This window comes from Netta rufina (assembly GCF_964035555.1).
Source record: "Netta rufina genome assembly, chromosome: 12".
In the NCBI taxonomy this organism is placed as follows: domain Eukaryota; kingdom Metazoa; phylum Chordata; class Aves; order Anseriformes; family Anatidae; genus Netta; species Netta rufina.
The window spans coordinates 1,748,471-1,873,157 of NC_140135.1; the positions used below are offsets into that span (position 1 = coordinate 1,748,471).

Genomic DNA, 124,687 nt, shown 5'->3' on the forward strand with positions numbered 1-124,687 from the left:
ATTTTCCATAAATTGCTTGCATGAGTCATTTATCCTGCACTGTAAGCATCAGGATCAGAGGAGCTGAGGCTTGGTTCCCTGTGACTGCAGAAAGGACAAGGGAAAACCAGCAGCTGCAGGTGGGGAGCAGGGCCCCTGCCCTGAGCATCTGTATGGGTTTCCAGGCTCGCCTGTTTCCTCTCCATTGTTAATGACTGTCATATAAAATACAAAGGGAAAAATAAATGCCTTTCTTTTTCTTCTTCAAAGTAATTCTAACCTTACAGCACTGAGCTCAGATGGACAGGCACTTGTGCGCTAACGAGCGCTGTAATCATGCTTGGGACATGTCTGGTTTGTACCAGCGACGAGGCTGTTCGGTGAGGGCCTTGTGGGCTTCCAACTGTGCAGCACCTGCCCACAGTCGCCTGAGGAGCTGGGAGCAGGAGCTGCAGAAGAGGCCGTCCCAGGAGGAAAATAGATCATAGAAGACGGGGGGAAAAGTGGATATGTCTAGCAAGAGAAAGAGAAGGTGAGGGGATAGCCTGCACTCAAGGTAAGTTGAGTCTCTTGCTTTTATCACCCAGGCTAGGAAGGATCCAGGTAAACCCAGGAAGGGCCCACAATGCTGTTGGAGGCACTGTGGGCCAGAGCGTGACGTTAAGCATCCGCCATCCTGCTGCTGAGCCCTCCTGGGCTGCTGCTCAACCCGCCCTCGCCGCAGCCCTATCTCAAGTCTCAGGCACTGCTACAAATGAACTACAATGACTTGTTACAGCTTGCATTTCCTAATCCAATATGCATGTATTATTGCATTAGCACTTGGCACTTCTATTAAATTATGATCCTGTTAGTACAGACTTTAATTTGCTTGAACTACATTTATGAAATGTATAAATATACTTTCCTAGAGACAGTGGCTGCCGTACACAGACTGCAAACTATCCGCAAAGCATGGAGGAACCTGCGGTCGCAGGTGGTGACACGTCTGGCTCTGCACAGGTCTGTTCAGCATATGTGTAGGTGGTGTGATGGCACCATGCGTCTGTGCTCGTCTTCCATGTCGCAGCAAATACAGCACCAGCTAAAACCTGTTTTTAAAATGCACACCTAGTTCCTGCAAGGAAATCCCTACAGGATTCCACAAGGATGCAGTGGGTGCTCTGACCATCCTCTAAAAAAGCAAGAAACAAACTGTCCCAGGCTCATGGGTGCCTGTTCAGTAGGAGGAGTCCTCGCAGGCTGCTGCACCATGTAAATACGATAGAACATGGCACTGCCTGTGTTCACCTCCTGGCTCTGCTGCTGGCAGTAGGACATCATAAAAAATGTTAAAAACTCATTTACATCCTAATGCAAGAGTCTTGTCATCCCATGACACCATTCAATACACAAAACAGGCAAAACATGCGGCAATCTCCCTGGACCTCCCAAGTCAGCAACAGCCATGGCTGAGCCTGCAGCCAGCGCTTGCAGCAAGGGGAACAGCATCTGGTTGTGCCGTTGAGAGAAAAAGTGAGAAAAAAAACCTTCTGTTGGAGGATTTAATGCCGTGATTGATGCCTCTGAGTGCAACACCAGCCATCAGCATGTGGTGTATTTCTTTAGTGGCTTGGGGATGTATGGGGCTCAAGGTGCCTAGTTTTAGTCTCCTGATTTTGAAGGCTCTCCGTCTTTTCAAACAAGATGGCTTTCAATTCTACCCCTTCCTCTGCCCACCCGCAGAGCATTCCAATCCCTAGGATGTTACATGTTTGCACACCTGCGACTGCTGGTTAACACAGGGCAGAAAGAAGTGACAAAGGTCGGAAATGGTGGCAGAGCGCAACCAAGTGTTCATTTCTTTAAAAAAAAAAAAAAAAGCCTGTTGCTGTTTCTGTGAATATGAAATGCTCAGTATGAAATACAGAAGACCACTCTTTGTGAGCAAAAGGTAATAAAGAGGAATAGCGAGTGACTGTATTTCAGGGCTCCGTTTACGCCTGCTTCAAGTACCATGCAACTATAGTCTTTAAACACATACAGCGAGTTTTAATGATGAGTCCATCTCCATCCTAAATCTTCCCTGTCCCTGACAAACGGGTGCAAAGCAAGACACAAAGCTGTGGCAAAGAGAATTCACTAAATTGGTGAATTATGACAGGCCATATCTTGAGAGAGATCTGATCTAGGAAAGAGCAGAACTCTTGGGCAATACATTCACCCTCCAGCTTTCTATCTAGTCAGAAATTATTTCAGAAATAAGATCTGACAAAAAGTCCATTCAATAGTTACAGATCAGGTTGGGATGTATAGAGCTTGGGGGGATAAAGTCCCATATTTGATTTAGACAGGTCTTTAACCTCAAGCAATGCCCTCTGGAGAATAGTGCTGGATTTGGTATCTCTTCCTGGATTGTTTCTATCTTTATATTTTAATGATGCCAAGGTGGTTGTTAGTTAGATCGGTTTGGTGCTCTGTCAAGTCAAGCAGAGAGCTGGGGCTTGATATCTGCTCTCACCAGTGCCCTTCTCTGTGATGTGCAGAAGCTGCCAGGCGTGGTGTATGGGGCAGGGGCACTGGCTGCTCCCCTTGGGACGGTCCTGGGGTCATTAGGTTCCCAAACAAGATCTCGGGGCAGCTGTCTGGGTCTTGCCCTGTCCCCGTCAGATATTTGTTGCTTGGGTCATGTGAGAGGCAGAACTTATCACGTCTGCAACCGGCTTCACCCCGTGTCCCCTGATGTGAGTGAAGATTTGCCAGTGACACCAACAAGAACAATTAATTCAGTGTTTTCAGTGGTTCTGCCCCAAAGGGTTTTAAGAAGCTTTCTGACTTAAGCACTTTGCTTGTTTGCTTGCACCTTATTCTGCTTCCCTTTCCTCTGTCATTATGAGATGGATTTTAGAAACCCAAATGTGCAATGTCTAAACTCTTTGATGTTACAGCTCAGTTGGCTGGGTTGTGTTGACATCAGCAACTCTGGTGATGCCTCAGCCAGCAAGGACAGCTGTGGTCATAAGAAACAAGAGAAAAAAATCATGCTGCAGGAAGTAGTGCTCTAACTATATCAAATTCCTAAATTAAAGAGATTAGGTAAGAATAACAGGGATTAAAAATAAAACCAGTGGGGAAAAAAAAAAAAAAAAAAAAAAAAAAACAACTTTATAATGTACTCATGGAGACCTGATGCAATGTTGGGCTTTTGCCTACTTCATGTCGCTGAGATTTGCACAGGAGGTGAAGGCCCTTTACAAGGCTGCGGCTCACTGTCTGCCTTCATGCTGCTCAGCAAGGCTTGCACATTAGTGCCAAGCGAGGATGTCGTTCTTCGTTAATCTCTCAGTCTTCAGAGGGACAGATTTGCCAGAAGCCTCCTGTGGCTTCTTGTTGCTCTGAGCCCACAGATCAGCCATAAATCTGGCCTAGCCAGATATTAAACCAGATTTATAACCAGCGTGGTGTGACACAGCCGGAGCCCAGAGGTGCCCTTGGCTCTGTGATGTTGCCTACCCTAACGCACCCCAAACAGCCAATGCCAGGGTACACAAACAGTTTTTCTACAAATGCCACATCCCTGATGTGCATGTGTGCTTCCAGAGGACTTCTCCACCCAGAGGTATTTGGCATCTAATATACTGCTGGAAGGAAAAAATAAAAAATAAAAAGGCTTTCTATCGACTCTTCAGGACTTCACGTTGTAGGAGATGTGGTTCTGAGAACATCAGGAAGTTGTGTCTTTGGCCCTTCAGCTAGGGGACAGGCTTCTTCTGGTGGCCACGTGTACTGTACATTTGGAGCCAGCGTCCATCTGCCTTGTGAGGAGGATCCCATCGCCGCTGCTCCCAAATTTCTCATCCTCAGCACTGAGCTAACGCTCTGTCCTCATGTCAGACAGCAGATGTCCTGCCCAGGTGGGCACAGGGGATGCAGCCCTGAACACAAATTTCTGAGAAACATCAGAAACTGGCTGCTGATGGGACTGAGGAATCCCTTATTGAGTGCCATTAGTTGTTGTGCCTCTTCTTTACAGCTTCCTTTTTCTGAATGATTGGGTCTGAAAATCCTAAATTAATTCTGAGCAACATTTCATCAGGTTTGGGGGGAGCAGAGTGCTGTCTGCAGTGTTCATTTGCTATCCTTGGCAATGATCATTTTGAGGTATAACATTTATATTACATCCATTAGAGCATAGAATGGGATATGAATTATCCAAAGCTGTTCCAATCACCACTTAAATCTTTATTGATTGCAAGTAATAAACATAACTACAGTGTTACAGAGAGTTTATGCTACTCAGACACCGGTTACATGCAGCTGACAAAAGCCTAGGGGTTAGTGGGTGAGATTTTCCTGTCCCAAAGTGACTTTTGCTCCTGAAGCTGCTGAATGCTCAGCAGCTCTTCCTTCACACTTCAGTGTCTGAGGGCCAAGCCAAGCACGAGGGCACAGTGCTGCAGACATCAGTATATCCCAGTTTCTTCCTGGAAAATGTACTTTCCTAGCAAGGCTGGCACCAGAGATGCTCTTCTCGCCAATTAACAGCACTTCTGCCAAGAACCTGCTTGGCCTCTCCTGCACAGGTTATTCAGTGACACGGGCTGCTCGCAGCACTGGCACATCAAAATATTAGTAAGTAGTGGGAACTGGTCACCAACAGCACAAATGTGACAGCTTTTGCAGGTGTACAAGGGCCTTCAGCCTGCTGTGGCCTCCTGAAGCCTGTAGAAGCTGGAGCAATGGTTTTGCATATGAACTCTGGTTTTGTGTATCTGCTTTATAGAGGTGCAGGTGGAATCATGAAAATGAGCCCAAAAGGTCATTAATCAGATTTAAAACCTGTTATGATTTATAATTCGTGAGGCACATGAGTTATACCTGCTAACATCTGGGACTGATAAAGAACTGTTTCTTTGGTGATTAATTTACTCTTCTTCTACTTCAAACTCATTCAGGCCAGAAAGAAAAATCATCATGCCACAGCCTTTCTTAGCAGAATAAAAATTACAGCAACTAACATGAAATGTTGTTGAGCTGCTGCAGCAAAAGGAGGCCAGGCGAGAAATCCCTCAGACAGGGTGACAGTGTCATGAAGAGAAGGAATGAGAGAGCCAGATGGGTTCTGCATCAAAGTGTTCCCTCTTTTCTGTATTGATGGCAAGGATGGAAAATAATCAGATAATGAAAGAGAAAAGCAATAGAAGCTCTGCATATTGCACATAGCAGCTCTTTCTTCTTAGGGATTATCTCACATGTAAGCAGGGGGAACATCCTCAGCCTGGAAGCAATGCTGTATCTTGTGGAAGATCACCTTCGTGACAAGGAAGTGCCATAGCAATTCCTACATTGAGAGGAAGAAGAGGTCAGGATTTTTAAACTGAACCAAAAGCCTGGGGGACCTGGTTCTGGTGTGGGATTTCAATGAGTGAAAGCTCAGCGCCTCTCAAAAATCGCACCGTCAGCATTGTCCCATCCACTGAGCAAGCAGCAGCAACTGGCACCTCTTGTTCGCTGTCCGTAAGGGATGGATGCCCACACTGCCAGCACCCAAGTGGAGTCTTCTAACCAAGAAGAGATAAACCAAGCTGCTGAAACACCAGTGAACAACCTCTCTGTTCCAGGTGTCAAACAATGTTTGTAGCACACTAATAAAGTGAAGGCTGTGAGAACTGCAAGGCACCAATCTTCTTAATGGCATGCCTCCCTTAAATAAATCAGCCATAGCAAATGGCTTAATTTGCCATTGGGGGCAATATTACTCAGTATTAGGGTATTGGTACCATTTCCCTTGACTCAAGTCTTCCAGTCCTATGTAAACATCAGCCACCAAAATCTCAGTGGCGTTTTGTAAAGATGCCCAACACACCCAACCTCACGTGGTTACACCAGGATCAGACAAATCTAGATTAAAATAACAAACAACAGAACAAAAAGTCATTCGGTTATGGTGAGGAAGAAAACCACAGCAAGTCTGTGCCCCAGGGCACTGTCCTGTACCACAGGACCGCCGCTGGCCTTATCCCATTTACCGCATCTCACCTTGCTGGGAGTATGGAGCACAGCAAGAGCACAAGATCTCAACACCTTAACATTTCACTGTGATAAAAGCAACCAAACTAATCAGGAGCTGTTCTAGAAATCACGCAGGGGAAGATGAAAAAGAATCCCATCATAAATTAAAGGCAGAGGAAAAGCAGCCAAAGCCACCAGGGAAAAGGCTAAGGACCTCACTGAGCAACCCATATAGCCCCTGATCTAATTTTAAAAAGAAGCTGGAAAGTGCAAAATTATCTCAGGAAAAAGATGAAGAAATGTAAGTCTTTTGAGAGAGAGACCCAGGAACAGAACAAAGGATCCCCTGAGCTGCTGGTGAGGTGGCCAGGGGGTCAGCAACTGGGATGAAGCCATCCCACAGGTCACAGGCAACTCACTGGTCCATAAAAAAGCCCTCAAACAAACAGGGCCAGGGCAAGCTCTGAAAAGTCACCTTTCTGCAGCAAGCACGGAAAAAAACCTCCCTTGCCTTCAGTACCAGGACATTGGTCCAGCAAGAAGCACCTCATGCTCTGTGACACCCAAATTTGCTCTTTGTCCAGCACCCAGGGATGGGCTGTTGGCTCAGGGGGGTGCTCAGTGTCCCCAGCCCCAGGGTGCTGGAGCCCAGGTTGCCTGCCCACCTGCTATACCATAGGCAAATTCCCCTCTCTTTAGTTAAGATAATTTTAGTTTACCTTTTTTTTTCTTTTTTTTTCTTTTTTTTGGCAGTTGCGTGTGCACAATTAACTGCAATCTTGGCTTTTAAAAAAATAATAAAGAGCCCTAATTAGTATGTTAAGCCTCCTCATTTCCCAATACTGTATAATGTTGTGAAAGCTAATCTATAATGTATTGGATGTTATGCAAATTCTCCATGCTCCGTAAGGGGTTTATAAAGGCATGCAAATTAAAAATAGTGTTTGGAATAGGAATGGGGGAAGGGAGCATTTGCACGATAAAATATGCAGAGAGCATGAAAGGTGTTTATAACCTTCTCCCTATTGTTTCTGTATTCTCAGCTGCACAATGCTTTTTAAAAGCGGAGAGATGTATTGCATAAAATCTCTCCAAACTGGATAGTTTTTAAGTGAAATTTAAAATTAGAGAGCTGTTTTCTCAGCAATCATCCACGCTGCTCTTTCTGCTGGGGCTCATAGCAGGTGCCTAAAGAGGCTGGGCTCTCCCTGGCTGCACATGATGCCTGGACCTTGTGCTCATCCCAGCCAGGTCAGGGGGCTCCTGGGAGGGCTTGGCTGGGACCCAGCCAGTCCCTGTCAGCGCAAACCTGGTGCCAATCCCAAAAGGTGGCACGGCATCGGCGAGGCTACAGACCAATGGCCCACCCTGGACATGCAAACCCAGCACTTTGACATTCACAAAGGTGTTTCATACAGGTCTGCACATCCTGATTTTCTGCTGCAGCTCCCCAGGGTGCCAGCTGTGTTTGGGATTCTTGGGGCCTGGCGGCTCAAGCCCACACACTGCTGTCTGCTGGGGCTTCACTCTCTGTTAGTGCCACGGGGGTGTCGTGCTGGACCAGAGCCGCTACCGGACACAAAGCTACTGCCAATGCCTGGTGCTCTGCAAAAGTGGGGATTTGGCCTTGTTTTGTTTCTCCTACCTTCATTTAACAGTGAGTGCCGATTACTCAAAGCGATATGGGCAGGACCTGGTAATATAGTGTTGCTCTAGCATTAACTTAAGGGGATGATCCAGTTGCCTGCAGTGTAAATACTTTGTGGCCAGGAACCCTGCTTTATCGCTTTGTATAGTTTTAAAGTAGTTTAAAGCTTGAATAACATAAAATAACATAATATAATGTTATTTATGTTATTTCCCACGTGAAGAACTCCTGTAAACCTTGCAGTATTGAAACTCAGTGAACAAGGCATCTTAGACAAGCTGAAAAACAAATGGTGGTACGATAAGGGTGAATGTGGAGCCAAGGACTCCGGAAGTAAGGTCAGTCGCTGAAGGTCTTTTCGTACTGATTAGAAATCACATTTTGACACACTGTTTGTGTATACAAAGAATGACTTTCAAAAGTTGCTATTTACATTTTGAAGGCTGAAAGAAAAGAATAGAATATATATATATATATTGTTTCTGAATATGACAGCATTTTTCTTTCATGCAGTAACAAACTTAAGTTGTAAGTATGTTTTTCTATTTAGTATTTTGCTGGACACACATGGAAGGAGAATCCCCCAAAGCCCTCAAAGCTGCTATCTTCATTTGAATTTCCAAGTTCCACCACAGCCAGTGTGTATTATTCAGACCAGCATCTTTTTTTTTTTTTTTAATTATTATTTTTTGTTTGATTGAGTGCCCCCACATTTTGTTGCGAAATTGTAAATTAGATCCTATACAAGCCAGTTAGGAAAACAGTCACATGCTTGTTAGGGGTGGAAAGTAACAGGGCAAACCTGTTACTCCAGCATGGGCGGCAGTGGTTGCATCAACCACACTGGATTTGCAGCAAACATTTATTTATGCTGCTAAGTTAAAAGAAAACAGAGTTTTGTTTTGTTTTGTTTTGTTTTTTTCTATACTGAAAGAGGCATTGAGCATAAAAACACTGATGTGCTGTGCTTGTTGTTGGAGTAAAGGATGTTTTCAAAGGCACCTATAGGATTTCTCCTGCTGAAATCAGTTGCAACCGAGTGCCTAGCTCCCTGGTGCCTTTGAAAGCACTCGCTGTAACAATTCCCACAGAAAATGCTTCTGATTTGGAGCCTCCTCCTTGTATCAGGCACCATTTCAAGTTCCAGCCCAGCCAGCAATGAAACACATTGCTGTCAGCTGGGCTGGAAGCTGCCTGGGGCACAGCCTCGCACCTGTTGCATGAGATAAAGCTAGGATCCCAGGAAGTCTGAGCATAGCTGCTGCAGCAGCAAACCAGATAATTGTAAGGGGGTACACATGAGCAGTATTTTCAGAGCTCATAGCAGGCTGCTTGCTAAAACTGCATGCATCTAAACTGCCTGTGAAATGCACAGACACTTAACAAGGTAGACCCTCTTTTATTCTGAGTGCATGAAGTTTGAATGCTCCTGGAGATAGTCATACACTCAGATCATCTGTAGGCATCTGCAGTAAGCCCAGGCAGAGTGGGGTTGGCAGCAGCAAGGAGGCTCACCTTGCCTCAGCTCAGACAAGAACCACTAACACCCTATTCTGTGGCAGCAAAAGGATTGAACTTCTATTTAAGCTCATTACAAAATCCCGTTTTTAAAACCAAAATCTTTCTCCCCCATCTGTCACATCCTTCAAGGATGCAAACCCCGAGCAGCACGTTTTGTTCAGCTGGTCGCTGCAGGTGCTGGGTTAGCTTAGGGCTCTCCTGCTGGACCTTAACCTATCTGACCATCTTCCTAAGGCTGATTTTTATTTTTTTAAAACCTGTGGGAAAAAAGGTAGAAAAGTATAGCAGCATCTCATTAATTTTATCTACATTCACCAAAGCCAGGTGTCCAGTGGGTTGTTTTTTTGTTTTTTTTTTTTTTGTTTTTTTTTTTTTTCTGGTTTTAGTTTTATAAAGTGAGAACCTGCTACTTTATGTAGCCCAGTCTGCCTGTTAGAGTGTCCTGAAGGTGCCATGGCCACTAGTGGTGCCCAGCTGTAGGCAACTTTTCTGTGGGACAGAAAAGGCCTGGGGAAGCCAATGGCAAAAATCTTACCAACTTCCACACGGCCAAGATTTCACACAGCAAACAGTTGCTGGATGGAGCAGCCCCTGCTGCCGGCCCTGCTCCACGGGACCAGTAGCACCGACGAGCGGGTCACACAATGTGACCGCCGTGGGTAAGGCTGTCAGGTCATGTGGGGGTTTGGGGAATCTGAACTCCGGATCAGAAAGTGTGTATGTGTGGTCATTGTGGCTAGGACTGAGTGAAAAGTAACCTGTCTTCTGTCTGCCTTTTTCTCACAGCAAAACTAATGGTGTGGTTCGTTTCTCTTAGGACAAGACCAGTGCTCTGAGCCTGAGCAATGTGGCCGGGGTTTTCTATATTCTTGTTGGAGGCCTTGGGCTTGCCATGATGGTGGCTTTAATCGAGTTTTGTTACAAGTCTCGGGCAGAGTCCAAGCGAATGAAACTCACCAAGAACACCCAAAACTTTAAACCTGCTCCTGCCACCAATACCCAGAATTACGCTACGTACAGAGAAGGCTACAACGTGTATGGCACAGAAAGCGTGAAAATCTAGGGGTACGAGTACAGTTCAGTCAACTAAAAATCTTTTTTTTTTCTTTATGCTTTAACTTCTGTGTGTTCTTTTGTTGTATGCACTAGAGGGCTGCTGTAAATGGTCTTTAAAAACGCAGACCAGTGGCAGTCTCTTTTCCATGGTGTGGGCTATTGGCGATTTAAAGTTCTCCCCTGCACAGAAGCAGGCTCGTCACCAGCCTGCATTACCAACGGCGATGGTGGGGTCATGCTGCAGTGAGGACTCCTCTCCCCAGTAGTCTGCTATTCCAGCAGCTCACTGAATCCGAATATTTTGTTAATTTAAAAAAAAAAAAATCAACTTTGTTAATTTAAAAACAATCCAAAATTCACACCTCTTTTTCTTGAGACCTCTTCCCCTTTATTTTTAAAAGCCATACTCAGATCAGGTAAGCGCTTTTAGAAATCGTGATACGTAAAGCATGCAAAGCAGAACTGAATTGTTAGAGGTGGCTGTGACACCGTCACCAGCGCCACAAAGCACACAGGCTGCATCCTGCTCCTGCCTGGCTACCAGGGAGCTGGTTTGGAGGCTCATTTTCAATACATATTATATATACCAGCTGCCTACAGACTGCATGGGGCTTGGAGGCTGCTGCCAAGCAGGCCGTGGGCACCCAGGGGAGAAAGGTCCCTGGGAACACCCCAGCAGCACAACGTCTCATCTGGGCCACAAGCGAAGGAGCAGAACAAGTTGTTCCCAGCCTCACTGGACATTATTAACGCTCAGTGCCGCTCATGCTGCCTCCTTTCCTGTGCAGGTTGGTTCGTTACCTTCTAATGAAAGGCTCCCTTTCAGAGGAGAAAAATGAAATCTCATTGTTTTTATTACAGATCCTCGATCTGACAGCACACGGAAGGAGAAGCAGCAGAGAATGTGGCTACTTCATGGATTTGGACCACCTGAGCCAGTCAGTCGTACTCTAGCCAAGGTGTCAGGCATGACACACGTTGATGATGGTGCAATGAACTTTTAACAGGAAAAACTGATTTTTTTCCTTCAGTGCCTTATGGAAGACTCTGAGACTCACAACAATGCAAACCATCACTGAAATATTCTTGCTTTGCTTGAAAGAAAAAAAAAAAGAAAAAAAAAAAAAACAGAAAAAAAAAGGAGAGAAGAGAGAAGAGAAGAGAAGAGAAGAGAAGAGAAGAGAAGAGAAGAGAAGAGAAGAGAAGAGAAGAGAAGAGAAGAGAAGAGAAGAGAAGAGAAGAGAAGAGAAGAGAAGAGAAGAGAAGAGAAGAGAAGAGAAGAGAAGAGAAGAGAAGAGAAGAGAAGAGAAGGAGAGGAGAAAGGAAAGGGAAAAAAAAAGAAAAAAAAAAGAAAAAAAAAAAAAAAGAAAAGGAAAAGACTGGTAACAAGACATTAGTATGTGGAGAAAAAAAAATCTTGTAAAAAAATCAGTGCAACAAAAGCCATTCTTTGATACCACTGCACAGTAACTGAACTCATGTCCTGAAAGCAAACCACAGCCAGTGCCATCAGCCACATCAAATTCTGAAACTCTTCCTGACGCCCAGCCTCAGATCCTGCTGTGCATGCACGGCCTGGCCTGGCACTGCTTCCTGGGCTGATGGCAAGGTGGTTGAAGTATTTACTTACCGGCGGTGTGATTGATAGTTTATTTTTTCAAGCCACTTTAAACTCTCCAGCTAATTTGAGCAATTCTGTATATCAGTGAATAACACCTGAAGAACAGAATATGTGCATTAAAAACAATTAAGGTCACTGACTGTGTATCTGTAAATCCAAAAGAAAGTAATCTGTGGAACTGCATGTCTTGCTTCCAGATCAGTAAATTAATTTTCTTGACAAGGTAGCTAAGTGCAGGCAGAAAATATTGTATTCCTTATAATTTATTTTTTTTTCTATCATCAGGCATACCTACAGGTGCTTTATTAAAATGACATTGGTGGCTTTAAAAAAAAAAAAAAAAAAAAAAAAAAAAGCTACTTGCTGTTTAGTTTCAGATCATATTTCTCTTTTCTTGCTGTGCATTTGCATTTTAATTCTATGTTTAATATCAAGCAATGAAGCAAGAGAAGCACAGGTTAGTTTTTCCCAAGCCTGCTTCTGCTTCACACCAGTTTTCTCAAAACTAGCACTATGCTCAGCTAATGCTTCTCAACAGTTGTCGTTTTAAAAACGAAGTACGGGAAAAAGGTAGTAACTCCAATTAGAGCCGCAGTTCCCAAGTATTATTCAGCAACCTAACATGACTACTGCTAGCATTGGTAGATTATAGCAGCTCCTGCCAGCTCTGGCTCCGTGGCTGCTGGCGGGAGGATGCCTCCTGCAGCCCAGCGCATGCTGCGGGGCTGGCTGGTACCCACCTCCGTCCCACAGGCAGCTGCAGCAGCCTTTTAGCCTCGACCCTCTGCCTGGAAACTGCGTAATGTCATCTTTATAAATAATTTAAAATAAAAGACCAAAAAAAAAACCACCTTTAAACATATTGTCAATCATATGGGAAACATTCAGTATCTGCATACTAATTACCTCTAATACGACAATATGTATTTTCTGTAGTTTACTGTAGGGTTTTGTTTCATCAGTAACATACAATGAAAAAGAAGCTCATTTAAACCAGTCTGACCCTTAGGTGTTTAGTTTGCTGATGATAAAGTTGAACTTTTAATAGGGTTTAAAAGGAAAAAAAAATACTATATGGGCAAAGTCTTCTTAAAAATAAGTATTTCCAACAAAATGTAATATAAAATCATTTTAAAAGCTCATCAGAGAATAATTTATTGTTCAAGTTTTTAACAAGCTATTGAACAAAAAAGATGTTTGGTTTTGTTTTGTTTTATGAAACAGAAAACTTTTGTTTTTTTCAACTTCTGAATGCAATCATGTTCCCAGCAAGGGAGAACCGAAGCTGTGCAGTTATAAGTTGCATTTAAAACAAACATTTTTCTTAAAAGCTGTATAAAAATGTATGTTTATCAAATCAATTTTTAAAGAGTGGAGGATTCAGACCAGTGAAAGGAGTTTGGTAAATGGTTCAATATTTTTTAACCTTGCATGTAAAGCTAAAACAAAGTGTGTTAATTGCTTACAAATCCCAGCTACCAACTTTAAGCTATTGGAAGTTCAGCAGTAGTCTCACAATGACCTGGTTCGATATATTCTTTTCCTTTGTTTTGCTTTGGGGTTTCTCGTCTTTTCTTTTCTTTTCTTTTCTTTTCTTTTCTTTTCTTTTCTTTTCTTTTCTTTTCTTTTTCTTTTTCTTTTTCTTTTTCTTTTCTCCTTTTGTGTGTGTGTGTGTATGTATGTAATTTAAGTTCCTATTTTTGGTTGTTGAAACTGCACTTCAGTGAGCAGAAAAATTGCCAAGTAAACTAATGGCTGTAAAAGCATAAACTGCATGTGTGGGCATCAATTACTGAGCCTCATTTTAATGAGGTGTTGTACAAAGAGTTTTAATACATTTTGTAAATAAAACTGTAAAGAAAAGAAAGAGCTGGCTGATGTTTTCCCCCAAGGAGAGCTGCTGCCTGCCTATGGGCACCACTGGCCAGGCAAGTCTGTCTCTTTTTTATTCAGGACCAACAATTATTTTGTTTGGGGAAAAGCTTTGGGGCACGATGCTTCTGGGAAATAAGAATGTGGAGGTTGGCACCCTAAAAACAAGCTGTTTTTTCTTGGTGTCATTCTGGCAGGGTGCAACAGGCAGCAAGCATGGAGGGTGGGAGCACGGGAAGGGTCAGCAGTGATGAACCAAACCAACAGTGGCACCAACCAGCCTGAGTTCCCTGCAGCAGCCCCAGGGTGATGCTGCCGGGGGGGGGCTCCATCAGAGTCCCCAACAGCTCCCACATGGCTCAGCCTTGAGGTTGAGCAAAAAAACCCATGGGGATGGCTGGGAGTGGCAGGCGAAGGAAAGGGGGGGGAAAAAAAATCGAGGCACATCCCAACATCCCATGTGGGTAGTGCTGCTTCAGAGCTAGTAAGCTCGGGGCAAGGAAGACGGGACCAAAAAAAAATCCACACCTAATTCATGTCACTTGTATGCTGGGGATGTAGCACTTGCAGATGAGACACAGACTGAGCCCCTCCGCGCACTGCATGGTCAATGTGCAGCAGTGGGGATGGAGCCTGGGGTGGGGGCAGGCTGGTGCTCCAGCCTGTATAATGGCCACACCACATTCCTCCAGCACCCCTCTGCTAGGCCTGAGCACTACAAACCCCACAGTGCTATAGAGGTGCACAGCTGCCTTGCCGGGGGTGGGTGCAGAGCACTACAACTTGTTTTTTTTTTAAGTTATTGTTTGTGTTTATTAAAATAATAATAATGCATGGTTATTAAAATAAAATTACATAAATTATTTGGTATTCATATTCATCATCTCAGTCTGGAAAATTGAGCCTGTTTTGCAGGCAGCAATACATAAACAAGCTCTGGGTAATGATAGATCTTTTCAATTAAACTAAGGAATTTAAGTACAGAGATAATATTTTCATAGATACTATAAATTTCAAAGCGCTATTAATTGAGAACATGGCACAGCCACAACCACTACAGGGGAAAAATCACCCACAGCCGCTACCACACCCGGCCTGGGGGTGGCTGCAGCCGCATTTTGCCGTGCACTGGTGACACACACCACAGTGGGACCCCTCCAACATCCAAAATCCAACACCAACACTGCATTTTCATTAAACACCACTAGAGTGCAGAATTTCAGGATGACAGGATGAACTTGGAGCCCGTGGCCTAGCTGTGCAGCCATTTCTGAAGTTAGGCCTGGAGGGGTAAAGGGGCCAGGGCAGGAAACCTGAGGTGCAGGGAGCGTGGCTGCCAGCTGAGGTAAGGGGCTGCGGCAGTGGGGACACACACAGTTACCCAAGGCCAAGTTGTAGCAACTGCTGAGGCTGGAAATACAGCTGTGCCATGAGACAGCTGAGCTGTGGCACCAGGCCTGCCCCAGGGAACAACTGACATTTGCTTTGCTGCAGGGTCAGGTTTTACCTCATTCTGGTTTCCTCACAGGAGCGAGGAGCTGAAGTCAGCAGTGCTAACCAAAAAAAGGCCAAAGAGAAAAAGCTTTAAGAAAGGCCCAGAAAACAGAAGACACAGCAGGGGGCAGTGAGGGCTGCACAAGGCTAGATGTTCACTGAGGCTGGCACTTGCACCTGTGGCCTCAAAAGCAGGCCCAGGTAGGGCACATAAAACTTTTAAACATGTGATGCAAACCCCAGACACAGTGCTGGTAATGACTGGCACAGTAGGTAATGTTCAGCATATAAATAAAGTAACTGACCAATTAACAAGCACACAGAAATGCTTGGTATGCTGTAAACAGTAGAAAAATGTATGATACAAAGCAAGGATTTGATTACACAGCCATTGCCTGCTCTCTGCTCACCAGCAGTGACAGGTTTGGATTCAAGGCCCCAAGCACAAGTGAGGGACAGTGGCCAGGTCCCTGCCACCACATCACAAACACTGAGGAAGCTGAGAGGCTTTGCCTGCACGTGGTCACTGCAGTTGTTTGGAGCAACACTGACATTCAGTGGCCACCCAGGCTGGGAAGCACCACTCACAAGGCCAGGTAGCCCCCAAAGGAGCTGGGGTTCCTCACCCAGCTCCCTGGAGAGTGAGGTCTTAGGGCAGGAGGAGCTGTCCTGATCAAGCTCTCAGCACCCTTCCACCAAGTCACTGCACCCACCCTGCCTCAACAACACAGACCAGGGCTGAAGCTGGAAGGGCGAGGTGAGTGTTGTGTAAATGCTGGGATTGTATTTTAATGTCATGCAAAGCTCTTCAGCAAATATTGGTTTTGAATTCCAAATATGGGTTGAGCAGGCTAATTACCAAAAACCTACAAAATTAATGAGCTGAGACAAATAAATATAAATGGTATTTATTTAATATTCTCCTGCCCTTTAAACAAGGGAAGTTTGCCATCTTCAGCAAAATGGCTTATTATAAAGTAGCTGAAGCTGTGACCTCTCACAGACACCGTGGATTGCACAGTGCAATTAGAATATTACATCAGACCTGCCACGCTGAAACTGGGCTTTAACAACTTCTTCCTCAGGTTTTCTCTAGCTACAGTGTAGGGTGCGCCACTCAGGTGCGCAGTGGTTCCCATCCCTTTTAGGTGCTGCTGTCCTGTTGTACTCAGCACCCAAGGGCAGGTTCAGTGTTGTTGTCCCACAGCCTTCACTGCCACTGCTGTCAGAATGTACCAGAGGTGGCAAGATAAACATGGCTGCTTGAAGTATAAATAACTGTTCCAATTCATCTTTAAGTGCCTGAGCTGACAGGCAGCCTCCTGTTTTTTCTGAAGACCACAGTACACTCAGAGCCTGGCATCACCTCTCTTCATAGCCTTAATCCCATTTCTGTGCAACAAGCTCCCCACAGCAGCTGGTACATCCCCAGCTGGTGTCATTTACACAACCAGCAGGCCAAATCCTGACCCTGTTTGCATTTGTGCACATCCCAAGGAGTGGAGTGACAGCAATGGAAGTATTTCATTTCGTATCACCCTAATGAGTCAATTAAAAGTGCCTATTTAGCTCTGTTACTCTCTTTTTTAATCACTCCTCACCTCTAATTAGCCCAGTAATCCTTACCTGGTTCCCTTTCCCATGTGCTCGTGTCTTCTGTGCACAAGGGACAAGGATTCATAGCCTTTCCGATTCATTTGGAAATAACCTCTAGTTAGTAAGTACAATTCTAACCACTAAGTTTTAACTGATGATGTCTATAAGCACTGCAATTTCTTAATCTTAGCTTTCAAGTAGAGCCACAAAGATGCCACCTGCCTGTCCCACATCCCAGGTGACTGAAGACACAAACTGACCTTCACAGAACACCAGTGATGCACCACATTTGATTCAAGTTCTATGGATTATACTGAAAACAAACAAAAAACAACAAAGCAATATTTAAAAGAGAAGTGAGCTCCTGGGTTTAATAGTATTAATATTTGTTGCAAGAAGGTCTGGTTTTTACCATTGCAGTTAGCAAATATTCTATTAGCTATAGGTTTGTTTTTCTTAATGTTAAATCAATGCAAGAAGCATTTCTATACACTCTCAGGAATAAAACAATTTTCTTTGTGGACAGTGCCTGTAGGCCAAAATCTTCTTTTGCAATTAAAAAAAATATATGTCTAGGTTACAACTCCTTGCAAAGCAGTGGTTTGAAGCAGGTGCACACTCAGTCTCCTCTCACTCCTATCTGCTTTTGTATCAACAGCAGCAGGCACTCCAGCCTGGAAATCCCAGCTCCCCATCACCTCTGAAAACACCCAGGTTCAGCACTTGGGCACAGACACTTAAACTGAAAAGGAAAAAAAGTCTAGAAGGGGAAAATTACTATTTTGCAGCTATTTTAACAGTCTTTATGTTGCCAGTGTAATATTTTCCCCCAACATGTGTCACATTTTGTGAACTAAAGGAGAAAAAGCAAATGTTCTTCCTGTTTTAAAAGGTCAGGAGCAGTGACTGCCACTGTGCGATGAGCCTGGAGCACAACAGCAGCACAGGAGCTTGCAGCCCACCTGGCACTGTGGCTTGGGCCAGCTGCACAAAAGGGAAGGCTTGCCTGTCCCTTTGTCCTTCTGATGGAGCTTCAATATGTGAAACACAAAACAATAGCAATCACTCTTCAGACAAGTTAATGCATGCTTTGGTTCAGGAAAGGGAAAAATAGGTTACACTAATGATTTGCTGAAAGTATTTCATAGCATAATGGCCACCGACAATCAAGGCCTGCACATGCAGGATCCTGTCAGAATGAGGGGAATGATCAGCAATAGTTGCTCACCAGTTAAAGCAACTAACTCACAAGGTAGTTTTGCTGGCCTCAATGCTGTAAAACATAGTATTATTTTAGCACAGTACATGCCTTACATCTCTTACTACTTTCAAATTGTCAGTGTAAGCAAATTCTGAACCACCCTGACAGAACTTCACAGAAACTTGGCCTCTCAAGGTAACACAAACCTCCTGCATCCACTTGGTCTGCTATTGAAGGCACACAGACAATCCTGTCTGTAATCAAACACAATCCGATGTAGTTCCCAATGTAGTTCCTTGAACAAGTAGTGTCTCAGAAATTAGAGCTCTAAATACTCTTTCACCTAGCTTCATATGATTTTTTTGGACAAGGTGGAGAGCAGGGCAGGAAAAAAAACACTACAGGTGTGACATGCCACATACAGAACAATTGCAGTTGACCACAGTTTACAGGAAAAAAAACTTTAATCATTTAAAATTGCAAGTTAATATCATTCATAATTCCTTATGAGCTTTTAATATAACAGGTCACAGAGTATTGAGCATTTAATTCTATTAAGCATGGCTCTCAGACAGATCATTAAAAAGTAGTTTACTCTGATAGAGTTGACTTGTATACACTTCCTGTGAGCAAACTGTGTTCCTAGGGTGTTCAGCAAGGATTCATTTCCCTGCATTAACTTCAGTTGTTTTGTATCACTTTCAGTAATAAGCATCAAGGAACCTCTTTGTCAGAGGACAGGGCCAACAGAAGCAGTTATGAGAATCATTGCTGCCATAAACACACTGCTTAGCAAAGGTAAGCAGAATTAAGGCAGAAATCGATATGGAGCATGGCTGGCAGTAATACAAATCACAGCAGTCCCACAAATACATCTTCTGCTCGTCAGTCCAAATCTGTAACCTTAAAAAATGTGATCATCCTTACCCTTTTGTTAGATATCAAAAACAAGGAGACACTCCTTATGAAATCCATAAAGGACTGCCAATACAATTGATACAATTGTCAAGAGGATGTATCAGGCCCAGAGGAAGTTGTACTCATGAGGAATTTCGGTCTTGTCAAGATCACCTCTTTATAACACTTAAATCTTACAACCTACTTAGTTTCCAAGACCTCCTCTAAGGAAGTGGTCTTAAACTGGCATAGCTACATCTTCTAAAAATAACTACTAAAATTTAAATGAGCCTTTTAAAAATAGGTGAAAAATTCACTCCATTCTCTGCGCAGCAACTGTGATAGCTCATGATGCTTCCACTCATATTCTGAAGTTACATGAGAACAAAGACTGTCATGTTTCATGGTCCTGCTAATATTTCAGTCTTGTTGAGTATCTCCCACTAACAGCAGATCTCCTTCACGCCCAACACCTTTTTATTGCAAAAAAACTTTGAAAAGACAGCAGCAGATCCTTACGAAATGGATGAGAAGCAGAATTTTAAAAAGACACAGAAGATACAGTAAGCATAAAGGCTGAAGAGGAACTACTTCATGCAGTGTGGTATTCCAGTTCAACTGACTTGATATTTAAGTGTCACCAAAAGGTGAAACGGTGAGCAGAGTACAGCACATCTTGTTCTACCATAGCTACTGACTACAGAAGCAAAGAACTTTGCTAGGGTATACAGAAAGCTGCATCACAGTGCTTCTGCAAACAGAAGTGCATTCAGTTTCAGTCAGTCCCATGAGTGAATCTGCTGTAAAAATAAGTAAAATGGATGCACCACCTCCAAAATTTACCAAGAATCTAGCTATGACAGCAGTTCCTGCTTGTCAGTGAATACACATTCGTCGGGTATTTAAACTGCTGTGCCCAGGGCAAAAAAGTTCAGCTTCCAGTTACACCTTTTTAAACTTTAAATAGTGAGCAATGCGTTCAGGAAAGACATTGGAATTATCTCTTCTCCAAATAATACAAATTGATATTTATCTTGCAATCCACATTTTCCTAGTTTAAACAAGCTATTGATCATTTTTACTTAAGAAAAATCCACAGCCTCAGGGAACAAAAAATTAGTTACGAATGCAAAGTTGAAGACTTCCAGACATGAAGGTTCTTACCCAGGTGAAAATCTTGCAGTATCAAAGTGACCTACCATGCTATGTAGGAAGTCAGGCAACATTTCCCCCCCCCCTTTTTTTTGTTGGGTATTAAATTAAACTGCTGAAACTAAACTAAGACATATTAAAGCCAGTATACTTTGACTAGATCAGGAAACCTAGAAAAGAATACAATAGCACCAGAGATTTTAGTGAGCTTTGGATCACAGACAAACATCTCGAGAGAGTGATACAAACTTGACTGAAGGCACAAAAGCAAATCTTAGCCTTCTGCAACGCTTTCAGGAAGCTCAACACATTTGTCATTTTACAGTAGGCAGACATGCTTGGCTTGTTGACATACTATATAATTAACTCTTTCAACATGATCAGCCAGCAAGTACAGAAGACTTGCAAGCTAAGGCAGAAAATACCCTCCCACAATTCCAACTCCAGTATCAAATTTTTGTAAGAGTACATAAAGTAATAAAGCAACCACACACACACAATGATTTACGACCCATTGAGAAAACTATTGTTTATTTAGAAAAAAGGTTACACTGGTAGAATTCAGCAGATAAAAAAATTTTAATTTTTTCTTTTTTTTAAAAATGTCATTGTGAAACTTTTCAGACTAAAGTTCAGCGATAAAAAGCTCCTGTAGCTGTAATTGAAATTTAATTTATTTCAGTTTTGAATAGAGCATTTCCAATTAATCTAAAAAGAGCATGACAAACAAAAGGTGTGGCAAGGGACAACTGAGCACAGGTTTAGGTTGAGATGGAGGGGATAGGGTTCATTCTTTGTTTCTTTTTAAACAAGTCAACGTTGTACACATAATATACAAATAATTCCTAAGCATTGCATGAAAACAGTGCTCCCACTTGGTTCATTTGTTTTAGTCACTGATATTAAAAAACAGGCCAAGTAATAAATAAAAACTGAATTTAAATGAGGTAAATTCAAAAAGGTTCAATAACTGTTTATTTGTGGTTTTCAAACATCTAAAAGAATGCATTTCAGATCGAAAGAATTACTAAACTCAGGCAGTATTTTAGACAACCTAAAGTGGAACTCTGTACACATGAAACCTCATTTGCACTATGGCAACTGTTTGTTTGCAGCACATTGTGCTAAAATATGGAATAGGTAACACTTTCAGCCAGGTACTGAAAATAAATGTGTAAGAAACTAAGCAACAAGTTAAAATACAGTAATGTACAACTCAACAATTAAATCTTCAGCATGGGGTAATAAAGCAGAGAACTGAATAATTTAAGGAGATGCAGATGGGTCCTCTTCATTCACAAATTTCTGTGCAATCTATACTCTGGAAAATACATTTCTGGTCACAGCTGGATGTCTTGCCATTTTAAGCTCACCTGCAATGAAGTGAAAATAACAGAATTGGAGTTAGATGCTGTTTAAATGAATACCCATCTCACATTTTGTTCCATTCACAATTCAAAGAATGAGGGAGAAAATGGAACTTTCAGTTCCATTATTTTCAGTCACTTATTTCCTGATTCCAGTTTATTCCATAAGAAGGACTATGTTAATATAAGCATTGCATTGTAAATACTGAATACAGTGTAAATACTAATTTAAAGACGAATAAGAAACAAGTAGTCATCTGTCAAGGTGAAAACTGTTTTAGAAGTACAACCTCCTCAAAATGTTACTGTATCTAAATTAGACAAAATAAATGCAGTTTATCAGATGTTGTACATGAGGCAGAATATTAAGAGACTTAACAAACAGAAGCAGGAGATTAGATTCCATAACCATGTTGCTACAAAGAGTTTTTTTTTCTCCATACTTCACTATACAAATTACAGGGTATTGTCAGTATTTTCTACCAGATGCTCCAGGCTAGCCCACTGCATGCTTGACATGAATTTCCATGTGCAATTGCATTCACCTAAGCATTTGTTTAAGTCACGAATACTTAAAAAAAACACTTGAGCTTTTAAGCAACTACAATCCTCCCTTTACACTGAACTGCTGGACAAGGTAAAACTTCACGTTTCTATTGAAGAAGCTGCAAGTCCTCAGTAATGAGCTTCATCTGCCAAGAAGCACTCCCACCCGCTTTTTTTTTTTTAATAAATACAACAACAGAAAATAACATTTAAAGAAAATGACTACGTCTGAGATCCCCTCCAAAGAGTGTAAGGTATCGGTACAAACTTTGTTACACAGAACTCCTCCACACATTTGCCTTGGGCTTCAGTGGCAAAGGAATGTCAAATGATCAAGATCCTTTCTCCAAATAATCTATCCCTCCAATCCCTCTTTGAGGCAACAATCCAACTGTGGAGCCAAGTTCAGAAGACACTTCTAGACAATCAGAAGATTTCAGGAAGGTTCTTACCCTACTAAAGCTGCATAGTGGAGAAGAGAAAGCAGCTTTCCTGCAACATTATATTTCCATGTCTAAAGCAAAATTCATTTGCCATCCTTGCACAGCTTCTGCTCTGAACTGTTTTGATTTGGGGTTTTGTTTGTTGTAGCATTATTTTTTAAGACCCAAGCAAAGCACAGCTGTACTTCTCCTGCAGGGGACATCATTCAGGTTTTGAATACCCTCCAAGCTGACAACCCCATTCCTCTCTGAGCAACCTGTTCCTGTATTTCACCCCCCCTCAAGAGATCTCGCCAGCTTACTTTTTAAATATAAAAAGGTTGTTTAATAAGAAAAATCTCTGCCTTATATGTTGTTCTTTAATCAGAACAATATTACTCTGAGAAAGCAAATAGCAAAAGATACGGAAGTGAATTAAAAATTTGCGTAAAATTTTGTTTGTAGATTCTTGAGTATTCAAAGGAGACACAAGGACAAATGAAGTAGAAACAATTCATCACTTCTAAATAGAGAACAAATACGAATTATAAAGCACTTGGACAAATTGGAAACAGAAGCCATATCCATAGTTTTGAATAGTAATTATTTTCAGATTTACCCAACATAAACACACTGGTAACCCACTGGTCTATGCAGAAAGATTAGAAGTGAACAAATTTTAAATTCAGTGAGGCACTTCACTCCCCAAATAAGTAAAAATGTTATTCTTCCTCAGTTCTGATCAAATAACAAAGATTAAGTGGAGATGAAGAACTGACTTACTATACTATATAGCGATGTGGTTTAATAGTTATTGCTTTCCATATAGATAAAATGAAAGAATGAAAGAATAAAAAAATTAAGTTTCCAACACATTAGGCCAAGATCTTCTTAATCAAGAAGTAGACTAGCAAGACTACCGGGATCACAGTGATTCATGCTTGTTTTTGTATGGCAACTGGTCTTGGAAAAAGTGCCAAACATGCAACTGCACCCAACACTGTCAACCACCCCATCCCACCTAACCCCTTTTTTAGGGGGCCAAATGAGTTTGAGCATCTATTCAATCTCTACACTGATAGGGAAAGCTATTTAGGTATTTCTCTAGGACAGACTTTTTAAAAACTGTAGTTTCAGCCCTTTCACACACTGGCTGTTTTGTGTGTATATCCTTTACCAATCAATAGGAGCCTCAGGAGCTATCAAGTCAAACATGGTAAACCTTTATTTTTTTTTTTTTACCTTGACTAGAACATTCTTCATTATCTGTGCTTGTCTGACGATTTATGAGTAAATTCAGGATTAAGGAAAAATATACATATATATATTTATAATTACATATAATAAAAAGGAAGCTACTTTTCTGTATCCTTCCTGTAACTTTGATATGTAAAAGGATATTGTTTCTTTTCTTCCTTCCCTCCAGCACTCTCTCGTTTTTCTTTCTTTTCTGTTTTTTCTTTATCATGTCTTGATTCCTTAAAAAAAACAAATGGGAAGTAGTTTAGAATATACACTAGACAGTCTGACTAAAAGGATTAAGTTAGTCACATAGGTTAAAAAAATCACCAGTCAGAACGACAATAGTCAGCCTCTGATTTGAGATTTACTTAACTGTCTTACAGCTCAATGATAATCTCTATCACTGAAGAGTTACAACTAGGAACTATTATTTAATGTAAGTATGATGACTACATACTTACCTGATTTCATAAAGCCTTAATACATGTACTTGACAACACGAATACAAGCAAACTAGTTTATATTTAAATGAGACTTGCTTTTACATAGTTGCTCACCAAACCAGTCTGAAAATGCACTTTAGGTTTTGGATACTCTAGCAATTTCTGAATTTTCCTGGCTAATATCAAAAACTATTCCCCTAATTTATCCCATCAGGAGCGACCACTGAAATATTTAGAGCCAAAAGGCACCAGAAATTCCAGAAGCATTTTCCTACGTATTTACACTGTATTTTATTAGGCCATAAAACAGCATTATAATGGAGTAACAAGAATGAGCTTATGCCATCAAAACCAACAAAAAAAATGAAGAATAAAAAAATCCAAAATCAAACAAGCAACAACCACCACCACCACCAAATAATCTAAATGATAGTGGCTTGTTTTACCTTTTTGCTACCAGAGGAGCTCTTCTCCATCTTTTCTGCTTTGATTGAATCACCTTTTTCCTTTCCTGAAGATTTTGATTTGCTTTTCTCCTTCTCTTTTTCATTTGAGCGAGGAGAATCAGAAGGACTTTCACTTTTGCTATGTTTTGAAGAACCAGCTAAAAACACAACAAAAAGTTTTAATTCACAACAAATAAAAAAGCTTAATACACATACAAACGCAAAACAGAATACGTACTTGTCCCATTTTCCTCTTTGCGTCGTTTAGTTGAATCCTGTGGTACCTCTCGGTCACTGTTTGAATGATCCTGGCACCAAATACAGAGATATTAGTAGATTAATGCATACTCCTAAAGTAGGCACCAGCTAATAGTGTTATTTTGAAGTACTATTTTTTGAATAGTTAAAAAGTAATGGAGTTATTTCAGTTTGTTTAAGCTACCTTGAGATAAGTTTTGAAGGGAAAAAGTTTTGAATGCATTACTCTAAGTCGACCTTTGAAAATGTAATGAAAAAGAAAACAACCCTAATATGGACCACTTCTACTTGCGCAGGCTATACCACTGATTATTACCGCAAGAACTCCAAATAAGTAAGCTTTCCAAGTATATATCAACTTTTTCTATACTAGTTCATAGAAGTTTCACCAACCCTTTTTCGGTCTTTCCTGTCCTTTTCCTCTTTCTTCTCTCTCTCTCTGGATCTTTCCCTTGATTTGTCCAAATCTTTCTTGTCCACTTCTCTCTCTTTACTCTTGGACAGTGTTGGAGTAGTGTGGTTAATGTAGTGCTGTTAAATTAAGGCAATATCACCAAATATTAATATATATATATATATTCCTAGATGCATAGGAATACAAAGTCTTACTTTAACATAACTCATAGCTCAAAGAGCAAAACTTAATACTTTGATTAGAGAAGTGATTGAAGACACTTTCAAATCAGTCATATGTAATTTAATTTACAGCTTTGTTTTCTCAGCACTGAAAATTCAAGAAACCTTTCACTTAACTGGAACACATATTATATAGACACGAAGTTGTTTACCAGTATTGTTTGATACATCAAAACAAATCAGCAGTACTGCTGATACAGGATATGCAGATTCATGGACTGACTTAGCACTTGCAATTCTGCCTGGAATGAATGAATGGAGTCAGTTTCTTAGACAGGTTCTAATTCATTTTTCAAGAATAAACTTAAACCAGAAAGTATTTACAAGAACTTTGAATGATGTTTTTCAGCTAAAGTAATACAAAACTCCACCTTAAACTTCCAATGATAAAAGCAGCTGAACACAAAATTCTTTATGTTATCTCTGTAATGTGTTCTAGATTGTTACTGCGCTCTCTTCTAACCAATTTTAACAAACTGTAAAATATATAAATATTCAAAGTAGTAATGTTAATAGTAATATTAACTTAGTGAGGCAAGAGGGGGGACATAGAGAAGAGTAAAAATCACAGTAGCATCTTTAAAAGAAGCACAGTAGCATCAGTTGAACACTCTAGAATCCATTAGAACTAACCAAAACACACAATTTCAAATAATTTTGTTCTTTTAAGTTAATCCTGTCCTTCTACAGTTCTGATAAATGAGTAACCTCAGACCAGTAACCTTAAGTTTTGGTAAAAAGCACACCAACAATGTTGCATCCTTTTTCCTTTTATCACTTACTGGAATGTTATCACCTTTCTATGCCAGTGACTGAGCCTTCAGTATCCCTTTCTGTGTTCTTTCCTCTTACTTTTTTTTTTTTTTTTTTACCTGTCACCTCCCCACCACATTTATTCCACAAATTTATCCTTGCTCCCTGGTCTGCTTTCACCTTTTAACATAACTTGGCAAATACGTTTTCTCTAAGCAGCCCCACTTAGCTGTCTATCACAGATACTTTCCATGTAAGTAAACACTCATCTTTCCTCCCATTCTGCTTCTTACATTCATACGGCTGTTCAGGTCAGATTCCACTGCTCTTCTACTGTTCCAATGCAGAGTTTTGGAAAATTTTACTCCCTCCACCTCTCCTTACAACAAAAACATGTATTTGGCTTGTCAAGCTTTATCAGTTTCCTTCTAAAAATGCTGTTAGCTGAAACCACATCAAATCTGGGGCACTTCCATGCGTTGTATAACTTGGGCGAAGGCCAAAACAAGAATAACACAAACCTAACTCAAGTCTGGCAGCATTTATTTTATAATCTGCAATGTAAGACAACGCTTTAAGGTCTGCCTCCCAAAAAGTCAGGCAAAAATAGGAATAAAGAAAGCCTATAAGTACATAATGGCACTTGACTTCAGCTTCCACTGAGAGTTAGCAGAACTCTGAAATCTTACAAGCTTTTGAGTATCACATCCTTTCCCCCAGACATGTATGTGGCAGTAAAGAACACTTGTCCTACACCACATATGGGGAACATAGTCAAGAAGTGCGAGTTCAAAACAAATGTCATTTTTTTTCTAATTTTAAAGTTATAAATATACAATGATATATTTAATCTATAGACACTATAATTTCATCAACTTTAAAATCTAAGAATCCAAGGATGCCTCCTACGTGGACTCCTCATATAAACAGGTACAGATGGCACTGGAAAGATTCAATTTTAAAAAGCTAGCAAGTACTGGTTATAAAAATCAGAGCTATTTTGAATTAAAACACAAAGTGCTCTGAACACTTTGTTTCATAAAAGGGAGCTACAACTAAAACATTAGTTCAGTGTATAATACAGAACTGATAAATCCATCACATTTTTATATTTAAAATTATCTAGAATCACATATATTAAGTAAATACATGTAATTCTAGATAAACCTACATGTTATCCAGAAAGCTCAAGTGTTCAACGTTTTCCAAGTGATAAGCATTTGTGCTATTTACATACTGATACTGACTTCATAAGCTAAAGTCTTAACAGCAACTATGGAAGATTTGATCCATTTCCAACCATTAGCCAGATAGAATTAAACATGTATTAAATGTGTTCAAAAAGAAGCAGCAGAAAGCTCTCAATATATTGGCAAGTTCACAGCATTTGTTACTGTCACTACATAAGTGGTTGAGTTTTAAAATAAAAGCAACGTATTAGTTACAGAATCTACCTAAAAATTTAATACTCTGAAACATTATTCAAATCTTGAAAGCATTTTCAGTATGTGTTCCCATAAGTTTTCGAATCTAAAGTGTGTTTACAGGAAGCAAATGGATATGATAATAATTTAAGAGGTTGCCTATGATGCTTAGAAATACAGTATAACAGTAGCATAACATAACAGTTGCAAGGTAAAAAGAGTACTGTTATTCCACAGATAATTCTCAAATATTTTTTGTTTTCAAATATTTTTTGTTTAAAATAACTTTTTTTTTTAATACTGATAAAAAAGAAATACTATTCTAACTATTCTATTACCTCTTGAGAGGAATAAAAGGCTTAATCATAAGGAGGGTTCTATAAATGTGCAATTATCAGTGAGGACCAGAAAACACGTGTTCTGTTCAGAATATCCAAATAGCCAACATTTTTGTTTTGCAGTTTTAACTGACTATTCAGATGTGTAATCTTGCTTACTTGTTTGGAATTAAGTGAAGCCAAAAGACAGTGGTGCTTCTTTTTCATTCCTTTCTACAAACTAAAACTGAAGAACTTGTCAGCTATGAAATAAAATCTCTTCAAAATATTGAAAGAATGTTAAATTCAGGGACTTTTCTTAATGTTGCTTTCACACAATAACTCTTCCTTCTCTCCTGTACAGAAGTTCTACATAGCAAACTGGAAGAAATACCCTCCACTACTATACTAGTATTTACAGGAACGAAATTTGAGTTTTCAGATGTGGCTTGCCCCAAGATCAAGGTTGTGTTTTCTATGCAACAAAACATGAAAGTAAACTTTGGTGGTGTCTAAAAGGTTCAAACCTTTGCTGAAGAGTCCTTGAGTTCGTTGAGGTTGTCCTGTAGAAAATGAATGGAGATGACACGTAAGCTGGAATAGTTTTCAGAAACCAGAGGAACTTTGGGAAGCATGGTCGTACCCTCGAAACAAAAAACAGCTACTCCTTCTGGAATAAATCTCATGTTAATACTTGACACCAAATGAATCTATGAACTAAAATATTTTCTTAAAAAGGAAGAAGAAAAAAAAGACATATCTACTCTCTAGACCCAATTCTTATGTGAACTACAAAATGTATTTATACCTAATTCTCCATAAAACACTGAAAAAACTCTCCCACCATGACAAAATGTTAAGAAAAAAGTCTTAATTACTGCTTTAATACTGCTGAACCACAATTGAAATAGGCTTAGAAGGTTTTTAAACCTGCATATTCTCCACATTCAGTTAAATGTAACAGAAGTTACTCTAGAACAACTTTTCTTGCCCATTTATAAAAATAGGCAAGAAAAACTAATTACATTTTGAGTAGTTATCACTGTCACCTGCTTCCTCAAAATTAATAAAAGCAACTTGAGATCTCCAAAATTAGCCTAAATCTTTTAAGTAATTCTTACATTGAAAAAGATGTACTCTTCGGGGAAAAAAAAAAAAGCTTGTTCTAAAGTTGATAAGATGGTGAAATTTAAAAGCCCACATAATCCATCACAGTGCTCTTGATGAAGTATTAGTAACTTACAGTTGTAAATGTTCAACGTACTGCAAATTCAAAGATTCCATGAACATAGATGGTTTAGAAATAAAACAAATATGGAGCAAGGAATGGCTACCCTGAGTCTTCAAGTAGGCTACGCCCAAGGTATTGTGCTGCGCTTGAATGCTTGGGGTTTCTCTTTGCTGGGTAGTAGGCTTGGTTGCCACATCTGGTTTTATCGTACTGCAGGGCTCAACATGGTGGGAACCCATTGGAAATAAACAAACCTCGAAGGGAAGGTACAACAGAAGCTGCATGCTCACTGATTATACACAACTACAGGAGAACTGATCACCAAGGAGACTTTAAAATGGAACTCCTTTCAAGACTCCTCCTTAGAAGGCACATATCGGTAAGATGCTCATCAAGAAGCCTGATGAATTCAGAGGTATCGTACATCCCGTATCATCCAGGAATCTTCAGTGCTAGAGATTCTTCAATAGAAGTGCAGAAAAATATGCTCCATTCTGCTGCAAAGACTCTTTTGCTTGTAGCTACCATTGCACTCCAAAAAAACTGACTGCTTAAAACAGTGAGGCACTTCTGTGTAAAAATTCTCTTGCCATTTCCAAGCACTATTTACAAAATTTGTGCTAGGTCCTTGAAGCTTTACTTTGGTTAATTAAAAATATATTTTTTAATAGAAAAAAGACAGTCCGCCAATAAAGAAAAGGAATGCATTTTGTAATGCAATATAAAACCTCCAGTGGCTCCAGTGTATACTTGGCACAAAACTTGAAGGAAGTCGGACATTGGCATCCCAAACTTGTGAGCCTAACATAGGCGCTGCCTTCCTCAGGCTATACTAACCTTTACTGTTGAGGAATGTGATGGAGAAGAATGGGTATCAACTTTGCGGCGTTTTTGTTCTGAGAAAAGAAGAGAACAACATTATTTAAACACATGTAAAAGGAGACTAATAATATGGCTCTCTGAAGTACCAAAATCTAAGTTAGAATTCAAGCTTTTCAACCGCGTAGTTTTTTCTTAAGCTATCTAGAGATACCAGCATGCTTTGACCTCGTTATGCAAGCTTGCAGGAAAAGTTAAATGTGGAGAAACTGCCACAAAATTACATATCAAGCTTTTAATTTTACATAGGTTTTTATCTGAAGAGTTCAGCAAAATAGAAGGCATTCCAGTCCTCCTGTACTTGGTTTGCCTAAAGCAATACAATTATAAAACTCAACATCAGCCTCTGTTTATGAGAAACTTAAAATACCAACATTTATCTTATTAATCCTTAATATATGAAAGAACCAATGAGGCTTACTGAGTCCTTCTTAAGGAGGGAAACATTCTACATCCCTTTTTTTCAGTTCAGAAGTTAAGATCAAACCCTGAGTACACTCTTCAGGATATATGCAAAATTTCTAAGGTCATAGTTATAAGATATATTTTAATAAAAGGCCATTTAGAATTGTATCAAAAATATCATGAATGTCAGTACAAAACATTTATAAACTGATAGGCTTAATGAAAATCAACAATCACTGAAGGGAAACTTCACACATTCATGCAGTTCTCATTTTGGAGATATCCTTAACAGGTACTTCAGGCACTGAAGATGTCTGCAAGTCATTGCTAGCATGGCTACATAATAGCTAGCACTTTCTCTCACCATGGTGGGTGTGAGGTGTTGGCTTTCAGTGATTTTCCTATGACATGCCCTTACTGTTCTAGAAAATGAGAAGTTATCCCAACAGACTCACCCCTCTCAGATTCTGATGTTTCTGATCGGGGAACAGGAGACTTCAAGGACCCAGCTACTGGAATCTTTTCTCCTCCTTTAGTCATTTCCTTGGATTTCATATCCTTCACTACATCTTTTTCTCTGGATGGCTCCTTTTCTCTCTCCTTTTCTGCAGCTGACTTTGACTCAACAGTGGTAACAACTGTCTTGGATTTTTCTTCCTTCGAAGCTTTTTCTTCTTTCTTGGCTTTTTCCTTCTCCTTGTCAGATTTGGGTGTTTTCTCCTTAATCTCTCTTGCTTTATCATCTTTGTTCGCCCGTTCTTCCTTAGGTTTGTCTTTCCCATCCTTCCCAAGTGCCTTTGTCTCTGGAGTGGCTGCTGTAATCTTTTCTTTTTTTTCTTTATCTTTTTCCTTCCCACTTTTTTCTTTATCATCTTTCTCCTTAATAATTTTGCTGCATCAAAAATAAAAAGCCCAATTGGTACATATAAAGCTTTTGTTTTGTCATCAAGTTTTACTCCCGATGATTTGATAGAATTACCCAAAGCAGTCAGTCACATTATTTTATCACTCTATTAGAAAATCATCATGCAAGCATAACTACTTCGTTTATCCTTATTAAACTAAAATGGAATGCATTTAGCAATTGCATCAGCTCAGGACAGCTACATATTTTGGCAGAAATCATCATCATTTATTAAACTTTGAAGAAATGGAAACAAGTTAAATGGTACGTGAAAGAAAAGGTTTGTGAATTTTAAGACAGATAATATCAAGGAGTGGATTTCTCACCTATTAGAAGCACTGTTTCCATTGCTTGTTGTCACCTTTGGTGTAGTGTTGACAGCTTTATTAATAACTTTCACAGCACCCTGAGACTTCTCCTTTAGTTTTTCTGTTTGAAGAGAACAATTTTATTTCAACAATATACGTCTAACTGAATAAAACAAGTGTCTAAGCATATTCATGCAAAAGCCATGTAGCTAATAGCCAAAATAGGTAATTAAATGCAAAACTCCCCCGCAAAACCAACCTCCAACCAAACGAAGAACACACATTGACCCTATTTAGCATCACATAATTTTTTTCTTTCATTTTTAAAAAGCCAAGTTTTGAGAGAATAGGTTTGCAAACAAAAGAATTCTACTAAAAAATCAGGTTTGTTTACCAGTCTCTTCAGTAGTGCTTTCCTCCAGTTTAGCTGTGTTTACTGTGAGAGATGTAGGCATACCAGCACCACCTGGCCCATTTTGTACTGTTGCAGCTACAGCATTCCTGGCAGGTGGGTCTTTGTGGTGGAATTCGTTTTCAGGTATCATGAAAGGCTTCCTACTTTTCAACTGCCCAGAATAGCTGCAAGTCGCACAGATTGTTAAATATGCACAAACAAAGCAAAATATGGGTTGAATTTTAAATGAGGATTTAATCTAACAGTTCGTCTGTTATTTCTGTTTTTCTTAACTGATACGCAGTTTTTCCCCTTTATCAATCAGCTCAAAAAAATAAAAATACGAATGAAAAACCGTCACACAACAGAAGCCCTACCTCCAAGCCCTCTTTGCTGCTATCACCACCACACATGCACACACACAGCTGTCAAACACACAAAAAATGGCCTACTGACAACACCAGAAGGGCAACCTGAACTGTCCCTCAAGCATCCATGGATGATTCTGTATTCATCACAGAAAGATGAAAGCCATCATTAAGCATTTTAGTTTAACACTTCCAAATTGTGTAAACTTCCAAAATCTATGCAGTTTTGCAACAACAACCCTTGACTTTCTTCATTTTACTCTCCCTTATATCTACTTGCTGCTGTATTATTTCTCTACAATTAAACTATGCTCTCGTGAGTGGAAATCTTTACTATTACACGTGTTTTACTAGAGTCTTGTAAAGGAATTAGTGATCATCCAGCACGAAATGAGAGTTCTCATTCACACTGCCAGCCCTGAGATGCAGGATAGCAAAATCTTCTGTGATAAGGTAAAAATCAAATGTGTTAGGACTGTAACAGTTCCAAGTCTTTAGAAGCCTTTCATGATCCACTTTTAACCACTTTCTTAAAGTAAGGTGTTGTTACCCCATAGCCAATGCATATAGATCGGGTCTCTTCTCTTTCTCTTCCTGACATATCTTATGTACTCTTCTTTCCAAGGCTTGGCCCAGGTTCAACACTTTCGGATACCATGGGAGGATTTTGGTCAGCACAATCAGGATGTTTCTGATATGCGTATATTCACCTGTTTCAAGGCAGTGTACAGAAGCCTAGAAGACAAATTAAATGTAATCAATATTTTTCGTTAAAGCTTCCAAAAACCATGAGATTTTCAGCATCCTTATTTACCTTAGTTAATTTATAGTGCCATTTGTGTACCACGTGTCTAAAATTCTCATAATCCAATTGATCAGCTTTATTTCCACCATCAAATCCAGTTGCCCGTAATATAGTTAGGAAGCCTGGATAGTTACCGCATTCCTGCATGCGCACAAGAGACAAAATAAAAATTAAAAACATTTTTTCCAGTAAGCATAAAAAGAGGGATTCTGCAGAAGTTAATATAACTGGAGCTCTTGATTATTGATTCCGCTAAAGACGTGAAGAAACTTTTTACAAGGCTTGCATACTTTTTTTAAAAAAGCTTATTTATGTTGAAGCTTTACTTGTAGGCAAGGGAAAGAGTTACTTGGACTTTAACTAGCTTTTGTAAGAAATATTATGATGGTTTCCATATGCTACCTAAATTCAAGACAGGCTTTGGGAAAGTTGGAACTTCACTTTTGACACTACACAAAAATAACTTTGTGACATTAATTACAGAAACTGTTCTTACATGAGGCCATCAGAATACGTTTTTTTGTTCAATGTTTTTAAAGCAAGTTAATGATTTCACTAAATCCATTTTTATTGGGCCAAATTATAGAAGTGATTGTTATATAACTCTTTTCACAAGTGAAAACGTTTTAGTAACTTTACATACCTTTTCATATATGACTCTGTCACTGTGCCATCTAGTTACAGTCTCCAGCATACAGCATAAAAACCTGCCATATCTACTAGCTTCATTTTCAGTGCAACTTGCTACTGTATATATAATATCAGAGAAAACCTGCAAATAGTAGCAATAAAAAGTTACTGAATTACAAAGCAGTAAGAACCATCAAGAAATTCAAATTCCCCTCGTTTAATCCACTGTTGTTTCCTAAATATAAACGAGGTCAAATAACAGAAATATTACAGAAATATCTGGAAACCATGGCTATTTGATTGAACCAAATTACGTTCTACTCAGAAATTAAAGGTAGGTTTGCCTACAGATGCTTATCAAGTATTCTATTTTTTTTCCCCCAAGATTTTAATTAATTATTAGACCTTTTTACTTAGTCCAGAGTTTAAGCTCTGCATGCATCTGCTACTGATACAGTTTTCCACATGGAAAGTGTGTCTTCACTGACATGGAACTGTGTTGGTTTCAAACTGTTAATTGAGTTGAACAGGCAAAAAATAAACACACAGAACACAAGCAGAATAAGAATGCTCTTTTGGACCCATGACATCAGAGCTGATCCCAACTTCAAGTCTCAACTCAAATAGAAACAGAATTTTTAATTGAATGCTCATATAAAAAAGTTATCTTCACCAGTCTTTTACTATACAGCCCCATAGAAATCCTCTTAATCAAAGCTCATAGTCCAATCTATTGTAAATACACAGATGCACTAGCTTAATTATCTGGCTTCTTAACAGCACAAAATGCCAGAAAGGTTCTGATATCTGCAAACAGTAGAGTCAGCTGGTACCACTGGAGCTGAATGCATCCTGCAAGATTAACCCATTTAAATTCACCACCTTTTTTCTCTACAAGTGAAAAAAAATGGCTACATGAACCGTGAAAAATGTCTGAACAAGTACCTCCTCTGAGCATCCTGCTTGACTCAAGAGAGTCAGGCTACTGTGGCTATCAGAAGTGCTCCCTATGGCATTGTATTCCTATGTTTCAGCAGTGATACAAATTACTCCCATGTCTGTCACGAGGGTCTGTCAGAAGGCTCTTAAAAGATACTACTTCATGGGGCAAGCTTAATAAAGCTGCAACAGCATGGCCACAGAGCTCAAACAGGAAGGTTGGACAAGGCTGTAGAAATGCAGATCAATGCAAGACTGCAAAATGTATGCAACGTGTTTGACTAATGACTTTGCTCTGAAAGTCTAGATTCGTTAAGATAAACCAGGAACAAAATGTATTGAAAATCTTCTGAAGCACTAGTAAAGCTTTGTTTGTAGAATAGGAAACACAAAGACAAACTTCTGATTTTCACATAGATTTTGGAATTAAATGAAAGTAAAGATTTTGTTGAGATCTCTTTTGGAAGACAGGTGGGACTCTAGTCTTTCATACTTGTAACAAAAATATATACTTATAACAAATATATACATACACATACACGAAGTTCTAGCTACTTACTCTATCATAGCAGAGAAGTGTGGAGAAGTTGGGTGTTTTTTGCTGATGCACCAGTTCTACAAAGTGAGCACAATAAACTGCATCGATTGCCGAAAAAATGCAGCGAGGAAATATACATAACTGCAAAAATTTTGTGATAGTCTCATTTTTGGTAGACTCTTCAAAAATGAAATTGAGAGAAAAAGGAAGAAAAACAGTAGATTAATGGGTTAGCACAACTACTCTTCCCAGTTAATTCAGTATTGCACATCCATATTCTCTAAATATCTACATCTTCAACACTACTCAGAAAAAAGTTTTAACTGTTTGATGAACATGTGAAAGGGTAGAAAAGCTGTTACAGCAGATCTTCTGAAAATAAACATATGGAAGACTGAAGACTGCAAAAGAATGCCTTCAGAGGAAGAGTAGTCATGATCTTTGTAAGGGCAACTGATGTCACTACGCTGTGATCCTGCACAGGCTGCAGAGCACCAAAGTCACAGAATCACAGAATTGAAGGAGTTGTAAGGGACCTCGAAAGATCATCAGGTCCAAACCCCCTGCCAAAGCAGGTTCCTTAGAGCAGGCTGTCCAGGTAGGTGTCCAGATGGGCCTCGAGCATCTCCAGAGAAGGAGACTCCACAACCTGCCTGGGCAGCCTGTTCCAGTGCTCCGTCACCCTCACCGTGACAAAGTTTTCGCATGTTGGTAACAAATCATAACAACCAAAGTCATTAACAACCAGAAATTACGTGCTTCAATTCTGTGGTGCTCATGGAATAAAGCTTGTTCAGAAAGAACTGTCAGCTTTTATGGAACTAAACAAAAAGTTGATTTTATTAAATTTTAGTACCTTTGATGCTTTTTCAATAAAAATCACAAGTCACAATTTATTGTTCTATGAGCTATAAATTTTAATCTAACTGCAAGTTAAGCAAGCAGCCACAGCAGAATAGCTAGTTTAATTATTAGAACTACAAAAGTCTAGTTATTCTGCCAAAATTAATGTTAGTGATGTAACCACTGTATCAGACGTGTCTACAAGAGTCAGTCTTGAAACAAACACAATTTCAAATGTCAATAAGAAAAGTGATAGTACTACAGCGTATGTATTGTTCAATTTCCTCATACAGCACAATTACAAATACCTTTTTTCAATAGTTTCCACACTGAAATAAATTATCTATCCTCACAATCTCAGAAAACAACTTGCAGCTGAATCTTGAGCAATCAAGAGCCAACAGTAAGGTATACATCTACCCTCCCAGAAGTCATTAGCTTTAAGAGTACCTGTTTATATATACATACACAGTATCTACATGTGCCATTTTCTACATGCTTTTGGGTACTTCCTTAAATCGACAAGTGTAGCAGTCAACTCTAGACCAAGCCACAGTCAGGTAGTAATTTTTCAACTAGCAATTTTACATAGCTGATTAGTTCTCTGTACCACTACATTAAATATTTATACAAAAGAATCTCTCTTGGTTTAACCGTCAACAGTTCCTTATTATATCGCTTAGGTGTATCTGGCATGAGTTAGACAATAAAATACTTCTCCACTGGATCCTTGGGCTCCTTGGGACAGACAGACAACCATTTTTGCTTAAAAATAAAAAGTTCCTCCAGAGAAGAAAAATGACCAGAAAACATTTGGGGTTAATCATACTAGTAATTTCCTCATCCTTAAGAAACATTACCAAAGTGCTCTCAGAGAAATAAGTTTGTTCTGCCTCCTTATGAAACATTCAGGTGGTGTTTTATCTGATGTTGCCAGTAGACTAGCACAATATTTACCTTGTCATCGGAATAGGATATATTGTTGGCCAAATAGTGACACATTGTTCTTAAACACAGCACTCAAAGTTAGTTAACTCAAATCATTGGGAGTTCACATTCCTATTCCCTGCAATACAACTAAGTCTGTAGAATTCTACCTGCAGAAACTGACCTGCAAACCATCTTGTAGCTATACTATCACACCTAGTCAGTCCAGCTCATATTTTCTAAGCCACCACAAAATTAAAAGACATCTCGACATTGCAAGAAATAAATATCTTCCTTGAAACCATCTACTCAGCATTTGCAAGGACACAAAGATACTACATTCTAACTAAAAGTTTATCTTGCTGGCAGACCTCAACATAAAGAGATCAGCTTTTAAAAGTCAACATTTAGAGTACTAGCGCAAGCTAAGCTTTCAGTTCTAGGGGCAGTGCTGACTACAAAAATATCCAGAACGTGTCACATGTCCCCCACACACACTTACTTGCCAGAAGCCAGTTATCCTTCTCCAGTTTCAGTCTCTGTAGAACCCTTTGCACATGCTCCAACTGCTTCTTCTCCTCTTCAAGGAGCTTGTCTTGAAGAGCTGTGCAACGTTCTTTTTCTTTTTTCTTTTTATTTGGAGGCTATAAAACATCAATAAACTCATCTAATATTATACTAACACTTGCTGTAGACAGAACAATGACATTCCTGGTAGTGCTAAAAAATGTGAAAAAGCTGTTTCACTAAGTAATGTTCTGCTCTAACAATCACCTGATTTTATTTATGAACACTGGATAGCTAGTGACAAAAGTGATCACCTAAACTACATATACAGGTGTCAATGATTGTTTTCCAGAAGACTGATTTTTCCAGTAATTTTCACTCAGTCGAGCCACTCGTGTGTTTTTAAATGGAAATTATATGGAAGAGTCAAATAAGATGACTGAGAAATCAGAATGGTGAGTCAGGTGACAATAAAGCTCTCCAAATGGACCAAGTTACTCAGAATTAAGTTTACACTTTGGTAAGCTTAACATAAAAATCTATTTACGTAAAATAGATGAAACAACAGTTAAATGATTTAACTCAATATGGTGCTTCAATATCCTGTCATTTACTGCAAATCAGTAGTTGATTTTTCACAGATTTTTATCTTAAAAAAAAAAAGCCCACACACCTCCACGCAGTCTACCTTACTCCATGGAAGAAAGTAAAATTTAGATCACAAATTATAACGTGCATGCATAACTTGCAGTTCCAGGAAAAGTTTTGTCCCTGCTGGCAGACAATCAATAATGGTACCATCACAAGCAAATAACACCCTCCTCCTTAGCACTGACACATGCATGCAGAAACTTTTATATAACTTTTAATTTTGTATTTGCTACAAAAACTAATATCCAACACTACCCAAGGTGGAAACAGTATCAGTAAACAGACTGGTGTTCTTTGTTTATATACGGGATTAGTCATTAAAAAGTCTCAATATAGCATTTCATGAAAAAAGTCTTTCAAGGTTAAACAAGCATAAAAATGTACAAAACATACCATTTCCTGATTGTCATCTATGGCTTTCATCTGGACTTTAAGTTTATTGACTTCTCTGTCATAGCTACTATGTGGGACAGCAAGGTCATACATTGTCAAAGACCAGAACGTAGCATAGAACTGAGGACTGATATCATCCCAGACCTTGGGAAGGTGCAGAGAAATCACAGCATCATGAACAGGTGCCATTACCAGCTCACATGATGTAATGTATTTGTGAACCTTGTGCTGCTGTTTATTTCCTTTTTCAGCTTTTTTTAGTTCATCATACTTGGACTGTGGATAGAAACAAAAATGTAAATATTTGTAATCTCTGTACACAAAAATCATTCAACTTCACAAAAGCTCTTCTATGTAACAAAGATTTACATAAGAGATTTTATTTATGTGCATAAAGAAGTGAAGAATATCATACTGGACCTTTACTGGATTTATCATTCTTCAGTGAAGTTATCATCTTTCAACTTATCTGTTCTTACAGAAATAATTCCTCATAAGGCTTCTGCATATTTTATTTAGCAAACTTTCACAGGAACCTAACACATAGTAATAAAATGTAGAATAGCCTCTCTAACAGCAGACAAATTAAAAAGCACTTTACTTACTGAAATATGGTGTGCATACATAGGTCTCGAGAGAAAAAACGCAGCATCGTGAGGTGTGTGAAATTCATTACAGAGAACGTCAATTGAAGGCACTCGCTTAATGTAATCCTCTGTGCTTAGATTGGATGCTAGAAACCCACCAAATTGTACCAGGGTGTCATGGCACTATGTGAGAGACACAAAGAATAATTTGATTTTGTTTGGAAATGAATCTAGGGAGGTCTTGAAAGTCTGTTTGCTTTTTTGGTTGCTTTTTCTTTTTCAAGGATTAACACCACATATTACACCAAGGAGTTTCTCATGGGGGAAGAGCTTAACTTTCCATGCTACATACTTCTATCACTCAATGCTGACTCAACTCTTTCTGCACCTAAAGGAAAGCCTTACAAGAGTCAGCAGATCTGTAAGAGCATTCTGTTCTACTAGAATGAAACTCATTCCCACTGCCTAAGGCAGCAAAGGAATCAGGCTGATTCTTAAAAAAAAAAAAATCCCTCTAACAAAATAAGACAGAAAGTAAGGACTTATATTTTAAAGTAGGTTATAGTGTTTTTCTATGACAAAGGACACTTCAATCTTTCACTCAGAAAGATTAAAAAATTAAATTATGTTGGCATTGGAGTGTTATAACGATGAAATCACTGCAAATTTTGAAAATTCTTATATATTGTGCTGATACAAAATGCTGACACACTAGAGGTTACCAAAGAAAAGGCTTATAAATGTTTTTAACTTACCTGGTCATACAGTTTTCCCACCAGCTTCAGATGTTTTTCCCCTCCCTCTTGAAAGATCACACCATTTCTCTGCTGAGCCATAAGCAGGCAAAGTGGAAGGGCAAGGTCATGGTCCAATAATGCGTCTTTCAATCTCTGAGAGGATTTTTTTGTATTCCTGATTTGGCCAAAGTATCCACCCTGCACAGTACAGGAAAAAAAGTTGCCTAAATTTGGAAACAGCAAATTACAAATTTAAACCATACATGCTTCTGATCATGAAATTACTGGTGAATTAACATTGATACAATTTCTTGTGTGTCAATAAAAAATTCTCCCTGGATCCTGCATTGCAGGATGTAATATAGTATTGGAATAAGAAACAAACATAAACATGTCTTGCATGCTGTTAGTTTTCTACACAGTAAATGCCATTTTGTCATAGGCATCATGACACAGCATCTTTGAGCAGATCGTTGCAGACCTAGGTTTGTCTCCTATGATTCAATACAGCTATTATTCAATTCAGAAGCTTCAGAATTTATTTCTTATTCTAGATATTAATCTGCCTGGGGAGTTGAGTCTAGGTCAGACTCAATGGGGTCTTCGACACCGAGGTTGCAACAGCTTGAACCATTAAGATGGCTTAAGATACTACTCCACTCAACAGGGAGTTGCCACACTCAGAACTGGGCTAAAACAGCAGGACTGCACAACATACAAGCTCACTGGCTGCTGTAATTTGCAGTCTGTCTTGTAACAGCAGACAATGAAGGCTGCTTTCATTAATACAGGGATGCTGTGAAGGACAGCAACTAAGGCTTGTGTATACTTTATCTTGGCTGCCTGTCTGCAAGGTCTGTAAGCTCAATGGAGAAGGAAGGTCTGAGACAAAGGCAGTAACACCTTTCTCAGCTATACTGCCAGAGATCATCAATCAAGAGTCTTCAGGAACACTGTTAACAAGCAACAGCTATTATTAATTAAACCTAACATGAACACACCTCAGCTTTTAGTTGTTCTCCACCAGTCATGGCTTCCAATTGCTCCATCGTCATTTCTTCTGTAATTTCTATCCCTGCCATTTTTTGTACTACCTCTTTTAAAATAAGCAAATCAAAGCTGCACAGAAAAGTGGAATAAAAACAAGAAAAATTGCTTAAGAAATGGAACCTGTGACATTCAATACACAGTAGAAAGCAACTATATGATGCATGTTAATCTAAAATGACATCTTAATTGTTTTTTGTGGGGAAAAAGCATGATGAGCACACAAAGATTTATCTACTCAGGTTAGAAGTTATTTTAAAGCAGCACAAACATTCAAGAGCTGAATTTTACAGTCCCTTAAGAAAAAGGGATTTAATTGTTTTTGAAAATATTGAGTGTAGTCCTATTAGCTTTAAGTATCAACAGATTACTCAAAAATACATTGTTCTCTTTCTGTTGTTTTACATGCTTCATACTGTATCTATATCGTTTCACCTACTGTGAACATGGAATTCACAGATATTTTTCTTTTTCAAATTTCTACAACATGACAGAGGTTTTGAAATTTATTGGCACAATTAGTCAATGGAGCTGACGTGGAACACAGGAAACACATATTTAAGACAAGAAAGTACAAAACACTCCAATAATTATGCCCTCCAGCAACCAGGCTTCATTCCATGCTATGAATTCTAAGGATGATGACTAATCCTCAACAGAAGTACAGTTCAGGTATATCAGAATAACTCAAATAAGCAGTATTTTTTATCTTCTGAAATTTGTGACCTACTTAGAAAAAATGCATTGACCCATGCAGTCTTAAAGTTGTGTATTTAAATAATTTATACTGTTTATAGCTGGAGAAACAAGTAAAAATACATGTTCTGTTTAGGAACTGTGCAATACCTGCATATACTCTAATCCAAACACTTGGATACTGCAGTCCTATGGAACTGGTCACAGTGGTAAATCCATTTTATTTCTAATGTCAGAAGTACTAATATATAAATACGTATTTTTTTTTAATATTCTGGGTTTGTGTTTGTTTTTTAAATACTTAGTCTTAATATATAAGTCTTGGTAAAGACAAGAAATACTACTTACCCTCCTTCTGTAGCTCAATGTGATTGTATCACCATCAGAACACAAAACAAATTGGGGACAGGGAAACACGAGAAAAAGCATCTACTTTGCAGGGAAAGGAAAAAGCTAGAGTTCTCGATATAAATACCCTAAAATAACATGCTGCGTTATCTCCTGCTGTCTTTCAGTAAGCATATGGGGATTCATAATAGAATATAAGTCAATATTCACCTATGCAATGAGAAATAATCCATTAAAATTAGATAAGGAAGCAGTAATACTAAGTGATGATGGCAGAAGGACAGAAGAACATAAAGGAAGACTCAAATTGCAAACCTTAATAAAATTTGACTGATTAATATAGATATACCAAGAAGCAATTGAACAGTCATTATATAAATCAAAGTATTTAAAACACTATAAAAATCTTTAAAGATCCCTACAGACAAGACATTACAGGAAAGAAAAATCTGAAGTCTGAACAATCGCATCCTTCTATATCATAGCTGGTTTTGATTTTCCCTTTTTTTTAAATGTACAGTAATTTCTACAACAGTATTGCAGACCAGGAGGGCTTTTTTTTTTTGCCTGGTTAGGCAAGAAAACTATTAAAATAAGTTACAGATGAAAGACCAGTGCTTCAAATAGTAACACAGCACAGCTATACAATTACTGGAAAAATCCGGCAAACGTATTATTTTTTCTACTGAAATTTCTTAACATTTCTGGTAATATAAATGGAGCATTACTACTACTAGAGTAACTACTAATTGAGTGCTATATATCAGCAGAAGAAACATCCAAAAAAGACATTGTGAAAATGGACTACATGAAGATCAGTTGTGCAAGACTTGCCTCTTCCCAGCTTTCAGTTGGTTGGCTACATATTGAAGTAGGCCAGCAAGTTCAATTGGGTATTTCCTGAAAACGGCACCACAAAAGCTAGCCAGACCTAAAGCAAAGAGAAGCAGAAGCTGTGAATGGATCTTCTTATACATTGCTGATGTTCTATGTGTATTTGCTTAATGCATATATATAATTTTTTGTAATACAAATAAAAATATTTTTCCCTTGATTAAACTTGCCAGCTTTCCGTTCAAAAAAAATAGCTGGCAGATTCAAGTGAAAGACTAATCACAATGATCAACAGCATAGCAGATCATAGTGACAGTGAAGTATTAAATGTTAATGTAATAAAAATACTAACTCTGAAGCCAGCTTGAAATAGTAGTGTCGTCATGCTTCATTCTCTCCTTCTCGGGATTTGCCAGTGCTTCAATGATACAGTCTTTAGTGGAGTTAAAGAGAATATTTGTTTTCATTTTGTCAAAAGAAAAGCTATACAGACTTTTTTTCAGCTCCACAATTTGTAATGTATGAATATGATATACAAGTACAGCAAGCATGATACAAGGGATCCACTAAAATATAGTTCTGGTGGGAAAAAAAAATCATGAAAAAGGTGACTTAAGATCTTTAACCCATTATTTACAGGTTTGCTGTGCCTTCAAGAACAGTGCAAAAACAGTCAATCAACTTCAAAGTATAATTTTCAGAGTATGAAATTAGTGAAGAGCAATTAGAAAGTATTCTATAACCCTGTAAGTATAAAAGTGTATTCCAAAACTTCACTAAAATTTCCAGAAAAAAGCAGCAACCAAACAGTATTTACTGACAAAGACTTAATTCATCTACAACTGCAACTGAATCAGTACCAGATGTATTAATTTACATAAAAGGATACATGCCAAGACATCGTAATTCAGTGAAGTGAGGTATTTCAGTGAATCAACAACTGGGGTTATTAAGTTATCGTATTTTTGTATTTGTGATAAGATCTGAAAATTCGAAAAAGACACATTGAGCTGGAAAACAAACAGCATACCTTCTTTCACATAATAAACCAAAACCATTTAATGACACTCATCTTCAAAACCTACTCAAAATACTTAAAAATACGAGACAAAGCATCTCTAAATTCTAAAAAAGAATTCTATTAGCATTTTCTTTAAAATTGGACAATTTTAACTTTTAATCCATCAGAAAGTAAAAATCACAAAAACATTTCACTGATTTTGTTTTTTTCTAAGACCTCTCAAAATCCTAGAGCTTGAAAGCAGCAATAGAAACTTACTGCTATTTTAAGACTACCAAAAAAAAATAATTCATGAAACAACACAAACTGTATTAATCAAATTTTAGAATGCTCTTTGCTACATGATTTATACACAAACTTCAATACTTAAATACAAACAATTAATACTTAAGCTTATAAATAACTGGTAGATAAATAATCTGATGCATCATTCCTGAATAACCTCATCAGCACATCTGTGTACCTCAGACCTACCTCAGCTGTCTCAAGTATTTCACTCATATACAGAAGCAATGAAAATTTCGGTGCAGTTTTAGTTAAGAGCTATTGTCAACATTTAATATCTCAATTTGCTGTACTATAGAAACAAAGACTATCACACTTTAAAATTTGCATCAGAAAAGTAAAAAAATTGAAAATAGAACTGCCTTCTCATTAAGACCACAGGTGCTTTCCAATGCTCAAATATCCAGAGTTCAGATAAAAGAGTCTTTAAGACACATGTAACTACATACATAATCAAATAAAATCGTAGGATTGCTGTGACTGAGCTTTCCAATTTGTCTTCCAGAGGGTTTCACATTTTCCTTAGTTAGACGCCTGTAAAAGAGAACTTTTTTTATTGCAATGGATAAGTTAAAAGAATATTAGAACAGGCTAGATTCAATGAAGAGCTTTATTAGCTGCAGTGATTAAATCCTCACCAGAAGATGCACTTTTAAGAAATCTAAACATAGAAATATTATTCCTCTAGGAATCTGAAGCCTATAGTCCTAGAATGCGTAGAAAATAAAAACAAACCTATTGTCCCCGTGTTGCTATGGACTGAATTCTAGTTTCAAGTTTGAGCACCTTGCATTTTGAAGTTGTCAGCAGGACAGATACAGCTTACAAAAACAGCCCTTACTGTTAGCTTCTCATGCAAATTTAAATTAGCCACAGATTAGTCACTTAGCATTCATCGCCCTATTTATTGAAAACAAAAAAGCCCCCAACACCTTCCACATCATTCCTTAATAAAGATAAAAGCTTAACACTAAATCTGAGGTTGATACACGAGTGTAAATTGTACACATCAATATTGAAAGGCAACACCTCAGCAATTTCAGCTTCACTTGTCTCCAGTTCACACCCCACAGATGTTTAAGCACCATTTCTGCCTCAGTGATCACAACAGTACAACACTATCACAACTTCTAGTACTCTGTCAAAATTTTCAAAGTGGTCTTTATTCTGTACACATCTTCCACGAACAGCTCCAACATGAAGAAACCCATTGTAACTGAATCTGCAGAGATTTTGGTATGTAGCAAGGTTTTTGAGAACTACACTGTTCTAGTTGTTCTATGGAAATTGTACTTCAAACTTCCAAATTATCTCAGTTTCCTGTCTCAATTCTCTACCTGGAAAAGGAACAATACTTTAAATTGGATAACACCTTTAAAGAGTTTGGCCAAAACGATCATACACAAACAATTGTGCCTTAGTTTTATTGGCTTTTCATAGCAATCTTAACTGCCAGCAGTGTGGCTCACCTGCCCAATAGAAATCCACTGTACAAGAAGGAACAAAACTTCCAGTCTTCTCTAGCTATGCTCCAGGTCAGAAAAGAGAATCATAACCCTATCTAGATTTCACATCTGCAAGACTAAAGTCTCTTAGCCAGTAACAATTATTCTGTCTTGCCCAGGTAGCAATTACTGTCTTGTCATGAAAGAAAAAGTTTGCTTTTAGCCCAAGCTATACAAAGAGAATCCATATCCCTGAGATGTCACGTTTGAAGTAAATCTTCATGCAACTTCAAACAATTTAATATGAAAACAAACCTTTCCATTTAATTCAATTTACGGCTCTACTATGAAAACTACAGAGAAAGAAACTGAGACAAGACTTTTCAGTCTGTTGGGATTAAAGAGCCTCCATACGTAGAGAAAATTTGTTGCGCTCAGACATTCCCATAAGCAAAGCAGTTCATCGACAGCAGCATATGCATGGAAATTTTTTTAAAAACATTTTATGGGTCATTTTGCAGATGAAATACCCTTATGGGTGACAAATTAGTCCATTTCACTACTTATTTTACAGTTTTTAAGCACACTACATTAAATATTTTACAAACAAGGATCATCAATGAAATTGAGTCATTAGAAAAGGAATGTATATGTCAAGGTATTTTTTTCCTTCAGCTGGTGAGATGCAATACACTGCATCACAGTTGATAACTTATGGAATTACACAACTTACTTCATAATATATTTGGCTCGGTCTATGGTTTGAGCTTTAACTTTCACCAGAAGTGGATGACTATTGTAGGTTTCGTTCTTCCATTGCCCATAAAGACGGTACCTTGAAAAATAAAAGGAGAACTATTTTCAGTATTCATGGTTTATAAGAGGCCACTTCCAAAGAACAGAAACAAGTTATTCTACTCACCGGTACTGGTATGGAAAAGTTTTGAACATTCCCCATAATTCCTCAGACATGCATGCATTGCAGTCCATCAAAGAAAGAGATGGAAGCAGAACTTGATCGGTAATACTCAGCAAACAGCTAAACAGTATCTCCTGAGATAAAGACAAAAACCTCAGGGTAACTACCATGTGTATCAAAAACAACATGAATTGCACATTTGCCACAAAATTATGACTTGTTAAACAAGAACAAAATCTAAAATGACTTAACTAATAAAAGACTTATGATGTGAGATATTATTATAATCAAGGACCACATACACTGTCAGTATTTTATTTGCCCGTATAAAATCTTTTGCAAAGTAGCTGACATTTTTCCAAGTGTTATATTCATACTACAGAATCAAATACATAAAAATGGATAAATTAGGGACTTGTAGGAAACAGATTTTGGCAAGTAACTTCAATGGATGAAGGTACTCCTTGCTTTTACTTAAATTTTCAGAATTCTGGGTTAAAAATCTAAAGGCATTACGTGTTCCCAAGGCACACAGTAACAGTTTCCATATTTTTCAATATAAACTTTTTTTAAAACTTTTGTTTCCCATTGGGCTATTAGAATAACCACTATGTAAAAAAAAAAACAACTTCAAAAGAGTATCATCTTTAATATGGTATCACATGCTACAATATAATACATAAAGACTAAAAAAATAATCCTTGTGTTTTATCACGCACATAATTCACACTTCCATGTATGAGCAGCTATCCATGTCTCCAGCCAAGATTTTTTTGCAACATGTAACTCAGTCATGGATCCAACAGCCTTAGTAGTCAGAACTAATTCTCAACTGTGCACTCTATTCACTTCTACACTGCAGTTCCCTTCTAGTGAGGCATAACCAAACAGTTTATGCACTACTTGGCAGTTTCTTATGAGTCTCACTTTACCCACATGACCATCTCCTGCAGGAAATGGACAGACTCAGTCTGCAACTGACTCCCTCTAACACACTTTTTTAACCCACAGAAATTTTCTCAGAGGTAAGAAAGAATGGGATAAACAAAGCCTACAGAACAGCAATCATCTGCAGAAGACTGCATGACTCATCTGCAGACTATGGATCACAGCTGATGATCACAGTTAATAAGTTCTTCACAATTTTAAGTGATTCTGATCAAATTGAACTCTTAGTTCAATTAGTTCTAATTATTAGTACTTTTAGAAACAGTTCAGATTTTTCTTCCCTCTGCCATGATTCGAGAAGTCATGAAATCATGACAAGTGAGAAACTGAAGTAATAAGAACCTGCTGAAAACTACACAGACTTCATACTGAAAACTTGCCTGTTCATAAGAAGACTGATCTCAGTGGGATACCTGGATTTCACTGTGGCCCATCTCGAGTTAGCCAATAAACAAAAATTACCAATTGTAGTGGAAGTACCTACCCTACTTTTAATTTCTCATTTTTCTATGCTCTTATGCATAAATTATTTAAAATACAAGATGCCACCATGACAGTGGTATTTATAAGACAGAGATGCTCTGATTCTAAGCTGACAGGTAGTAGAATGCACTAGGCTATTAGAACAATATTAATTGTGAGGCATCTGTGGGGAGAGGAAAACCCAAAGCAATACAAAAGACTGTGACTGGCTCAAACCTGCCTATAAAGTCAAGACAAGTCTTCAGCGTACATTTGGTAAAGAATTAAATTCTACAGAGGAAAAAAGGCTGCACATTTATTTAAAACTGAGTCTCAGTTAAACTCTCAGAAGAACTCCTTCCTCCTCAGAAGATGAAGTAAAATTGACAACACAAGTTCACCTCCACAAATAAAAATAGACTGCCATTTTACTAAACTAAAATATGTAATAAAAGCAGTGTGCAGGAAGAATGAGATCATTAGAACATTTAAAGCTCTGCCAAGAAATACGTAAGAATTAGCTATACTAGAAATGTTACATTTATTTTCAGATCAAAGGTCTTTAAGAAACTCACCATTTTCTCTCTATCTTCTTGCTTACTTCCATCAGACTGAAACTATAACAAAGACGATGTTAATTTCAGAAAAATTAACATAACAGTTACTGTTTCAGAACAAGGTTACCTCAGCAAAAGCACACACCTAATGGGCCACATGCCTAGTAAATGTTTACTTTTCCAGATTGGTTAGCATTAAAATAGTTGCAGGCCTAGTGGGTGGAAGGACATCTAAAGACCTACACATATCCTCCCCAATCTTCATTAGCACCATCTGCTGCAGTGTATGCTCTTAATGTTACACACTGCAGTGCTTTCATCTGTTCAGATAAGGCCTCTTCCTCCTCCATCCAAATCTCTTCATACCTACTTTCATCATCTCTGAATTGTGTATAGGACACAGCGAAGCCCCATGCAGAAATCCTGCCATTGATCCATTATGCTGTTTGTGCATGCAGCATTTGCAACCACCAAAGATTTAAAACACACCTAAAAATCCATAGGATAAAGACTTAATAGTTCTTTAAAAAAAAAAAACACACGCAATACAGGGAAGAGCGGAAACCACTAATATTTGATCCATTTGGGGAAAAAACATCAGGGTTATAAAGTTACTTTTACTTCATTTAATACCTACCATGAACATAAGATTCATTACTATCTTGTCTATCACCATAATGTAAAATTTTGACTCTAACTTACACATTTACATATGACCAAGATTCCACCTTCTCTAAAGCATACTTTTATCTAAATTCATTACTAGGTACTAAAATTGTGTTTGACTGTCAGTATCAGTATTTGTTCTAGAAAACACTGCAAAATATACAACATGAAATGGATTGCTTATTTAGAAACATTCTAACAATTCAAAATCAGATGCCATCCTGCGAGAAAAAAAATATTTTTTCTAGTATTTTCAACAGCTTTTAAAAAGCAACTCAGAGTGAATTAGGTTCTCAGCACTACACATACATGGCTCATGAAATTACCTCGCTGATACAATGTGTTCTTGTCTCCCCCAAAACCCTGAAAAATGAAGACTGATCTACAATTCAAGATCAGCAACTACAACTTTACAGGATCTACGGAGGTAACCAAAAGAAGTTTTAGCTTCATATGGAAGCTTGCTGTATTTAGTTGTACTTGTTTGCAAGTGAATCATTTAGATATCTATCTTGAAGTCCACTATGGAACAGAAAATGCCTGAACCCCAGTCTAGAGAGCAGGTCAGCAGCAGTATGTTGTACTATGCTGCAGTATAAATTTATAGTTTCTGGCATACAAATCAAAGCACAATATTTTATCAATTGATAGGATTTACTGTTAATAAGAAATATAAGAAGTATACTCAAAGATTAGCTACATAAACTCCTTGGTGAAACTGGTAATTACTAATGGAGTTTACCAAGAGCTTCTAAAGAAAATTAATATATTTGAGAGCTACTTAGTTTTTGTGAGCAGAATCAGTAGAGAAATCGCAAAGCATTTTCTTTATTTTTGAACAAAAATTCAAATGCATAAATGAAATATATAGCTTACATATGTGGTGACACTGAATGCTTACGTTGAAAAAGATAACTCAAGCGTCAAGGAAATTTAGTAATACATATGAAATACTGTTTTCTTACTGGAAATAAAAAATAAATGCACCTCAACTTCTACCTAAAGAAGAACAGGACTTCCAACACAAATTACCAACAGCTATAGATTATTTTCCCTGTCGTTTTCTCACAATACCCTCTCAAGATTTTAATCGTAATTATACATTTCCTTTTTTGTTCCACTCACCATAAAACGCATAAGCTAACACACCAGTAAGTGCATGATTATTTTAAAGCTACACTTGAGCACATAAGCTGTAGTGCAGTGTTAGTAGTTTAAAATTTAAACTACTGAGTTAACTTAGTCAAATCACCTCCAGTTATAAATATATCTGTGTTACATACAGGTTTCTTAACCAGAACATGCTGATGGCAGTAGTGCATTAAAAATAACTTTCCCTATGTTACCTTAACCATTCTGTCACTGATGAATTTCTTCGTAGTTCCAACCTAAAGCAAATAGCTAAGATGTTGCTCATCTTTGTCATGAACACATTGAACTACCGTATTTATATTAACTGTAATCCAAGTATATATATATAAATATATAAACAAAACTATAATCAAGTAATCTCCATTCTATTGCCCACATCCGCAGAGAAACAAGGTCTTACAGATCTTCAGTACTTGAACTTAATTACAAAGTCAACCTAAAAATCTGCTGACAGCCGTATTATGAATTACTCCCTTGAAATTATGATTTCCATATTAACTGCACTACAATTGCAATACAGCATATCATTCAAACACCACTCTTCTCACAGGCCAGCAAGAAATAAACAGGAATATTAGCCACTAGGGAATCTCATAGTTCTGGAAGAGAAGATGCTGGAAATTATACCACATAGAAAGATAAAGAAGTAGGAAAAAGATTAAAGTGCTTTAAGTTACCATGATTTACAAGAAAGACTACTAGGAAGTCAAACTTTGTGTAGGTTCTGTCACCCCATCCTTGAATTTTGGGAACTGAACGTAAGAGAACTCACCAAAATCTGTTAAGTTAAATAAAAGCATCTTCAATCCTAACATCTGAATTCTTATTTGTATACCTCCAAATACAGCTGGACAGCAAGTACAGCTACCCCTCTGCTAGGTACGTTGACAATGCACACTCAGGACATTCTAATGTTTGTTAGCTGTAGCCAAAATCAACAATATTTTTACTTGAACTTATAGAACTGAAAGTTTCCCCCCTTGAATACCATTTAAATCAACCAATCATCAAGTGTTTCACTATTACAAGTTAAAATAAAAAGCTGGGAAATAGTGATTTTTAAGGTGTTTTGTTTTTAATAATAAAAAAGTCTTTGAAAGACTTTGAATTCTGAAGTTTCTCAGAACTGCTATTAATTAAAAAACAGAGAGAAACCTCTACTGTTGACTTGGAAAATAAAACAAAATGGTTAACCGAAGAGCAAGTTGCCAGAAAGGTAGCTAAATTCACTAGCCTCTGTCTGAGCTTCTAATTATATTCCAATGGAGTTCAGAACAACCTAGCAGCCTTTTAAAACAGGTCATATGACCAATTCCTGAACTTGCATGCAGGAATGTTTGTTTTTTGTCTTACTAACCTCTTTCATAAATGCTTTTCCAAGGCGCACCACTTTAGCGAATAAAATGGGATCGTGGGACAGGTGAGGACCAAGGTAGCACAGCATGTTGAACACTTCCTTTCTCAGGTCTTCAAAGCTGTCTGCTTGTTTTGGTGCTCTCTTGTTTGGCAAAGAAGAAATTGGTGACCCTTTTGCCCCTTTTGGTACACCAACCCTGAAAATAAGATGTAAGGCATTTTGCATGAAAAATATTTAGACATATAAATACAGTTAGGCTCACTAGTGAATTCATGGTTGTAAGCTTTATGTAGTTTTCACACTCTTTAGCAACAGAAATCTAGCTTTTACTTTACCTGCGGTACAAAGGTTCAATTGTCACATGCACGAGCTGGCAAAGGGCAATTGCAATAGGCTTATGTGAAGTAGCATAAAATGGAGGCATCTGATCCATAATACTTTGTGCATGCTGCCAATCACCAATTTTTAATAAAGCTTCCAATAAACCAAGCTTCTGATTATCTGGCGGCTGCAAGACAAACAATGAAAGTCTTTCCATAAAATCTTTTTCCTTAGGTAGCACACAGCTGTAGTCCACAAGAAATTCCACAAAAATATTATGCAGATAAAATACTAGTTCATATATATATTTATATGTAAAGTAAAAAGTAAAAACAGATTTTAGACATTTATACAACAAGAACAGTTCAAAAGCAATAATAAACCAGTCCACCTGGAATCTAACATCTTAAAGAAAAGATTGAAAATGAAGTTAAAGACACTGAGCTCCGAAATACCTGTGATTATGTACTTTTCAATATGTCACAATCTATTACAGCTTGCTTCTTCACATGACATTTTAACAACAAAGCAAGCATGTCAAAATCCTTGGCATAGTATGTTACCCTGGATTGAAAATATGAATTTCTTAACTTTTTCCAAATAATTTATTTAGCAAAACTAGATTTAAAAACAAACTTCCATGTCTCTTAGTTTGCTCATATCCAAAGTTTCACACTGGCACTTAAAACTATATTCTTCTAGAGTAAGTGCAAGACTACAGAAAAATTTAAATCACATATTGTTTGCATGAACTTCGTTTCCTTTTAAAGCTATTTATAAAACTTACTTGCAAGTGTTATAAACAACTGTTTTTCTGATAGTTACCAAAACATCAAACAGTATAGTATATACAGAGGAAGTTTTCAGAGCAAAAAACGTAGAGGTCTTCACAATACTCATATTGAAATCACACAGTAATGTAGCTTCACTTTTTCTTCAGGAAAAATATATATCCATACAGCAGAACAAGATCAGCCTCTTGAAGATGAAAAAGGTACATGCACAAATAGAAATGCATACACTAGTATTACTTCACCATGCAACTCCTTACCATGCAATACCAAAGTTCCTCTGACACCAGGGCTTGTATTTTTAAAGTCATTCTATACTGTATTAATAAAAGGGTACACTGATCCTTCACTGAAACATGTAAACACTTTGCCTTGTTCAGTATAAGCAGGAAGCTTGAAGTCCACATTCAAAATTACTTCTTAGAAGTCATGTTGTTTAAAATATAGTAGAGTCGTGATTATTTTATTTGTATTACCATAATAAAGTTTGATACTACGAAATTGCCTTGTTGGGCGATTACCACTGTACTAGAAACCATGTTTCAAGCCACACAGTCTTTCTATGGAAATGAATATTGCTTCATTTCCAAAGCAGGCACTGCTTACACATACACATTGCTTGACTGGGTCTGTCCTTAAATAAGCGTGCTCTTCCATAACATACTCTCCAACAGCAAAAGCACACAACAGAAAAGAGTCAGTCTAGACTTGCTGTCAAATCTCATCATACTGTTGAGTTGTGACCTTAAGATTTTTTTTTTCATCTCCCTCTCCATCTGTTTTCACTATTATTTGGTTACACCAAATGCATCCCAAAAGGCAAGAGTAGATAATGCATTTGACAACACTATTCATATTAAGAGTCATGAGACAATGAACTTTACTCAAAGGACAGAACTTCATGAATTTAAAAAATAGTTAAGCCATAAATTGTTAAACATTTTTCTCTCTTATCCAGGCATATATTTCACAGTACCATATCAAAAATAGTATGTTAAGACTGCATACTGGATAAAAATCACTCATAATGGGACTGCCAGTGTTGGAACCTGTTGTTCCTCATTGCTACAAATTGCATAGCTAACATACAAAACTATTACAGAACCAAGCCTTTTGAGAAACAGCATGCATTCAGAGAAATTCAGTCAGAGAAACTGCTTAAGTACAGCTCTTTGTTTTCCCACCACAGACTCAGACTTCATTACTCGTCACTCCAATCCTTCAAAAAAAAAAAAGTTGCAGTTTTTGGTACAGCTTCAAATTCCCTAGTTCTTAAATATAAAGCTCAGCTACAAGAACACTGTCTTAATTCTTCTGACATTACTGAGCAATGTATATGCTCCCTATGTCCAATCAAGAGTTCAATCTTCCATCAGAACATTATGACATGTGAGCTTCAGAAAATGCCAGGCAGCTCATCTGATTGTAGAAAAGACAGACCAAAGCAATGTCATTTAATAAAAAGCAATATAGAAATAATGAATGGGTAAAAATTAACACTAGTGAAAGGAATCAGTTTAAGCAGCAGATGTAACTGCAGTTGAGCACCAGAGAGAGGTGACTTTATCAGCTGCCCAAGGAACCAAGAAATTAGTTTTTTCAAGCTAGGCAGAGAAAAAAGAGGAGGAAGGAAGGTCAGAGAGACAGATAATCAAAGTAAGGTAGAACAAATGGGATTAAGTAGACAAAACAGATATAATGAACCCAGAAAGATACAGAAAATTAAGAGCAGTAGTTATCAATACTGATGGACTTGTCCACCCTTTCCATTACTCAAACTATCAAATGAAAGTAGCTTTTTTTTTTTTAAGGTAAAAAAAGATACTTCAGCCGTGGTTACAACTCTGAAATGAAGAAGAAAACAAGCTACCCAGAAATAAAAATTACTGTTTTTCAACTACACTTAAAAACAATGAAGCAAGCTATACCTAGGGCAACACAGACAAGACATGACACAGTAGCACCTTAAATAAGAAGTACACATTGACACAAAGATACAGGTCTAATGGAAAGCACAAAGGACAGTTTCTATACAATATGTACAATTAAAATGTGTTTTCTACACTGGAGGCTAATTATACTAGCATTCTTAAGTTAGCAATTTTTTTCATCCCAATTCTTGACCGAGAGGAGTAACAAATGCATTTTACGTCTGCATCCCTACAGTATCGACTATGATTATAACGTAAGACCTAGAAGACACAGTTTTTGAAAGACTCTGAAGTACGTGAATGCCAGTACACACACTGGGGAGCTGATACAACGAAGAAGAGTCATATTAATTAGACAAGGAACCAAAAGCCTAAAATGTACAGAAATCCAGAACGAATTCCAAAGAACATGCTTGCACTTTTAGCATAAATGAAGTGCTATCAGAAGATAAACAAAGCCTTCCAAGAACAGATACTTGGATACCTGTATTTTTATATGTTTGAAAAAATATTTTTGTAACAATGACTATGTTCAGTTTAAAGTTGTTTTCTTGGAAAAGAAGCTACTCACACACACTAACCTTTTCAGTTTTCTCCTCCTCTTTTTCTTTTTCCTTCTCCTTTTCCTCAGTTTTTTCAGAGGATAAGACAACCATCGTAAGTTTTCTGACAATTTGCTTAGCTTCCACTATCTCTCGCTTGTGTTCTTCAATGATGGCATTATCTCCTGGAAGAAGCTAAGAAAACAGAACAAACATGATTTCTGAAAATGAGAGTTTGCTACTCACTCCTGCTTTTCATAACCAGAGACCCAAGCAGCACTTGTGTCCTTCCTCGATACTAATCAGATAAAACATTCCTTGAGAGATTTTTCTTGTTATCATAATACCAACAAGGAAGCATGGTATTAACAGACTTCTGAAATCAAAGACAGATGAAGAATAACATCATTCACACCTTCCTCACAACAATCGGTTGCATAAGCTCCCCTTTTCCACCAACAACACAGAACTTGGGATTCTTTCTTCTCCCACTTGGAAAGGTTTAAAGAGTTACACCCTCCTCATTTAATAACACAAATCTATTAAGATTCACCAAGAAATACATAAAGTAGAATGAGAAGTAGCAAATCACATCTTTAGGACCTAATGCCTGCTACGTACGTCTGTGTGCATAAATAAAAGCAAAGAACGGTTCTTGCACGACTGTGGGGCAGGGGAGCGAGGACATTCTTGATGTGAAGTGTAAGCCTGACAGCTGCTGTTGTACAGAAGCTGCACAATACATACCACCACATATATATACATATATATGCACACACACACCATACACCATATAATACATACCATGTAATAATACACTGTATGATATATACCACAATGCTCAGAACCTCTATGTTAATTATCTTCATGAAACTCTCATATCAAGTGAAATTAAGCCTGACTGAAAAGAGGAAAATGCCATGCGGAACACACAGTCAAAGTTAAACAGAGACTAGCAGAGAAAATTCTGGAACGAAAGCAGATTGCAAATGAGGCTGAGAATCAATGTGACTAAAGGTGAGCGGTACAAATAGATGCAGGGGCCGTTCCCACCGCGAGACTGGCAGAAAACACAAATACCTATACAGGATCCAGCTGAGATTGCACAGGTGTGAATTGAAGCTCTTTTTGTAACCTCACCAACATTCCTTAACAAACTAACATTACCATCACACATCTCTTCCTCCATGCTGATTGAGATACTCATTCCCACTCCTCCTCCACCTGAGGTATTTTTAGCCAAAAAAATAATGATGCCAGAGACAGTAATTGACAAGTCAGATTGTGAGTGACACTATTAACTGCCACACAAATTAATAGCGGAACTACATTGCAAGATTTCCATAGCTGTAATTAGAGCTCATTTCCTTGATTTCAGTGGAAGACTTAAGAGCCTTGAAATATATGGATATTCTGAAATTAAAAATTGGTGCATAATTTAAAAATATTTTGATAACTGTAACATTCTGTTTACCATCTGTCAAATTAGTATGCTGGTTGGTTGACAGAGTGCCAGACTGGAGAGGATAAATCTCTCAGATTACATCTGAGCCTGCAACTTCATTTTGCTCTTGCAGGATAATAATTCAGAATTCTTGTAGGTTAGATTACAGACTGATTTGGGAATATGTATATATGAGTTTTTTTTAAAAAATATACTATTAAAAAAAAGCAGTTAATCATCCTATCACTTTTTTCAAAAAATTTCCAAAGTGAAAACACCCCAAGGGTCTAGTTCTTAAGGAAGGTTACTCAAGGCATTTAAAACCAATCTCTTATCAATTACCTCCCACCTCCTAACTCAGGCAGGAGGTTAAACAAACCTGGAGGATACTACACAGATCATTCAAAGAAGGCCTATCAGCTTTAATACTTCAGTGTGTGCTTGTCTGAATGTAACATTACAAAGTGTTGGGAAATTTAACAGATATTAAATGTACATACACAGGTACTACAAGGTACATGTATGTCATGAGTCTTAAGCTTTAGGAATAGGACAAGATATCTAGCACACTTCTTAAAAAAATTATTCTTTGTTTTTGGCATTTGACCAAGTAGCACTGTCACTTACATGGACATAAAGATCTTCCAAATCTATCAGATTATGTTGCAACAGGACAGCAGCAACTCGGTATAAGGAAGGAGGCGTCTCACCACTTGGATCCTAAAGAAGGCAAGATTACAAATTAAAAAGAAAGGAAAAGACATGAAAACAAATGAAATTACTTGAAGCTCAGTTCATCAACACAGTTCTTCCTGCTGCCATGTCAGTTACCTGCTACTACTCCAAAGCCATACTGCCTTATGGCTAGACTTGACTGCAATAAGCAAACAGATTTTTCAGAAACTGTAAGGTTTAATTTTCTCTGCATCTTATGGTGCTTGTATGCAGTTCTATACCATATTTCAAAAACTTAATTGAATATTCTCTGAAATATTAACCACCTTGTAAACATGCTCTTTACTCCTTTGGACAAGTCTTTTGTTTATAAAGGCACAGTTTCTTCGTTAATGCCAGTCCTTATATAACTATACACCTTCAAATGGAAGGTGTGATGATCAAGATTGCTGACCATAACTCAGACAGGCAGCTGAAAGCATCTTCCTCAAAAATACATTAGAAAATTCTATTCAAATCATGAAATTGTTTTTAAAACTGGAATTCTACAATATATTAATTTCCATACTAAAAAGAACTACAGCAGATGTCTGTTATCACTGACTGCAGTTCATCACTTAACCAACCAGTGATGAAAATAATTAAGAAATACATTACCTGATAAAATTTGAATTTGAACCCAAGGATATGGCATAAAGTTTGTGGTTCACACATGTACATGTATGACTCTATCAGTGGTACAAAGAAATCATCATACTCAGGCCTGCACTCATAGACTTCTAGGATAATGTCCAAAACTCTGTTAGGATCAAGGTTAAAACATCCTAGTGGAAAAGAACAGAGCAGAAAAGCTTAATATCACTACTTTTCATTTTCATTCTGTTACTAATCTACAAATGCATTACTTTTTGAAGTTTGATCAAGGCGAAATTTTAACAGAAAAGATCTACATACAACAAAATAATCTGGATCACCTCCAAATACACCAATCATTTTGACTTGTGTCTAGTACTAAACCAGGCAAAGACATTCAACGGGACTTTCAATTCAGTTTACACAGAAATTTTAAGTTACCCTCTTATAGTCAACATTTGAGAAGTACAAAACAAATTCACTAATCCCATAGTGCCAGCAGAATGCACAGACTTGTGTTGCAGCTGCATAAATGAACCATGTAAACCCAAAACATTATTTTACACCCTTAGGAGTGTTCAAGTTTGCAGCTAAATCCTGACCCATCTGGTTACACTGTCATGCCAACTCAGCACTGCTGCTAGCAATAACAAGAACTGCTTGTTTATTTTAGAGCAAGGATATAGATCAACTTAAGCCAGTGTTGAAATAGTATCTGTATCTCACTAAACTTTCTCTGCCACAAAATAAATACTATTGTTTATATCAGAAGAATCCACATCTACACTATTTTCTTCTTTGTACCATAGGAAAAAAATGTCATCCATGCACATCCACTATGCAGCTATGTAATTACATTGGTCTTTCTTTCCCCAGAGGCTATTTCTACTATGTCAGGACCTCCTGCAAATCAGTACTTTAGAAAATGTTTTATGGGAAGTCCATCTGCAAATCCTAAAATTCTCCAGAAGACAGAAAAATGCTGTTATAAAATTCCTCAAACTGAATGTGTATTTTTTACTGTAATAACCACCAAAAACCATCTTATTATCTAGCTCTCTTCCAAAGCAAGTAGTATTACTACAGGGATTTGCCAGTCTCAAGCAAAATTCTGTGATAGATGGAGAATTATCTTTATAAAATACTAGCACATCATTTGGACTGGCACTGTATAGAACAGGAAATAGTGCAAGCATTAATATTATAAAACTTTGTGCAAAAAGGAAGTCTAAAATATGGAGAATTACCAACATCTATTTCAAATATATTTTGCAATTTTATTGCAACCCTATTACTACTAAATTTAGATATATGGAAAAAAAACACAAATTGAACTAGACAAAGGAGAAACATTTACTACTACTGTCACTTTATAGAGAACCAGTTGTTCAGCTCCTTCAAGATTAAGAGGATATTCACGCATTGAGTTCAGTACCTTAAAATAGCAAAAGACATTACTTTGTTACTTTCTAATCTTCCTGCTAACAGATGTCAGAACATCCTCAAAAAAACACTACTCTTCCAGTGGCTGCTGAAGTTGATCAAAGTCACATTTGGGACTGTACTATACATTTAGTAACTAATTTTTAATTACACAACATTACCAAAAATCCACTTTGCCAAAGAAACAGGAGCATCCAAATTTCATAATCCAATCAAAGATGGTCTGCCAATATGTTACTACCACACTACATGCCTGTATCATGTTATTTGATTCCCAGATGATCTCAAACAACAGTCAAAGGTCATCCTCTAGAGTTGCACAACCATTTAAGAAAATCAGTGTCCATATTCCTCCAACAAATTCCTTACCTATTAAAGATTTGATATTTTCAAGGATTAAATCACTAGTGATATTTCCAGATAAGTCTTGCCCCAGCTCTGCAATCAGCTTTGCATAACCTTCATTCTCCTCTCTTAACAAATTAAATTTCTGTTGCTTATAACTGCAAATAAACAGAAATTAAACACTATTAATACATCCACAGTGAAAGCTTATTCATGTTCTTATGAATATTAAACTTGCTATACAAAACGTGAACTTCAAATACATTTTCAAGAACTTGCAGTTTGTATCAGCTATTGCAAAAATGAGATAATGCAGTACAACAAGTATCTGCAAGGCAGCAAGTATTCTTCAAATAAATCCATCTCTTTTATTTCAAATTCAGACCATTTAAAAGCTAGATTGTTAGCACTAACAATAAAGCTTGTTCTTACATGCTATACTGAAGAACTGCTCAGCACCTTATCAGTCTGTGAGTAAGGACCTATTCTAGTTTTAAATGCTCTTCTTTAATATAGAGACTGAAGCATTGGATGCAAAGGCACAAAATATACATTCACAAAAATCTATAGTGTTGCCAAAATTAACATAACTGCATTTGCTTATTTATGAGAACATCAAATACATATACCCATGCTTAACTGATGTAACAGTAAAAAAATATTTGCTCATACTTAACAAATTTACATTTATTACAAATAAAAATAAAAAGTATTTAATCTGTACATACAGGATAACTGTAGCAAAGAAAAGGTCATAGCAATAAGAAGTTAAAACAGGTTTTAGCATTCACATGCTTGAGAAATGTAGGAGGGCTAATGATGTTCTATTATTGTCAGTGACTTGTTAGAGTGCAATGAAACATTTTTCCTAAATAAAAGACAGTATTTTAATACAATAAACATTTTTTTTAAAGTAAACATTGTTACCAGATTAATTAGCATTGCCCTTCCCCACCCACCCTCTAGAAAACCCTTACCCCAAAACTTACAATAGCTTTGTCTTTATTTTAACAGATTTCTGATTGAACTGTTGAGACTGCTTGATAAGTCCTAGTGATTCCAGTGTTTCTGGATCTAAACGCTCCTTTAGGACAGTATCAGATACAAGATACTAAAAAAAAAAAAAGACCAAAAATACACATCAGATTTGCCAGTTATGAACACCTAGAAACATACATATATACCCTCATACTAAGTTTGAAACAGAATGTATTTACAAGTGAATACAACTGAGAAACTGAACTAAAACTAGAATTTTACAGAGGTACGTTTTATATAGCGAACACCTTGAATAAACAAGCTGTAGAGTCTAACTGCTGGTTACAAAGTATACACTGCTTAGTATCTAGGGATGTTATTACAAGAACTGCATATTACGAAGCTTAAACCCACTCTCTCATACTCTGAAAAAATGCCTTATTTTCTTACACTGATTTTTCCTACAAGTCAAGCTTATTCCAGATGGCTAGGAATGCAATTTCAAAAGGCACAAGTAGGTTGCATAAAGGAGAAATTTAACAAAATGTACTTCAGAAGCAACATTTGTTTAACCGAGAGGTAAGGAAACTTACACTCTCTCAAAACTACTTCCTTAAATGATTCAAACAATGAGACTACATTACTCTACCCATAACGCATGTGATAAAGGTATGTAGAAAGAAGTACCAAGTCAGCTAACATAGCTGAAAAATACAGAGAGAAGTTTAACCACTTCCTGCTTAATCAGTCTAGTAAGATATTTGATTCCCAACGTTCTGCCAATACTTCTCTTATACATATTTTATGATTTTTTTATTTTTTTATTTTTTAAGTTCTCATTAAGGAAACAAGAAGAAAATCAGCATACATGCTTTTAGGAACATTTAAAGTTTAAATTCACACTGCAGGACAGAACTCTGGATCGAAGTTACTTGTGTTACGTCTCATTCCTGGAAACAGTGTTTGTTTCTGATGACATGTATCATATCTGCAAGTGCTCACTTCACCATTTCTTGTCTTCATGCTATAATTCTTCCCCAATCCAAAAAGTATTCATTAAACAAACAATGCAGCAGCCTTACTGCATGAGTTTGTTTGGTCACAGAATTCCTGGATGTCCCTAAATATTTTGCGCTGCATTAAAAACAGGAAACTAAACGAACTACTCACATACAAGCAGCTTTGCATCTTACAATCCTGAGCTACAGTAAATCTGTAGGTCCAAATGGCTGTAACATTAAAACTAAAACGATGTTTTTTGAAAATGGCAAAATAAATTTTTCTGGTTGAGCTGCATCGGAACTTAAGGTCAGCAGCAAGAACAAAAGTTACCAAGATACATACATACATATATATATATAAAATAAAATTGTAATTTATTTTTCTATGATGGATAAAGCTAACCTAAGGAGACCTCCCTGACCAGACTAACAATATGGAAGATACAAATGAAAAGTTTCAATCCACAGGAAGGAACAGACTGACTGCAATAAAAGAATATTATCAGCATTCAAACTGCTTAGCCATATGTTATGAACTACAGTCAATAAGAAACAGTACATACACAATTTTTTCCTGAAATCAGCAGAGAAAATAACAAGCTCAGTGAGTTAATTCCTTTAAACAAGAACCCAAAGGTTGGTCTATCTGGTGAAACAACAGCTCTACCTACACCGTTGTCTAAATTAAAAACATGTTCAGCCTGAACTATCTTGTCAGCAATACAAAACAGCTAAAAAAGTACTTATTTGTGTGTAATTTCTCAAGCTGTTGAAACATTTTAACAGACTCCCTCAAAAAACCGAACTACAACAATGTAGTTTTAAGAATATCTATTTTTTTTTTTTTTAAAACAGATTTTACCATATACTTTTACCGAAATAATTTGTAAGTGCAACTGAACTTACCAAACAGGCTAAGACCAGTTGAGTAAAATGATCCCTCTTACTTTTTTCTTCTAAACAACTTGTTTCAATATCTAGAATAAAGGAAGAGGGGATAAAAAACATGGTATTTGTGGAAATTTGCCCCTGTTATCTTCACGGAATTTAGAAGTTTATTCTATTCTTCACTATTATGTTAAATGCTCATGACGACACAATGCAAAGTAGCTTGTTTTTAACACACTAGCCGCCTGTAACATTGCAGCTACCTATTCACCTTGAGATCCCCATAATATTTCAATGACCAACATCACACATGCACAAATCCCACAAAAAGGTAGAATAGAAACCAGAGGAATATCATAATCATAATTCTTTCCTTTCTTTGTTGGAATGAGGTTTATGGTAAATATTAAGAATGAATAATAAGCAGGAAACAATAGAAATACAAATTGCTGAAGAGAACTGGGTGACCCTAGCCCTAATATCACATTGTTCTACTCTCTTTTCCCTTGTCTTTAGAGTAACTGCTGTTTATTGCCCAGTCTGCAGTCTTTTACTAGCTGTAATTCTGTATTTCCATTCTTTTTGCATTGTCAACAACTGAATGCAATTCAGAAATTCACTCCTGTGGGAAGAGAGGCCATAAAACAAAGGAAGCATGCCTGTCTAAAGTAACTTAAAGAAAAACAGAAAACATTTCATTACAGGAAGCAAGGAGCTGCAAAAGGAGCGGAAAACTCCATAAACAAAGAATCAAAAGGCAGACATCACCAAATATAAGTACGTACAGACACGAGCACAAAAACACACAGAAAAACTAGACCCACAAAGTGACAACAACAAAAATCAGAGGAAGAGACCCCCGAACAGACTAGAAAACAATGATGTAGCAGGGTAGCAGCAGAGGAAACAGACATGCCAGAGCAGTCCAGACCCCTGCACCCAAGCATCTCAGCCACAAAGAATCTGAAGAAAAAAATTAGTTTAAAGGAATACAGATTAGAGGATAAAAACAAGAACCAAAATTCTTATACACTGAGACACAGTAACTGAGAGAAGGCTCCATTAAAGGGGGAAAAAATGGATCCTGGTAGCAGCAGACAGAGCTTAGAGTGGAAGAAGTGTTAGAGGAAACTCATGGAAAAATAAGCAAGAAATTATACCAAATTTTATTTGTCCCCATAGTAAACTTAGCTCCCAGTCATACTATTTCTCTGCTGCTAGTAAATCTAGTAAATGCAGGGCAGCTGTCTACATAATTGGGGGGGGGGGGGGGGGGGGGGGAAGCAGACACACTAGTTTCAGTTATTCAAACAGTTTAAGTTCAAGGAGCAACCCATTCAGTTTTCTAACCCAGCTCTAACCCATTATAACCCAGCAAAGGATATCAGTACAATATCGCACCATAAAAACTATTACAAAGAAAAAAAGATACAAACACAGAGTGAAACATTGTGAATGAAGTAGTCAAAAATGTATCAGTTGAGTATTACAGAACTGAGGCTGCACATACAAATTTGATAGTCTGTGACTGTCCAGAGAACCCTAGACACCTTCAAACTACTGCCTGTGATGAAGAGACTGACAGCAAAATTCACTGATACGTGCTGAAAAGAACAAAAGGACATAGAACAAGAAATTAAAAGTATGATCTGAAAAAGTATTTGGGATTAAAATTCTAAAAACGCACCAGAAACAGCTTTGGATCAACATTATACAACACAAAAATCTGGAAGTTATTACCAGAACAAGAGGCATACATCTTTAAAGCCTGCTCCGTTTGCAGGTAATAACTTGGCAAGCAATTCCAGCTGCCTTTAGGTTTCTGGACAGCTAGTACAAGCTCCATTTCTCTAACGATGACAATGCAGATAGAAATATTTACAGAATGCATTCTGAGAACAGAAGATTATGCACCAATTTAAAATATTTATAAGAATGATAACTACATTAAATCACTGACTCCATTAGCTAGCATCCAACATTCTTCTAAACTATCTACTTCAACTTTTCTTGTCTGATCAATTTCCACTGCCTTTAGTAGGTGAACATATAGGAACTGTATCAGAACAAAGCAGAAAAGACACTAAGAACTTTGATACAGATACACCGAGAAAGAACCAACAAACATTTTGTAAAGAGAAGTAATGCTTTACAGATTTAATGAGTTTTCCTGAAGAAGTGAGCAATTAAATTCACAAAGCATGTATTTTTCCAAATCTATCACAATGCTGAAAAGGAAGGGAACACAACTCACCTAATATGCAGAATACATCAGCTAAGATGGAAGGCATGTCTTCCCGAAGCTCCTAACAAGGAAAAAAGAACACACATAATAAATACAATAATTCCAGTAACTACACTTAAAAAAAATAAATAGTTCTGTTACATAAAAGAAAACAGTGACTCTAGAGAAGGCATCCTACTGTTGAATACCTTTCTGCTTAATATGGAAGGGTAATTGATTTATAGCATTAAACCTGGCATCAAACCAGTAACAGGCTTTTTTCTTAAAATTATAAATGGATAGTTAGTTAACCCTTATCACAGGTCTGCACTCATCCAGGAATAACTAATTGGGAGAACAAGTTCTTAGGTATATTTGCCCTTGTCAAAGCCTCTATATTAAGCAAAAACCCTCAAAAATTTCACAGCAAGATGCAGATAAATTAGAATCAGCTTTTAAGAAAAAAAATGACAACACTAAAGCTTCTCTAGAAAAGCTGTTATTCCTTCCTGTAATTTCCAGTATCCTTCTACAATAAATATGACAAATGCAGAAGATGAAAGGATTAGAATTCTATATGTATGAAAGGAACTTAAAAAATTACATTGAACAGTATATTTACACTATATAAATATCTGCACCCCAATGTTACATATAATATACATCAATAATAAAAAACAACAGCATTGAATAGGAGCATTATTTTAACCATGGTCATGGGACTTGAACATCTCAATAGTAAAATGGTAAAAAATATAAATTACAAAAACCAGTAGGTGGCATCACTGCCATGCTGCATAAGCAAGTTAATTCTATTTTTAGCATTTATGAAAAACTTCAGTCTTCATATGCCCTTAAAAAATTCATTCATTTATGCTAAAATGAACAGAACTACTCCTCACCACAAAAGGAGGGAATAAACAGAAACCCTAACAGCCTACAGACACTTCACCCAGAAATGAAGAAAAAGGACTTGACAAGGACAACTTTTTAGATGTAAAAAACAAGTTTCTCAAATACCATCCTGCTTGATTTTCATTCTGACCTTTTAACTAAATATTTAAGTCTACAATTAAAACAAATATAAACTTACTATAACATCACCAAGAACATTAGAGGCTTGATCATGCTTTAGGTTTCCTCTGATAACATGATATGCAAGCTCATACAAAACCTGTTGGATATCTGTTGAAACAAAGCAGATGATTAAAGAATGCAGTAGGTAATCCTTGGTTTAACTTTCAAAACCATGTGTACAAGAATGCTGTAGTCTTCAGACACTTGACAGGTAAAGAGGACTTGAAGATAGGGATTATTTTACTGATGCTGACAGATTAAATCTGAGCATCAATGTGTAAGACTTCGCATAATCAGGCAGTAAGATATGATCTACTTTCCTGAGAGCTTATGAAAACAGTAAAATGGGATGGAAAACTACAGTCCTGAGCATAACAACTTGAGTCTTTGCAGTTGGTTTAACAGACAACTTACAATTCACGTGAATATTATATATTTCAGTTCAGAATTTTTTCTTCATCATCTTGTAACAGATATACTTTCAAAAGCCATTTCTCTAGCAGAAAATACAATTTAACTGGGAAAAAATGTCTAACCAGGATTTATTACTACTACCACTTATGGAAATCCCTCACAACCAAAGAACAGTGTTTTACAAAAGCTTATATTACACTGAAATACTAAACACAGGTGCATTTGAGAAAAATCTTGCGAAGTTAAATATGGTGTTTGCAAAAACAGCTATGGTAAACTTACAAAGGATTATTCTTTAACAAACAGCAATGTTGATCTACTTCTTAATGTATGAAAAAATTAAAATCCCATGTTTTCAATTTACAATTATACCACATTTTCCTCAACAGATAGTATTTCCAATGGTCATAATAGTTGAAGTCATTAGTATTTTAAATTATCATAATAATTTAAACCAACTAATTAATAACTTGGGGCCTGCAGACTATTGTCATTTTACTATATACAGATGATAATAAATAGAGACATGTTACTTGTACTTATAACAATGCTTTTGGCAAAGAACAGTAGTTGCACAAGACCTGAATATAGTAGGATTGGTTCCTGCATCAGTTTTACATAAAACACCCTTACCACTTTGAAGGCCAATTCAACAGCACAGCTTAGGGCAGTACCAAATTCAAAGATTTACAATGAATCCAAAGCAGCCATAATCACGGCCTTAGTTGTCTCTCTGCAAGTGGCTTCGCATAGTGGGGAGAATTTGTTATGCAGGTACGCTGCCAACCCTGACCTGGCCTCACAGGCCTGTGGTATACTGGACTTAAACAGATGTCTTTCTGGAACTAAAAGGCAGAAGTGCAAGTGTCAGTGTACTCTTCTCAACAGGATCCTAGTTATGTGGACTCAAGTTCTCAGCAGTCAGCAACTCTGTACTTCACTCCAAACTACAAATATTTTCAGTTGATTCTTTTGTTTGTTTTTCTGCCCATCACCAGAAGGATTTCAACCCTTTCTACTGTCTTATTAATTTCTTCAAAACAGCTACTGTGTGTATCTAGCCATTCCCACTGGATCTTAGATTCTGACAGCAAGTGCAAGAAAGAGAAAAAAACGTAGGAATTGCCAACCTTGGTCTAGAATAATGAACATCTGGTGAACATTCTTAGAAAGCTTTGGGAATAGCCAGTTTGCTTTGCTAAACAGATTTTTCTTTCTTACTGTTACTTGTAAACCAAAACATTTCAATATAAATTATCTTCTCCACTATTCCTATCATCTATGACTATTTTAGCAAGAACTCAAATCACCACCTAAACAGTACAGCAACATTTGCTGTCTTAGCAATATGGAAGCTTTTCTCCCAATACAATCTGCAGAGCAAATCAAAATGTAGTTTTTCTTTAAAACTTCAAAAAGACTTCCTGAAGTGAGAATTTAAAATTTGAGGACAATAGTGCTTTTCATTAACAAAGGGGATAGTGTCTATAACACAGGTATTGTAAAAATTACTTTCTGCAGTCCTCAATCGTACTTGCAGGTATCAGTACTTACATAATTTGCTTTTAGAACAAAATCTAGTGGTATATTGAGTTTGCAAAATGGAATTGTATTTTCTACAACTTAAACCAAATACTAGCTGACCTTAACACTGGTTACTACTGTCCTGATGAGAGATCACTTGGACATTTGAAGACAAATCTAGGTGTGGATTTTCCTTTAGCATGCATTAATTGCCAATGTATACGAACATTCGAAGCAGATACATACATGGCTATCATAATCAACTGTTTCCAGGCTTTCTTTTCATTTAACTTGAAGAAAAACAAACAAACAAACTCAGCTTACCTCTGAAACCGACATTATCATGGCTTTTGTTTTCACTGAGAGTGCGACACAGTTGCAAACTGCAGTAAAAGAAAACAAAAAATATAGATATTAGGATATTAGCATTGAATAACCAGCATATGTTTCAGGGCTCTTGTTATTCTGGCTAAAATAATTTTAACTCCGGCAGTTTAAATACCTGACTACATTTTAGTTTTCATAAACATTTATTCAGAGGAGTTACACAGCAAAGAAATACAAGACTTCCAATATATCAGATATGGAATAGGGCCTTTATACTTCAAAAAAACATGCTTCCTAACATTACATGTGCTTACACATAGAAAAGTCAGAAAGCTAGGTGATATTAGTAAACCTAAGGAGCCACAGAAGTGCTAGCACTAACCTACTGTTAGACAGTGAGGAAGTGTTCATCTATTTCTATGACTTGCCGTCACTTCCAATCTCTGACCTGCAAAATTGTTAAACCACCTGCATGTCTTCCAAATGCAGTCTTTGCACTGATGAGACAGAACATTACCTGTAAGTGCAAATTCTCATCACCAAGAGAAGCCACGATAGGCTGCAAAGACCTGTTGTGATGACTTCTTGGCTACCATCAAGGTCTCCCTCAAAAATATCAGCCATGTAAAAATTACACTAAGCACCACACAGACTGCAATAAAATAATAGTCCATTGCATTATAAAATAAATGCTTCTATAGCAGTAGGCTTCACTACACAGAAGGCATAGAAACAGACGCACAACCCAAGCTGCTGAGGATTTTCTCTCTCCCATTACATTTTCACTACAGGATGAGGCTTCAGAAACAATTTCACATTTAAAAAGCAACAGCATTCAAAAGAGGTAGCTGTTTGCCTACCAAATTACAGACACTAAGGGAAATCCTAAGAATTTCCTTCATATTTGCAAGTTTTCAATCAAGCTTCACATTTTTCATCGTAAGTCTTTCACATGCAAAAACGGAAGACAGTATCCGAGCTAGTGTTCCTACGTAAGAAGCTATGTAAGTCTACAGTTTCCTGTGTGAGCGATTTTTTTTTAAACAACATTATCTAATAAAGCAGGTATGTACAATTATTATAGAGGCTTATCATGGAAAAATAAATTGTAAAGGATTCTGTAGCAATCCATCACTCATTCTATTTGCATCCTGTACAGATTATTACCTCTCTAGCAGGAGTAAACAGCTGTTCCAGGAATCAAAGGACAGAATTTAGCAACTACAAGGTAAATGCACCTTTTAAAAACAACTGGAAAATGTGCAGTTTTACATATAGGTATAATGTAATCAGCAGAAACATGCAAGCTCAGCAAAAGTGAGGGTATGGCTAAGATGTTCTTAATGCTATTGAACAAAATGCAACATGTTTTGAAATAACCTGAACAGACACAGCAAAATAGAGGACTGTATGTTTATTTTATTCTTCATGAATTGTAAATGCACTTACTTTTCAAGTGTGGATGGATTTTCCCTGCTGTTCTTGGGAGTATTAATTTAAGTCAGATTTTTCTACATCTTAATGACTACTCCTCCATTAAGTTACCCTGCTCTCATTTCTAAGCTCTGTATGCAAATAACAGGAATGTAAAACAACTGATTCTACAAAATTATCTACCGAGATGCACATCATGACCCCTACGACTTAAAATGATACCATCACATAGGTTGCAGTAGCAACAGCCCTGACTGCTTGGACTGAAGATTTCACTGAAGTACATGTTAATACAAAATACAAATTGTAACCCTCTTCCAATCCCATTTCCAGCAATACCAAAATACTAGCATATAAACTTCATAGTAACATAGGACCTGTTTGATCAATGTAAAAAGTCACACTAAAGATCAGCCTGTAAAGCAACCTGCTTTCCATTTTTAATTACATTTGAAAAAATAACTTAAAAATTTGGGAGATGGAGATAATAAATTTCCTTAGGTCTACATGGGAACTTTGGTGGTAGAAAAGAATGCACTGGTATTCATATTTGGATATAAATTAATATTTGTGCTTATATTCTCCCATACAGGTAGACAATCTCTGCAGGTGGATGACCTTCCCTGAAGGTGCTGGCAGGCAGTGCAGCTCTTTCACAGCTCGCTGGGGAGAAACAAGAGCACACATTTGCAGCTCCTTCATCCTTTCCTTTCTGTCCTTGGTCACACAGTTCTAGCTCTCATTTCAGCTAAATCAGTTAACTCAACTGACAAACCCGGTGGAAAACTAGTTAAGATACAAGTCGTCTGCCACTTTGCAAGCTGAATCAGCTCACCAAGAGGTCAGATAAACACCAAAGTCAATGATGCAGTGAGGTATGAAGACCAGGCCGAAGCCCTCCCATCCAGCACCATCAAACCATTACATCTAGTCTTAACCAACTACCTAAGTTAAAAATCAGAACATTTGTCTCCTTAGTAGAATAAAACCCATCAATATTAGTATGGGTAACAAACTCAAGCAAAAAAAAAAGGCACTACAGTATTTTTCCTCCTAAACAATGCCCAGAAAATGGAAAATTGTCAGTTTCAGTTCAATATCCCAAACATTAAAAGCTCCCTTGAAAATTCTATTATTCTAACCTTGGAGCTCATTTCTACATGTTTAGGACACAGAACTTCTCCATTCTACCACAACCTAAATCCCTTTTGAATATAAAATTATGTAATAAATTTGAAATACAATAGATAACAGGATAACCTAGAAACTAAACATTAAAAAAAAAAACAGAATCACTTCTGAAAAATCAGTCTCAAAAGCAAATTTGTTTTGGACTAAGATTGGGTAGATTTGTTTAAACAGGAACCGTGAAGCTGTGTCAATCACCTATAGAACAAGATGGCATAGCAGAGCCAGAAACCCAACTTAAGCCTCCCAACTCACACGCAACGTCCTATATACTCAGTTACACTCCCACGCATGGTCTACAGCAGTAATTATCATGAAGCGCATGTGCCTGCAAATATGGAAGTATATGCATAACTCAACTGATGTGGGTAGTTCTTTTGTTGTGCACAATCAATTGCATTTTGCAGTCAGAATGGCACAACTACAACCAAGGTCTGTGTTCCTGACTCTCAGCCCTTTAATTGCTCCTCATGGTATGACATTCCTCATGCAAGCAAAGTAACACACCGGGAGTGCCTCAAAGAGGTCTCCAAATTTCACATTCGCAGAATGTTGAGCTTCTCCAGTTAATCTTGCAATTTAAGATAGTGCAGAAACTGCAAGCTCAGTGGTGTGCTTGGCTGGACTTCCCCTTTGAAGGGTCCTCGATGCATTTGATCCATCACAAAAAAAAAAGAAAATATATCCCTGTAACAGTAAGTGTTTGCCATTGCATGATTGCGCGTGCATTATCAATGGCCTACAGTCATAGATGAACACCTTATTGTGGAAGCCACTAGAGAAAGTGATGTGATTTAAATACAAAAGGACAGTAGATGGGTACACAAATAGGTCTAGAAGAAGTCTAGACTGATGAGAATAATAAAGCAATCACACAGATGTCAACTCCATCTCTCTTTTGCAATAGCAAAACAAATACAGATAATTTAATAAAGTGTATTTAGACAGAGAAGGGCCTGAAAAAAAGATACAAGGTGACCACATCCTGACCAATTTTTCATTTTGGTAACAAAGAATGCTTGAACCTAGCACATGATCTGCATTCATGTATCTGTATTAGATATTATTACACATTGGTAGCTGGGTTAATTAAATTGGAAGCATGTACAGCTTTGAAAAAAAGTATTAGAACAATTCCTACAAAGTAAATGGTCACTACTACTTCGCCTCCAGAATGCTGCCTTATTAAATGGTTCATTTTAGAAAGATCACAGTTTTATATTCCTCCAGAAAAACAGGAGATTAAAAGCTTTGGAAAAAGAAAGATAAACACTAAGAAGCACTCTCAGGAAAACTTAGTTTAGTAAAAAGTTGTCTAAGATATTGGCTACAGATACATTGTTTTGCTTCCAGAAAATACTTTCATGCATATTCCACATTTATAAAACTAACACTGTAAAAATTGATAGCCCTTATCCAAGCAATCACATTTCCTTTAAAATGGATGGCTTCTTCTGCCAACTACTGATAAAACCACGTCTGGAACTGCATTTAAGCAGTATCTGGAATAAATATTTTGGAATAAATGCCACAAATACAGGAATCTAGTCTATTTTATTGGCCCACAGCAGGTTATCATTTTCTCCCTGTTCATCTGTACAGAGTACCACTGGAGGGGAAATGGGAGGCGTTAGCATGGCCTAAAGTTCCTTCCACTGTTGAAGTTCCAAGAATTCAATTCGAATAGTGCAACCATCATTACCAAATCAACTATAAAATTTCTGTCCTCGTGCAATCTTCATTCAGTCTCCATATCCATAACAACGAAGCTACAAAAATCATCATCATATTTGAAATACATAGGGCAAAAAATGACTTAACCATTATAGAAGGAGACTAGCAAGTGGATTTCACAAAATAACACCATACAAACCCAGGGTCTGTTTTATTATAGCCACTTGTGCATTTTTAAGAGATGTATCCATTTATATACTTCATTCTTTGTTGTTCAGTCACTCAAATTCAATAAAAAGGCTCTACTTGTTGCCTAAATATCGTTCAGCTATTGCCATAAAACCCAAGAGTTTTATGAGAGAGACTGAAAGGGTATCAAAATGAACTTCAGCATCCTTTGGGGGCTCCTGAACACGTAAGTTATTGTTGTCAGAAATCCAGCTATTGAACAGATTTCTGCTCACCTTGCATCATTCATATCAAAACACATTAAAGTGACATGACAACACAGTAACTGTTCTAGCACAATTCAAACACAACAATGGCTACAGAGGGGCATCCCTTCACTACAGAATGGAGGGTCTGAGGAAAACAGTTTTGTGCAGAGAGCCTCTGTGTTGTTTATTCCCTACAACGCTACCTCTTTCTTCACGCATAGGGAAGATCATTACCCTAGCTGTACAACCTTCTAAAATAGATGAACAAGAGAAAATAACATAAGTAGTGAATATCCAAAAGTGTATCTCATATAGTGATCCTCCAAATGCCTATGTTTGAAACTTGATGTTTTTTTAGTTACAACAAAGAGCAAAACCAAATGGAAGAATTTAAAAAATAAAAAAAAAAACTAAGCATTTACAGCTATGCGGTTGGTAAATAGGACACTCTCGTTCAAGGTAACGTAATAACAAGAAATTGACGAAGTGGTGAACAACCCCCCGACCCTGGAACACAGCAGGCAACATGGCTAGCAAACCTGCCGAATAGCGATTGCTTAAGACAAACCGAGGGAAAGCCCTGAAAAGGAAGCCCCTAGCACACCCAGATCGCTCTGGGAAGCCGCAGCCAGACCCTCCGGCATCCAGGCGTTACCTCGCAGGATAACTGGGGCCGGCCAACTGACCCCACCTAGAGCGAGCCGCAGAACGCAGCGCCCGCCACCTGCCAACGGGCAGTAAAACGGAACGGGGGCCGAGGCCCGGGCCTGAAAGGCCGTGGCGGTGACAAGGCTCCCGGGTGAAGGGGAGGGTAGGAGCTGGCACCCGCTAACCCGGCCCAGCGCAGGAAGAGGGCGCTCGGGCAACGGGCGGGCCAGGCCCAGCCGGCGGGGGCGAGCTTCGGCGAGGCCCGGCAGCGAGCGGTGGAGCCGGGCCCAGGGGGCCAGCGGCTGGGCCCTCCGGCCCCGGGAAGTCCACAGCGCCCCCCGCAGCCGCACTCAGGCCCAGGCCCCCCTCTTTTCTCCCCCCTGCCCCCCCAGGCCCGCGGCCCCGCACTCACAACTCATTCTTGCCCGCTTTCTCCCAGTTCTTTATCCACTCGGCGGGGAGCGCGGCCGCCATCTTCCCCGTGTGCCGCCGAGAGCCCGGATGGGGGAGCAGCGCCCGCGGGTCAGAGGGGACGCGGCGAGCCGCGGGGCACGACGGGAGCCACTCGAGCTGTGCCTTGAGAGACGGCGCATTCGTAGCCATGACGCATGCGCGGTTGCGAGGCCGCGCCCTAAACGGGCGGCCTCGCCCCCCTGCGGGTGTGGCCCCGTCCCCAAGCGCTTCTCCCGCAGGTTGCAGGCTTCTCAGGCAGCCTCCTCCCGTCCGCGGCTGTGGGCACTGCTCAGCGGCCCCCGGCCTTAAGGGTGGCTCAGGACGGATAGGGGCGGGCCCCTCGGTAATTCTGTGGAAATTAATGTAGGCCATGGACTTCTAGAGACGGAGCTAAGGGATCGTGCGGAGATGGCTTGTTAGAAGTGTTAAATGCACGCGAAACGTAATTTGTGGGCTGTGTCCTATATCGTAGGCTCTCAGTTCAGATTCCAGATTCACTGATGGCAGTAATACATTCAGTTGTCTTCAGAAAGTAAAGCATGTTCTGGAAAGGGTATGAAGGACTCCTTTGTGCCACTGTTCCCCAAAACCGTTGTTTTGAACTGCTGTTCCCCAAAATCATCACAGCGCTGGGGATAACTCTTCACCTGGAGTCACAGAGAAGAGACTCAATTTAAGGGTGCGAGTTAACAAGCACACGCAAACAATCTGCTCGTGTCTTTTATTCCAACAAATAGATTAAACGTTTTTCAGATGTGGCTTTCCACATAAGCAATTTACTCGTCTAATTGACAGTGACCCAAAGCAAGGTGCTGTGCAAGTACCACATAGCTTTGTACAGATCTGTGAGCCACTGTCACACGAGCAAAACAGACAAAGTTAGAATGGCCGACCAACTGAGGGCCAACACACAAAACTGGAATTTAAAGGAAAGAATATAACAGAAACAAAGATGATGATACAATTTTCAGAATGCAATGCACCTGAAGCTTAAGTCACCCTCAATGAGTCTTTCAGGGTATTTTACTTGTCATTCGAGTTCTACATATTTGGAAAGCACTGAACAAAAGAGTACGTGTGTGTGTGCATGCATTCAGTTTTCCTAATTATTTGGAACTGCAAAAAATTATAACCCTAGTTACTCAAAATGCAGGGACCCGTGTCCAAAATGATGAACCATCCTTTGTAAACCATGTTGCAAGATGTAGAGGTTCTGTCTTTCAGAATAAAATGCAGATAGTCTTCATCTATTGACACAGCTTTTTTACCAATAAATGACCAAATTAGCTTTTCGATTCCTGTTTGGGCACTATTTTGAAAATTAAAATATTTTTCATTACCCCTTGACAAGATTGGGGATAAAATATTTTAATAAATTATGATATTTATTAAATGTACAGCAAACAACTACATAGATGATCCCTAATACGCATGCCCATCTTAGACGTTTTACATCCCTGCAAGTCTCCCCAAGCTTTTCTTAATTTCTTTCAGTTGCTAACAAGGATATATAAGTTAAGAAATACTTAATTTGGATGGGCAGCACATTATGTCTTCCCAAAACTGTGCAAGGACTGAATGTGAACAAGTTGAATTTTACCTTCATGATGAGGATGAAAGGAGACTATTGAGAAAATAACAGAAGACTAAAGACATCTAGTCATTGCAGGAGCAAAAAGATTACATCCCAAGTTTATTCAAGGAAACCAAACTACTTTTGTAAAGGATATTCATCACAGAATGGGTTGAAGATAAATGTAGTTATTACACACAATGTAGAAATATATGTGACAGAAACGATTTGAAAATCTAACTGAGCTTATACTAGTAATAAGTAATAGCTATAAAATCTATGGAAAGTGTATACTCATGCTTGCTGATATATTTCTTGTTAGAAGCCGATCACTTCATTATCAAGATCATTGGTTATAGGTTATAAGAAAAGCCATATCAGGTCAGTATAGCGGCCTTACGCTTATTTTCATTATAACAGTGTTTCATATTAACAAGTTTTTGTCTTCCAATACTAATGCAAATATCACAGCAGCAGTGTCACAACTATAGATTTCGAAACTCCAACTTCTCTTTTACTTGGATTTTGTAATTTGACAAGGGAACAACCTAACAGACAAATAATTGGAAACTGAAATATAGGCTTGCATAACTGAATATGGCTTTAAAGCATACAAATTATTCAGTTGTAGAGAAGAGACAAATGTTCAGTATTGCATAGTCATACAAAATAATGACTGTTGCTTCTGCAAATGCTTAGATCTGTTGACCTCTACCTTAGATCCCTTGACAGATAGTGATGAATAGAAGAGAATTTCTCTAAAAATGCCATCTTCCCTCTCAGCCAGCGCTATGAACTTATTTTTTAACAATCTATATATAAATATATATATATGCATGTTTACTTCATGCAGAGACTTCAGTGCAGTGCCAATTTTTACAGTGATTCAAGATCTGTGGACTTTTGTAGCAAATGGCCCATGGACTAGGTCTGTAAGAGTAGTACAATGCCATCTAGCCCTAATAAATGAGTAGTATTATATAACATTTACAGTTTAGCTAGTGATCACAACCGTTAGTGACATTAAAGCCAATTTTAAAAGATATTAAAGTGCAGTTGGAACTATAAAAAGATTTGTGAATGTCACCGAAATGTGAATGTCACCGAAAAGAATTAAAAAACAAACAAACAAACAAACAACAACAACAACAAAACCATAAGAGTATTGTAGATCAGTCATTCAATGGTGACTCATTAAAAGAGCATTTCATTATTGTAAAGTTTGGGCTGTTACTTAAGTAGCTTATTAAATGCTTAAATAATTAAATAATTAGGCCTGGGATTAAAGTACAGCCAATTATATTAAAAAAAATGTACCATGTCAGCATCACTATATTTGCTATGTTTTCTATACATTTCATTTGCCATAAGTGGGGTAATTAAGTTGTGATGAATGGTGCAACATTCACAGTAAATGAAATGCATTATCTGTAGGTGTTTCTGTACTGGAATTCTCTTCAGTGGTAAATAGTTTGTAATATATTTATAATCCATTTATAAACCCCATTTGTGAACATTTATGCTGGTGAGTGACTTTATCTGCTGAAACTTGAGGACTAGACATAAGTGAAATTTTCCTTTTATGTAAAGAATTGCAAAGTCAGGTCCTGAGATTTTGTTTTTCTTCTGAAATATATTAATACGTATCTCAAAATTATTAACAATTTTCAAAGCATTGCAATTCTCAGTTCCAAATGTCTTTTTTTTTCATTTTTTAAATAAAAATAATTAAGAATACTAGCTGAGCATAGGTTTATGTATTATGTAAAGTTTTCTTATAAATCCACATAAAATGAAGTCTTTTCTCAGAAAGTATCATCAGATGAAGCACTATATTTTTCTTGTTTCATATAGAATCATAGGATCATTCAGGTTGGGAAAGACTTCTAAGATCATCTGGTTCAACCATCCCCCTACCACAAATATTACCCACTAAATCATGTCTCTAAAGCACCATGTCCAACTTTTCCTTAAACACCCCAAGGGATGGTAACTCTACTACCTCCCTAGGCAACCCATTCCAATGCCTGACTACTCTTTCTGAGAAGAAATGTCTCCTAATTTGCAACCTAAATCTTCCCTAGTGCAACTTGTGGCCATTCCTTGTAGTCCTATCACTAGTTATCTGCAAAAAGAGACCGACCCCCAGCTCCCCACAGCTTCCTTTTAGGTAGTTGAAGAGAGAATAAAGTCTCCCCTGGGCCTCCTCTTCTCCAGACTAAACAACCCCAGTTCCCTCAGCTGGTCCTCATAGGACTTGTGTTCCATGCCCTTCACCAGCTTCATAGCCCTTCTCAGGACACACTCCATCCAGAAACTCAATGTCTTTCTTGTAGTGAGGGGCCCAAAACTGAACCCAGCACTCGAGGTGTGGCCTCACCAGAGCAGAGTATAGGGGGACAATCACCTCCCTGGTCCTGCTGGCTACGCTATTCCTGGTACAAGCCAGGATGCTGTCGGCCTTCTTGGCCACCTGGGCACACTGCCTCTTCGTGTTCAGGCAAGCATCAACAAGCACCCCCAGGTCCTTTTCCTCTGCACAGCTTTTGAGCCACTCTTCCCCAAGCCTGTAGCGCTGCATGGGGTTGTTGTGGCCAAGTTGCAGGACCCGGCACTGAGCCATGTTGAACCCATGTTCATCCCACTGGCCTCTGCTCATCGACCCATCCTGTACAGGTCCCTCTGCAGGGCCTTGCTACCCTCCAGCAGATTGACAGTTCCCCACAACTTGGTGTCATCTCTAAACTTACTGAGGGTGCACTCAATTCCCTCATCCAAGTCATCAATAAAGATATTAAAGAGGATGGGCCCCAACACTAGCCCCTGGTGACCAGTCGCCAGCTGGATTTCACTCCATTCACCACCACTCTCTGGGCCCAGCTGTCCAGCCAGTTGTTAACCCAGCAAAAAGTGTACATGTCCAAGCCATGGGCTGCCAGCTTCTCCAGAATACAGTGTGAGATCATATCAAAGGCCTTCATGAAGTCTAGGCAGACTATACCAACAGCCTTTCCCTCATCCACCAGGTAATATATCTATATATCTATATAGATATAACTTACATATAGTTATATGTTTAAATAGATACATATATATGTAAAGAGATTTATACCTACATCATCAAGGAGTGAAAAGCGTATATAAAAGTACACTTGTGGTCTAGAGATATATTTGTTCTAGACTCAATCTGCTTTCCATTACTTCCATTAACTTTACCAAAGCTATTGTGTTTTTTTTTTTCCAGTTTAAAATAGATATGAGGAAAAAATCAAACAAAAAAAGATCTAAGCTGTTTCGCAGTTGGCTAAAATATATTTTAGTTATACTTTAGAAATTCTCTTGTGAACAAGTTAGCTATTGCAGATTTTCTAGTATCTATTATATATAAATATGTATACATTTATATCAGCCATTTACATTTTTACAGTTTTTATAGTCACAGAATCATTCATTCAGAAGGGACGTTTGATGGCAATCTGCTCCAAGGCCCCGCTCTAAGTTAGGCCTAAAAGTTCAAGCAGGGTGCTCAAAGCCTTATGTGACAGTTTTTAATTATTCCAAGGAGGTGATTTCACAGCTCTTCTGGGACCCCATCCCAGTGTTTGAGCATCAAGGAGTTTTTTCCTTCAGTCAAATTGGAATATCCCTTGCTGCAACTTGTGTCTGTTCCCTCCTGTCCCTTTGCAGTACCTCTCTGAGACTGGCCTGGTTCCACAGTATTTCTGAAGTACTAAAGAAAGCTCCTTGTGATAGAATTTACATAAAATATGTTCTACTTATCAAAGATGCATGACATATAACCCCTAAAACATAATCATTCATACATTATGATGAGTTAATGGAGGCAAAGCAAAATATTTAGGAATACTGGGATGATTAGGGGACTGGAGCATCTGTCATACAAGGAGAGGCTAAGAGCTGGGCCTGTTTAGTCTGGAGAAGAGAAGACTAAGAAGGGATCTGATCAATCTGTATAAATACCTGAAGGGAGGGTGTCAATAGGATGGGGCCAGACTCTTCTCAGCGGTGTTCAGCAACAGGACAGGAGGCAATGGGCACAAACTCAGATGCAATCCTGTGCAACGTGCTCTGGGTGACCTTGCTCAGAAAGAGAGTTGGAGCAGATGATCTCCAGAAGTCCCTTCCAACCCCAACCATTCTGTGATTCTGTGGTTTTAAAAATAACCATGCACATTTTCCTCTTCAGATTAATATATTATCAACAAAGAATAGTCCTCAATCATGGGCTATAAAGTCATACTTAATTTTGCCTTATCCTTGCTTATATGGTGCTCATCTTTGTTAGTAATACCTGTTATTAGCTGAAGTATGACAAATTCCTGGGCTGAAGAGTAATATCTATATTGCAGTCCTACACAACTTCTTTTAAAGTTTATTCTTCACCCCTTCATGAGGCTTTTGTGTGCTTGAAAAAGTGTCATGAGCATCCTACAATTCCTATAAATGAGTCAGAGACCCTTTTAAAAGCTAGGATGTTTCTCTCATTTCCAAAAATTACAGAGAGATTTCCATCTCAATCAGAATAGGTATATTCACAGAGTTTTCCTTTGCCATTTTGTTTCCTTCTGTTATTTTTAGAAGTTGGCATTTACCTTTCTAAATATTCAAATAAAGTAAAATTGAAAGAAAGAAAAAGAAAGAAAGAAAGAAAGAAAGAAAGAAAGAAGGAAGGAAGGAAGGAAGGAAGGAAGGAAGGAAGGAAGGAAGGAAGGAAGGAAGGAAGGAAGGAAGGAAGGAAGGAAGGAAGGAAGGAAGGAAGGAAGGAAGGAGGGAAGAAAAATAATTATGACCGCAAAGCCATGGTACGTCAAGCTGCAGTCTTAAGTCACCTACTGCGCCTCGTGCCTGAATAAAGAAACAATCAGAATGTTTTGTCCCAATTTCATTAAAGAAAATGCCTCAGTTGGGCACTATGGTAACAGCTGGATAGCAGTAGGTTATTATTTAGCTTAACTACAACTATAAGGTTTTCAAAGGTGTAGTGTATTGTGCAGTGTATTATGTAGTGTATTATACATAGGATAAAAATAGTGTTAATTTAATCTTATAAAAATGTGTATGTTCTTGGTTTTCTAAATAAATACTACAGATGCCAATTAGGAGAGCTGTAAAATGTACAAAAGCATAAGAAAGAAAATGTCTGAACAGCTTGTTTCTTCTGTATGAACCTACTGCATGAATCTGTGTGACAAGGCACAACTTTATTATCTGCTCTAAGGGGTAAACAGCTGAATGTTTTACTTTTCTTGCATAGCCATTTAAGAGTGACTGGAATGAAATTGCCTTTAATGCTTGGCTTTTGTATCATGTACATGTAAGAATTAATTACTCTAAATTCCTGAAATATATGTGTTTTCTGTTTTTTTTTTTACTATTATTTATGTATTTGTTAGTCATAGTTCAATGATCGTTCCTGTTCTTTCTCTGGGAACATTTCCTAATTTCTCACACAGAAGAACAAGGGTACAGAAAAGGCATGTTTCCACATTTTCCAGATGATTTCCATTTGGTAAATGCTGTTTAGACAAGAGTCCTAAACATTATCTAGTACTGTCTGTTTCTATTCAGCTAGGCAATTGAAAAGAGAAACATTCTCACATAAGTGACTGCCAAATAGATGTTGTAACTTCTGTTTTGTTTTTTTCATAGCTAAACTCAGTATCAGCCAGCTATAGATTTAGGTTCGATATCCAAACCCTGTCAGCCTGGAAGCGTTCTGGTCCAGGTTTTGGAATGGTTTTGTTCCACTTAACTTTTTTGTTCATGCACCTGCTGAAGGAGAATGGAGGGTAGAAATACTACTTAAGCTCTGTTCTACACAATGCCTGTGAGAAAGTGGTTTAGTTTATTAAAAACGATGCTGTGAGCAATCCCTAGAGCAATTAATCATCCAACCTGTGATTGAGACTGTGTTTGGTAGGCATTAGAACAGTTATTTACTTGACAATATACTTCACTCTACCTCAAAATGTGTTTCTTTCTGATCAGAGTGAATACATGTAACTCTGCTTTGAAGAATGTTGCTTTTTGGAGTGTTGTTCTTTTTCTAATCAGCTGTTTCAGCATCAGCTTTGAACAGCTGAGGAATCTACAAATACAGGAAAAAGAGAACTGTCCCTTTAATCACAGTCTCACCAAATGGTAAAATGTTAGTGGCAAAATGGAGATCTGCAAGGCAGTAACTGCTGTGGTTTCTTTGAAGGACGGAGATGAGCTGTTCTGGTGGGCTGTGCTCACAGCCTATGCTGGAACAATTGAGAGAATAGATGCCTGCCTGCCTGCTTTGAGGAAAGAAGGCACAATGGAAGAACTGTAAATGCTTTAAGATACATTCTGTCTTCTAGCACATACATCTGCCTAGCAATGGCTGTATCAAAGTCTATTAATAGAATCTCAGATATTAGTATTGGGAATATGGATATATGGAAAACCTTGGCATTTTGCAAGTTTTGTAAGCTGAGCAGTGACAGCATCAAGTAAGGCAGTTGAGGGTCTTGCAGCATTACCTGGCTCCACTGCTGCAGAAAGGCAGCGTAAACTTGCAAAACTGCTATTCCTGACCTTGCAGCTCCTCATTACTTGCTGGGTTGTCTAATAGCAGGGTATTATTCGGGATGGCCCTGCATCATTGCACTTTTTAGGTAAGATACATCCCACAGAACATTGCATTTGATTTAACACACTTTCGTTTACTGACAATACCTGTTTGCTAACTTCAGCACATAATTAGCCTGCAATCCCATACGTGAGGCTTCTGGCATGGCAGTGACCGTGCTGGTCTGAGCAGCTCTGGGGCAGCAGTGCTTACAGCTTGTGCTCCTGTCCCTCATCTGGGATGTGTCCAGAGAAGACTCCAGATGACTGGAGCATCTGGGGATGGTTGGCTGCATGCTGCAGGAAGCATGGGGGTCCAAAGGCTGTGAACAACAGGCTCTGCTTGCCACTGGGTGGGCAGCAACTGCAGCTTGCAAGAGCTCATTGGTGTGGCTGTTGCTGAAGTTCACAGGCACTTACACCCTGGAATACATGATTAGGTAAAAGTCTGAACACTGTAGTTACCTCATGCAGGTTTACTGTGAGAGCTAAGGGTATTAGTGCATTGAGAGAACGTGAAGGTTTGAAGGTCAACCCTAAATTTGGTAAGTCAAACTCTTATCAACATGGTTCACACACTCATTTGGGTTGTGTACCCCAGACATCAGGTATGTTAAAATGGAAGTGTGTCTGTGCCTAATGATAATCATGTAAGAGAAAACCTGAATTTCTAAACTTGGTGTTTGCAGACTGTTAGGCAAAGAAGCTATTTCTGAAACTGTTGGTCCTGACTCCTTTTTCTCAGTCCTACACTGGAAAGGAGTCTCTATTGCTTCTCTGTTCTGCTCCACTGCTTTTTCCCTCTGCTGCTTTGATTCTGACCAGAGTCCAAAGGCAGCATATACTTATTAAATACCACTGCCTTTGATATGTGAATAATATATTTTTAGCTACCTACTTAAGCAGCAATATAGAATCATAGAATCATAGAATCATAGAATATCCTGAGTTGGAAGGGACCCTTAAGGATCATCAAGTCCAACTCTTGACACCGCACAGGTCTACCCAAAAGTTCAGACCATGTGACTAAGTGCACAGTCCAATCTCTTCTTAAATTCAGACAGGCTCGGTGCAGTGACCACTTCCCTGGGCAGCCTGTTCCAGTGTGCAACCACCCCCTCTGTGAAGAACCCCCTCCTGATGTCAAGCCTAAATTTCCCCTGCCTCAGCTTAACCCCGTTCCTGCGGGTCCTGTCACTGGTGTTAATGGAGAAAAGGTCTCCTGCCTCTCGACACCCCCTTACGAGGAAGTTGTAGACTGTGATGAGGTCTCCCCTCAGCCTCCTCTTCTCCAGGCTGAACAGGCCCAGTGATCTCAGCCGTTCTTCATACGTCTTCCCCTCAAGGCCTTTCACCATCTTCGTAGCCCTCCTCTGGACACTCTCCAACAGTTTCATGTCCTTTTTATACTGTGGTGCCCAGAACTGCACACAGTACTCGAGGTGAGGCTGCACCATCGCAGAGTAGAGCAGGACAATCACTTCCCTTGACCTTGATGCACCCCAGGACATGGTTGGCCCTCCTGGCTGCCAGGGCACACTGCTGGCTCATATTCAACTTGCTGTCTACCACGACCCCCAGATCCCTCTCTTCTAGGCTGCTCTCCAGCGTCTCATCGCCCAGTCTGTACGTGCAGCCAGGGTTTCCCCGTCCCAGGTGCAGGACCCGGCACTTGCTCTTATTGAACTTCATGCGGTTGGTGATCGCCCAGCTCTCCAACCTGTCCAGATCCCTCTGCAAGGCCTTTCCACCCTCATTCGAGTCCACAACTCCTCCAAGTTTGGTGTCATCAGCAAACTTGCTCAAAATACCTTCTATTCCTACATCCAGATCGTTTATAAAAATATTGAAAAGTAACCGCCGTAAAATGGAGCCTTGAGGGACCCCACTGGTGACCGCCCGCCAGCCTGATGCAGCCCCATTTACCATAACCCTTTGGGCCCTGCCCGTTAGCCAATTGCTCACCCACTGTATGATGTTTTTATTTAGCTGTATGGGGGACATTTTGTCCAGTAGGATCCTATGGGAAACCATGTCAAAAGCCTTGCTGAAGTCCAAAAAAATCACATCAGCTGGTTTCCCTTGGTCCACCATACGGGTGATCTTATCGTAAAAGGAAATCAGGTTAGTTAGGCAGGACCTACCCTTCACAAACCCATGCTGGCTGGGACCAATGACTGCTTTGTCCCCCAGGTGCACCTCAGTAAGTTCGAGAACCATCTTCTCCATGATTTTACCAGGCACTGACGTGAGACTGACAGGCCTGTAATTGCTAGGGTCTTCTTTCTGACCCTTCTTGAAAATCGGCACAACATGTGCCAGCTTCCAGTCTACCGGGACCTCTCCAAATTCCCAGGATCGTTGAAAAATAATTGAGAGAGGTTCCGCGATGACGTCTGCCAGCTCTTTCAGCACCCGGGGATGAATCCCATCCGGACCCATGGACTTGTAGGGATCCAGGTGGAGTAGCAAATCCCGCACACGTTCAGGGGCGGTTGGGAGTTTGTCATCCCCACCGTCCCGGTCCTCCAGCTCAGGGCACCCTGGGTCCCGAAGCCCATCATCGGCATTGAAGACAGAGGCAGAGAAGGCGTTAAGCATCTCTGCTTTGCCTATGTCATTGTCTGTGAGGAGACCTGTTGTCGACGGAAGGAAGACACAGACGCTCAATATGAGTGAACAATGAACTTCAACTTTAATGGATAGCTCAGTCGCCTTTTATCTAGTTTGAACATAATCAACTCATACATATTGCAAAAACTAAGCTCAGGATTGGCTAACATTTCCCGCTCTTTTCAGGTAGTTCCTCCTTCTTTTAGCCACCGTCCCGCCTTAGGGACTGTCCCCATCGCTCAAGGGCATCGTGTCCTTGAGCCTGATTGGCTCTCAGCCAGCTGTGTACGTGCCAGACTCATGTGAGTTGAGTACGGTACTTCACTAGCCCATTGCCTCTTAACTGCCCAACATCCACGTGTCCTATTTCACTTAACCATTCCTCCACAATTCCCCCGTTTTTATTTTGCGCTACAAATACCTTCTCTGTGAGTTGCTCTAGTTTCTTAGTTAGGCAGTTAAAGATTATACGTGCAGCAACTATAATCAATATAATTATAAGTAGAAAGCGAAGTCCCTCTTTAACTAACAAAACCCATCCACCCATGTTCCCAAAAACAGATTTAAGCCAACCTTCAAACCAACTATCTTGTACTACAATTTTTTGCATATGATCCCTTAACCATTTCAACTGGTCGTGAATTGACTAACCATGGTCGGAAAGATAAAAGCAACACATTCCTTCTACATCTTCACACCCATGTCCCTGAGCCAGCAGTAAGAAATCAATAGCGGCCCTATTTTGCAATACAGCATGTCTTAGACTCTCCATATATTGTGACATTTCAGAAAGAACTTGTGTTGTTACATTTGATTGTTTAACAGCCCAACAAGCAAGCTTATTAATGTTAGTCAAAGCGTGTGCAGTTCCCACACCAGGCACCAAAGAAGCAAAGAATCTTTCTGCTGGACCCCACAATTCTACATCATCATTACAGTCAGAACCCAAAGTTTTTAGTTCTCGTTTAATTCTTCTGCTCCTTGTCGAGTTCTGCCACGAGTGTAAATCTGGAGTGAAAAGTGTGAGTCGCCCTAGGTAACACGGTCCTCCAAAAGCATTGGCTGGTACTCCTTGCCATGCACGGTCTCCACAGATCAAAAACATGCCAGAGAGAAGCAGCACAGCCGCCGCTGCTTCCATGGTTACGTCAGACAGGCTGCAGGGTCCTGATGTCCGTCCCTCTGCTCTGTGCCGACTCGCCACACGGTGAACTCCAAGTGCAGCGCTGCTCGTGGCGGTGACTGAGGGGGGTGGGGAGGCTCCCATTGCCCCGTAGCCCCAAGGCAGCGTTATCATTCTCTCTGAAGGCGGCAGTGGGCAATGCCCAGCTCCAGCACTTCCCGGCAATCCCAGTTGCTCTGTAGCGGCAACAGCGACTCTCTGCTCAGCCTGATGTGTAGCTAAAGCGCTAGTGACTGTTCTCCAAGGCTTCAATAAATTTTTTAGCAGACTTAATATCATTAATAACATCACCAAACAATTTATCTCCAAATTTACGCCACTCTGTTTGTTCAAAAAACTGTATCAGGATTTGTAAAACAACCCTGCGCTACTGCATATGCTAATAACCCTGGCAAATCTTTTTCTACAATCTATATCTAAAATACTCCGCTTTTCTAAAAAGCATCTGAGCAAATTATACGCCGCTTGTTTTTCATACCTTTATATATACAGTTACAGCCTTTCCAAAGACCTCGGTGGCGCTTTTCCGGCGGGACCCTTTATAGGCTCATCCTGGGTGCGGGGACTCCCTCCCACCTTCCGAGCTGCGGGTGCGGGGACTCCTGTCCCTTTCACCTTTCAGACCTTGGCGACGCGTGACCGTCGGGATCCTCTCCCGGGTGCGGGGACTCCACGTCCCTTTCACCTTCCCGACGCGGGTGCGGGGATTCTTGTCCCTTCCACCTCCTGGGCTGCGTTGCAGGACCAGTTCCTCCCTTATTCCGTCGAACACGTGGCCCAGGATCACTGCCAGCAGTGTCCAAATCCCGTTCAGACTGGTCCCTGTTCCCGTTCAGATAGGTCCCTGTTCGGGCGCCAAATGTTGTCGACGGAAGGAAGACACAGACGCTCAATATGAGTGAACAATGAACTTCAACTTTAATGGATAGCTCAGTCGCCTTTTATCTAGTTTGAACATAATCAACTCATACATATTGCAAAAACTAAGCTCAGGATTGGCTAACATTTCCCGCTCTTTTCAGGTAGTTCCTCCTTCTTTTAGCCACCGTCCCGCCTTAGGGACTGTCCCCATCGCTCAAGGGCATCGTGTCCTTGAGCCTGATTGGCTCTCAGCCAGCTGTGTACGTGCCAGACTCATGTGAGTTGAGTACGGTACTTCACTAGCCCATTGCCTCTTAACTGCCCAACATCCACGTGTCCTATTTCACTTAACCATTCCTCCACAGAGACCTTCCCTATCAAGGAGCGGCCCTATGTATTCTTTAGTTCTCCTTTTTCCATTCACATATCTAAAAAAAACCTTTTTATTTTCTCTCACAGACACAGCCAGCTTCAACTCTAGGTGTGCTTTGGCCACACGAATTTTCTCCCTACAAACACGAACAGCATCCCTGTATTCTTTCCATGACACCTGGCCCTCCTTCCAGTAGCGAAACACTCTCTGTTTCCGCCTAATCTCCATTAGAATGTTCCTGGTCAGCCACACCGGCCTCCTGCCCCGCCTGCCTGACTTGCGATATTTAGGAATTGCCTGATCTTGTGCTTCTAGGAGGCATCGCTTAAAGAATGACCAGCACTGGTGGACATCGAGGCCTTCAAGAGCAGTTTCCCAGGGCACCTTGCTGACTAGTTCCCTGAGCAGCCTGAAGTCCGCTTTCCCCATATCTAGGGATGAGGTTTTGGTGGCACTTTTCCTTCTGTCACCGTAAATTTTGAACTCAACCACTTCATGGTCGCTATGACCAAGGCGGCCACCAATCACCACATCTCCCACCAGACCCTCTCTGTTTTCTAGCAACAGGTCTAGGAGGGCTCCTTTCCTAGTTGGCTCCGTTAGCACCTGCACCAAGAAGTTATCATCTAGGTGCTTCATGAACCTCCTGGACTTGCTCGTGTCAGCCGTGTGGAAATACAAAGCATTTAAGGACTAGAAAGAAAAAAAAAAATTGCTCTGCTAAGATTTGGACAGTCATCTCGAGTTTCTGAGTTTCCCTCATATACAAAAATTATAAGACATCATCAATAGGATGTGGAAAAAATGAATGACCAGACCGATCAACTGAAAGAGACATGTTTATTAACTGTAGCATTCCTCTTCACTCCTCTCTCCCTCTTTTCTTCCATCAGGATAGTATGTACTGCCTTGAATGTGGCAATTTTCTAGTTATTGTAGCACTGAATTATACAGTACCTGTAAACCAGCACTAATATTACAGCATGAAGGAATCATGAATAGAAAACCATGTGTGTGGCCATATGCCACTTGCTTGCTAAGTCCAAAGTCCCAGCTCTAGATAATTATTGCTTGCATTAATCAGTTCAAACAGAACTAAAATAAATCAGTTGTTGCATGTTTACTATTTTATCCTCTCTGTTTGGCATTTATCTTTGCTCACCTGCTCAGTGAATTGTGAAAGAAAGTAAATACTCTGTGTTTCTTCCTGAGTTGACATCAGATGCAAGTGAACTTGAAAGTAGTTCTAGCTAGCAGTATATCTAAACATTAAAACATGTTTGTTTGTTTTTCCTTGCTTAAATGCTAGCTTTTCCATAGAGCATATATTAACGAATTAAGTACCACCACCTCATGTTTTTAATTTTAATTAGAAGGATATTTTATTGCACTGTCTGATCAGCAGTGGGTTTAGGAGTTACAAGAAATTTTGTCCAGCTTAAGACTTTATTCCTGAAATTGAAAAGGCTCATCATGTTTTTCAATTTTTCCTGCTTTAGTATGATGATACCCCTGATTACCTCGAGTCCTTTGGACTTTTCTAGTACCTTAATTAAAAGGTAATGAGAATGATGTTTATCATTTGCTGATGAAAGGAAATAAAGAAGTGCTGTGGATAAAAGGAATGGACATTACACACTTCTGGAAGAGAGAAGCAGATTTCATTTTCTGTGGACCAACCAACAAAAGTGTAAGACTTTCATATTCCCATCAAACAACTGTGTCTCCTCTTCCAAGGGCAGCAAGAACATTGGATGAAATTCAGATGAAAAACATAGCTTTCAGGCATCTGTTATTTATCACTTATTCATTACTGAGGTGCAGCCTTATGGTGGCCTGCAGCCTCCTTACGAGGGGAATAGAGGGGCAGGCACTGAGCTCTGCTCTCTGGGGACAGTGACAGGACCTGAAGGAATGGCATGGAGCCAGGACAGGGGAGGGTCGGGCACTGGGACAGACTCCCCAGGGCAGTGGTCACAGTCCCGAGCCTGCTGGAGTTCAAGAAGCATTTGGACAGCACTGTCAGACATAGGGTCTACCATTTGTTGAGTTTGCCTGTGGGGACCCAGGAGTTGGACTCAATGATCCTTGTGGGTCACTTCCAACCAGGTATATTCTATGATTCTGTAAAAATTCTTTTCATATCTGTAAGATTTCTTTTTTTCTCAATTTATCTGCAAATAAAATACAGGAGTAACACAGATACTCAAACAAATGGAATTGCTCTGTGATCAGTTAAGATCCATAGTGTAGAGGCTACAGGTCCTTCCACAAAAAGCAAATAAAAAGCATGGAGAGGCGAGGTACTTGAAATCAGTAAACTACTTTTTTGTTGTTGTTTGGTTTTGCCTTTTTTTTTTTTTTTAATACAGACTACTCAACCTATTCTAAGAACAATTTTGTTCATTCCATTTTAAAGAAAAGGGTGAATATAGTAAATAAGACTATCTCTCTACATCCAGTTTGTGTTAACAAAGATACAGCCTGCAATTTTCTGCTCAAAGTTTAATTACTTTCTGTAGCTCAAGTACCATCATTGTAAAATTCCATCTACAGTGAAAAGTACTTCAAAGTAAAAAAATTACTTCAATGTTGTCATGTCACCAAGGGAATTGTTAGTTTTGGTTTACAGTACAATTGACTGATTCTGAATTTTATTTTAAGCTGAACTTTAAATTGGTTAGCCTTAACAGAAAAGAAAGAACTCACTTGTGTAGAAGGTAAAACGTTTCATGAGCATTACTGTCCTTATTGTCATTATTTTTCTTTTCTGCTATGTTTTCTTATCTTCCAGTTATTCTGTGTATTGAGGCTAGAAGTTTGGGGTTTTGTGTTATCAAAGCGCATGATTTAGACATCAAAACTTGTAAGTTGGTCACTGTAAAAATACCTTATGACCTCTATAAACAATCTGCTTCATTTGGAAAAGTATCAAAACCTCAACAAAGCAATGGCATTTGTGAAAATCATTGCTAATGAATGTATTAATAATGTGGTATGACGAGAATTTATAAGATTAAGTATTCATATTCCTATTACAATGTTAAGGAGCTAAACTTGCTGTGTCATAATATGTCTAAGATCCTTAAAGAAATAATCTTGCTTTGGTATGATGTGAAGTGAGTTTTGATTGATGTGATTTTCTGCTACTTAAGTAGAGCTATTTCTCAGATTGTGAGAAATATATGGAATTTTTAGGCAACTACATTCTTCCTGGCTTGCATAAATATTGCCTGTGATGCTGAAACCTTTTACTTTTGATTATTTTCTCTTCAGGAAATAGAGAATACAAATGAAAAAGGGGAAAAAAAATATGAGTATACATTATGGACCAGATAAAGATTTAGATTATTTATTTGAAAGGTGTGGTTTATATTTCAGTCAGTTGTGTCTAAAGCAATTTGTTTTTATAGAAGATTTCTTGAGGCCATCTCTGTTCGTAGTAAAGAACATGCCTTAAAAACTTAAATAATATTTTAGTAGAATGTCCCAGAATAATGGTCTGCATTTTCAGTATAGTTACTTTTCTTACTTAGAAATTACTAATTTGTTGTTTTTACTCTATATGGATAACCCTGAAGATTCAAATTGAGGAAAATGCCAACCCCTTGAGAAATTAGCCCACACATTACCAATACAGACTGGAAAACATATTTATTCTCATGAAGGAGTGAGGGCCATAGTAGCCTCACCAGATGCCAGAAGTATAGGAACATGTTGAATTATACTAGTTTTTAGAGTCGCTGTAAAACATTTTTTTTTTTATTTTTGCAGAACAAGAGGTTCTTCAATATTAGAACCACAGGACTTTAATTAGATTTTAAGGCAAGTAGATGACTTTGCCTAATGTTAATCATCTGCATAATCACATACTTGCAGTAACGAATTACAAAATGTTTATAATATTGCAGTCAAATCCGTACTAAAAGCCTATCTGATTATTTTTTTTTTTCCATGAGAACAGCCTCAGACCATTTGAGCCATTTTTTCCTTTATTTCAGGGAAATCTTTTTTTTCTTGTAGGCTCAGCATCATCATTAGGCTGCCATCACTAAATGTAAAATTTTAGGTTTCAGGACACTCTGTTTTTTTGGACCAGAAGTCCTACCAGAGCAAACATGATGTGTGGTAGCATCCTAAATACTGAGTATTGTTGCTGACTGCTGTTGCTGATTTCATTATGACTTTTTTTCTAACTGGCCAAAGGGCACCTGCTATTTTTTCATTACTTATAGTAATGGAAGTTAATATAGTTATTTATAGTGACTAGAAGCTTTGAACCAAGTTGGGGCCTCTGTAAATTCTAGACAACAGAAATTGAGAGATAATCCCTATTGGAAGGGCTTTCAATCTAAGCCCTGGAATCTGCAGACATTCTGGCATGTCATGTAATTAGGTTACTTCTCTTGATTTATTCCCAGATTTCTCTGTGATAAACTTTGGTAATTGGCCCATTACTCTGGGTTTGTTCAGCCTGGAGTAGGCCCTGGGGAGGCCTTATGGTGGCCTTCCAGTACCTACAAGGGGCCTACTGGGAAGCCGAAGAGGGAGTCTGTCAGGGGTTGTAGTGACAGGACAAAGGGGAATGGTTTTAAACTAGAAGAGGGGAGATTTAGATGAGATGTTAGGAGGGAATTCTTCACTCAGAGGGTTGTGAGGCACTGAACAGGCTGCCCAGATAAGCTGTGGATGCCCCAGCCCTGGAGGCCAGCTTGGACGAGGCCCTGGACAACCTGATCTAGTGGGTGGCATCCCTGCCCACGGCAGGGTTTGGAACTGGGTGGGCTTTAAGGTCCCTGCCAACCCAAACCATTCTGTGATTCTATCATTGGCCACTTTAAAATTTGTTGGATTAATCATGAGGGCACCTGAGTTCCTATAAAAAAGAAAGGTTAATGAAATATTTTAATATTGCAAAAGAACTTAGTCATGAAAATGGACAAATGATTTTGGCTACAGCTACCAAAGACAATAGCTTGAGGTTTCTGTCTGACTTGGGATATTTGAGTCCAAACGTGTGAAATTTAACAGGTTTAATAGCTAGTGAAAACACAGTTGGGGGGGGGGAGGGGGGGAGGGTTGGGTGGAGGGGAAGGCATATTCCTGGCAAACTTAGTAAGAACTTTTTTAATAGCAAAGATTAAGATGCAGTTGTAACACAGTGCACTCTGCAGTGAGAAGTATGGTCACCTCTCATCTTCAGTGGATACCAAAACGACCAGCATCTGGCAGATGTTTTCACAGCACCCTTACGCAGCCGGCTGAGAAAGACCTACGGATTTCGGGGTGAATAACCCGTACTTTGAGCCGAGGTCTGTGCAGAACCATGTCAGCACCTCACCGCAAAGTCCTGCTGCCCGTCCTGAGGGCTGGCGACCCCCGCCCGCTCCGCTTCCATGTGTTTCAGGGCTGTAGCTCGGGCAGGGGGCGCAGAGAGCCGGGGGAACCGGTAAGGAATGGGGTTGACGCGCTGCTACCACTGGGTGCCGCCATCCGCCGGCGGGCGCCGTCCCGCCTCGTCCCACCCCGGCCCGCCGGGGGGCGCCGCTACCCTCCGGCCCCGAGCCACTGAGGGGAGCCCGGGGCGTGCTGGGAGCCGCCATTTTGTCGGCGTGCGCTGGGAGCCGGGCGCTTCCCGCAGCCGGCGCGGGTGAGGAGGGGCCGCGGCTCGGTGAGTCGGCGGCGGTGCCTCCGCGGCGCCGGGGCGGGGGCGCTTGGTCCCCGGGGGCCGGGGGGCTTGAGGGGTTAGCGGGAGTGGCTGCCAGGTCGGGCCGGGCCGGGCCGGGGAGGCGTTGCCAGGGGAACGGGCGCACCCCCATCGCCTTGAGCACGGAGCCGGGCCGGGAGCTCCCGTCCCTGGTGCCGCCGGCCTCCGCGCGAGGCTCCCTGCGGAGGTTCCATGGTGGAGGTGCAGCGGGGGCCTGGGGGATATCGCCCTTGCAGTGGTGTTTGGTGGAAATTCAGTGTTAGCAGCGCCCGAGGTGACCGTACCCGAGGCTGTTCCCTTCCTGCTGGAACCTCTGGGTTTGTTGGAGTGCTCAGCTGCCGGGACCTTGTGGGCACACGGGGCCTGCTGGCCCTGGGTTGCATTTTCGCAGAAAGAAGGGAGGCCGTGAGTTAACAGAGCAGGGGCAGGGCAGCCTGTCACACCGCGGCCTGATACAGCACCTTTTGGGAGAGCTAACATGAACGATAAGGTGCAACGTCCGCAAGTGATTTCCCTCTGCATAGAACAGAATACTGTGTTTTCTTCACATAACTAACTAACATAAACATTTCTTATGCTAGCATACGCTTTTCCAATCTTTATGGGTTCTTTTGAACTTTGTTTCTCCTTCCCTACTTCTTTTTTTTTTTTTTTTTTTAGTTTAATACCCATTTCAAGAATGTTTTTTCTGCTGCATTCAAATAAAAATGCAGTTTTATTAAAGGTTTCTACAGTAAGAGTATTTGTTCTCTCAGGTCACTCTTTCAGTTGTAATTCAATCCAGTTCAAGCAGTTCTCTTTTGCCTAATGGTTGTTTATTTATGCTGATATATTTCTTTTTTAATATTTGGTGTACTTCTATTTCTGTACTATTGTCTATCTGAGGCTTCTGTCTTCCTGATAGGAACTGTATCATTGGGTGTAAGACCTAATTTTGGTCTTGATAATTTCTGTGCTTTTTAACTATCTTGTTAGGCTGCATTTGCTAAAGGCTGCATTTGCTCTTGAAGCTGCTTTTAGATATCTTTGCATATCCACGTTGATGAGGTTTTCATTATTGCAATCTTACATGATTTTAGTACTTCATATAGTTACATGAAGGTGTTATTTCTTAAGTGAACAGCCAGAAACTATAAGATCTTACACTAAGCCAGTTTGGAATGAAAAGCAGACAACTAAAGGAAAAAAAAAATCACTTAAACAAAATGTCAAATTCTTTTTATCTAAAACCTTAACAAAGTCATGTAGGATATACATTAACTTAATGATTCTGTATTATGAATTCACTGAATAACAGAGAAGACAAACTCAGTCTTCAAAAGGTGGGTTTTCATGTGGTGGATTTGTTAATTAAGTTCTTATTTGGATATTTTTCATTTTCTTAAGCCGTTTTGCTACCTTGCAGTTTTCTGTGGGACCCTTTTAAGAACATCTGACTTCTGTCCCTAGAAAACCGGGCAGCTACTTGTTGGTCGAGAAGGGCGAGGAAGTGAGTTAATGATAATCCTGTACCTCTTCTGACCTTGCCCTTTGTAACCAGCAGCAAAAGTGAAAGAATTCTGATGTGGGCGTGGGGTTTTCTTAGTTTCTTTTTGACTGCTCCAGCTGATATGAGGCAGACTTGCGTTTGTTATCAGAGCAGTTAGAAAATGTGTGTTCATATCTAAGTTTCTGAATTACAAAGATGGATTTTGTTGCAGGCCTCTGCGTACCCATGATAGCAATTCTGTGCCTGATGCAGTCCTGCCCGGGTGGGCAAGGCAGCTGCAGGGAGCTGAAGAGTTTCAGAAAATCCAGTTTATAGTCTGATGCAGAACTCTGAGGGAGAAGAGAGGGCTGGATCATTAGATCTCTTTCTGCTTGCTTACAGGCTTTCTTCTTTTTGCTGTCCTCTAATTTTTATTTCCAGGATTTTGTTTTATCTTCTTTGCATCTTTTGGAGTTTCTCTAGTCTTACAACCCTTGCTACTTTCAGCAAAACAACTGCATTTCACACTTTCCCTTACCTTTGATTCTCTCAATTTTAAAATGTATTTTAACTTGGATTTCTTGCCCCAAACATGTAATTGTGAAATGATTTATTTGAATCATAGCCTTCTTAAACTATGCTGAAGGTTATATAGAAAGGAAAATTTTCAACCTTTGTATTTCTAGAAGCAAGAATGTAAATATTGGAATTTGTTGTAAAGATTGGTACATAGTAGAGGTGCAACTAGTATCTGCTTTGATTAATGTATTGCTAAACTTGATTGATGATTGGGTACTAATTTCATAGGGGGATGCTATTGTATGTATTGTACCATTTCCGTTTTATTTTTTTTTGTATCAGGAGTTAACAGTCTCCTGCAGCTTTTTATTTTGTCTAACAAGTGGTCTGTCCTGGGGAGTTGTAAGCCAGAATACTCCAAATGTGACTGTTGAAAGTCAGGCTCCAGAAGCAGATTTTTCTCCCCCTCTGGTTCAAATATGTAGTTGTGCAGGAAGGCTGAAGGTATGTGAAGACTGAAGGAGACATCACAAAGCCTGAACTGGGTTGTTCTTCAGGACTAGGAATCCTTAGGACTAGTTGCTGATGATTTTGAACAGCCCAAACAATGCTACAGAATTATTGCCTTTTCTATCCTTGATTGGTTATTGAGTTGATACCAGCAATCAGAAGTTTGCCCCCTCTGTGTGCTGCTGTGCTTCTGAGCAGGAGAGGAAGGGACAGAAGTTCAGTTCATGGGATGAGTTTCTGCACAGCTAATTTTGGGAACACTTCCTTTTATAGAAATGGGAATTGTAATACTGTATGAGTACAACTGAAGATTGTTACAAGAGAACTTGTGTGCCTCCTGTGTTAATTTTGGACTTGATGACTATCCAAAAATCTTCTTTACTAGAGAGCAGGTTCTATTTTAAAACCTGCTTGATGGGATCTTTTCCCGAAGTTGAGAAGCCATCCTCAGCAAGCAGTGTTACTTCTGTTACATAAAGTGTAAAATGAAGTGGCACGTATCTTGTAGTCCACAGTCCTTCCCTGTCTGTGTTATGAACAGTTTCTTGTTAAATACAATGGTAAGCTGAGTGTTTTCAACAGGTGCGATTTTCATATTTCACTTTTGGTATGGTATTAGAATGAATCCCCAAGTCATCCCACCTTCCTAACAAACCTCCCATGAAAGTACAGAGGATAATTTGAGAGAGATTCCAACTTACACGATGAGGGCTGTGTGAGTGTATGCACATATGTGTGTACGGCCCCGCATGCAGTAATGGTGAAGTGTTTCCACTGGTGATGCCAGGAAGAATCGCGATGCTGTTGGTTTGTGAGCCTAAGCCCGAGCTGCCTGCCCTCCTGTGCTGTAGGAGGTCCCAGGCTCACTGCACTTCCCTCCTGCTACACTTTCTTTCCTTATGATCTGGAAGACTCAGTGGGTTTGCTGTGGCATTAATCACGTTATTTCAGCTAAAGTCACATCTTAATACGCCTCCTTGATGAAAGCTGCTCTCTTTTTTCAGTCTTTTCCTTCAATTATGAGTTTAAATGATTTGTAGCAAAGCAGTAAAATCTTGTGATGCTGCAACCTGGAGCACAGATCATGCTCAAGAAGGGAGCTGCATCCATCCCAGGGCACTGCAGTTTCTGCTTGGAAGTTTATGCTCTTCCATATTTATTTAATGTATTCCTGTTGACTGGATAATTTGGTTTCTTAACCAAAAGAGCAGTAGCTCAGCTTTCAGAGGTTACATTTCTATACTAACACACTTCATAATCCCAGACTTATTTTTTTTTCTCTGTGTTTAACTCAGCTGCTTCTAAGTTGACAAAAGCAGCTTGTCATTTCCACTCTTAGGGCTGGAACTGCATGGGGACAAAACTGCACAGCTTGCTTATTTGCTTCCTAAAGTTGCTCTGTTGTGGCTCAGGTATGTATATCCTTTTCCTTGAGGACTCTTAGGGTAGGTTTGAAAAGGACTGCACCTTTTCTGACACAACTTGGAGGCTGCTAATGGTCATTGTATTGATTTAGGGAAGATTGATTAAAAAAAAAAAAAAAAAAAAAAAAAAAAAAAAAAAAACAAGCCAGCCCCCTAATTGTTGGGGTTGGTTTCATAGATTAAAGTAATTTCAGTTTGTATCAAATACAACTGCCAAGCTCTTCTCTATTAAAGGGGAAGATTCTGGAAGTTTAGTTGCAATTTCCTGGTGCAGAACTTGTAGCTAAATCAAATTTCTGTGAATAATACAGCAGTTAACGAGCTAAATGTTCTGAAATTAAAACAAAAATTATATAAAATGTAGATTTTATATCCCATCAATTTTACTTCTAAAGTGTATGTACAATATAAAAAGAATATTTTGGAAAAAAAAAGTTTTTGTTTTCCCTATGTAACAGTTTTGTCCTATTACAAAAACTGGAATTGTTGACACATTGATTTGTGGAAGAAGCCCTTTACAAGAGGGGGAATGGTAAAATATTTAGGAAAATGAAGTTGTCATTACGGTTTGTCGAAACAAGATAGAAAGACTAACAGACTAGTTTTCCAGTAGGGAGAAAATCCAAAAATGCTGAATTTATTATTTCCCTATGGTTTGCCTGGAAAGAACACTTAACAGAATCTCATTAAGCTGAAATGGTACAATTCTAAGTGACCTTGTAATTAAAAATTGATAGCTGTATCATGTATAGACTTGGATAGGATTTACAAGAGCATTTCTTGAACAATATTTCATAATGTTCATGCTTATGCCACATATAAAACTTTCATCCAACTGGAACTGCCAGAGAAATTTGAGACTGCCAGGATTTGCTTCTTCCTTTTTAATATTCTTTTGTTTTGCTGGAGGATTATTTGGGTTTTTTTGCTCTTGGTGTTAGCGCTTTTCTACTTTTGCCCATAGTCTCTCTGTCTCACACTCAGTATGCTTGAGGTTTGGGTTTTGGTAGGAGTTTTTTTTTGGTGATTTTTTTTCCCCTTCTCCTAACCTACCTTATTTTTAGGTACTGTCATCTGTAGGCAATGCATTTCAGGGGCAGCAAATGTCGGATCCAAATTTCTGCTTTGGATAGGTTTCCCAAACTAAAGATGCCAGCACCTCTCTTGCACTTTACTGTGTAATATGCACTGGTAAGGTTTCCAGACCTTCATTCCTTCCTCTTCCTTGGTACAATCATTAACAGCTCTAGGCGGTTATGTCTTATGTTTGACTACTTCTGATGCCTCTGTAAGACCTCATACTTAGGCCGCAACATGCCAGTATTTTCTATAGCGGCTGATATTTACTCTTTTCTTATACATAGAGCTAAAATTCTTCGCAAGTCATTATTTTGCAAGTTGGCAAATGTGATTTTTTTCCTGTGCCTTTGGCAAATGCAAATTTGTCTCACTCATCTACTGAAAGCACTGCCGTGAATCCATTCTTCTTGTTTATTGTACTGCTCTGTACACATGTGACTTCTTCATGTAGAAAAATATTGGTGAAAATCCTTCTCAAAACAGTGTGCTTCTATTGGCCTGGTTATATTTGTTTCTAAGATCGATGGAGAGTGTAAAAATCCTCGTGACTGGAGTCCAGACTTAGAAAGATCTAATCGCCTCCTGTAACCTTGAGCGGCTGACTGACTTCTTACGGTGGTAAACCTTAACGGGAAGCTAAGTAGGACTGGTTCGAGAACCAAACACAGTAAGCTGAGCTGATGCATTTATGCAGGATTTGGTGCCAGATCAAAGAGCATAGTGTAGATATGCCCTCTTTATTTAAAAACAAATAAACCCACAACCTTCTCCAGGCGGTATTTTATTTAATGGCTAGATAGTAATTATTTAATAAGTAATTATTTAATACTTAGATATAAATGTGCTGAGGTTTGTAAAGGCTTTTAAAATTTCCTTTGTTATTAGGCCTTGTAGGTGTAAGTTAGTAGCATGTGTCTTCCTTGATCTAATTGCAGCTGAGCAGACACACAGTGAAATTCCATGAAGTGACACATGAACAGTCTGTGTGTCAGCTGGTACGATGTGTCCTGTCTGGTATTTACTTGGTGCAGCACTCTCACATTTCAGACTTCAGTCAACAATAAACACTAACATCGCTCTCACAGTGAGCGTGTCAAGTAGTAGGAGCTGGGTGTTGAATGTACCCTTTGGTCAGGAGCACCAGGCTGTGCAAGTGTATTTCTGACCTGAAGGTTACAGCCGTGCTTGCCATGTGGAAGGAGAGGACTTAAAAATAACTCCTTGTAATGTCAATCTGTTGCAGGATTAAGGATGGAAATCATGGCTGGTAAAATACAGTGAAAGAGAAAAGCATGTTCTGTGCTTCCCTGAAGCATTGCAGTCCTGGGTGATGTGGTGGTGTCATATTCTTGCATAAAATCATACCTGTTTATGTTCTTAAACTTGAATTGAAAATATTTGACTTGCAAAGCCAAAGTGTGCAGTTTTGTATTTTAAATAAGGTAATATCTTTGTTTTAAACTTTTGTCTGTGCTTTTTCATCTGAAGCTTAATCAATGGACTGTATTAAATGGTACTTTAACTTGAAAGTGGAAGGTGTCATATGACGAATACCTGCAGATATTAAACTTGGCTCAGCTACTTGAAAGCTTTCAGGGTAAAATAGGCTTTGTTTACTTGCACATGCAAGATACTTAATGCTTCAATAGTAGTTTATATATATGTGTGTGTGTGTGTGTATATATATTACATACATACATACATACATACATATATATATATATATAAAATCTCCTGGGCTATATAAGTGAAAACTAAGTTTAAAATTTCTGGACCTTCTACTTATAATTAATATGCAATTAATTAAATATGTGTCAAGAGGCTTAAATAACTTCCTCTCTGAACTTCAATCTACAGCTGGTATATGTTGTAAAGCTTTATGTATGCATGCTAGTTGTCTGCTTGTTATTAATTTACGTTTCTCAGCCAGAAACTGTTTGAAAATTTCTTTTTTTCTTTTGCAGTTAATAGTTTCGAGTTGTATGTAGCAAGTTTTTGTTTATAATCGTTGTTCCATGTAATACATAAGGCAGCTGTTACAAGACCTGTGTAGAAATATTATTTTTAAGCAACAGTCTAGTTGTAACTTTATGCTTTGAGCAGTTGATTTTAACAGGTGTTTGAAACAGAAATAATTAATGTTGTATTTCGAGTAGTACTGCTGTATTTAAAGCAGTACGTCCACAGAATAATACATTAATGTAGTTTTCTTTTAGATAAAACTGTCCTGAGAGATGTCAAATGCTGATGTTTAGAGGGGATGTCAAATGGAAAGGGCTCCATGACATGGATGGAGCATTGTTCAGGCTAGCCGATACCTGCAGAGGGCTTGTCCTGCTTTTGGCCTTGCTGAATTGAGATGTCCTTTGGGAGGCTTCGAGCACAGTGGCTGCCTCTTTTTGCTCTGGGAGCTCAAAGTGGTGCAATGCAGCTGATAGGATTTGAAGCAATTGTTTCATATAAGACAACTGGACCTTCTCTGAGTGCTAACTGTTCTTTCAGCATGTGCTTTCAACATTGTTTGGGTCATGGGGATCAAGAGAGGTTGCTTATCTCTAGAGAACCCAAATGTGGTGGACAAATATTGTGATTCTCCCCATGTTGAGGACATGACTTTACTTTTTATGTTAAAAAAGGTAAATAAATATTGAAGTACTCACAGCACTCTAGAAAACAGTGTTTGAAAGAACAGAGTCATTAATTTCAACATTCTAAATAATAAATTCATTATATATACGTTTATTGGTTTTGCCCTAATGTTTATTTCCAGTCATTTTACCTTGATTGTTATAACCTTCAGCATAGTACATAGAGGAGTTTTTCTACTGCTTCAGATGGTGTTGTTACCATCCTGAAAAGCCTTGTCCTGTGATTTCCATCGCGGTAGAGGGTGGCGCAGAATTTGAGGTAGTTCTGTTTGTTTGGTTTTGCTTAGCATTTACAGTTAATTAAATGTACTCACAGCTGAAGTGATAAAGCTGGAAAAGAACATCTCAGTTAAGTAAATATAATCCCATTGTAACATCTACTTTTTCAGTTTAGTCTTTGATCTTCTTGCTCCCCTCTTTGCATGTGTTTCCTTCTCAATTCCTTAAATATAATTCAAACACACAGCTTTCCAGGAAGCACCAAGAGGATCAACAGAGTAAGTGAAATAAAACAAATAAAAGCCAATTTATATAATAGTTCAAAGCTCATGCTGTTATTTCTGCAAGGAGAGTCTGTCACATATGAGATGTACCACCTACATGATGTTTTGAGTTCTATAACCCATATTTTTTTAAAGGTGATGTTATTTCAGGAGAAGAGGAGAAAATGTGCTTATAAACGTCCTGAAAAAGAAATCTTCCTTAAAATAAGTTCTCTAAAAAATAAATGTTTGCCAATTACTTGAAATCAAAATTTTCAGAACTTCCATCTTATTAAATATATATGTAAATGATGTGTCTTTAATTTTCTGATGGGGTTGAGGGCAGGGGGTTGAGGTTCATTGAAAGTCCAGAGATGGACTGCAGGACCCAGGCTTGCCTATGAAGCATAAGCATGAATCAGAGGGTACTGGAGAAGTCGGGCCTCACTCAAGATACAGTATTTGCTCTGATTGCTTTGGTGAAGTACCACATGTAGCTAATAAAAAATAACAATTTAGTGTGAGCAGTGCATGCATGTCGTAATGAAGTTCAAACCTAATGCACTTTGATGTATTTTTTATTTTTATCCATGCATATGAATACACTAGACTTCTATTTTTATATACTATGTATAATATACTATACTAGACATTATATACTATATATAATATACTAGACTAGACACATGATATACTAGACTTCTATTTTTTAAGAATGAAAAATTTTCAGATGAGTTGTGGTAAAACATCAGTTCTTCAAATTCTACCAGTACAACCTCTGAAGTGCTGCTTAGAACATGTTGGTAGCTTATGAGAAATGGAGGCACAGGAAATTGTGTCTCTTAACTATTTTTTAACTTCCCATGTCCTACTCATCATTGTAGTGTGAGGTCACCCATCTGACATAAGGAACAAAGAAGAAGGAACCAAGGGGGATCTTCGTGTCTCCAGTAAATTCTTGGGATGTCAGACTTGAGCCTCTGTCTGTCCCCTCCCCTTTTGCTAAAGTGAGGGTGGGCGAATGACAGAGAATGAGCACATTGTGATTTGCCTCAGTTTGTATCAACAGATCCAAAAGAGATGGAGAAGCTCTGTTCTGGTTTTAAAGTATGTATGCAATTTGTTATGTAAAAATTTTTATAGGGTAAGAGTCGTGTTTTGTGTTTGTTTTTTTTTTTTATTGTTTCTGAGCTGGTTTTTATGTAAGTTAAGTAAAAAGAAAGGCTACTATTCATACATGGAAAGCACATGTGTTTGTCTTTTCAAGATCGATTTTGAGAAGGAATCTGAAGGGCATGAGTAGGCTTTGTTTGCCACATTATGGGAAGTCTTGTAGGCATGAAGATAAGAAAAAGAGTGTGCAGCTCAGGCTGTTTGGGTACTACAAATCGTTGTATGAACACAGTGTAGTAATAAAGATGAGAGTCCCTTAAGGTCATTTGAGATCTTTACAGAAACAGTCCTAGAAGATTTCAAAATAAGATTTTTAAAAGGAAATAAACACGAACCTTTAAACTTGTTATTATAAAAGTAGGTTTCTTTATTAGTAGTGTGTATCATGACCATTCTCATATTACTACATGTAATTACTGATTTTTGCCCTTTGGAAGTCCAAACAAACATATAGGTCAGATTTCTAGGTCAGTCAATGCAATTTATTCAATACCTACTTCTGAATTTGCTAAGCTAAAGCAGAGAAGCACAGTGTGATTCAGTGTAACGTCAGGTGTTACTACACTGGTTGCAAACTGCCTTTAAGAAATAATTTGAGTTGGTGCTTGGAACCAGTCACGTCTCCGTGGCTGCACAAAGCAAGCATGCCAGCTCACCAACGTCACGTTTTCTCACCCTACTTAGTGGTTAATGAGCTTTGTCATTTCGGCAAGCAAGGCGGTGATCCTGCAATGCATGGTGATTTTCCCCACCCCTGTCTGAAATTTGAAAAAGGTTTTGCCTCTTCTTGCTAAATCTGGTATTATACAAGCAGATATAATTGAAACATCTGCACTGACTGTACAACAGCTATAGGTGGTGTTACTGCAGGTGTTGGGGAATGAGAACTGAGAACAAAGCTCTTGAGCAGATAAAGGCCTCCTGGTTTTTAGATGTTTTCAGCATTGTTCTAGTACAAGTTTCTCTTTTTTTTAGACTGTCTGAAACAAATGCTTTTCTTTGAGCAAATGAAGCTCTCAAGAAGGGTGTTGCATTGAGCTAAAGTCTTTGATGGCATTTCTTTGATGAACATGTTCTTGCCTAACACAAGAAGCAGAGAGCTGTGGAGGTACTGCGGGCAAGGGGGCAGTCCAGACCTGCTGTGGGCTGGTCCCAGCTTATTCCAGGCAGCCCTGGAACTGATGGAAATAATGGGGAGCCCCAGTGCTTTACGTCAGGCTGCAGAACAATGTTCAGACCAAGAAACGTGGCACCCTTTCCTGAACTTGGCTACCTGGGGGTAGGCTGCTCCCTGCTAGCAGGGGCACAGGTACCCATAGGCGGCTGTCACCTGCAGGCAAGCCACACTGGAGCAGGAACCCCTAATTTTGCAATGCCAACTCGTCCTATTGCTTTGTATTAATGAAATCCTACCGATAACAAGTTAGGTGGATGCTTACTTGGAGTAGTTTGTCTCGAATGGACGGAGTGGAGTGCACCAGGTGTGAAAGAGGATCTGCTTCAGGGACAGGACCACTTCTAGTGTGAATTGCCAGGGCTGGATGCTAGCTTGGCTTCTGCTTCTGTGCTCACCTGTGATCTCTCAGTGCTGTTTCAAATCACTGGTGGCTTTGTGGCCATTTGAGGAAGAGAAGTGTCCTTTGACCACTGAATATGACTTGGCGTGTCCCATGTTTATTTTTGTGGAACAGCTAAAAGAGGAATTGACCTCAGAATTTGTGGTTGGTTTATTGCAAAGATTATTGGTAGGGATATTTTTGGAATGTTTAAAATAAATGCGGTACTATTTTATCCATAAGATGTGTCATTTTCTGTTGTAGAGTAATGAGAGTTTTTTTCCTCATGGAGTTCAGTGGATGCTGCTAGCAAAGCAGTGTGTGTGTTTGGCACTGCAAATATTCGTACATCCTCTGAGAGAAGAACTAAAGCTGTGACTTGTTTCCTGGCCGTGCTCTAAGGCCAGCACGCGCTTACAGGAATAAAAATAAGCATAGATAAAAGATAGATAAAAAGATAAAAGATAGATAAAAGGCATCTCTTGGCTTTGATGGCATGGCTGGTAGTAAATAAAGTTAAACATATCCTTAAGCCTTTTTAGGATTAGCATCTAGCTTGGTAAAATTATATTTTTCCAAAGTATTTTGCAGACTTCATATTGTGTAAGTTGAGGGACTACAATTCACCAAGTTTGCATCTGACTTGGACTGAAAAGGGTTGTTCTGTCTCACTGTGCTCTGTATCTGGCAGCATTTGTCGAAATGAGGATAAAACCGCTTACATGACCTTGAAGATTTACCACTTCCTTGAGCTTAAGGGTCTTACAGAGGAAAAACAGCTAAATTAATGTAGCACCTGAATTTTTCATTACAGTTGGTAGGTTTCAGGGTCCTCTCCAAAGTAAGTGGGATCGTCCCCTGTGGAAGATGAAGCTGTTTGCCAGTGCGTACCAGGGAAGTTTTAACGTGGAATGCTTACATGGAATGCCTCCCTGTGCTCGTGTAATACTTACCTGTATTCTAACTTCTTTGTCTCTCTCGGGAATGTATTTGTGTCCTCTGGAGTGTGGCTGGGCTGGGTGGTTTCTTTCTCAAGTCCTTGTCATCTGTTCTTAAGGTCTACCCAGTTCTGTCAACTAGGCCTTTGGTGTGGCAGGTCGTGTACTCTCTCTGTAACTTCGGAGTAGTATTTTCTCTCATCCCCCTACTACTTTGTTGATCCCCTATGCAATCATTTTGGCATGAGTGAGGTTGAACAAGCCTCTTCCCTTTACCCCACCTTTTCTTTTGTGCTTCTCCCTGAGCAGGATTGACCGGTCAAGCACATGCTGAAGCGTCTCTGTCTATCAAATTTTGACAGGATGTAAATGCTTTAGATGTTTTGTTCTGTTACGTGGCTTTTGCAGTGAAGCTCTTTATTATTTGAAATGATAGACTTAAGTAATAGTTCTCAAACATAATGTGATTTTCTATATATTGGCTTTGTCTTGCTGCTGATGGTATCTTTTCCCTTTCCTAGTTACCAGTTTTCATGATGCTGAACTTTAAGGACTTCATTGCCTTGCCAAAATGGCTATCAGCTTGTCCAACATACATAAGCTCAAATATTCCTGGCAGAATAGGAGAGGGCACCACAGATGACCTAGCTGCTAGATACATCTTGTATCTTTCTACCTACAAGATAATGTCATGAATTAGCTATGTTATTGCTATGAATGGTGTAGTTAATTAAGAACCATGGAACATGTATGTTTTTTTGTGTATCAGCTGTTTACATTAGTGCAAGCTCTTAACCTTGAGGCTCAAACAGAAGAGGCTTTTTGTCCACAAGCCTAAAGATCCCAAATCCTGAATACAATTTTAACAGAAGGTTTTATGTAATTTTTGCCTCATGATTTACACTGAGTTCTTTATATGAGCAGTACTGCTTCTAATCACCATATATACGGTTTTGAAGAGCAATATATCAGAAATAAGTGAAATTTCCTTCCATTCAATGAAACTTCTTTTCAGAATAATAAATGCAGTGTAGTTCTATTTTCCAACCACTGCTGACAAACTGATTGAGACTGACCAGGAAAATAAAAAAATACCTGTGCTTCATAGCAGCACTATGAGTGTTAAATTCTTGCATGATGGCCTGCCTTGTAAAGCTGTGGATGGGAAATAGGATATATTACAGGACTCGTGTAGAGAATGGCACTTGGTTAAATAAATACGTTTTGTTCTTCCATTTTTTCTTGCTAATTGCTGAATTACTGCCTTGTGCTATGAAGTTTGAGCGCTCTTGTAGTAATTCAATTTACCACTTAGCAAAGGAGTAAGCTTGAGTTATCTGTCAACTGTAGCCTGTGTTTTACATGAGGTTTTCTAAATAATCATATCACTGCACTTGTTAGGACAAGAGATTAATATTGACTGTACTCCTTCATCCCAAGACGGATTAAGTAGGTTGTGATTGCTTGGGCTTTGTATGTGGAGTTGCGTTCTCTAATCCAGAAGGGGCTCGTTTGAGCACTTTTAGCAGCCACCTGGTACAGTGGGGCCTGGGGTGCTCACACAAGAAAAGCATAGGCAGAGGTAGGAGTGGGACCAGTGGTAGGGAGAGAGGCTGGTTCCCTTGAGGAGGGCAGGGAAGGCAAAAGTTGGGGTGGTGGCAGAGATACAGGAACCTCTTGTGCTTCTGCTGGCCAGGCACAAAAAGAAGCAGTGTGCTGGGCACCAGCACTAATCCTGTGTAGGGCAAGAAACTGAGCTGAAAGGACAGCAAAGCATGTTAATAAGTGGCCAGTGAAACATCTGAATTAATTTACTCAGATATTTTACTAAAAGGAAAACTGAGAAGTATGTCTTGAAAACATAAACGGAAGTCCAGTGGTTATTTTTTTTTTCTTTCCGATGATGGATTTACCAGTTGATGCCAATCTGTAATGGACAGGTGGTTGTGACATTAGTACCGGGGAAACAAAGATAGTTGTGCTGCGAAACTGGACTGTAAAATCTTGCACGTCTGGCTTTGATTTACTACATCACATTCAGTAACTTCATATTTTGGGTTTGGAAGTTTTTGGCAGAGTTTTTGCCCAGAGCTTTTGTTAAATATTTAAATTAATTTCATTCTTGAAATTTTTTTTTTTTTTTTTTTAAAGAACATTGTTTTAAATTTATAAATGCATAAACTCGAATACATTCCAGACAAATTTTTATTGGTCAGGTTTTATGATTCATTCCTGTAAAACTTTATGATCTTCCTGGCTTTAGTTTTATTTTTGGTTTAGCAGGCAAGGGTGAAGTGGGGGGAACAGGAAGAGGCATTCTTTGTATATTTAAAGGATAGCTAGTTTAATTTAGCCTCTTTCCAGGCTTGCAAATGTGTACCATGGATTCTTCTGTCTGAAATTAACATCTGTGTGCTTCATTTAGGAAATCTGAAAGAGGAACCCTGCACATGAAGAAATGACGTGTAATGGCCCAGGTAACTCTGAGCCTCACGCCACTCCAGGCACTGACTATGACCAGGACTGGGCCCAAGAACACCACCGACTAGGAAGCTTTGCTGAATTTCCACTTGATTGTCTGGTTTCAGCATCAGCTCTGGCACAAGCTGGCTTTGTTTATACAGGCGAAGGCTGTAAAGTGAAGTGCTTCAGTTGCCACGTGACTATCGAAGGATGGCAGCCTGGGGATTCTGCAGTTGAGAGACACAAAAACCTTTCCCCAAACTGCAAATTTATTACAGAGTCTACTTTTTTGGAGAATGATCTGCGTCCTCTTGCCCAGAACTACCAGCATAGAGCTGAAAATGGCAGCAGCAATTCGGTGCTCTTGCCTGCTCTGGATGACTCGCCTGAACTGGAGGCAGACTACCTGTTGAGAACTAGGCAGGTTGTGGATATGTCGGATATTTTGTATCCTAAAAACCCTGCTATGTGCAGTGAAGAGGCAAGGTTGAAGTCTTTTCACAACTGGCCCTCCTATGGCCTGTTGGCACCAAAGGAATTGGCTAGTGCTGGACTCTATTACACAGGTGTTGGTGATCAAGTGGCATGTTTTTGTTGTGGTGGAAAACTGAAAAACTGGGAACCTAGTGACAGAGCATGGTCAGAACACAAGAGGCATTATCCCAGATGCTATTTTGTTCTGGGCCGGGATGTTGGAAATGTTCCAAGTGAATCTATTCCTGCTGAGCTGGGAAGAAATGGTCTAAACGATGAACAGCATCCGAGGAATCCATCCATGGCAGAATATGAAAGACGGATACAAACCTTTTTAAATTGGATATACCCTGTTAACAAAGAACAACTTGCTGAAGCTGGGTTCTATAGCATAGGTAAGACAGACCTTAAAATGGCTAATATCTCTTACAAATGCATTTTAATTGGAAAAGTACTTTATTATGAAAAAAATGATTTGCCAGAATTTTAGTTGCGTTGAAATTCATTTTACTCTGCTCTGTAAATTAATTTTTGTAGTTCTTATATAAAATGGTATATGTAAAATCAATTATTTATTTATTTTTTAGCAAAATACAAACTTATCACTGTTTTTCTAGCAGTAAGATACCAAAATAAATTTTCCTTGTTGTCTAAAACTTTGTTAATCTATCTTTCACAATGACAATTATTAAAGTTAATTTTTTTTAATATGAAGTGCTGTCTTTCAGGTAGTGACCTCAGGTTTAACGAGCAAGCTTGTGGTTCATACACAAGCCTATGAACAAGGCAATCCAGCTTATCTGCAATTTTAATTAGTTAATGTGTTCCCATTATCATAGCATCTGGACACCCAAAACAAGCCAATGCCATTATGACCTACAGTAAAAGCTTTTTGAAGACAATGACTACTGGCAGAGTTTTTACTCTTATAAATGTAGTGTGTAACTTGGATGAGGCTCTGATATCTTTGGGCATTGGTTTCCCAAGCTGGAGAAGGCAAATAATTCCTTATTAGATTGAATTGCATGGTGCAGATAAAGCTCTTTGAAATTCTTCACTGAGAGATGCTGTGCTATTATTAGGTCACAAAGAAATCCAGGGTAACTTCTTCCTCTGATCATAATTGGCTTCTATCTTGGTAGCTCCCAGAAGAGCTCTTTAATCTGATACCATTTGTTTTGCTTGTGGCCATAAATGAAACTGTTGATATATTCTTATATGGGTGATATATGGGCAATATTTGTACCCATTAGAATTGTTTTTATTAATTTCATCTTGAATTCCTAAAAATAACTAGCTTAGCATAGCCAAGAGAAATCTGTACTGTGGAGGTACCCTAAAAGGGGAGTTTGGCAGACCAGAGAGCTTTTAAAGTGACTTCTGTGTTTCATGGGGGTTAAGAAGGGTTTAATGCTGCAGAAAACAGTATCCCTACTTCGTTTCATTTCAATCACCACACTACCTAAGCAGTTTCTGTTGCGGTCTTTAATTGTAGCATTTAGTCTTTATGTAGCATGTAGTCTTTATTTTTAGCATTTTCTTTTTATTTGTATAATTACATGCTAAAATGGAATTCAGAAACATTTTATATGACTCATGTTTTGTATTTTTTAAGCTCAAGTTTTTTCCTGAATGTTTGTTTCAGATCATACTTACTATGTCCTCCTTCAAATTTGATTTTTTTTTCCAGTTGCAATTACTAATCAGTATTACAAATACTTTTTTTTGTTGTTTGTTTGTTTCTGGTTTTATCTCCTTAATAACATAGAATTTTATGTGAGAACTCACATACTTTTTTGTAGGCCTAGTACTAACTTTATCCTCATGTATTTCCTAAGGTAATGGTGATCATGTTGTGTGTTTCCACTGTGGTGGAGGACTGCAAGAATGGAAGGAAAATGAAGACCCATGGGATCAACATGCCAAATGGTTTCCCGGGTAAGTTATGTTTTGCTGTTTTCTTGTGGCATGTCTAAATCTTATTTATAGTATATTATGTCTTTATGACAGAGCATACAAATAAAAATTTCAGAAATTTGGTATGGCTTGATGTATTTATGAACATAATTTCATTTTCTAGTTGCTCTCCTCCTCTTCCTTCGTTTTTGTCATGTAGGCACCAACGTATTGTTATCTTCCACGTTTTATACTTTGTGGTTCTCATTTCTGTTATTCCATCTATTTTACCTTCTATAATCTTGCTGTTATGTGCATAATGATCCAGATATACTTTAATGTTATACTGTAAGCCTCAGAAGAGGATATTAATACGTCATCTTTGAGAGGTAGAAGGGACTTATTCTAAAGTGGGTGGGGAAAGAACTAAATCTCAAGAGGTTGAGGGCACAGCTAAGTCATCAGAAGTGATCAGACTGAAAGTCTGCCATGAAATTTTACTTTCTGAAACTCTGTCAGTATTATATGCATGTTAGCTTGATTGTAGGGATTATTAAAGGGAAGAGAAGACTTGTGTCTGGAGTTCTGACATCTCAGCTAGCATAATTGTGAAGTTTTGTGAATACATATCTGATTATTTCCTCATTATCCAAGCAATATATTCTAATTGTTATTTTAAGAGCTTGATACCTGCCAAAGTTTTTAATTTAAGTCAGGGTACAAAATGGCTAATTTAGTCATGGTGCAAACAAACCTGAAGAAATTAGTTATGGTATTGAATTCAAAATAGATTTCTGCATAATTCTGCATAATTGTCAAGGATTGAAGATTCTAAACCTGTAAGTGGTGTTTAGAAGGTTGCCTATTTTCTAAAATCCCTTTTACAGAAAGAAGGAATGACTCATTGTTTCTTACAGGTGGGTAAATGCTGTCTAAGTACAAAGTGTAAGCTACTTGTATAAAAAGGTGAAAGATACCTATCTTTTGTGTGTTAGCTGCCAAACTCATCTTCTGCAGTGAAAGATCCTCTGGAAAGTTTAAGTTAATGCAGTAGCTGATCTTTTTTTTCCATTAGTGATACAGGCATCTTTTAAATATTAGTCTCTCCAAATTGAAAGCATACAATTCCTAGTTTTGGGCTTGCTGTAGTAAATGATTAAAAGATACATTTTCTTGCTGCTATGTTTCACTCCTCATATGGGTTTGGCTTTGTTGTAATTTTCTTTGTTGTGAAATTGTTTCCTTAAATTATACCTAATTTAATTACCTCCTCTCAGATCATTAAAAGTTATATATGGAGTTTTTGTTTACACATCCACTTCAGTGGCAGTGTTTGAGTCTCACAACATGCTATGTATGTCCTTGAACTGCTGAAGGTAGAGAACTACTTGGGAGAAGTTACAGCGTTTTCTATATCTTCTCATAAGTAAAAGCTGTGCCCAGTGGCTAGGACTGGTTGGAAAACAAGGCACCTGCCTTACCAGGGGCTGTTTTTCTGTGCTTACTAAAGACTAAAAGAAACATCATTTTAATATAATGTTAGTTACACATTGGAGTCCTAACTTTTATAAACTTGTGGTGTCAGATGGCCTGGCCAACAACTCTTTAGCTTTCTGTTTCACCAAAAACATGGAAGTATTGCTGAAATGGTTAAGATGTTTCTAGAAATGCGAAGGTATTACTGATGTTGATTAAACATCTAGAGATTCAAGAAGCAAGCATTCTGTGTGATGTAGGAATTCTGTTGAACCTTTCCAATGCTACATAATCAACTGTTGTTTGCTGCTTGTGTAGTTATGTTAAAACTAAATATTTTTGTTTATAGGTGCAGGTTCGTGAGAGAGGAAAAGGGACTAGAATTTATAAATAATGTTCACTTAGGAGGTGGATGTAGGGATTCAACAGTAAGTGCCTTGCTTATTAATCAAATACCATTTTGTTAAAATAAAAAACAATAACAACATAATTTTCTTACGGTTGCTCTTCTCATCTGTGTAATTTATAGTCTTCCTGCTGCTTCATTCATTAGCAAAACGTGAAAAACATTGAGGTATATTTTGGGTTCTGTTATTTGGGATTTATATCTCACAGTTCTTCCTAATTACATTATGGATCAGAGGTAGGGTACCTTTTGTGTGTTGTATATTTGATACTAAACAAACACTACTTTTTGTAGCCTGGGAATCAATGGCTTATGAATAATTTCATGATTGAAGTGTAGTAGATACCTTATTTTCTTGTTGGTAGGGCATTGATAAATTCTATAGTCACTAAAAAGTAAATCTGATGTTATTTTAGAATTCTTTGATAGACTAAGAACTATATAAATCTTACCATTGCTAAGAAGTGTTAAAATGAAAATTTAAAACAATATGCAAAGCATAACGATATGAGGATCCCTTTGTCATTATTGAGAACAGATTAAAGTTTTACGCAATAAAATAACCAAGAGCAAATAGCTATTTCATGTCTTGTAACTATGTAGGTTTCCCTCTGCCAATTTCAGAAGTATAATTTTGTCATCTTTATATTACTTTTTTTTAGATAGAAGCTGCTGAAGTGACAGTACTTCCTAAAGGTATCTATTTATTAAAACAACCATTTTATAATAAGGTATAAAAATAACAAAAACTATTTTGGACTATCCATATTTTCATGGATAATAAAGGAAATGGTTAATTTCAAAGTTGACAATTTTTCGATAACAAATGACAGGCAAGATGTTGGGTGATATTCTTCCACTGCTCCATTGCTTCTAAACAACTGCACGGTGAGGTTTATTTTCCCTGGAGGAACTTGAATCATGATAGGAAAATATTGTAAAGAAGAGGTAGTAAACCATGAAAGTACCGATAGGGTGCAGTCTTATTTTTCTATCTAGGAAGTATGCATCAAGTATTTAATTAGTAGTGTTATGGGATGAATTAGAGAATGCTGAAATGAAACAATCGTTGCTTTTCAATGAAGCAGGGAGAGTTTGACTGTTGAATGGCAAGGAATAGAAAGCTAAGAAAGCTTAAATAGCTTGTTACATTTTCAATTATTAGATATTCCTGCAATGTTTCTCACAAATATAAAGGAATAAAACCACAAGATAGTTAAAGGAATAGTAGGAAGACAGCATCATGACAGGGAATGATAGCTGTTGCTATTAAGAGTGCTTACACAAAACCTATTTTAGAAATCTCTCATACTGCTCTTTTATGAGAGGAAATTAAGAATTTTGCTCTTTGAATAATCATGTGAAGTAAAGTAGAAATTAGTCTTTTACATTTAAAAGAAGGGTTGGAAATAAGTCACACTGCTAACAAACCTATTCATACAATAATATTGAAAAAGAGGAAGGGGGAGGTCTAATATATGATTCTTTTTCTTCCCCGAACTGAATTACAGTTAATGTAATATTAACAAATACTTAGGTGTTTATTGTGCCTTGGGATTTCTGATGAATTTCAGCTAACATTCAGTTATGGAATTTGTGATATTAATTATATAAGACATTTGATTTTAGAAATTACATTGACACTGTTGAAGTAGTAGATCTGAATAGTAAACATAGGAGTAATTTTGTTATAAATAGGTGAAGAGAGTCTAGGAAAGGTAGGGTTGAAGAACTCAACTCTGAAATTTTCAGTGTTATTACAATGCAATTCCTAGAACTAGCAAAATTTTATAGTTTTTTTTGTTTGTTTTTCTAAGTATTTGCAAAGGTGTCTTAGAGAACTATTGTGAATACTGTCAGATACTCAGTCTCACTCTTGTGTTTTTTTTTTTTTCTTGTTTTAGATGATCACTTACAGAATCATTTGGTACAAAATGCCATACACATGGGTTTCAGTTTGTCTGAGATTAAGAGCATTATGCAAAAGAAATTGCAGATGTCTGGAGCAAGCTATACATCTGTTGAGGATCTGGTAGCAGACTTAATAAGTGCTCAGAAAGAAAATCTAAAGGAAGAAATACCAAATGCAAACCCACTTGACCAAGGTGAACTTATTAAATTGTAAAACCAATGTGTGTATTCTCATATCAGGTCTTTAGCCTATGAAATAGATCCTATTATTATCTATCTATCTATCCTCAGACCCAGTCTTACTTAGACTAGTTAGAGTATTATGACTTAAAATTCAAGACAGTATTTTTGGACATTAAAAAAGATGAACAAGGGGGTGATAAAAAATATTTGAGGTTAGTAGCATCTAGAAATATCATCTACAAAATAAATTGAGTTGTATTAATACCACAAAACTGTATAGTATTGAAATAGTCTAGCATCCTGCTGGGAAAATTGATACGTTAACTAAAAAGACAAAAATACTGTGACCAAAATAAAAAGGCAAGGATAACTCTAGATGTGGGGACTCTAGTGGCAAACTGAAATAGACACATCAATGTTCTGTCAAATATTCAGTATACACAAAATTAAAATAAATACTCCACTGTTAAGACTTTTCAGATACAAAGTTAGCATTAGTACTAACAGCACCGGATAGAAGCATTTTTCTTCTTGGCAAGTAAGGAAAAGTGTACTTCTAGGTGGTGTTTCTTTACAATTATTTGTGTCCCAGCTATGCTGAGACATGCAGATCATGGTCAGAAAGCCGTTGTGGTACACTCCACAAATAGACCAGAAATGAGATTTCTGACTCAAGAGACTTGTAGTATAAAGACAAGCATATGGGTGAATTCATAGGGAGGGAAAAGACCATCTGGTTGGCATGATAGGCAGGGATGTTATTAACCCACTCTTTTTAATAAGATTTTTCATAGATGTTATTCAGATAAAGAACTTGTGATGAAGATAAACTTTTTTTTTTTTTTTGTGACTGATTGTGGGGAATTTTTCTGAAGTGGTAGGGGAAGTCCTTTGAATTGTGCATTTTCAAATGGGGCATTCTGTAAAATCCAGAGTTAATGTACAATGCAAAATGGATTCTTTCTAGATTACAATTATTTAAGCTTTTAAGTATGGGCATTTCTCTAGACAGAGATGGGGAAGGAAATTTTATCCTCATTCTTCTAATTGAGGAAACTTGCTAAGAAAACAAAATCCAAATTACTTAACCAGTATCAGTGAACCTTTCTTTCACCTTCTTTATAGATTTTGGGAAAGCCATTCATGGGAAATCTTTGCAAAGAAAGGTTCCTGATTGGAATATGCACTGTTTAGATTCAGTGTATATTTCCAATTCAAAATATAGCAAATACGTGTATAGCTACTTTCCCTGCATTGGCCCTGGAGGTGGTGTGTGTGTGTGTGTGTGTAGAAAGGATTCTGTGTTACAGTTTGGCTTCCTGTCGTGTAAATTTATTTTTGCTTTTTAAAGGTGTGACCTTTAAATCATATGAAGAGAACCTTGTCCTTCTGTGAAGAGTGGAAAAATTAGATATAGATGCTATTAAAGTATGTTAACTTCTTTTCTATGTGTTTATTTTCCTTAGATCTCAGTATGGAAGAGAAGTTAAGGCGCTTGCAGGAAGAAAAGCTTTGTAAAATCTGTATGGCTAAAGACATATCAGTAGTCCTCATTCCCTGTGGCCACCTAGTTGCTTGTAAGGAATGTGCTGAAGCAGTTAATGTATGTCCTTTATGTTGTACAAATATTCTAAAAAGACAGAAAATTTTTATGTATTAGCGTACAGCACTGTAGATGCAACTGTTTCCTGCTTTATTTCTTTAAATATGTATAACGTGATAACAGATGGTTGGGTTTTCAGCAGTCTAGCACACCTATTTATGGAGCATCTCACTTTAGCAATAATGTAAGCAATAAAGTTTTTATCAATGCTCGGAAATAGGAGTTGACTGTCAGAAGCTGCTAATTTTTGTTTATAACACTCATGTTCAACTGCCTTTACATTGCACTACTTACATTTTTTGTTTTTACTTCAAAGTTGCAACCTCAGATGACTTCCTGTATTCTCAGATCCTCTATTTGAGTGTTCTCACTTCTATTAATGTAACAAATACATGAGTTAAATATATATATTCTTTCATGAAATGGAATAGGAAAACTGAGTGTTCTGATGGAGCAGTAGTGATGCTGCATTTTCCCCCACTAACAAATCAGTCAAGTCATACAGAGTAAAAAATAGATATTTTTTTTTATATATATTTGTAGTCTGTTTCTGCTAATTGTCATTTGCTCAGCTCTCATTTATCAAAAATAGAGCTGGTTAACTTCTTGCAGAATCAAGGATTAAAAACAGTCTAATCAGAGGAAACAAATTGCTTTAAAACAGTTTTCATGTTGTTACTTTGAATATTCAAATGTCTGAATTTATTTTCTGGGGATTACAGTACTTTCTGATTCGTTAGATGCTACCATTTGTCTTATCCCCTACTAATCTAATGTTACTGGTTTTAAAAAAAATATATCAGCTAAAATATCATGTCTGCTATTTTTATTCTTGTCACTTGCTCATCTAAAGAGTTAGATTGCCATAACATCAGTAAGAACAGGTTTGCTATACTGAATTCTGTCATTTTTTTCTAGCTACAATTGCCTCTGAAGGATGTCTATCTTCTTGTCATTCATGTTTACACTTCTAAGCTTCTGTAAGCAGTCTCCAAATAATCATTAACAGGCTAAACAAACATATGCAACACATAGAAATAGCTCTGAATATTTCTGATTTTCTTCTATTTTCTTTCTTGATTGACAAGTTAGCAACACCCTCACAATTAATGGACCCTTTTGAAACTACTTTGAACTTCAAAAATATCGTAATTGCCTCTGTGTAGCTATGACTAACAAAAGACAAATTTTAACTGATGTTAATCATGATGTTAATCAGAACATTCATTCTGAAGTTCATTTTATATGCTACTTGCAAACATAAAAAAGTGCAATTAATCCCAGGATGTAATCATATGGCAGTATTTAGATTTTTCTGCTGACAAACTATGTGTATTTAAATTTTTAAAAAAATTTCTTAATTGATTTTTTTCTGTAAACTCCAATATTGAAAGGTAAATAAATCTTCTGTAAGTTCAGTTCATAGACCTAGTTTGGCAAAGCCTAAGGAACACAAAGCTTTATTTATGTGATCATTCCTTTGCTTCATTTTGGTAGGACTCTCTAACTGAAGTTTATGCCAATACAGTTGTATGAAGAATCAGGCACTTGATAAAAATTGGTGTATACTAATTTTTGAAATTCAGATATTATATGTATCATCTCAGGTTTTAGCTTCTTGAAAACATAACTTGTGATTGAAAATGTTGTCTTCTTTCTGTAAATATGGTTGTGACATAATTCAGAGACTGTAAACCAGCTGCTCAAATATTTCACCTTACATGTGGTACTGCTACTCTGTAAGTTTGTCTGTTCTGATAAACAGTTCCTGTTTTAGCTGTATATAAGTGGCCTCAGTAAACTGCTTGTAGCCTTCTGTTTTTCTCAAAAAATTCCTCTGTATATCAAGTTCATACCTTAAAAGAGAACTCTTCAGAAATGAAGGAGATCTTACATACCTCAAGCCCTTCATTACTACAGGAGCGGTCTTACTGTAAAATTGCCCCATGTACACAAAGAAGTTCAATGTTCTTTTTTCTCATATTTCTAACATTTACCGTTATCCTAACTCACTTTACTGCTGATATTTTAAGTACAGCTGGCTTACAGTCACTCCAGTTATGTGACTTCCTTATTTTGTGGATGTACTAATATGTTCTGTGTACATAGAAATTTTATCTTGGAGTTGTACACACTGAGTAATATATTCAATTAATGATACTTTATACAAAATATAGTTTTTTAAATATGATACGAGTTTTAAATCCAAGACACAGAAACATAATGTCTCTATTTTTTGTTAGATATTTGCTATGATTATATGAGATTTCATAGAACTGACATGTTCTGGTACAATTTTGTGAATATTTTAAATAAAGTGCAATCCAGTTGTTCCTGGAGTAGCATGTTTGATTCTTACATGCAAAAGATGTCATAATAGAAGGTTGCTTTCTGCTGCATTTTTGGTTTGTAACTCAACTGTTCCCAAATAATATGTATTAGTAAGGATGATATTTTGAGAGGAAGTAATCCATGTTTAGTATGAGTTAAAGACTGTTGATTTTAAAATGAATTCAATTAGCTAATTTTTGTAATAAATTAGAATTCAATTCTTAGGAATATATGACTAGAACTTCATAAAGAACTCAGCACTTGGAGTCATATTTCTCTTCCGGGAAAAAATAGGTATGTCATTCTGGTAAGAAAGGTTTTATTTTTGCTTTGTGTCTATTTTGAAAAGCTTAGCATTTGAGAACTCATACATACAGGGCTTTCTGAGACAAATAAAGGTTGGGTGTTCTGGCAGGCTTGTTTATAGCTCCCACATTCACTTCCACGGAAGTTTTTTGTTAACTTTCACAGGAAACTAAAGAGAGGTAAGTGCATGTGAGCTGGTGTATTTTGCCTGAAATAGCTTGTTTAGTTAATGTTGCAAACTATGTTAAGTTTGTTACCTAACCTTGACCTAAGTCATGTGAGAGAGACTATCTGGATGAGCTGGATCTAGCTTATAGGCTGCAAAATTTGGCATGAAGACTAGCCAAAACCATACCTGGGAAAGAGATTGACCCAGCGTTATTTAGAATCCTCATAAATTTTAATCATGGCAAGGAGGTGAATTGGGATGTTAGTATGCAAACTGTTCAAGAAAAAAAATAGAAATAAGGCACAATATCTTCAAAAGTGAAATGGATATTGCTTAATCTGTTTGCTTTCCTAGTAAATAATACAAAATGCTTCGTGTTAAAATGTAATACTAATCTGTATTACTGTATTACATTATTATTATATTATGATATACTCTATTTTATTTTTCTTTTAAAAATAAATGTTATAAAAGATACAGTACTCTAATAATACTTCCAATTTTAATCATTTGGGAACATTAAAGGGTTAAGATCCTGTTAGCAAGATGACAAAACTTCTCTGTAGGCTTATTTTTTTTGTTGTTTTTGTTTTTTGTTTTTTTTTTTTTATAAAAAATTATAATCAAAATTCTATTCAGACTAAATGTGAGAAAATAATTAACATACTCATCAAATTTTGATGGCTTGAATTGGGAAGATTTTTTTTTCAAATTACTTTTGTTTTTGGTATCTTAAAGAAACAGAAGAAATTACATGGACACTGGTAAGGAGTATTTAAAGTGAGAGAAATGAAAGGTGCAAATAAATGCAGTAGAAGCACAGGTCCTTTGAAAAGGAGGTTAGCAGCAGGACAAAGATGCCTGGAATTTGGCTTTTACAAAAGATTTTTTGGAATGAAGAGCTATGGAGTAAAATAAAGTATCTGTTATTTAGTAGCTGTTTTTCTGCTGATTACTATTTAATATCTTTCTTAATTCCATTTAACAGACAGTGGTAGAACTATTTGCTGCTTTAGGTATGTGGGAGATTTACAAGGGTTTTTAATAATGTATTCAGGATTTTTTTGTTTAGAAAATGTGGAAATTACACGCCTAGTTTAGCATGCAAAGTAAGGAAAAAACAGATTAAATTGTTATGTGTTTAGCTTTTTCTCAGTGCTTTGAAATAAGGGTTTTGAAACATGATACTGATTTATTCTACAGGCTGCTGTAACTCATATCTCTACATATACTTAGCTGTCCATACTTTATTTTCTTGTTTTGTTTTTGGCTTGTTCTAAAGCCCATAGCTCAATAAAAAGATTTTCACTGATAATGGAATTTTTTGGATCATCTTTCCTTTTCAAGTAAAGTAGTTTTTTCCTTTTCAAGTAGAGTATTTTAAAAAAAAATCTTTCAGTGTTGCGTGGTTAATTTTGACCACAATGAATGCCCAAATAATTTTTTTGGTTAGTGGTATGTGCTGCCTGAAGATGCAGGACAAATAATTTGAAGTCTTCAAAGTTCTCATTTTTGTTAATCTAAGACATCTATTTTTAAAGTTAGCTTTTATAGTAAAATTAACATAAAGATAATGGGCCATTAGAAATAAAAATATAACTGGGTGAGAGGTTAATGCAAGCACTTGATTACCGTATTCATAGTAAACTTCAAGCTTAAGTGTTGTATACTAGGATTAAACTTCAGAAGGTGTAGTAAATTTTGCTGCCGTGATATTTAGTGGCAGAAGAGAATCTGTCCTGCCTTTCAAAGCATGCAAGTTCTAGCGTACTATGTGTAAGGCTTACCCAAAAATGTCATAGACTGACAAAAGATTTGGAGATATTTCTGGCTTTTGCAATATTCTGTGGAGATAAGTATGTGAAGGAGTTCTTGAGCGGTGTTCTTTTTTACCTTCCATTTTGTGTGAGATTTACTCTTACCAGCAAGAGGGCTGGTAGTCAAAGAGGGGGAAGAAGCACTTCCATTCATTGCAAGCCTGATGCAGGATGGCTGTGTTGGTCTTACCTCCTGAACCTGCTTTGTGAAGGGTGATGACTGTCTTCTCCAGTGAGATCAACTTCATTCCTCCTGCAGTTGAGCTATGAGTGAATACTCGCACTGTCCCCATACTGTTTTTGTTTTGTGTGAGTAAATTTTGCTGAGTAGCTTGAAAATTTGATCAAGAATATTTTTCCTTTGCTTTGACCCTGCCTTGCCTTTGCACTGATTCAGGTTGTTGAAAGTATGTTGCCAGCTTTGTGAATCACTGTGTTACACTTCAAGAGACCTGCTGATGCTGCTGTACAGAAATTATTGTGCCATAATTGTAAAATGGCTCTCTGTGGGGAGGCCAAAGAGCTGTGATAATAAATACAAACTGGATTCCAGCAGTTTGTCTTCAATTTGTTTAACCAGGGTTAAAATAAGCTTACTTAAGCAATACTGACATCAATGTTATGGTAAAATTATTAATGTTAATTCAGAGAATACAGTTCTGTGACGGACGTAGCAGACAAATTTGCTTTTTCCTATGATAGGGAAGAGGACAGTACATTTTCAGTTATAAATTGCTTGGATAAACAAAATTCTCTGGAAAATCTGGGAGGAAAGTGTATTACCTTTATTATAAATGTGTGATGTTGCATGATAGGTGAAAACTACTTAGTTGCCTTTGGATAATTACTAATTTACAATTTTATAGCATGGGCAGCTATTGACAGCAGCAAAGTTAAATGCTTGATAATTGAAAAATGGAGTTTACTGTCAAATGAAAGAGTCCTTTGCAGAGTGCTTTTGTGAAAACTGCTAGGGAAATCATTACAGTAAGTACTGAAAAGCCAAGTTTAGTAGAAATGCATGAACATCTTGGGGAATTAATTACTCTAACTTTGAGAAATTACCAAGGCAGAGAGCACTTATATTTATTTACTCATAATATGTCTTTTTAACCTTATGAAGTCGGATCTTGCTGCAGAACTCTGACACAATTTCTCTTACCTTACAACAGTGTGATGAGGTTTGTCACTTAAAGCAAACAGTTAATCTTCAAAAGAGCTAGCTCCTGGAAGCACCTTCTGCCCTGGAGCACAGAGGGAAAATTGCTTTGGTTGCAGTTGCTGTTGCTGAGGCTTTACAGTACTTCTATAAGCATGCTAAAGGAAGTTAGGTTCTAAAAATGGTATTTTTATCTTAACGGTTTTCAACATCTGTGCAAACCGCCAAGATGTCATAAACTGTTGTATTACTTGCCACTTGTTATGCTTTGCTTCTTTAAGACAAAATCTCAATGAAGATACAGGTAGGATCTTGGGAATGTGATAAGTCAGCCACGTAAAACCATGCAGGCTTATTATCTGAAAGACCAACCAGTTCCTTATCCTTAGCTGTCGTGTCAGCAGCAAGCCTTCATTGCACTTACTGCCACTCCAACCTCCTAAGCTTCAGCCTCTGTAGTTTCTGAGGAAAAGACCAAGATAAACTGATCCACTGTCAACATCCCAAACTGGTGTTTGCCTGAAAATGCAGGAGAGCTGACTCATTTGTTTGATGAATCATTTTCTTCAAAGCTCATTGATGACAATTTAAACAAATACATTTGACTTGCTTGTAATCTTTTTGCTCTACGATCTTGGGCAGTGTAAGCTGACTAACAGCATTTCTGTCCCAGTTCCACTCTAATCTCATCTAACCACAAGCCTGCCTTCTTCCCCCAGTTTTCAGGGAAGAAGCTGGCTCCGTGTCAGTCTTTGAGGGACCTAGGGTTTGGGGAAGCCCAACCAGCTGAGAACTGCATGCTCCTCACAGGTGAGCAGCCCTGGGCATCCAAGGCATGGTGTAGTCTCAGTATCTTTTTTTTTTTTTTTTTTTTTTTTTAAGCTGTCTCTTAGCTAAAACTGCTTCCCAGTTCATGACCAGAAGATGCCTCATTGCAGCTTGTCTGCTTCTTGACCCATCCCTTTATTTTCATTTTTATGCTTATTTTTATTTTTATTTTTATGCTTATTTTTATTTTCTTTTTTTCTTATTTTCTTTTTTTTCTTATTCTAACATCTGTCGTTTCCTGCCTCTGACGGTACCTTTTGACCGAACCAACTCACCCAGTTTGAAACATGCTTCTCTGGTACCTGTGCTTCTTCGTCACAGGTGCTACCATGACTCATAAAAAGGTCCATGATGCACCAAGCACCTCTGCTTGGATGGACGTCTTGGCTGTGTCCTCTGAAACCTCCCTATGTCTGGGAGCTGGAACAGATCCTGTGCTTGATTCAGGAGAGGCGGCCTGAGCAGTAATGCTTCCTCCTTCCTGTCTTTAAGGCTGAGGTCGTGGCTCAAGTGAAAGCAACTACTCCTGACTGAACCTAGGAGAAGGGCTTTTTGTTATTTCCTACTAATAACTGGCATGGCTTTTACACAGTTCAGTGATGAAAGCTTTAAAATGTGGTTATGGGTTTTTTACCTTGAACTAGACGTAGCAAGTGCCCTTCTCCTCAAATATGGGAATGAGGGTGGGGGCTTTGGGGAATAAGCGGCAAGCAGACAGCTGAGGGAAGCTGCTGATAAATACCTTTTCGCCATGTCCTTTTAATTAATTTCTAGAGCCATCACTGAAGCAGAGTTAAAACTTCCTTCTTTTTTAGTAATAAGGGTATGTATGGGCTGTGACTGTGTACTCCTTTGCAGGTCTGAGAGCACGGTAGGCAGAAACTTACTGAATCCATGAAAAATCAGATTTGGGTGAGGTGTTCTGGAATGGACTGGTGAGAAATAGGTGTATGCAAGGTTAATTTATGTAAACCACAAAAGGAAGAAATTATTCACAGAACAGGGAAAGGCCTAAGGAGCTACTGATGTGAAATCTCTCTCCTGTGGATTATGGGAAAGTAACACATTTTTGGGTCTTTATTTTTGTTATGTAATATCTCATCTCCAGAAGGACTTAGTCAGTCTAGGGAAATTTGCTCTGAGCCAGTGTCAGAAATCTGGGAAACAAAATTGGACTGGGAAGACTGCTTTTCCCCTCTGTCCCCAACTAGACAGATAAAAGTGGCTTACTTAATACAGGTGATTCAAGGTCATCACCTCACCTGGGAATGAATCCAGTGTACAAATTCTTTTTGTTCCAACTCTATAAGCAAATAAAACATAATGAAGTAAAAGGTTTTGTCTTTTTTCTTTTTAATAGAAGAGAAGAATTACATGTAGAATTGCAGGGTGAGTTCGTATTTCACTGTCCTCAAAGAAAAGGAAGCGGCATGAGCATGAGTCTCCTGCCTGGAAGAATGAGTCAGCCATCTGGCAGCTTGGGGGTATTCTTTTCTAGTGATGAACCTTTAGCCGTTGATTGAGGCGTGGAATTGGTTTGGGATCTCTTCTCTCTGAGCACTGTTTGTTAAATGTGTGACTCTGATCAAGACTGACTCTAATCTCTGACTCTTTGGATCAAACATCATAAAAAAAATCCCTGTTGCAGAAGCCATTGTTAAATAATCTCTGAATTGGGCTCACTATCAGTAACAGTGGACTTTGAAGTCTTAAGAGTAGCTATTGTAAGAAAGTTGATGTAGTCCTGTAAAGTACTTTCTCCTACCATTTTTTCTCAAAACTTCTATCAGGTACAGATCCTTTCTAGAAAGCTGAGAGTTTTAAAAGGTCTCTATTTCCTTATTGTCTTATTTCCTTAACTGTTGTAGCTACTGGAAGGTTCAGTCTCAGAAGCGTGATCAGTTTTGGGAGAAAATGCAGAAGTTAGGCTCTTCACAGAGCCATTTTTATCTTCCACAAGACAGCAAATGTAGTGGTTAAGAACTTACTCAACTTTTCTATCTCCTGTATTCCTATCCACAGGTTGAGAGATGGTTATGGTTGCATCTTAGATGTCTGCTATAAATAACCATCAGAAACCAGTTCATGTATCTTCTGAGTGCCATTCTGCATTATGAATCCTTCAAGGGCACTGCTGGGTTAAAAAACCTTGTCTTCTCTTCCCTGGAACAGAGCAGACACATTCCAGACCTCTAGGAGTTCCCCACATCTTCTGTTGTGCTGTCTGAATTGTTTTTGTAGTTGTACTCTAAATAGCATCTGAAAAGGGATATGTTGGGGAAAAAAAAAATGTAGGAAAGAAATGGGCCTCCCTCTTCTCTGATGATGCAAGTTTTGAAGTTTTGCTTAGACAGCATCTATGGATGAATGGAACAACTGGGAGGGAGGAAGTGAACCAGAATGCAAAATCCTCTTAAACAGCCTCTGTGCCCAATGATTCGTGATAGCTGTTGCACCTGGAGTCTGGTCTCTAGAGGGCTTCCATGATTTGTTGTTGCAAGCTTAGAAAACCAACTCTGTCACGTGAGTCAGGATACACAGAAGTTTTATTAATCTGGGCTTTTAAGGTCCAAGACAGCTTTGGAAATGGGCTGAACTATCTGCCACAGCATTGTCAGTGCTTGTACACCCATTCCTTCAAAACCACACCCTAAAAACTATGTCATGTTTTCTTTGTTAAACACATTTTTCTTGTTAAACGTATTTAGAAAAAGAAAAAAAAAAGAAAAAAGAAAAAACCTTCCTCAGCTATGAGGTCAAGTGTGTTGAGAAAGCACTGTGGTTCCATATAGCAAATATTGGATACATGTCTTCATGCCTGACTCCAAGGCAGCTTGGTGCTTCTCCCAGCTGTTGCAGTAGATTATAACAATCTTAAAAGATTT

The 124,687-nt window shown here is 38.3% G+C and overlaps 3 protein-coding genes across 5 annotated transcripts in view; 2 read left to right on the forward strand and 1 right to left on the reverse strand.

Moving 5' to 3' along the window:
• Window positions 1–11,259, forward strand: part of GRIA3 (glutamate ionotropic receptor AMPA type subunit 3) — a gene marked incomplete at its 5' end in the record, with an annotated part of 145,261 nt that extends 134,002 nt beyond the window's left edge. The window contains 2 exons of the mRNA XM_084294144.1: window positions 9,957–10,204; window positions 11,057–11,259. Of these exons, the coding sequence (XP_084150270.1) occupies window positions 9,957–10,202 (246 nt within the window). The 3' untranslated portion in view covers window positions 10,203–10,204; window positions 11,057–11,259. The remainder of the gene's footprint in view (window positions 1–9,956; window positions 10,205–11,056) is intronic.
• Window positions 11,260–20,531: 9,272 nt separating this feature from the next.
• THOC2 (THO complex subunit 2) lies at window positions 20,532–74,141 on the reverse strand. Of its 2 annotated transcripts, XM_084293981.1 has the most exons (40): window positions 74,017–74,141; window positions 68,221–68,279; window positions 65,975–66,066; window positions 64,912–64,963; window positions 62,676–62,746; window positions 60,780–60,901; window positions 59,815–59,948; window positions 58,027–58,193; window positions 57,322–57,414; window positions 55,290–55,445; window positions 52,001–52,173; window positions 51,666–51,861; window positions 50,503–50,544; window positions 48,509–48,550; window positions 46,527–46,657; window positions 46,338–46,439; window positions 44,609–44,693; window positions 43,743–43,836; window positions 43,206–43,286; window positions 42,854–42,950; window positions 40,930–41,047; window positions 39,947–40,126; window positions 39,210–39,374; window positions 38,605–38,880; window positions 37,556–37,697; window positions 35,305–35,462; window positions 33,820–33,948; window positions 33,186–33,317; window positions 32,922–33,106; window positions 32,004–32,188; window positions 31,628–31,730; window positions 30,853–31,289; window positions 29,951–30,009; window positions 28,410–28,445; window positions 25,146–25,283; window positions 24,733–24,802; window positions 24,495–24,652; window positions 23,765–23,841; window positions 23,606–23,653; window positions 20,532–21,401 (listed from the first exon to the last, which is right to left on the reverse strand). In XM_084293981.1, the coding sequence occupies exons 1-39, from the start codon at window positions 74,076–74,078 to the stop codon at window positions 23,626–23,628; spliced, it is 4,827 nt and encodes a 1,608-aa protein (XP_084150107.1). In that variant the 5' UTR covers window positions 74,079–74,141; the 3' UTR covers window positions 20,532–21,401; window positions 23,606–23,625. The 2 variants fall into 2 exon arrangements, with proteins under 2 accessions (XP_084150107.1, XP_084150108.1); XM_084293982.1 differs by lacking the exon at window positions 50,503–50,544.
• An 18,713-nt stretch (window positions 74,142–92,854) lies between these two features.
• Window positions 92,855–120,290, forward strand: XIAP (X-linked inhibitor of apoptosis). 2 transcript variants are annotated; one of them, XM_084294384.1, is made up of 7 exons: window positions 92,855–92,946; window positions 107,206–108,112; window positions 109,556–109,655; window positions 111,439–111,517; window positions 112,158–112,191; window positions 113,400–113,600; window positions 115,056–120,290. In XM_084294384.1, exons 2-7 carry the CDS (start codon window positions 107,239–107,241, stop codon window positions 115,247–115,249), a joined length of 1,482 nt encoding a protein of 493 aa, XP_084150510.1. In that variant the 5' UTR covers window positions 92,855–92,946; window positions 107,206–107,238; the 3' UTR covers window positions 115,250–120,290. The 2 variants fall into 2 exon arrangements, with proteins under 2 accessions (XP_084150510.1, XP_084150511.1); XM_084294385.1 differs by lacking the exon at window positions 113,400–113,600.
• The last annotated feature ends 4,397 nt before the right edge of the window (window positions 120,291–124,687 follow it).

Coding starts and splice junctions, on each gene's coding strand:
- THOC2 (XM_084293981.1), bottom strand. CDS start 74,078: ATGGCGGCCGCGCTCCCCGCCGAGTGGATAAAGAACTGGGAGAAAGCG. Junction 38,881..39,209: donor TGTATGCACACCATATTTCA/GTAAGTAAAGTG, acceptor TTCTATCCACAG/TCCAAGTATGATGAACTAAA. Junction 37,698..38,604: donor TAGATGACAATCAGGAAATG/GTATGTTTTGTA, acceptor GATGTTTTATAG/CCTCCAAATAAAAAGAAAAA.
- XIAP (XM_084294384.1), top strand. CDS start 107,239: ATGACGTGTAATGGCCCAGGTAACTCTGAGCCTCACGCCACTCCAGGC. Junction 111,518..112,157: donor GTGGATGTAGGGATTCAACA/GTAAGTGCCTTG, acceptor ACTTTTTTTTAG/ATAGAAGCTGCTGAAGTGAC. Junction 113,601..115,055: donor TGCAAACCCACTTGACCAAG/GTGAACTTATTA, acceptor TATTTTCCTTAG/ATCTCAGTATGGAAGAGAAG.